General features: G+C 40.8%; 3 protein-coding genes across 3 annotated transcripts in view; 1 reads left to right on the top strand and 2 right to left on the bottom strand.

Annotated features, from left to right (window-relative positions):
• EXOC2 (exocyst complex component 2) overlaps positions 1-1,027 on the top strand; it is an 85,401-nt gene extending 84,374 nt beyond the window's left edge. The window contains exon 28 of the mRNA XM_060774742.2: positions 100-1,027. Coding sequence (XP_060630725.1) covers positions 100-193 — 94 coding nt within the window. The 3' untranslated portion in view covers positions 194-1,027. The remainder of the gene's footprint in view (positions 1-99) is intronic.
• Positions 1,028-21,886: 20,859 nt separating this feature from the next.
• Positions 21,887-56,235, bottom strand: IRF4 (interferon regulatory factor 4). Its single transcript, XM_067467517.1, is given in 10 exon segments — positions 21,887-24,875; positions 27,026-27,138; positions 29,383-29,736; positions 34,032-34,139; positions 37,134-37,275; positions 38,281-38,369; positions 38,864-39,050; positions 44,960-45,166; positions 45,169-45,322; positions 56,111-56,235. Coding segments are annotated over 9 exon segments (1,434 nt in total). The 5' UTR covers positions 45,259-45,322; positions 56,111-56,235; the 3' UTR covers positions 21,887-24,731.
• A 40,254-nt stretch (positions 56,236-96,489) lies between these two features.
• DUSP22 (dual specificity phosphatase 22) lies at positions 96,490-143,220 on the bottom strand. Its single transcript, XM_060774744.2, is given in 8 exon segments — positions 96,490-99,702; positions 99,705-99,861; positions 104,653-104,824; positions 108,456-108,530; positions 113,225-113,274; positions 126,902-126,984; positions 132,552-132,585; positions 142,900-143,220. Coding segments are annotated over 8 exon segments (696 nt in total). The 5' UTR covers positions 142,921-143,220; the 3' UTR covers positions 96,490-99,598.
• Between the last annotated feature and the right edge of the window lie 959 nt (positions 143,221-144,179).

The following is a 144,179-nucleotide window of genomic DNA, read 5'->3' as shown; positions in this document are numbered from 1 at the left end:
CATTCCTACCATCCCCCACAGTAAAATTTAGTAGATTCTTTCCATATCCAAAATGTTTACTTAAAAAAATAACCATCTTTGAAACTTTCTTTTTAACAGGTTGCTCGAAGAGCTTCTAAACACTTTCAAGAGTAGCATGCAGTTGCAGCTTACCTGTTTTCAAGCTTCTTCTTCTACAGTGGTGAAGACATAAGGCAGCTCTGAACTGTAATTATTTCACACACAAAAAGGAAATAATAAACCTCATCTGTCTTGATGTATTTACCCTTTCTGTACTGTTATATTACAGTGTTGTTCAGCGTTCTGACAGGTAGCTTGCTCCACTTATATAAATCCGGTCTCTTGAATCAGAACTCCAAATTTAAATCTCTTGTTTACTTGTCAGTCTGTCACTCCACATTCCCAAGAGACTCATTGCCAGAAAGAGTGCCAAAAAGAAGTTTCATCATTGGGATTCTATCATGAAAATATGGAAAACATACTTTTTAGACTACTATGGCTTGCATTCATGTTTGAATTGAAGGGGGCTCTGCTCCCAGGGGTTACCTCTTACCAATTTGGGGAAGTCCAGCCTGGCCTTAGCTCCATCCCTTACCTGATTTCACAAAGTCTGCTGAACCTCTGTGTAGCATTTTCACAAGTTTGGAGAGGCTGCTAAGGGATGGATGACCCAACAGTGTATATGTAACTAGAAAACTGATTGTATTATATTCTTCCAAATAGGAAAAAAAAACTTACTGCTCTCCTGCTCCCCATTATTCTGGTCCAGGACAGATATTAATAATTACTGGATGCAGAAATGTTAAAGCAATACATCCCTACCCAACAGATTATTGGTTTACCTTGGCCTTATGTGTACCAGGGTTATTGTCTGTTCTTACACATTATTTTGTTTCATCCGGTTGCACCATTTACCAGCTGATCTCTGTGTAACAGTTCAACTAGCAAACATCTGGTATCTTGCAAGTGTTGCTAATGAATACTTTTTCAAAATTGTATACATCTAATAAATATAAGTATGCATTCATGATTTAGTGAGTATAAAAATTGTATGGGGCCAGGATTGGCACAAACACACCCACACTGTTTTCCAAGCAAAAAGATGTTGGGGAATTGTGGTTGCTTCTTTTGCTATTACAGACTTTTTGTTACCAAGCCTAATAAGAGCCAGCATGATGTAGCAGTTTGAGCATTGGACTACAACTCTTGAAACCAGAGTTCAATTCCCTGCCGTGGACCCACTGGGTGACCTTGGGTAAGTTATATACTCTCAGTTCAAAAAAAAAAACCCTTAATAGGTTCACCTTAAAGGTAAAGGCAAGGTTTTCCCCTTTACATTAAGTCTAGTTGTGTCCTACTCTGTGCGTGTGTGAGAGAGGGGGGGGGGGTATCTCTATTTCTAAGCCCAAGAGGTGGTGTTGTCCATAGACGCCTCCAAGGTCATGTGGCTGGCATGATTGCATGGAGTGTCGTTACCTTCCCCCCAGGCCTTAGAATCACAATAAGTCATAAAAAACTTGAAGGCCCACCATCAACAACTTATGGTCCCACATCTGGCAGTCACCAGGTGAGTATATCTCACTAGGGCTGATCTGTATTGCATTCCTCTTGGCACTAGAATGAGTCAGGGAGCCCCTGCTACAAGGTAAACACACTCATGACAAGACAGGTTAGTTGCAACCATGCACTAATCATGCTATAGTAATGGGCTGAGAAGTCAAGTGTCAGTGCATGAAAACAGGGACTTTGTGGCTTTCCAGATGTTGCTGAATTTTAAATCCTGGCAGCCCCATCCAGCCTTGCCAGTGATGAATGCTGGAGTGTTGCTGTTTAGCAACATCTAGAAGACTGCATTATTCTGGCCCCTGCACTATAGGTTTAGCTCTAGTAAGTAGTGATGCTTACATGCCAGCACTGGAAAGTTCTGGCAGTTACAGCAGACCTACACCTGAAGTCCCAAATGCCCTGCAGACTTGCCCAGGGTCCCCCAGATCTGAAGCTCTGCCTACTTCAGATGTTTATGTACATAACTACAGTTATAACCTTTTAAGGGGCGACACAAGACTGAAAATAGGGTTTGCCTATCTTCTGTCAACCTAGCAGTTTGAAACATTCAAATGTGAGTAGATCAATAGGTACTGCTGTGGTAGGAAGGTAACAGCGCTCCATGCAGTCATGCCGGCCACATGACCTTGGGGGTGTCTATGGACAACGCCGGCTCTTCGGCTTAGAAATGGAGATCAGCACCAACCCCCAGAGTCAGACACAAGTAGACTTAATGTCAGGGGAAACCTTTACTGTGTAACAAAAAAAAATCTGGTAAGTTCACTGGCCGGCTTTTGGCTATTCATAAGCACCTGTTCTGGTTTTAAAACACAACAGATAGGTATTCCAACAGGATTTATTTTATATGTAGTTGCATATTGTCTACAATTTCAGTGTTAGGAATGGAATGTAGCACATAGTTGTGGAAGCCTTGTTAGAGCCATAAGGCACAAGGCTTCCACGTGCAAACTAGTATCCAAATGAGTTCCAATCATGGCTCCATCTTAAGAGATACAGTTGCATTTTCTAATATACAAGTGTCTGTGGCACAGTTCTCAAAAAGGCTAGCCAAAACTTGCGAAGTGCAGGCAAAATATTTCTTCTGAATTCCAGGCAAAATACTGAAATTAGAAGATTGTGGTTTAATTTGGCAGAAAAATCACTTTTCTGGCAGACATTTTAGTAATGCTTGTGGATAAATGTAACCAATAAGACAGAAGGTTTGAGTGAATGTAAATATAGCCATTGTTTATTTATTACTTATATATTAAAACTCTTCCCGATCTCAAGAACATAAAATTGTGATAGTGAGATCTGTCACCTTCTTGAAGACAGTATCTGAAGAGTATCTCTGGTGAGAAGGTGAGGCAACCATGGTTTTGTGTTGGGTTTGGGTCTGCTCATTATTTACAGGCCAAACATTTTTGTGACATTTATATCTTGTTTTTCCCATTCATGGACCTCAATAGATGCATATGAAGCTCTCTTTCTCTGTCTCTCTCTCTGTCTCTCTCAATGCCTCTCTCTCTCTACTTCTCTTTATTTGTTGTATTTCCATAGTAATCCTGTGAGGTAGGTTGAGCACTGACTGGCACAAAATTCCCTGGGAGAATTGTCTGAATGTGCTGCAATGCCACTCCAATTAAAATTGCAAAAAAAAAAAAATCCTTAGGAATATTTAGGATTGGACTTTGACTGTGTGTTTTGTAGACATCTCCAAACTGAAACTGGAAATCCAACATATTTCTTTGCTGTTAAACTGGTTAAAAGTGCCAAAGCTCTGATTGTTTCCCTATACTTTGTGCATTGTGTTCATGCACAGTAATAAAGCCAATAAAAGAAAATGGACTGGCCGATGCCCTGCAGTGATTGTCATAACAAGGACGTTGCTAAATAAGTGTGCCCTACATACTTCTAAGTTGTTTGTTGGTTACTGGAAAAACTAGGCTTGTAGTTGTGGGAAGTAACAGAACAGTGGTATATTCTTAACAGATCTGAAAGAATGAAAAAAAAAACCCTTTATTTTTACTCATCTTAAATGTTATGAATCAGTGCTGGAAGAGGACCTTGAAGTCATTGGGTCCATCTGCCCTATAACAGGATTATGCACATACTACTCCTACATTTAGCATGATTACTGAAAGCAATCATGGTTGAATCTTTGTCCTCGGTGTCTCAAATTCATTCTATAGTTGATGTCCAAAATAGATTTTATCAAAGGGGGAAAAAAGCAAAATCCTTTTTGATTGACCGAGCAGTTATTTGCTTTCCTCTTTTTTTGTTTGCTGTTGTTGTCTTATAACTGTATCCTGACAAAGAAACTATAAATATTGAATAAATTTGTTTTTGGGTGACTTTAATACAAAAAAAAAAAAAGCAGACTGCCTTTTTTTTATCATTGTTTCATTTCTTTCCCACATCCCAAAACGTAACCACTATCATTTCTTCTCCTTTGCTCCCCAAACCTCAGAGCAAATTGTTACTAAGTTTTGGTAGGGGAGTAACATAGAACCTTACATTTTACAAGCCATTAAATAGAATCTCTTTCTTAATAACTATTTTTATGTAGCAAAACAAACCTACAATTAAAAAAAACAGATTTCACAAAAGACAAGGACCATACCCCCCTACAAAAATACAACAGACTTTTTTTTCTTAATACACAAATGTAAGCAACTAACAAACTCAATCTAATACAGTTGTTCCAATCACTACCAGCCCATGCAGCCATTAAATAGTACTTCAAATGCATAATTAAAAACACATCAAATAAATTTATGTAACAATGCATCAATATAAATGATTCCTGTATATGCCCCAAATGCTGTAAACCTTTACACTTTAGGAAAAACATGACTAGTTCAATAGACAGACATATACTTTATTCACAAACCATAATCTGGTCACTTCTTACAGTTCGAGTCCAATGTCCATGTGGGATACATTCCTGGAATTATAGAAATGCAAAACTGCAGATAATAGTGAATTATATTGAAATGAATCTCTCCTGGAAGCTTACCATGCTGGAACACCTAGAAAATGCCGAGAGAAATCATCTCTAGGTCCTCCATCACAACTCTGTGGTCAACTTCCAGGAGAAGCACACTACAGAATCATGCAGGAGGGCCTAGAAGATGCCCAATGTAAGTAAAAGTGTGGGTACCCATGTTGTAAATATTGGAGTTGGTACTGTTTCTGTTTTTTACTCCTATTCTTGCAGAACTGAGACTTGTGGTGGTTTATCAAATGGAGACAGTTAAAGATGAAGATGTACAATAATTACTATCTAAATGTGATTAACAATATGTTTCTGCAGTCAAATGTACAATAATTTCTGTATTGTAAATTAAATTAATGATACATATTCATAAAATGAAAACCAACTTAAAGCATATCAGTTTGAACAAAGGTTGTACAAAACTTCAAAGCAGTTATTTTTAAAACAGTGCCTCAAAGCCTGTCAGAATAATAATATAAAAAGGGTCTTGGCTTACTAATGGAAGAACAATAATGAGGGAGCTGGTCTAACCGCAAGAGCAATGGTTCCCAACTTTTTTTTTTTTTTTGACCAGGGAACATTTTACCAGGGACCACTCTCCAACATTAATACCAAAAGGGTTACAAATCAGTTTTTGGTCAACCTTAGATTTGATTTGGTTATTTGGGGTGCTGATTCAGAAAATTACATTAGGTAGACCACACCAGCTCTAGTTTCTGATACAGAACATATGCTATCCAGTAGTCGCCATCTGCTCACCCTTAAACCATATTTAATAATCTAGAGCTGATGTGGTCTATCTAATGCAATTTTATGAATCAGCACCCCAAATAATCCCAGGAACAGACCTAAAAATAAAGATAACAAGAAAAAATGTTTTGGTTGGGCTGAGGTTTTATCTGTGGATTTTTTTAACGCTCGTATAAAAATGGGGGGAGGGGGCTGAGGTTGAAAAGAATACAAAAAGGGGAATGTGAGATCCAAAAAACTTGTCCCTAACAGTTTAAATAATAACAATAATTACTTTGTAGGACTAAACGGGGTCTTAAAAAAGGCTGCTTTCCCATAACAATTTTTGTGTTTGGCAATGGGAACGAATAATAATTACTTTTGAGGGACTAAACAGGGACTTACAAAGGGTTGCTTTCCCATTACAACTCTTGTGTTTGGCAATGGGGGATAATAATAATAATAATTATTATTATTATTATTATTACTACTACTACTACTACTACTTTGGGGGACTAAACAAGGTCTTACAAAGGGCTGCTTTCCTATTACAACTCTTGTGTTTGGCAATTGGACCTAATAACAACAACAAAAATGGAGGACTAAACAGGGTCTAACAAAGGGCAGCTTTCCCATTACAACTGATGTGGGCAAATGGGAGTTGTTATTATTATTATTTACTTTGGGGGACTCTTGCTCTCCTCCAATGGTGCTGGAGAAGCCATAAGAAGGGGAGGGTAACAGTCCTGGCCTCCTTTCTCCCTTCCTTCTCTCCCTCTCCTGTCTCAATCTCCTCCTTCGGCTTCAGGCCTTATTTTAGGTCTCGCGGCACACCAGTTGGCTGTGGCCTACGAATTGGGAACCACTGCACTAGAGGAATGGAGTTTTGGAGCCTTACATTCCCTTAGAGACATGCCTGTTGGGACTGTCAAAAAGGAAAAGACTACCAGACATGTAATATACGTGCCATTGCCATACAAAATTGTAATGAACAACTCTTGTGATCTAATCCACCAGATCCAAACCTCCACCAGCCTCTATCCCGACAGGCCAATCTGAAAGAGAGAGAGATGCAAACTAATTATTTACAGCAGCCTGATAGAATGGGCTCTTCTAACAAAAACCAACTAGTTGCATTATCAGGGACTTGGTTCATGCAGAAAATACAATGTTCCTAACAAGTGTTACGAAATTGTATATAGGTAGATATGTTGTAACTATACAAGTCAGTCATCAACTTCACTTGCAGGTAGGCATTTCTATATCTGTAGACATTAAAGCTATGTATTTTGATCTCATTAAGTCGCCATTACATTTGACTTAAGTTTCTAGTCATAGCAACCTCATGCAGAATCTATTTTCTGAGCTCTGTCTGCTATATGGGACAAGGAGGGGCAAAATCATCGTAACCAGACTGAAATATGGGTTGGTAATTTCTCCCCATGGCTGAATTTGATACCTAGTTTGGGCCACATCCCTTGACATCACTGAGTGTGAATCATGGAAACACATGCCCATTCAGCTGCCACCCACACTTAAACCCTTGTGGCCTACTTTCCTGCCCCTTCACACTTAGCTGGCTTGGTGGCAATGAGGTCTTAGCAGACACCATCCAGATGTTTGCTGGCAGGCTGCTGTTTTGGCATTCTGTGTATTCAGGAATGTGTGTAGTAGTGTTTTATACAGAGGAAGAAGTATGACCAACAAGCCCTCCCTCTTTTTGGTCCAGGTGCTGTTATCACCATCCGTCACCCTCGGTAAAGAGTTCTTTGACTTGGAAGTAGAACAAGAACAAGATCAATCCTCTAAGAAGTTGTGTTGTTTTGGTGTCAATATGAAGTGAAATGTGCTGCTATGATAAAGGACAGGTCTTGGAAATAAATAAATGTCTAAAACCTCATTGATCTAAAAGGGCTGGGGGGGGTAAAAAAATAGTTATTTGGAAAGTGTATTCCAACTGTTGTCAACTAACATTGAACCGAGGGAGAATCCGATTGGAATGATCTATTCCTAAATTCTATTGTGATGTTATTAATTTATGAAGAGAGCCTTGTGAGCAGCATCTGTTCATTTGTTTAATATTAAACACATCGTTTCATGGAAATACAATAGTCCTTTCATGACATTCAACTCACTTTTGATAATACAGCAGAGGCTAAGTATTCAATTGGCCCCCTGGTGGTGCAGCAGCTTAAACTGCTGAGCTGCTGAACTTGCTGACCGAAAGGTTGGTGTATTGTCAAAGGCTTTCATGGCCAGAATCACTGGGTTGCTGCAAGTTTTTCGAGCTGTATGGCTATATTCCAGAAGCGTTCTCTCCTGATTTTTTGCCTACATCTACAGAAAGGTTAGCGGTTCGAATCTGAGAAGCAGGGTGAGCTCCCGATATTAGGCCCAGCTTCTGCCAACCTACCAGTTCAAAAACGTGAATGTGAGTAGGTCAATAGGACACCACCCCGTGGAAACATTTACCTGGCTACTGCATTACCATTCAGTCATGTAACTCAGTCTTACAGCTACCTGGAATGAAGGATTAGCACGCACATACCCACACCGATGTGGCTAGAACAAACACCATATATGTGTCTATTGGCTATAATTTCCCTTCTTTCCTGGAAACTTGCCATCGGTCAGCAGCCAATGGTTCAGGGACTGGCTCTGATCTATGGACACCATTTTGATAAAACCTACATGTAAAATTGCCAATCTAGATTCTTCAGAAGAAATATGGTCCAGTCCTGAAACACAGATATGTGAGCAACATCTGATATAACTGTTGGCACAATGGATTAAACCCTTGTGTCGGCAGGACTGCTTACCCACAGGTTGGTGGTTTGAATCCTGGGAGCGGGGTGAGCTCCCATCTCAGCTCTAACTTCACATGTGGGGATATGAGAGAAGCCTCCCACAGGATTTATTATTATTTATTTACTGCATTTATATATCGTCCCTCTCAGCCTGCAGGCGACTCGGCATGGTTTACAGTTGGTACCAAGACCATAAAATCCAAATTCAATATAATAAAACAATTGAATAATAAAACCATAACAGAATCAATAAAATGAATAAAAACAAAAAGGATGGTAAAACATCAAACATCCGAGCATTCCCTGGGCAATATCCTTGCAAATGACCAATTCTCTCACACCAGAAGCGACTTGCAGTTCCTCAAGTCGCCCCTAACACACAAAAAATCTGATATGTAGATAGATACGACTTATTCTTGGCATATCTGTAGCAATCCGTTTTCTGTAGTATAGCTTTCTTAACTTAGCCAGGAACCTTCTGTGTTTCCTTTTATTCCTAATCATATTATCATCTTTCGTCTGTCCCATTTTGAATCTACTCTGAAGTCAAATGAGTTTTTTTTTTTTCAGTGTTCCCTTGGAACATACTGTTGATAAAGGTTGCAAATTTTCTTTCTTCTTTTGTTTATGGGCCTATTGTATAAATTAGCTTAGCTCTAAGATCTGGGGTTTGCATTATTTCCAAATAGTCCTTTTGGAGATAGCATTTTCCTTGCTTCCCTCTGGAACCTGTTTCTAAGGTTAGATCAGGGGTCCCCAAACTATGGCCCGCGGGCCACATGCGGCCCGCCAAGGGCATTTATCCAACCCGCGCGGCCTGTCCTGGCCTCGCACAAAGCCCCTCGCCGCCGCCAATGGTGTCTGCTCTGCTGGTGGCAAGGAAGGTGTCCACAAATGGTGGAGGCAGCGCCGGGTGGGCGTGGCCAGGCTTCCAGGCCAGAGAAGCCAGTATCGCTTGGCCACGCCCACCTGGCACTGCCCCCGCCAATAGCGGGCACCTTCCTCGTCACCAGGGATTTTCTGTTGTAGAGCAATGGCGTCCGCTCTGCTTCGCTCTTTGTTCTCCACGGGAGAGCAGAGAACGCTTCTCCCTCCACAGACTTCTCCATCCCATGTGGAGGGAGAAGCCTGTGGAGGGAGAAGCGCAGCAGAGCAGACGCCATTCCTCTGCAACAGAAGATCCCTGGTGGCAAGGAAGGCGTCCGCAAATGGTGGAGGCGGCGCTGGATGGGCGTGGCCAAGCGATGCTGGCTTCCCTGGCCCGAAAGCCTGGCCACGCCCACCCGGTGGCGCCTCCACCATTTGCGGACACCTTCCTTGCCACCAGGGATCTTCTGTTACAGAGCAATGGCATCCGCTCTGCGTCGCTCTCTGTTCTCCACGGGAGAGCAGAGAGCGCTTCTCCCTCCACAGGTTCCACAGGCTTCTCCCTCCCGCACTTATCTGGACCAGCAGCGGCTCCTGGAGTCTCCGCAGCGCTGCTCTGGAAAGGTTTGGCCCAATTCCATTGTTGATGGGGTTCAGAATGCTCTGTGATTGTAGGTGAACTACAAATCCCAGCAACTACAACTCGCAAATGTCAAGATTCTATTTCCCCCATACTCCACCAGTGTTCACATTTGGGCATATGGAATATTCGTGCCAAGTTTGGTCCAGATCTATCATTTAGTCCACAGTGATTTATGGAGGCAGGTGAAGTACAACTCCAAAACTCAAGGTAAATGCCCACCAAACCCTTCCAGTAATTTCTGTTGTTCATGGGAGTTGTGTGTACCAAGACTGGTTCAATTCCATCATTGGTGGAGTTTAGAATGCTCCTTGATTGCAGGTGAACTATAAATCCCAGCAAATACAACCCCCAAACACCACCAGTGTTCACATTTGGGTATAATGAGTATCAGTGCCAAGTTTGGTCCAGATCCATCATTGTTTGAGTCCACAGTGATCTCTGGATGTAGGTGAACTACAACTCTAAAACCAAAGGACACTGCCCACCAAATCCTTCCAGTATTTTCTGTTGGTAATGGGAGAACTCTATGTCAAGTTTGGTTCAATTCCATCGTTGATGGGGTTCAGAATGTTCTTTGATTATAGGTAAACTATAAATCCCAGCAACTACAACTCCCAAATGACAAAATCAATTTTTTTGAGTGAAGGACATACATTGGGTTGTTAGGTGTTCAGTGGTTTTTGAGTTCTGTTAATCCCACAAACAAACATTACATTTTTTATTTATATAGATTTATTTCCTATATTTATACCCTGCCCTTCTCCCCCCCCCCCCCCCCGAAAGGGGACTCATGCTTACATATTCCAAAAACCACTTTAAAAAAGACAGAAAATAGAATGTTTTCCTCATTTTAATTGGAAGTATTTTATCTTCAGAAATGCTAAAACTATGCTTTATGTTCAGATTGTAACAATAAAAATACATCATGCATATCAGATATTTACATTACAATTCATAACAGTAGCAAAATAGGACATGTGCAGTGTGCATAGGAATTTGGTCATCGTTTTTTTAAAAAAACTATAGTCCGGCCCTCCAACAGTCTGGGGGACAGTAATCCCCCCCCCCCCCGGTTTAAAAAGTTTGAGGACCCCTGGGTTAGATAATTCCATTTTTGGCCTTCCACTACCTCGTTCCCTCCTTTGCTTGGTGCAATCTATTGAGTAAGACATCCTGGTGAAGTGCATATGGAACCTAAGGCCAGATTCAATGCATAGTATAGTATGTTGCTTGTAAGAAATGCTGCCTTTGGCTTCAATGTGATGGTCAAGCAGGGAACGACGAAGTGATACAGAAGTTCCCTGCAAATACATTTTAGCCACTTTCTGAAATAGCCTGGGGTCTGCTTTTTAATCAGGTGTCTCTGGGGTAATCTGCTCCCACAGTATTTTTTTATGAGAGCCAGGAAATGAGTTCCTTTGGGTTATTCTTCCTCTGAAGTAAGACAATTATTATTTCCTCTTCTAAAGATATTTATTCCATCCCTTCAACCCACCATTTCTCAAACATTTATTGGGTGTAACTCCTTTTGATAGCACTAACTGGAACATCAACATGCAATCCAACATGGTTGGAGGCATTCCTGGGCATATTCTCGAATTTCCCATAGACTGGAGAATATGGAAGATGGTTTGAATGATCTCCACTAGAATATGCTGTTTTTAAAACTCTGCCAGTTTTGGAGTTTATCAGCTAGAAACATGTCTCCATATAGCGACAAGTTAGAAACTCAGACAAGGTTAATAAAATATCATAAAATGACCCTTGACTAAGCTGGAATTTTCACATCATCAGCAAAGGAAAGAACTGGGTTGTCAGGCCTATTTCATCCCATAGAACAGCTCAATCAGCCTTGTATCAGTAATCAGCTTGTGGTCGATGGGTGATATTTTGATCTTCTCTGAAGTCCTAGTGCCAGGGCATATGACATTAGTTTCGTTTATGAGTGGTCTCATCATGCGTTCTTTTCCTCCAGGCTTAGACCACAAAAGAAGCCGACAGCATTAAGAGTAACCTCAGTGTTCAAAAGACAATGAAAATAAGTTATTTCCTGACCTCCTGTCCTCTCTTAGTACCCTTGGAAACTGCGAGTGGAGAACACAGTGATCTCATCCTGACAAGAGAGAGGAGTCATATGTCGAATCCTGACAAATGTCACATTTTGAAATGTCACACCTTTCTCTGGAGCCCTGCAGCATCTTTGCAGAGGCCCAGAACTGAAAAGCCCAGGTAACACAACAAAGAGATCCCCACAAGAAGCAAAAGGACAGGGCTATCCACCCAAGGACTGCCTTCAGCCACAAGCCAGACCACAGTCAAGTGAGCTGCGAATTACAGAAAGGCTCCTTGAAGCCAAAGCTAAGCCACACTCTGAAACAGAAGATGGGAAAAACAGGTTTCTTATAAGGCTGTGGCAAATTTTTCAAGTTGTTCATTTTTTTTAATTTTAAAAATCCCCTTTCATGCATAGTTGAGTCTCTGCAACTCTTACTTTTGTGAAGGAGAGCATGTAATTTCAAAAATGGATGGCTGCTCTTTTATTTCGTTTCTCTCCCATGCTTTCATTAGTGTTCAAGTCATTAAGTACATTAAACAGAACATATACCCCACCTTTAAGTCCTAAATGGAATGTATAATAAGGTTGGATAGGTTCATTCGGATATGTCTGAAATTTGGAAAAAACATACGAATTTGGACATCTGAAGAGGGTTTTGAACCATGCAGGAAAGGTTCCTAATTTAAACCACTTACCCTTTTTGGGGGAAATATTCTATAATGTTCAGGTGTCTCCCAAGGTAATTTTAATTTTCACAACAATTAAGCAACTTTGGTATAGGCAAGGGAATTTTTAAAATCTCATTCTCTCTGCCAGCGCTGCAAAAAGGGAAGCAGTGGGCCCGGCTTATCACAGTCATATTTAAATGTAGTTTGGCAAGGCCAGGTCCCCAATGGTAGAGATTGCAAAAGGCCCTGCTGTTAAACTACATTTCCCACAATGCATGCCTGCTCATTAGCCAAAATGACTGAAGGACCCAAAAATAGCTGTCTGTAGCAGTCTTCGTCTAAATCTATATAAATAAAAATGTAATGTTTGTTTGTGGGATTAACAGAACTCAAAAACCACTGGACAAATTGACACCAAATTTGGCAGCAAAACACATTCTAATCCGATCTATGTCTTTCAAACAAAAAAATTTTTAAAAATGAAGGGGAAATAAGTTAAAACTCCTCAAAAAGAAAAATGCCTTACAGAGCATGCGCAAAAGCCCCTCTCCTCATCACACGAGAAGAATAAAGCACCAACTGTTGTGAGGGAAGAGAAGCCTTGCCATGGAGTCCCTTTCCATGCAGGAAGGCAGAGTCCTTTTTCTTTTGGGGAGAAGAAGGATTGAGGAAAAGGAAGAGGGAAGGAAGGAGAAGGCCTGGCCCAACGGAGGGGTGGGGGTGTGGTGAGGCAAGCCCTGGCAGCAGCTGGAGCCACCGCAGCAGCTCCATGACGCCCACATGACTACCAGGCAACTCTTCCCCCAAGACCAGAGGATTGCAAGGCACCACCCAGTCAGGCACGACTAGACTTAATGTCAAGGGGAAACCTTTACCTTTTTATTTGCAGACTCTGGAAATATGTTTCCAAATATCTTAAAATGAGCTTTGTCTGGCCACGTTACTAGTAAGTCTGGCCTGATAAGTCTCAAATAAGGCCAAGTACATGATTCTTGTGTATCAGCTCTAACACTTCAAACCATTTCCATTGTGACACAGTGTTTCCAGGCAGGCTGCTGTCAAAAGAAAAAGGACAAGGTCACTATGCAAAACATCCAAAACACGTTTCCCCAACCCTAACACTGTTTAATTGCCTTCCTTTTTCCTTTTTCAGTACAACAATTTCTTAGTTTCTAAAGAGAAACTTGTAAGAGGATCCTGTTAATGGGGTGAGCAAGAGGGATCCCCCTTCCCATCCTTAGCAATATCATTTCCTAAGAATACATTTGACCCTCTACATTTGCAGTATTTTTGTGGATTTCTGTATTCTATGTAATACAATTTTGTTCCTGGGTTATAAATGCAATTTCCTAATTGGTTCTATCATAAAACACATGGAAAAAAGTTTATTAAAATGCTAAAACATCCTGCTGCATGGTTTGCTATAGTTTTTCAATGAATATCTCGAGTCACAATCAATTCGACAAAGTTGCTGTGAATTTTCTGGGATGTATGGGCATGTTCCAGAAGCATTCTCTCCTGACATTTCAGCCACAACTATGGTAGGCATCCTCAGAGATTATGAGGTCCTCACAACCTCTGAAGATCTCACAACCTCTGAGAATGCATGCCATAGATATGGGCGAAACGTCAGGAGAGAATGCTTCTGGAACATTGCCATACAGTCCGGAAAACTCATAGCAACCCAGCGGGGCCGTAGCTAGAAAAAATTTTTGGGGAGAGTTGAAAATTTCAGGGAGGGTTGAAAATTTCGGGGAGGGTTGAAAATTTCAGGGTGGGGTTGAAAATTTTGGGGAGGGGGGTTAGGGTCACACTGAAGCAAAGAGCACAGCAGGGGGCAGAGCAGCCTTCAATAGCCTGCAGCTCTGCCCCTGTCAACCACCTCCACCAAGTCTGGCCTCCTTAATGAGAGCATTCAACACCCCCCCCCCCCAACTTGGTTGCTTCACTACATCGGCTATTCCTGCAAGTAATGACAGTGTGAATAAATTGTCAATATTTGCTTGAGATAGTGTTTGCAGTTCTGGAGGGGCTCTTAATTTTTTGCATCTCATAGACTTAGCATGGGGATTTGGTTAACCAGTTAAAATTCATGAGTAAACCAGTTTTTTTTTAACCTGAAAATTTTCAGGGGGGGGGGGGTTCAACCTAGAGATTTCTAGAGAGAACACTCCTTTAAGACCATCAAGATCCTCTAATGGTATTCCATGGTCAGCTTCCAACAGAGGTCCTGTGTCCCTAACTCCAATGAATATGGAGGTCTGACTAACATGTAATGCATAGAGAAGGGGAACTGGGAAGGTTGCATCAATCTGCCACATATACTGACCATAACTCACTGCCCGTTCAGCAAGGGTCATAATGGTGTAACAGGTTGAACCATTGAGCTACTGAGCTGGTTGACCTGAAGGTTGGCAGTTCGAATCCACGGGGCAGGGTAAGCTCCTGCTGTTAGCCCAGGCTCCTACCAAACTAACAGAAGTAGATCAATAGGTACCACCTCGGCAGGAAGGTAAACGGCACTCCATGCAGTCATGCCGTCCACATGACCTAGGAGGTGTCTATGGACAATGCAGCTTCCTTGGCTTAGAAATGGAAGTGAACACCTCCCCCAGAGCTGGAGATGAGCATCCCCTCCAGAGCCGGAGATGAAAGGGGAATCCTTTGCCTTTGTCTGTATCTGTGCATTTGTCTAATTGCTTCAACACATTGAATGTTTGCCTGTTTCTGTATATATGCTGGAATCCATCATGAGTCCCCTTGGAGAGATAGGACAGAATATAAATAAAGTGGTATTATTATTATTATTATTATTATTATTATTATTAAACTTTATTTGTACCCTGCTAGCATCTCCCGAAGGGTTCTATGCGGCTTACTCAGGCCGAGGCCTCAACAACACAATATAACAATACAATCTAAGCAAATCAAACAATTAAAAACAGAATAAAGCAAAATAAACAACAGGCACAATACACTAAAACACAATAAAACTGGGCCGGGCCAGAAGGTGGGTACAAAGATTAAAAGTGCTGATGTGACAGGAGGTATATAAAGGGCTTCTAGGGCAAGTGCGATGTGCGATGTGCAGCAATCATTGGTTCTGATAAAGTGCTTATGGGACTTGGTAGTGGAGATTTCCTAATCTGGGAAGGCGTAATAATTATTATTATTACAAAAGGGTCTGCTTTGTTTGTACCGCTATACCATATAAATAAAGTGTTGTTATTATTATTACAAAAGGGTCTGTTTCTTCACATGAACAGGGAGCCTGACTGATACGGGCACCAAAGGAAAAGCAGGGGACATCTTTCATTTCGAATATCAAATTCCATTCCAGAGAAGCTTTTCGGAGCCAAATTCCAGCAGTGAATGGTACCAAAGGCATAAGGGAAGGGACAAATATACTTCTCTATAAAAATAAGTAGAGTATATTCAAGTCATTTCCTACTTAGTGACCTAAAGGATTTTCTTGGCAAAGGTTATTCAGAGAAGGTTTGCTATTGCCTTCCTTTGAGAATGGTGAGCCCCCAGTGGCTCAGTGGGTTAAACCACTGAGTCGGTGGACTTGCTGAGTGAAAGGTCACCAGTTCAAATCTGGAGAGCAAGGTGAGCTCCCGCTGTTAGCTTCAGCTTCTGCCAACCTAGCAGTTTGAAAACATGCAAATGTGAGTAGATCAATAGGTACCGTTCTAGTGGAAAGGTAACAGCACTCCATGCAGTCATGCCGGCCACATGGAGGTGGTGTCTATGGACAACTCACGTGTCTCTGGAGGTGTCTTGGAGGTAGCTATAGGCAACACAGGCTCTTCAGCTTAGAAATGGAGATGAGCAACAACCCCCAGAGTTGGACACGACTGGACTTAATGTCAGGGGAAAACCTTTACCTTTACCTTCCTTTGAGAATGGGAGAATGTGACTTGCCCAAGGTCACCCAATGGGTTTTCATGACCAAATTGGGAATTAAAACTTAGTCCAACACTCAATGAAGTTTCATTGGGTAAAACGGGTGAGATGTGCAAGGCAGTTTCAACAGAAACTGCATATTTAATAAAGCGTCATTCATGTTTAGTGAAATTTCCAATTTTTAAAATATATGTATATATAAGAGAGGGTTTCCCCTTGATTGTAAACTCCCTAGTTCCCATTTTCAGAGACAATCTTTAATGAACAGAACAAAACCGCGATACAAGATGTAATGCAACATAATTAACAAAAATGCACTAATTCAGGCGCGGTCAACACGTGGCTTTCTAAATGGTGGAGATCCCATCAGCCATAACCAGCAGAGTCAATAATTAGAAATCTTGGGAGAAGTCCAAAGAATTAATGAATTGAAATGCTTGCCTGTATTTTTCCATCCAAGAGTTAAGCGCTATGAGGTTTATTTTGAAGTGAGTAAGATGAGATTTAAATGCCATCATTATTCTCAGCAGATGTGGACCCACTGAATAGTAAATTGGCATTTATGCCAATCCCATTGATTCAGTGGGTCTACTCCATCTGGGCTTGGCAACATGTTTTACATCTTCACTTCCAGCATAGATAAGTCGTTCTATGAGTGTTAAATGAAAAAAACATGCCTCCTGAAATCCGATTGCAGGTGATCACAAAAATATTGTCGTGATTTGATGGTTTTCTTTTGGTTGCACCTAACGTGGTATGAAAGAGAGAGGATCTTTTAAGGTCTCACCTATACTGCCATATAAAATCCAGATTATCTGCTTTAAACTGGATTATGTGGCAATGTAGACTCCTAATCAGTCTTCAAATTATATCACCTGATTGTCCATTGTAAGTCATTTCTTTTCCCACACACTTGTGAAATAATTTTAACAGTTCGCTGCACGCTGTCATTCAAAGTTTCTTTTATTGTTTTCCTAACTTCCACAGAGCTCTTAGTGGGCGGGGGAAATCGTAACCCATGATCAAGTTCTTGATCAAGCATGAAAAGGGGAAATATAAATGATGTAATAAAAAGGGCTATTTTAGGCTTGGACTATCAGCTTTTTTTTCATCCTGTAGGCCATTAATACAAGAATGATTTTTTTTGGGGGGGGGGGGGGAATCAATGCTACTTGTAACTAAAACGTTTTGAGCAGGGGCCACTTGACCAGGGACCACTCTCCAACATTAGTACCAAAAGCGTTACCAATCAGTTTTTGGACAACTTTAAATTCAGTTTGGTTATTTGAGGTGCTGATTAGGAAAATGGCACATCAGCTCTAGTTTCTGATGCAGAACGTATGCCATCCAGTAGTCACCATCTGCTCGCCCACAGAAAACCATATTTAATAATCTAGAGTTAATTTGGTAGTAGTAATCTTTCATGAGTAGTCAGCCTCTACCCTCCCAACAACCGCATTGCCTCGGCACTATAAGAGGGTTTTGTAAGACCAGTTGCTGTCATTACTTCATGGTTTAGTGAGAGTGGTGTAGTAATAGTGAGACCGCGGACCATATTTTCGTTCTTGGGGACCACTGGTGGTCCACGGAGGACAGATTGGGAACCACTGAGCTAAAACCTTGATTTTCTCGATTTCTCCCTTTTTACAAAAATGAACAGCTACTGAAGTTTTTAGGGAGTGACTGATATCATTTAACGTAGAAAATAACATTGGTAAGCTAAGCTAAACTTGTTTTTGTCAAAAAGAACTGAAGGAAGGATGTTTTTCCCATACTTTCTGTAATATCCACAGCATTGTGTTTGTTTTAGAGTTAATACCATATATCTCAAGTATAAGCCAACTTGAATATAAGCCGAGGAACCTAATTTTACCACACACAAAAAACCTGGGGAAACGTTTGCATTGCATTTTAAACAAACAAACAATCAGACAAACAAAACACAAAGTTTGCAAGCTTGGTAGTTGATTAAATGTCCTTTGACCAGTATCTGGCCACTTGGAGTGCCTCTGGTGTTGCCGCAAGAAGGTCCTCCATTGTGCATGTAGCAGGTCTCAGGTTGCATTGCAGCAGGTGGTCAGTGGTTTGCTCTTCTCCACACTGGCATGTCGTGGATTCCACTTTGTAGCCCCATTTCTTGAGGTTGGCTCTGCATCTCGTGGTGCCAGAGCGCAGTCTGTTCAGCACCTACCAAGTTGCCCAGTCTTCTGTGTGCCCAGGAGGGAGTCTCTCATTTGGTGTCAACCATTGATTGAGGTTCTGGGTTTGAGCCTGCCACTTTTGGACTCTCGCTTGCTGAGGTGTTCCAGCGAGTGTCTGGTTGCTGTGCCGAAAGGAGAGGAGGCACACAGCTGGTAGAAGCCCTGCAAAGGGCTTCTTTCAGCCCCACACCTGCCCGCCAGGACCCTCACTCGAAAACTAGGCTTTTACATACTCTTTTAATCTTAAAACCATTTGGCCTGCAATGTACAATTTAAAATAAATAAGCAAGATGATCTCTCTATAAAGTACTGAATTGCCTGTTAATAAATGTATTGAGAGAAGGTGTTGAAGCTGCAGGTCCTTTTGGGATGTACAGCCTTGGGGCCCTTCCAGACAGGCCCTATATCCCAGGTTTTCTGCTTTAAATTGGATTATATGAGTCCCCACTGACAGATAATATGGGATAAACATATAGGATCTGTCTGGAAGGGGCCTTGGATAAAACTTAATGAACGCAACTGGATTTAAAGGCTCATTTCAACAAAACAGCATACGAAAGGGTTGAGATAAACTGTTTGGCAAGATTTTTAACACAACGTCACAAGGAAAATTGAGCTGATTTGCCTCTTCTTTTAAAGGACATTTACAGTATGTAAAGGCTGTCGCTCTAACTAGTAATCTGTGGGCAGTGGTTTTCTTTTTCCTGAACGCTGTTTGATGAGACACGATGGTGTTTCCCCACCTCCATTCCTGTGACAAATGCTGATGTAAACAACCTTTGTCTGCACCTCTGAAAGGCCAAGTGAATCTCTTCATTCGTTCTATCAATCTGTTGATTTAAAATGTGGTGACGTTTAGCCTGGGTAGCCAAAACCTCCTAGAACTGCTCACAAGGGAACACTGAACTAGCCAGAGCTGGATTTTGTAGCACATATACTGTGTATACATATATGTCGACCTCATATACAAGTCAAGGGCAAGATTTGGGGACAACATTACGACTTTTGATATGACCCATGGATAAGTCAATGATAATTCCACAGAGTGGAGCAAACACCTCTGAACGCCACTGCCATTTCATTCAAAAAGACCAGAAGCAGCATTTTTTTTTTCATGTCAGGAGTGACTTGAGAAACTGCAAGTCGCTTCTGATGTGAGAAAATTGGCTGTCTGCAAGGGCGTTGCCCAGGGGATGCCTGGATGTTTTGATGTTTTACCATCCTTGTGGGAGGCTTCTCTCATGTCCCTGCATAGGGAGCTGGAGCTGACAGAGGGAGCTCATCCATGCTCTCCCCGAATTCAAACCTCCGACCTCTTGGTCTTCAGTCCTGCCGGCACAAGGGTTTAACCCATTTCGTCCCCGGGGGCTCAGCAGCAAAGTGAGTAGGGAGTCATGTTTCTTTAAAGCTTTCTCAGGAGGAACTAAGACCCCTTCTACACTGCCATATAATCCAGATTATCAAAGCAAATAATCCCCACAGATAATCTCGTACCTTATTTCTCTTTTTTCCTTCTTTTTCTTATTATGTGGTTCTTTTTCTTTGTTTCCCACTTTCCTATTTGGACTTTGTTCCTACACTTTCGATATGATTTTCTTTCTTTTTATAGTTAAAGGTATAACAAAAAAAAACTTTAAATAGAAAAAGAGAAGAAAGACAACAAACACTTTTTATTCCTATTTTTATTTTTACTTTCATTTTTATTTTTTCTTCTCTCTCTCTCTTTTCTTCTTTCCTACTTTTCTATAAATGAAAATGTTCTCCCACTTTCAATGTAAACAAAATCACTTTCTCAAACTTTCTTTATTTTCAACAAAACTTTAATAAAATTACAAAAAAGCAGATAATCCATATTATCTGCTTTGAACTGGATTTTTTTTTTTGTCATGTCAGGAGCGACTTGAGAAACTGCAAGTCGCTGCTGGTGTGAGAGAATTGGCCATCTGCAAGGATGTTGCCCAGGGGACGCCCGGATGATTTGATGTTTTTATCATCTTTGTGGGAGGTTTCTCTCATGTCCCCGCATGAAGAGCTGAACCTGATAGAGGGAGCTCATCCGCTTCTCCCCAGATTTGAACCTGCAACCTGTCAGTCTTCAGTTCTGCCGGCACAGGGGTTTAACCCACTGCGCCACCGGGGGCTCCTGAGTCTATACTGTCATATAATCCAGTTCAAAACAGAAAATCTGGATTTTATATGGCACTCTAGAAGGGGCCACTCTACTCAGAGAAATTGTTCATTTCTCGAATATTACTTACATTGAGCCATGACAGTCAACTCAGGTTTGACTTACATTTCTAGACTTATATATTAGTATATACAGTAGATATCTTTCTGTATTTCACAAATGAAAACTTGGGCATGTGTAGCCAAGCAGCATCAGAATGTGGTCAAAACTGCAGAAGTTCCCATTAAGGAAATCCACACAGGTCATGAGATGCTGCCATGACTTGTTTTTGCTTGAGTTTACTGGGAAGGGCAAGATTCCAGTTTTCCCACCAACACCCAACTCCCATGAGGTTGAATTCAATCTACTTTTGTACTTGCAAACACAGTTTGCAAGAACTGAAGCAACTCAAGAATAATAATAAAGAGGGAAATTGGGGGGAAGAGAGAGAAACTGGGGCAAGATAGAGGTGGTTAACAGGGACTGTCCCTGCCAGATTGGGACAGTTGAATTGTATGCATATCGTTCAGGGGGAGAAAGAAGTATATACTTCATTGACCTAAATCAGGGGTATGCAAAATATGCCCATCAAGTTCTTTGGATTGAAAGTCTCCGCAACTGTAGCCACCTTACATTTTAACAGTGAGGAATGATAAAATTTGCAATCCAGTAACTTCTGGAGTGCTGCATATTTCCCACTTCTGCCTATGGAAATGGTTCTCGTGGCTCCCCAAGTGTTTTGACTTATAACACCCAGAAACCCCAGCCAATTTACCAGCTGTTAAAATTTCTGGGAGTTGAAGGCCAGAGTTCAGTAAGAAGAAGAAAGCTGACCTCATGGTGTTATTTGCAATTATAACATTTTATACTGCTAATAAATTTCTAATAAAGCAGCCCCCAGTGGTGCAGCAGGTTAAACCACTGATCTGCTGAACTTGCTGACCAAAAGGTCAACAGTTCAAATCTTGGGAGCAGGACGAGCTCCCGCTATTAGCCCCAGCTTCTACCAACCTAGTAGTTCGAAGACATGCAAATGTGACTAGATCAATAAGTACCACTCCAGCAGGAAGGTAACAGTGCTTCATGCACACGTCAGGCTGGCCACATGACCTTGGAGGCATCTACGGACAACGCGGGCTCTTTGGCTTAGACATGGAGATGAGCACCACCTCCCAGAGTTGGACACAACTAGACTTAATGTCAAGGGGAAACCTTTAAATTTACCTAATAAAGTTCTTGAGACAAGCTGGAGAACATTATAGGGTGTTTGTTTGTTTTTGTTTTTTTTAAACTCTCTTTATTTAACAATACTTTCTTTCAAACAATAAAACAATGCATACATCCAGTTTTAGGGGGGAAATACAATTTATGGCACATTGAGGATTTGTCAGTTTTTTATTTAAAAACCTATTTTATTTTTATGTTCATTGTGAATAATGAGAAATAATGAAATAATCCAAGGCAGGCATCAAGGTAGTTAACACCAGTATACTGAGCTAGCAGTCAGAATGATGACCCGATTTGTTAGGAAACTGAAGTCATTATTCTGACTGTTCATAAATACTGAGTATAGTCAGTAGTCTACCAACCTTCTACCCATTGCACAACACTTTGGGCACCTTTTGCTAGTGATTATAGATGTGGTTAGGGTCTATTCCAGGGGTCCTCAAACTTTTTACACAGAGGGCCAGGCCACAGTCCCTCAAACTGTTGGAAGGCTGGATTATAATTTGGAAAAAAAAGCATGAATGAATTCCTATGCACACTGCACATATCTTACTTGTAGTGCAAAAGACACTTAAAAACCATACAATAATTAAAATGATGAACAATTTTAACAAATTTAAACGTATTAGTATTTCATTGGGAAGTGTGGGCCTACTTTTGGCTGATGAGATAGGATTGTTGTTATTGTGTGCTTTCAAGTCGTTTCAGACTTAGCAAGGGCAGACCCTGAGCAAGGGCCAGGTAAGACCTTAGAGGACCGCATTTGGCCCACAGGCCTAGTTTGAGGACCCCTCGTCTATTCTGTCATTCAGGAAGCAGCTCACTGCCTTTCCCTCTTTTCCGCCCTTGCAAAAGTGATCTCTAGCATAAGGGGTCATTGCCACACACAATTGTTTCTGGATTTTATATGATAGCAAAAAGTGTCTAGTTAATGTAGAATATTTATACAAACTGCCTTCTTGGGAGGAGAAAATGGAGATTATATCCTGATACATTATGCATCTTTAAGATGTGTAAATTCAGGAGCCTAGTGCCACTTGTCTAACCCTTTATATATACAATTTGTCCCAGATTAGAAATTCAAGTACAACATCTGTATCAGTGGTGAGCAAAGTACAGCCCTCCAGATATTGTTGAACTGTTATACCCAGTATCCCTTGGTATGGACTATTGTTTAGGGCTGTGGAGAGCTCTAATCCAACATCTGGAAAGCTACACTTTGTCCATTCAATAGAACTTATAATTCCATGTATTCCTTTACTTTGAATAATAAAACAATAACAGAAAAATGCTTGTGGTCACAAGTTAGCGCAGGGTTACTTAAGTGCACTTAATTCTGTTCTTGATTAGAGCCATTTCTGTCAATATCATGTATATCTTTTTGGCAATTTGCAATAGAATCAATAAACCCAGTTTTAATTAGTCCAAACTATTTTCTGAGGCCCTATCTACACTGCCATTATAATGCAGCCGGGCCCACAAGGCGGCCCCAGGGTAAAAAGGTTTGCCCATGCCTGGTCTACACTGACCTTATAATGCGTCCAATCTGCATTATAATGGCAGTGTAGGTGGGGCCTTCGTTCTCAGGTTAAATTGCTTTAACTTGAAAGAAGTTCATAAATCTTTACATAGAGCTTCACTTAGGTTGGTGGTTCTCAAGGTGTTTTGGCCTACAACTCCCAGAAATCCCAGCCAGTTTACCAGCTGTTAGGATTTCTGGAAGTTGACGGGCAAAACATCTGGGGACCCACAGGTTGAGAACCACTGACTTAGATCTTTTGCACAACTTATGGAAGATGTGTCTTTGGTTACATTTTTGAAGGTGCCTGTTCAATCCCATGTTTGTGTACTCAGAATCTATAAAGGTCTATAGGAGAGACAATTGCTTACTAATTTTAAATTGAGATAAATGCTATAGAATGGTGTAAATAATACTATAAAATCATAAAATCCTAGAGTTATCTTGAAGGATAGAGCCTAGGCGAGCTTGCATACTTTTTCTTGCTAGTTCTTGTTGTGAGACTGGAAGTTTTGAGTTAACCACAGATTATTTTGCATTCAAACCCTAAACTGTGGTTATTCTTAAGTATGGTTTGTTTGACATAGGACCAACTTCATAATCCATATTATAGAATCATTGAATCCTAGAGTCAGAAGAGACCTTGTGGGCCACCAGTCCAAGCCCCTGCCATGAAGCAGGAAAATCGTAACCAAAGCACCCCCGACAGATGGCCATCCAGCCTCTGTTTAAAAGCCTCCAAAGAAGGAACTTCCACCACATTATATAATAATATTTACCCTAATAACAATCTTGATAGATCCTGGGGATGTTTCTAAACAGCAGCACTAGCAACAACATATGCTGTAGAAGTAATGAGGGAAATGCAAGGAGTTATAGTCCTTTTATATATATATAAGACTGTACATTGCAACATTCATTGAATTCTACAAAAAACATTAAAATAGCATTGTTATAAAATTTTCAAAATAATAAAACTTCAATGCATTATATGTATTTTGGGAGAGCCACAAAATTCAGCAAGCTAGCAATTTGTCTAACTATTTGTACCCTGAGATTTTTCATCAAATAAATAACTAGGAAATCTGAAAGTAGCTCTACAAGACACAGTCCACAACTTGAAATATGTAAACATTTCAGCAATTTTGTCAGTTTTTACACAAACTCTTGATCAGTGGCATTTGCAATCCAGGATTCCCCAAAAATAAAAGGCCAGGGAGACCCATATCTGTTGTAGAATATTTTTCAGCTTTTCTGTGTCAATTCCTCAAAGATTGTTGACTTTTGCTTCCTAGGGAAAATTCAACTGCTGACATACATCCTTTAGTTGTGATCAAAAGACTCTTGTAACATGTCTATATTCTCCTTGGCACTACAAGTACAGGGTTCATCATGTGCTTATTCCTGAACAGCTGAATGGTGGATAGATCGGTGATAATCTTCTGGAGGAGGGACTTGCTCTGAGATATCATAGCCTCTTAGGACAGGTCCAGTGTTTTGCTGTGCAAAGTAGTATAGATGCCTTGCAAACATTGGCTCAACCTTAACAACAGAAAGAAAACTTAGTTAGACATTTGTCAAGATTTTCCAATTCATTCATAGAAAATGTTATAAACAGGGTGACATCAGTTACCCAAACCGAGAATAATAGAAACATTTTCCTTTTCAAAGGAATTTGCTGAAAGTGTTCAAACTGAGTAGCATGTTCTCCTTCCAAGTATCAGTCTGGAACCAGCCCATTGAAGGCTAAAGGACTTACTTCTGAGTAAAATACATTGGATTTCTTAGAACATTTACATTTAAATTACTGTAATTATTATTATTATTATTATTATTATTATTATTATTATTTATACCCTGCCACCATCTCCCCAATGGGGACTCAAAGCGGCTTACATGAGGCCAAGCCCGATCAACATATTACATCAAATAAAACCAAAACATAAACAAGCAACATCATTGAAATTACATGGAAAAAAGAAAAAAGAAAAGAAAAAACACAATATCAAAATAGCATTACAATAAACAAAAAAAACATAGTCGCAGTGAACATTGGGCGGGCCATATATACAGGATAAAATGTTAAAACTCTAATGAGATAAAAATAGGAGCAAATTATTTGCAGGGAGCTCATAAAGATACACAGGGTTGTGAAACTAAACTTCCCATTTGGGGAGGGGGGGCACGTACTCCAGTGACAGAAGCATTGAGGGGAGCAATAGTGTCGTGTTGTGCACCTACTCGCCAAAGGCGCAGCGGAAGAGCCAGGTTTTAAGGTTCTTTTTAAAGGTTCTAGTGTAGGGGCTTTCCTGATCTCTCCAGGTAATGAGTTCCAGAGTTGAGGAGCCACAGAGGAGAAGGCTCTCTCCCTTGTGCCCACAAGACGAGCTTGTGAGATTGGCAGGGGCAAAAAGAGGGCCTCCCCCGAAGATTGAAGGGCCCGGGTTGGTTCATGGGGAGAGATATGGTCACGAAAGTAGTATATAAATAGTATAAGCCATCCTGAATATAAACCGAGGCACCTAATTTTCCCACAACAAACTGGGAAAATGTAATAACTCAAGTATAAGGCAAGGGTGGGAAAAGCAGCTGCTACTGGTAAATTTCAAAATAAAAATAGATACCAATAAAATTACATTACTTGAGGCATCAGTAGGTTAAATGTTTTCGAATATTTACATAAAAATGTAATGTAAGATAATACTAACTCTGATTAAACCATTATTCTAACTTCCTTAATGTAAATGTGCTGACGTATCTTTCCAATAATAATAGAGAGTAAAATAATAAATGTAATAAAAATAGTAATAGAGTAAAAAATGGAAATATAATAATAATAGAGTAAAATAATGAATGCAATAATAATAATAATAATAATAATAATAAATAAAAATAATAAATGTAATACATGTAATAATAACAATAGAGTAAAATGATAAATGTAATAATAACAACAACAACAACAACAGAGTAAAATAATAAATAACTTTGAAAAGAGTATAAGCCAAAGGGGTTTTTTCAGCCTAAAGAAGAGCTGAAAAATTTGGCTTATACTTGAGTATTTGCGGTAAATAAATTAGATATTAGGCCTGTGTGATCAAAGAAAACAATGTTTCAATTTCATTACTATATTGGGAGGTGGTGGTGAATTGTTTCCAAAGTGTTTCTAAAATATCATAAGGAGTCTATATCGTAACTATAAAAATATAACATTTCTTTTCATTACTTTTTCGTTAAGTAATTGTCCCAACAAGGAAACTTCAAGGGCTCCTTTCTCCCTCATTGTTACAGCTATCAGAATGAATTGAGGAAATACAGTATATCAGAAAGGCTCCCCTAATCAAAATGATTATTTTAAGTAAATTCAGCACTTAAACGTTCATTCAATTGTTTAAATTAGGCTGGATCTACACTTCCCTACATCGTAGGATCTGGTCCCAAATTATCTGCTTTATATGAGCCTCCATTGCATATAATCTGGGATAAAAACAGATAACCTGAGATCAGATCCTGGGATATAGGGCAGTGTAGAATTGCCCTTAGTCAATTTTTCAGTCTTTAAAAATGTATTATTTAAAGTTTGTATAAAGCTCAATTGTAGGCAGTCACCTGAGATTAACATTTTCCTACAATCCCTTTAATAATAATAATATTTGCCCTATATTTAAGTAAACCAAGCAGTCTATACTTACATGGGCAGTAATTTGTTTTCTCTGCCTTTGTGGATCTGGAAATTCCTCTCCAAAACATAAAACAATCTGGTATCGAGGCAAAGGCTGCCTGTGGTGAGCATAGGCTTGCAGTTCTGGAAAGCCAACAAAAGATCATCAAGCTATCTTCAAATTATATACAGGTAGTCCCTGAGTTATAAACACCCGACTTACAAACGATAATTAAGAATGGGGCTGAGACAACAGGAAATGAGAGAAATCTATTCATTGGAAGAGAAATTTACCCCTGAAATAGATATCATGGGGGAAAGGGGTCTCCTCAGAAACTTTATCACCAATCGTTTTCCACAACAAGCCATTTTTTTCATAATCCAATTATCATGGGGACAGAAAGTGAGATGAAATCTTCTGAACAGGGGTAGACAGCAAAACAAACACCACAGGGATGTTAACCCTTCCCTATGCTATTTAAATTATACATACACATCTATCTATCTGTCTGTCTATCTATCTATCTATCTATCTATCTATCTATCTGGGGTTACACTTAAAGAATGTATCTGTTCCGACTTACACACGAATTCAACTTAAGAACAATCCTACAGAACCTATCTTATTCATAACTTGGGTACTACCTGTGTATGTAATTTATATCCTGTCCTTTTCCTAGAACTGAATTCAATATTTAGCAAAGAGAATCATCCTAAATTATTGAATTAATTATTTTGTGATGATAAGGATTGTTACAAAAATAAAATCTAGTAATCAGATAAACCAGGGGTCCTCAAACTAAGGCCCGGGGGCCGGATGCGGCCCTCCAAGGTCATTTACCCGGCCCTCGCTCAGGGTCAACCTAATTCTGAAACGACTTGAAAGCACATAACAACAACAACAATCCTATCTCATCAGCCAAAAGCAGGCCCACATTTCCCATTGAAATATTAATAAGTTTATATTTGTTAACATTGTTCCTCATTTTAATTATTGTATTGTTTTTAAGTGTTTATTACACTACAAATAAGATATGTGCAGTGTGCACAGGAATTCATGTTTTATTTTTCAAATTATAATCCGGCCCTCCAACAGTTTGAGGGACTGTGACCTGGCCCTCCGCTTAAAAAGTTTGTGGACCCCTGAGATAAACTATGAACACAGACAAACTGACCAAAACAATAGCTTGGGGTCTTATTTATTTGGTCTATTCTATTTATGTAAGCTTTTCTATACTATAAATCTTTATATGCCTCATCAGATCAGATATTGCCATGATGAACAATATGCGCATTAGACTTATTCAAGAAGCAGATGAGGGCTTTAAATTAAGCAGTTCATTATCTTGAGCTAGTCGTCTTAGAGAAACTCCCAGTGAAGCAGTGTGTTAAACTGCTGAGCTCCTGAACTTGTTGACAAAAAGGTCGGCATTTTGAATTCGGGGAGCAGCGTGAGCTCCCGTTGTCAGCCCCAGCTTCTGCCAACCTAGCAGTTTGAAAACATGTAAATGTGAGTTGATCAATAGGTACTGCTCTGGCGGGAAGGTAATTGTGCTCCATGCAGGCATACTGGCCTTGGAGGTGTCTATAGACAATGCCGATTCTTCAGCTTAGAAATGGAGATGAGTACCACCCCCAGAGTCAAACACAAATAGACTTCATGTCAAGGGGAAACCTTTACTAGCCATCTTAGATCACTAAAATCAACCTTGAAGTTGAAAAGTCTTAATAACAAAGTTGTCTTCATAGCAAACAGTAACGTATAAAGCTATCTGATCATTATGTAGTCAAACAATACACATAACGCAAGAATAGGGAACTTGGGGAGCATCTGCACTGTAGAATGAATGGAGAATGGACATCAATGCTATGGGATCATAAGACTTGTAGTTTTACAAGACCTTTGGTCTTTTCTGTCAAAGAATGCTGCTTCCTTACCAAATTACATAAGCCTTGGATTCCATAGCATTAAGCTGTGGCAGTGAAAGTGGTGTCTAATTGCATTAATTCTACAATATAAATGTACCCTTGGACATACAAGAAACCAGAAACTAATGGGACATTTGAGAATGCAGACAAAATAACCTGTTACTAAGGAAGCTGTGAAAGCCCACAATGTGAAAACAATATAGTACATTTCAATTGTGTTTTTAATAGATGAGCTAATAATTGGTCCTCTGATTGTTTGGTATGGCCAACAGTTGGGATTGTGGAATTTAAGGTCTGGAGAACCCAAGGGTTGAGATGTCAATTCATCCTATTTCATGGCTGCATAGCAAAATACAAATACATGAATATACACCCAACTCCCACTAACCTGACCCTACTGGAAAAATGAAAGCTTTAACCACACATTTTATAAACTACAAAAATGAAATAAAAAATTACCTGATAAAAATTGCTGAGTATCAAAAAGTTTGCATGTTTGTTCCCTTTCCAGTTTGTTAGGTCTGTCACTGCTAAGCGCGAGAGGCCCATCCCAATAGATCCTGCTCTGACATAGTCTCTTAGCATAAAGTCCATCAGGCGTCATCCAGAGTATGACTCCCCTTTCCAGGTGACTTAGCATTTTTTCAGTTGTTTTCCTTTGGCTATGATCTTCTGGATATGGGAACAAAACTTGGTCTAGGCCACTGACTTCATAGCTTTGGCCATGAGAGATCCGACAGCCCTCAGGACTTGTAGTTGTGACTTCTTTCACAAGAGTTTCATGGTAATACAAACAGATGTGCAGTCGGTAATCTGGAAAATGCATTTGTGCAAAATTAACAGGGCATTTGGCATCACATGATGGCATTCATTTAACATCTACAAAACCTGAATCTCAGGCCCCTTCTACACTGCCATATAAAATTCAGATTATCTGCTTTGAACTGGATTATGTGAGTCATATAATCCAGTTCAAAGCAGATAATGTGGATTATCTGCTTTGATAATCTGGATGATACGGCAGTGTGTTTGTTTGTACATGCAAATACAACAGAATTAATGATATTTCACAATTAAATATTATTCTTTTGCCATAAGAGCAATATGGCACAATGTCTTCTACTGGATTATAATCTCCCCGATAGTGCTTATGTTGCTTTAAGGAGCCCCTGGTGGTGCAGTGGGTTAAGCCACTGAGCTGCTGAACTTGCTGATGAAAACATCAGCGGTTCGAATCTGGTGAGCAGGTTGAGATCCCACTGTTAGCCCCAGCTTCTGCCAACCTAACAGTTTGAAAACATGTAAATGTGAGTAGATCAATAGGTACCGCTCCAGTGGGAAGGTAATGGTGCTCCATGCAGTCATGCTGACCACATGACCTTGGAGGCGTCTACGGACAACGCCGGCTCTTCAGCTTAGAAATGGAGATGAGCACCATCCCCCAGAGTCGTACTCAACTAGTCTTAAAAATGTCAAGGGGAAGCCTTTACCTTTACCTTTAAGGAACATACTTTGGATTAATTTATGAATGTGATAGCACTTGGCACAGACATGGCTTGTAATTTTAGACTGTGTCACAGTAGAGTAGTTTAACAGCCACTTGATCTGGGAATTATTACGGTAACCATAAATACTGCTTTAGGGGGAAAGTCCTAAAATCTTTGGAAGTTCTAAAACAAATCTAAGTTCACAAGGAACTGGGACTTGCAATACAGCAAGAAGGTGGTATTTCAGATTTCCTGGTTCCAGGTTGTTTAGGGCTTTGTAGATCAACACTGGGATCTTGAACTGAATTTGGAAGCAAACTGGAAGTCAGTGTGCTTCCTCAAGACAGGTATTATATATGGTTTCTAAAATGCACTGAGAGAGACATTAATCTTCAGAATCTGTAGCCTCACTCCCATCTGTAGGCGGTGGATTACATGTCAGGAATATGGTGAATCCACTCTGGAATATATTCCATATTTTTAAGAAGCTGTTCAAGAGCCCTTCCACACAACCATATAACCCAGAATATCAAAGCAGAAAATCTCACAATATCTGCTTTTAACTGGGTTATCTTCACTGCCATATATTCCAGTTCAGTGGTTCTCATCCTGTGGGTCCCCAGGTGTTTTGACCTACAACTCCCAGAAATACCCGTCAGTTTACCAGCTGTTAGGATTTCTGGGAGTTGAAGGCCAAAACATCTGAGGACCCACAGGTTGAGAATCACTGTTCCAGTTCGATGCAAAAAATGTGAAATTTAATTCAGCTGTGTGGAAAGCGCCCAAGAGTGTTGAATGCTATTCCTCAAATAGGTTCAGCAACCTGAATAGCTTCTTTAAAACCTAGGATAGCTTCATTACACCCCTGACAAGAAAGTTATCAGGCACAACTGCTCAGTTTCCTGAAGAATGCTGCATATCCAGTTAGGAACTACACGTCCTTTCTTTGCCAGAGCAACTTCTAATTGGAACCAGAGACTTCCATATCCTCTTAGTCCCAGCACTGCCACCAAGCCAAAGGAGTATCAACAAAGCCAGGAACAAAACAAAATTAAAACACATGTTTGCATGCATGTTTGAATATGTCTGGACAGAATAATAAAATTTCTAAATTCCAGTATAAAAGCCTGTTTGCAATAAAGCATAACATAGAGCTTCTGTTATAAATACTTTCAATAGCTAACAGGGAGTGAGGTGTGAGGCTTAATATGTCTAGAACTGAATAACAGGGCATTTGAAAAGATTCACTGTAAAATATCTCGTTGCAAATAATATTGGACACAGGATATCCACATGTGTTAGCTGTCCTTGGCTTAAACACATCATTGCCAAGGCAGATGCTGCAGGTAAAGCAAGTAAACACTGGCCAGAAACCTGTAGGTCACACTTTTTACCACCTCACCCACCTCATAGGAAACCTGCTACAAAACAGGAACTTTTTTGTTGAGTTCCAGCGCCGGAGAAGCAGATGACGGAAACAGAAGAACGGCCTGCCTCAGGGGAGCGTGCTTGCTCCATCCATGTTCAACATTTACACAAATGACCAGCCGTTGCCAGAAGGTACAGAGAGTTTCATCTATACTGATGACTGTGCCATCACTGCTCAAGCAGGTAGCTTTGAGATGGTTGAACAGAAGCTCCCTGAAGCTCTAGGTCCTCTTACTGCCTATTACAGAGAAAACCAGCTGATCTCTAATCCATCTAAAACACAGACATGTGCTTTTCATCTTAATAACAGACAAGCATCCCGAGCTCTGAGGATTACCTGGGAAGGAATCCCACTGGAGCATTGCAGTACACCCAAATACCTGGGAGTCACTCTGGACCGTGCTCTGACCTACAAGAAGCACTGCCTGAATACCAAGCAAAAAGTGGGCGCTAGAAACAATATCATAGGAAAGCTGACTGGTACAACCTGTGAATCGCAACCAGATACAGTGAAGACATCTGCCCTTGCCCTATGCTACTCTCCTTCTGAGTATGCATGCCCAGTGTGGAACACATCTCACCACGCTAAAACAGTGGATGTGGCTCTTAATGAAACATGCCGCATTATCACTGGGTGTCTGCGCCCTACATCACTGGAGAAATTACACTGTTTAGCCGGTATTGCACCACCTGACATCCGCCAGGGAGTAGCAACCAATAGTGAAAGGACCAAGGCAGTGACATCTCCGGCACACCCCCTGTTTGGGTATCAGCCAGCACACCAATGACTTAAATCAAGAAATAGTTTTCCAAGATCTATGGAGATACTTGCTGGAACACCTTAGCAAGCGAGAGTCCAAAAGTGACAGGCTCAAACCCAGAACCTAAATCAATGGCTGGTACCAAATGAGAGACTCCCTCCTGGGCACACAGAAAACTGGGCAACTTGGAAGGCACTGAACAGACTGCTCTGGCACCACGAGATGCAGAGCTAACCTTAAGAAATGGGGCTACAAAATGGAATCCACGGCATGCGAGTGCGGAGAAGAGCAAACCACAGATTACCTACTGCAATGCGACCTGAGCCCTGCCACGTGCACAATGGAGGACCTTCTTGCAGCAACACCAGAGGCACTCCAAGTGGCCAGCTACTGGTCAAAGGACATTTAATAGAATACCAAGTCTGCAAACTTTGTGGTTTGTTTGTTTTTAACCACTGTTTTGGTTCGCTCCTGATACAATAAATAAATAAAGTGTAGTAAACCAACTGGAGTACTGGTGTAAATAGAAAAAAACTCCAAAAAAGCACAAATAGAGTTTTGTTGTTGTGTGCCTTCAGTTTGACTTATGGTGAATTATGGCAACCCTATTAGAAGAATTTTCTAGGCAAGGTATCTTCAGAGAGGCTTGCCATTGCTTTCCTCCAAGGCTAGAAAGATGGGATTTAGCCAAGATCACCTAATGGATTTCTAGGACTGAGGATTTGAACTTTTGGATCACAGAGTCTTAAGGCCCTTCCAGACAGGTCCTATATTCCAGAATCCGATTCCAGGTTTTCTGCTTTATACAGGATTATATGAGGCTGCACTGCCAGATAATCTGGGATAAATAGAAAACCTGGGATCAGAACCTGGTATATAGAGCCTGTTTGGAAGGGCCCTTAGGCCCCTTCTACACCGCCATATAATTCAGATTATCAAAGCAGATAATCCACATTATCTGTTTTGAACTGGATTATAATAGTCTACACTGCCATGTCTTATAATCCAGTTCAAAGCAGATAATCTGGATTTTATATGGCAGTGTAGAAGGGGTTAGAGTTCAACACTCAAACTACTACAAAACTTTACCATTGATTTGCCAATGTGTTCACTACCGAGTTGAGCTTATGCACTTGTGTATATTATATACTTTCACTTAGAAGTCATGCATATTAACTGGGTGATGTGCAAAATTCCCCATTCGTGATGTCAATTTATGCATATGCTTTATGACTCATATAAATGCTGATACTCAAAGATTATGCACATTGTTCATTACAGTTCCATTTCTTAAACCAAACCACATATATGGGGAAAACAATCCTGACAGAGTTTCAAAGCTAGCTTCTCATTTAAGATCACGGGGGTTGGAGGCTTAACTGGAAAGTTGTGAAATAATTCCTCCAAACCAAATATTGAATGGTTTACACACCTGACAATGGAAGAGCTTCACCAGACCTTATGCTTGGCTCTATTGGGATCCCAGGAGCCTGAGATTCAGGTGGTGCACAAGCATAAAAGGTTCCAGTCACTTGATAACCTGTTTTTAACAAACAAAACTATTATTTTCACAGCAATCCCAAATAGCTAGAAAGCCCTCTTCTCCTTCACTTTATAAACCACTTCACCAACATGATGAACCTGCTGTCCCGTTTGACAGTAATACCTTTTAAGTATGTATTTTAAATATTTCTGTACTGCTTTTACTTTAAAGATAGAGTTACCAAACTAATTTATCAAAACCTTGGCATCTTGCATGGATCATCTGCTAGAAACCATAACGGTTTTGCCTAGATTGAGAGCATCAAATGCTGAGCACACTGAAAAGAGAAATGCACAGTAACTAAAAATCTTACTCAAATTCTGCAATTTCTGCCATTAATATCAAGGATCCCCATTCAGGGTTTACTGCCTAATTAATGTGTTTTGTATTCCCACATAGCAAAATACCCCTACAAATCTTTATTCAGAAATATGTTGTGTTTTATGAATCCTTTCTCTTTAAAGCAGTGGTTCTCAACCTGTGGGTCCCCAGGTGTTTTGGCCTTCAACTTCCAGAAATCATAACAGCTGGTAAACTGGCTGGGATTTCTGGGAGTTGTAGGCCAAAACACCTGGGGACCCACAGATTGAGAACCACTGCTCTAAAGTAAGTGTACAAAGGATTGCATCTTGAAGTTAAATGAACATAAACCAGGAATCTGAACAAATGTGTGATTTTCTGGTATTCAGTGAGATCTGGAAACTCTCAATTCAATAAAATAACAAATCTTCTCTGAGTTATAATTCAAGCTTCAAAGAAAATATTCAAGGTGCTGAGCCTATTGGGATTCAGGACCATGGATAGTTCCTTTAAAACTTGGAATAAAACCTCGAATTCACTGCACCACTGATGTATTTGTCAGGCAAATTTTTAAACCAGATTCCAACCACGGATTGAAAACCCAATGAGACTCCTTAAAAATTTGGTATATTGTCATCTTTTCTTAAGATATCAGATATCCATTTGAAGCCTCTAGAACAAAAATAATATTGACCCCATGTCAAATGTATTTGTGGACTCTGTACAGCAGTGGTTCCCAACCTTTTTTTTTTTTACCAGGGGCCACTTTGACCAGGGACCACTTTGATCAGGGACCACTTGGACCAGGGACCATTTTGACCAGGGATTACTTAACCAGGGACCACTGGAACAGGGAACACATTAGTACCAAAAGGATTGCAAATCAGTTTTTGGTCAGTTTTTGTAGATTTGGTTTAGTTATCTGGGCTGGTGATTCAGAAAATTGCCTTGGATAGACCGCATCAGTTCTAGTTTCTGATACAGAAAATATGCCATCCAATAGTCACCATCTGCTTGCCTACAGAAAACCATATTTAATAATCTAGAGCTGATGTAGTAGTAGAAATCTTTCATGGGTAGTCAGCCTCTCCCCTCCCGACATGCCTGTTGCCTCGGCACTATAAGAAAGTTTTGCGATACCAGTCACTTTTGTTGCTGCGTGGTTTCAAGGCAACAGTGTAGTAATGGTGGGACTGTGGACCATATTTTCGTTCTTGAGGACCACTGGTGGTCCACAGACAACAGGTTGAGAACCACTGCTGTACAGGATGTGAGAGCTACATGAGCATCCTAAGTATGAAATATTTAGCTATGACAAATATTTATACATACCCTTAAAGAGCATTCTGTGCTTTCAAAGAAATTGAACCATTACAGCAAAAGCCTTCAATTAGTTTGAGCTTTACTCCCAGGTAAATGTATATAGGGATGCTGTTTAAAATGTATAATTCTAAGGGCACCCAAGTTCTGAATTTGTAACTTCCAATATTTTCACTAAGGAAATTAAGCATTGGCTTAACTCTCACCCATTTAGTGTATGGGATTCAGAAGTGCATCACTTTAGGTGGGTCATGTTTATATATTTGCTTAAATGCAATATATTCAGCTGAAGGCAGTTGAGTTTATTCATACATAAGCACATGTGAGACAAAAGTCAACTGATTTAATAAAGTAGTATCTTTTTTATCCCTACCATTATTCCAACTTTTGAAGTTTATAAAAGATAACAAAATAGTGTTCTGGATACACTAGATGGATAATGTTTTTAATCAGGAGACGCGAATGTCTTATATTTTTATTACTTTTGTTTGGTTTTATATGATGTATTAGCTGTCCCCTGCCACTCGTTGCTGTGGCCCAGTCTGTGTATATGTGTTTTGTATGCGTATGTATGTGTCTATGTGTATATATGTGGTTTTGCGTATGCATTGTAATGTATTTTTTATTTTTGGGTTTTAAGTCTCTTCTTCTGTGTTTTTCAGTGTTTTTATGAGTGATGATCACTCATTGACCTGATAGGTGTATTGTGTCCAAATTTGGTGTCAATTTGTCCAGTGGTTTTTGAGTTATGCTAATCCCACAAATGAACATTACATTTTTATTTATATAGATTAATGTTTTAAATGTTTTATGATGTTCTTGCGCATCGAATCATTGCCTCTGTAAACCACCTTGAGTTGCCTGAGGGCTGAGAAGGGCGGTATACAAATATAGTAATAAATAAGTACACAAAAGCTCTGCATTCATCATCAGAAGCTAGTCCGTTCTCTCACCCATTATTTTGGATATTCATAATAAAAGCACTCTAAACCTTTATTGTTCTTTTTTCAAGTGCTTTACATATTTGTTTGAGCAACACGAATTTATAGAACATAATCAAGATAAAAACTTCTAGATTTATTAGATTTCAGTGAGAACAAGCACTGTTCCTTCTTACATTATAAGATCTTTGCAGAAGCGAGAGTTCTGAGAGCAGAGCAAACAATTCATACGTAGGGCTTTCCTACTTGCCAAAGTTTGCCCTATTTCCTTTAACAAAGGTTCATGAGTTCAAAGGGATCTATATGTAGAGCTCTGTCTTTTGCTAAAATGAATGAGGAAATCCTTTACCCATAAATACAAGCATATACAGCATTGGATAAAGAGCCACCCGTGATCCCTCGCGCAATGGTTTGATGATGCTGGGCTTACCATTTTGACATGGTGGACCTTGCCAGTGATGACTACGAGCTGCAAAAGGCACAGTTGCACACTGGTATGGAATCTCAGGGTGTGGTTGCTCTGGAACATAGTCTCTCCAGTTACGCTCATGGGTCATCATATAGCTTGGCATCTGTACATTTTATCAAAGCATTGTGTAATATTTTAGTTTTACAGACAGTAAATTTCTTTGCAGTTTTTCCTTTCCAAGTAGGTGTCATTCTCAGGCTTTCCAAACACAGAGATCTCAAATTGTGCTAAAGCTTCAACTTGGGAAAAGTTTTTATGCAGAGACTGGATGGCCATCTGTCTGGAGTGTTTTGATTCTATAAAAACCTGCCCCAAAGGGTGTCCCAAATGATAGGGAAAGCAGAGGTAAATACCACTCCCACATCTTCTGTTCCACTAACAGAGGTCCAGTATTTGATTTTATTGTTAAACTACATGCTCTGCCCTAAAATTTTTGAAGACATGTAGCCATGGTAGCACAGCAGGTTAAACCACTAGCTGCAGAAAGCTGCTGACCGGAAGGTTGGCAGTTCAAGCTGCAAATCAGGGTGAGCTCCTGACTATCAGTCCTAGCTCCTGCCAACCTAGCAGTTTGAAAGCATGCAGTGAATAGATCAATAGGGGGAAGGCAAAAAGGGCACCCCATGCATATATGCAGACATGCCGGCAATACAATCAGAGATGTCCATGGACAACAGGCTCCTTGGCATGGAAAAATGGAACAAGAGCATCTTCCCATGGCCAGAGTTGAGCATCGCAGGAGATGGAAAAAGGAGAAGGCCTTTAGTCGTCCCCCTCCCCCCCAGTGGAAGCTGTGTATATGCAACAAATAAAATTCTACCACTTTGATACTACTTTTTAAACAAAATAAAAGAATCTGATTGCAAGATTTTCTATTAGGAATGCATAACACTGGGTGATAATTTGCTAAAGTCAGGATATAAAAACAGTATCGGCACAGATGCTTCCTACAAAATTTCTGGTCACGGGAGCAGAACTCTCTTGGGAACATTTCTTTATTTGTTCTTGACATTCTTTGCTATTACCTTTAAATCTTAGCCTGGATTAAGGCAAGAAAAAACTATAAATTTCCAACCTTTGAAACGGAAAACAAATGAATGATCTGTACCTGAGGCTGTAGTGCAGAGTATGATGAATTCAGGGTATAGGCATTATTCATAATCATCTGTGGATCTTCCATGTTAAGCTGTTTTGTGCCTGTACAAATATACACACGGGTTAATTTAAATTAAAGCATCATGAGTAGCATGTGTATAAAATGGCATCCTTAATTGCTAATTCCTACATGTAATAAAATGTTACACTTTGTTTCGCAGTCATGAAGTTCACCTGCATATTTTACAGACAGAGAGAAAACTTGGTTTGAAAAATATCTGAACAAAACTAGGTATAAAATAATATCTAAATCACACTATATGGGTTATAAAATAATTTAATTTCTAAATATAGGGTAAGTTTTTAATGTGTCATCCTAACATTGTATAAATGGAAGATATATGTGTGTGTGTGTGTGTGTGTGCTGTTGTTATGGGGAAGAATATTTTTATCCTCTACTCTTCTTTGTATTGCTCTAACAAATTTTAAGTTTTTGTTTATTCCATCTACATTTGGTATTATTTGTTGTTGTTCTGCACATGGATCTAGAAAGAGAGGTGGGTACAAAATGAACATTAACATTCAGCTAGGCTTACCTTTTTTTGCTCCTTCTGGTACTATTCTGTACACTTTATATGGATCTGATATATCCAGCTGGCTTCTTTCAACCAGTTCCTCAAAGTCATTGCTCTTATTCAAAGCACAACGTAACCGTGTTTTCCAAGTCGGAGGATCTGGTTTATCGAAGCCTTCTCTGAACTTTCCTTTGAACAGAGCCCATGCCTGAAAACATTGGAAGAAGTTAACCAAAGACAAAACAAAAACTTTAAATATAAGCAGATTTTGGAAAGTATCCACAGCACTGCAGTAAATTGTACAATAATAAGTATATTCATGATAGATAGCTATTTCTGCTGAAATGTCACTGGATATTCTACTACCACAACAGGGTCTGTACTTTCCTAGTGACAGTTCAGTCACTGTGCGTAGATCCTGCTGGATTTCAAGATTTAGATTTGGGAGTGGTCTTATCAAGGCTTGAGGTCCTGAAGAAGGATAGACCCACTCCTCCTTCAGATCATTCAAAGACAATGTCAGAAATATCACAGGGGACCAGGAGAATGAAGTGACCCTGCATCACAGAAGAGATGCTCAAGTGGCTTTCTGCTTTAGAAATGTTACCAATAGGGGACCTAGTACTATTGATTATATGGCAGTTTCTGCCAACCTGCTACCTGATATCCAAAGATTTGCTTTAGAGTAGAGTTGACACAACTCAAAACAGATACAAGAGAATTCGATAGCTCAGAACAAAAAGAAAGAGAGATGTCCAATGAGGATGCATGCATGCAGATAGTTTCAGGGCAATCTGAAGGACATGCACCTGTTGGTGGTGAACAAGTGAGTACAAGTGAGCAAAACTACACCCACATGAAAGGTTGCTGGAGCTGGGAGTTTGCCATGGGCCCATGGAGTCAACCCAGTAGTCCTCCTATTGCTGGATGGCCTTATTTTGCACCACTAAGCATAGATTCCAGACAGAAATGATGGGACAGTCAAGTCCCAATGGCATTACCTGCCCCATGTAGTGGATTAGCCAATTGGCGCCTCACACAGTCCTGGGGTATGGCCATATCCAGTACTGTATGGGTATCAGTTACTCCTGCTAGGGAATCATAAGAAATATATGTGGAGAAGAGAATACATTGATGACATCAGATCACGTTTTAGAAGAGACCACCCTGAGTCCCCGCAGGGAGAGAAGGGGGTCTATAAATTTTTGTTGTTGAAAGTAGACAAGGAATTTTAGAAGGCAGAATGATTGCCCCATTTTAGGGTATTGTTCTCAAGAAGGCAACAGGTGAGGTGATATTGCCTCATACATCATCTCTTATTCTTCAAGGGCAATTTAGTAAATGACCACATCATTAGACATCATTCAATGACACAATTAAGGATGGCGCATTGGTGTGCGGTGGGAGGCATACTCAGGAAGTGTGACATGAAATTCACCTTCCGCCCAGCTTGGAGGCAGATTCTGAATGGCTGTGTTCTGTCAGTATCATGGTCAGCCTTTAAGAATTCCAGCTCATTGCCTAAGTAGGCCCTCAGACAAACTTCTGGGTTAGAGTCTACAACTTATTTTTAAGATTATATTATTCTGGTATGCTCCATAGACAATAGGCAGAGTCAATTTCATAAGGATATTTTTGCACACCTCACGCAGGACTTATGGGTTCCCTCAGCAGAGGAGAACACAGAAGGAACAACCCCCACTTTAGTCTTCTTGGATTTTTAAACTGACATGCTAGGCCCGTTTTGTAATCTTCCTGGGGAAAAACTGGTGAAGCTAAAATCTAGGTTGAAATCTGGGGCACAGGGAGCTCCAAGAGTTCATAAAGTACTTGAACTTTGTATGTGGAGTCGCTGTAGCAGGGAGAGCCTTCCTTCATTATCTATGTGAAGCCTGGAGGCACTACAGCACAGGCAGAAAGTCATTGTTGAGATGAAGGAGGATCTATGGGTCTGGAAACAGTTCCTGGCACATTATAGTAGGGTTTTCTTCTGGAGAGGAGATAGGAAACGGGGAATGTAATTCCAGGTTCAGTTGGATGCTGCTGTTATAGGCTTTTGAGTGTATTTTGGTGGTCACTGGTATGCTATGATATGGCTTGAAGTGTGAAGGGAAGATGGAAACATTACATTCTTGAAAGGTTTTTCTCAATACTGGACAGGGGTTGGTTGTTTTGGTGTAACAACCAATCCACTGTCTACTAAATCATCAATTCACTGTAATCCAAGTCACTCAGAGTTATGCAATTGGTGCAAGCATTTAATGTTCTGTCTGATGTGTGTGCAGGATAGATAATGGGATCACTGGTGTTTTGTCACAGCAGCAGGTGTCCCAATTTAGGCAGTTTGCACCTTGCAAGAGGGAAAAGAAGATAAAGGTCCTTCCAGTCCTGTAGAACACTAGTAAGCTGCTGCCAAGAGGGCCACAGGTATGGCACTAGCTCCTAGTACCAAATGGGGTAGGCAGAAACCTGTTATGTCATGAGGATAATATGTAATTGACAAAATTTGGGCAGTAACTTGCAAAGGCCTTACTCGTGTAGGATTGGTGCTACTTCTATGGCAATCTGTGTGGGCATCCTAAACATAAAGAAAATTGATAGGTGACAATCACAGTATTTTAGAAAGTATGTTTGCCTCTGCCCAGACTAGTTAATATGCTCATAGTAATATACTTAGGGCCTCTGGGGGGTGTCTTCTTCAGCCTGCCAGAACCTAATTAGCAACCATAACTCAGAGGACCTTTTCATGGGCCTCCCCAAAACTGTGGAGTGACCTGCCAGAAGAGATTTGACAGCTAGATCAGCTGTTGGAACTTAAGACACAATTCCGGCAGGTATATCTGGTCAATTTTAAATTGTGATTTTTAATCTGCATTTTATTAGTGGGTTTTAACTTGTATTTTAACTCCATGTGTCTTTCAATAGTGTTTATATTGTATCCCGAGCCCCCGGTGGTGCAGTGGGTTAAACCACTGAGATGCTGAGCATGCTGACCAAAAGGTTGGTGGTTCAAATCTGGGAGCAGGGTGAGTTCTCGCAGTTAGCCCCAGCTTCCGCCAACCTAGCAGTTCAAAAACATGCAAATATAAGCAGATCAATAGGTACCGCTTCAGTGGGAAGGTAACGGCGCTCCATGCAGTCATGCCAGCCAGATGACCTTGGAGGTGTCTATGGACAATGCTGGCTCTTTGGCTTAGAAACGGAGATTAGCACCACTCCCCTGAGTTGGACACGACTAGACTTAATGTCAAGGTGAACCCTTTACCTTTACCTTATGTTATATCCCACCTCAAGCCACATTATTACATAATACAACAATCTCTGTTTCATGTTTCAGATGTTTCATGGAGATGTTTGATGTCTGGATCAGCATATCTGGCCATAGCCATAAATATTGGGCAGCCATTCAGGCCTGAAATGCTGCAGTCTGTCCCCCAGATGGAGAAACACAGTACCCAGTATATTCATTATACACTACATGGGCAATGGCCTTGGTTTGGTGAAAGGGAAGTGAGGGCATGGCAGAGTTAAAGCAGAGACAGCCTTGGATGGTCTTGGGATGGTCAGCTCTCCTTCCTATAAGGACTTGAATGGGACTCCAGGTGTTTGGATAGGGCCGGTAAAATTAATCATGACACTGAAGAATTTTTTGTCACGTCCGGAGATGAAGTATGATCAGCTAGAGTCATATCAATGTGATAGGATACAACTGTTTGATGTAAGCAGTGACATATTAATTAGGGACTTGCAATGCGGGTTTATAAGGCCAAGGGGCAAAGGTAAACTTTGACTCTGGGGATGACAGAATAATGCAGAAAAGAGGGGTTTAGGATGTGAACATTAATGTATGTTCCTGGTTGTTGGGGTGATTCACTGTGTGTGAAGGAATCAACTTTGGGACCAAGACAAGTTACCCCTCTCCAGAATTCCAAAGTTGTGGGGCTTAGGAGAGGGGTCATTCCATGCCAAGTGGTCTAAACCTTCCCACCATCATGTTTTCCAACTTTCTTCAAAATTTAGCTGTAGGACCAGTCGGGTGTTAAACTAAGTTTCCCAAAATTTGAGGTCTCTAACTGCAATAGCTGCTGATCTAGACCTCCTTATCTGAAGGGTAGTCAGTCCGAAAATACCATGTTGGGGGTCTAATACCATTGAAACTAAATGTATAAGAATGGCTAGTAAATTGAAATCGTGTACAGTTTTTTCTGATGATTTCGATGAAATTAATTTCATCATTATGGATGCAAAATCCGGTCAAACAAATTGACTCAAAGTGTGCATCAGAATGTCACGATGAATTTTGAACAATATTCAGACTGCAACAATTTCCATACAAACAAAGATACAGACTTGAAATTTTGACCAAGCATTATGTTTGTGCTGGACACAATACTGCCAAATTTGCAACTACCCAGCATCTATAACCATCCTGTAGGATCTCTTCAAATTTGGCACTTTCAGCGCAAATGGTAAAATCTACCAAAGTTCAAAGCCAATTATTTAAAAAGCGCCTACCTGAATATGCTTGTGAATAGTATCATCCGAAAGAGAAAATTTTGCGGTACAAGACTGATACGTTTTTGTTTTGCAATGCGACCATTAAGTATAAATTTACTGAGGTCAAAGTATGTTATATTTCACATTGAAACCAGCATCCCCATCACTATAGGGGCCACACCTGATAGCCATGCAGTAACTAGCAGGACCATGAGGATAAAACATAATGCATGAATGCACAAAATACAACATACTATGCTTAGGTACTCATTCATATCCACCCTGGCCTGGCTGATTTCTACACTTAGTAGACTCCACAACAGCTTTCGGGATAGGAGAGAGTATTAATAGCTGTGGCCCCAACTTTTCCCATCACTGTTGTTCACCTCTTTATTTCCAGATGGGTGTGCAATTTGCTTTCTTAATTCTAACAGAAACTGAACCGTGTTGCCACAGGCAATGCTTCTTCTTAACAACACATAAAGGAGCTATGATACTTGCAAAAGCTAATGATGATGAAGTCTGCCATCTCGCTCAAAATTAAACACAAGCACCACTGATATCTATGAGATATAAGCAGGGGTGGAACTGGGAGCAGAACTGCAGCCCTAATGAATCAAGCCCTGGGGCAGTTAATCAAATGAGGAAAAGGAAATTATTCAACACAGAAGAAATCTTCCAAGTGTAACGGGAAAGCAACTTGGGTGGCATTTTAATTTAGGATGCCAGTTGTGTAGATGAGGCAGGATTGTTTCACCAGTAATTTAAGTCATCCTTCAGTTAAAGTACTTGGTAAGAGGTGCCCAGAGTTTTTTTAATAGTCCTTTTCGATCCTATTCTCCAAAAAGTCACACTGATTGTATGCTTAATTGGGTTTTTTTGTGCTCAAAACTACCTCTTAACTTCTGAAGCTCTTCAATATTTTCCCACCAACTAATTAACCATTAAGCCCATTTTAATATATGTGTTGTTGAATGCTTTAATAGCTAGAATCACTGGGTTGCTGTGAGTGTTCCAGGTTGTATGGCCATGCTCAGAGGTAGGAGCCCCTGGTGGCACAGTGAGTTAAACCCTTGGGCCGGTAAGCCTGAAGACTGACAGTATTTCATGGGAGAACTGTGTGCCAAGTTTGGTTCAATTCCATCGTTGGTGGGGTTCAGAATGCTCTTTGTAGGTGAACTATAAATCCCAGCAACTACAACTCCCAAATGACAAAATCAATTTTTTTGAGTGAAGGACATACATTTGGGTTGTTAGGTGTTTTGTGTCCAAATTTGGTGTCAATTCCACCAGTGGTTTTTGAGTTCTGTTAATCCCACAAACGAACATTACATTTTTTTTATTTATATAGATATACAGATAAAAGATAGAAAGAAGAAGATACCACATGGCCATACAGCCCTGAAAACTCACAACAACCCAGTCATTCCGACCATGAAAGCCTTCGAGATGGGTGCTGTTATTTCCACAGCTAAAGATGGGCACGACCGGATACAGGTCTCCTTCCTCCACAGCACCCTCCCGCACTCATTCAAACTTCTGCAAAGAAGTGCAGACTGGGTCGCTTCTCCCCTTCTGATCTCTCCCCCGCAGCCCAGGTGCTTTGAGGCGGGCCAATACCTTGAAGAGCGCGGCGTCCTCCTCGCGGTTGTAGTCCTGCTTGCCGGCATGCTTCCAGGGAATGCGGAAGATGCTCTTCTCGTCGTTCTCCCACACCAGGCCCGGGTACTTGCTGCTGTCGATCTGCTCGATCAGCCACTGGCGGAGTTTCCCGTTGCCGCAGCTCACGGAGCTCATGCCGCTGGCGCTTGCTCTCCGCTGCTGCTGCGAGTGCTGCGAGTGCTGCTGCTGCTGCTGCCTCTGGGCTTGGCGAGAGTGGAAGCGAGGCGAGTGCTGCTCCTTCCGCCCTCCAAGTTCATGCCACTCGCCCCGCGGCTGCCCACGCTTCCTGCTCCTCGGGCGCCGCTTCGGCTCCAGCTGCCTCTGGGAGGGGGAGGGAAGAGGGCCCCGTGAATCCCCCCCGCAAGCGCCTGGAGGGGAAGAAGGCGCACGGCACCACCTCCCTCCTTAGTGCCCCCCCCACCCGGTTTCTCCCTTCCTGGGACAGAATCAGCAGGTGGGAAAAGGGGAGAGCTTCCCTGTATGTCCAAAGTCAGCTCTCCCCTTCCTTCCTTCCTTCCTTCCTTCCTTCCTTCCTTCCTTCCTTCCCTCCCACCCTCCCTCCTTCTTTCCTTCCTTCTTTCTTTCTTCCATCCTTCCTTCCTACCCTCCCTCTTGTCCACTCCCACCTGACCCAGCTCTTCCCAAACTGCGAAGAAAAGAAACGGCTGGGTTGTAGGTTTTTCGGGCTGTATGATCATGTTCTAGAAGCATTCTCTCCTGACGTTTCGCCTCCATCTATGGCAGGCATCCTCTCAATCTCTGAGGATGCTTGCCATAGATGCAGGCGAAACGTCAGGAGAGAATGCTTCTAGAACATCACCATACAGCCCGAAAATCCTACTAAACAGACCTCACAGATGCCTGCCATGGATGCAAGCAAAACGTCAGGAGAGAATGCTTCTAGAACATGACCATACAGCCCGAAAAAACTACAACCCAGAGCTCACAACCTCTGAGGATGCCTGCTATAGATGCAGGCGAAACGTCAGGAGAGAATGCTTCTAGAACATGACCATACAGCCCGAAAAACCTACAACCCAGACCTCACAACCTCGTAGGATGCCTGCCATAGATGCGGGCGAAACGTCAGGAGGGAATGCTTCTAGAACATGACCATACAGCCCGAAAAACCTACAACCCAAACCTCACAACCTCTGAGGATGCCTGCCATAGATGCAGGCGAAACTTTAGGAGAGAATGCTTCCAGAACATGACCATATTACAGCCCGAAAAACCTACAACCCAAACCTCACAACCTCTGAGGATGCCTACCATAGATGCAGGCGAAACGTCAGGAGAGAATGCTTCTAGAACATGGCCATATTACAGCCCGAAAAACCTACAACCCAAACCTCACAACCTCTGAGGATGCCTGCCATAGATGCAGGCGAAACGTCGGGGGAGAATGCTTCTAGAACATGACCATACAGCCCGAAAAACCTACAACCCAGACAATCTCTGAGGATGCTTGCCATAGATGCAGGCGAAAAGTCAGGAGATAATGCTTCTGGAACAGGGCCATACAGCCCGGAAAACTTGCAGCAACCCAGTAATCCCGGCCACGAAAGCCTTGGATAATGCAGGAAAAGCATAATCAAAGTATCCCAAGATACAATCAAGGCAGCTAATCATCTCCCCCAGGCAGAAGGAAGCCTGACCTTGATACTGCAAGGGCATTCAATGCTAATCAAGGTGGCCAATTGCAACCTTCACACCTACCTCCGACAGTTTCTAACAGACCTCTGAGGATGCCTGCCATAGATGCAGGTGAAACGTCATGAGAAAATGCTTCTGGAACATGGCCATACAGCCCGGAAAACTCACAACCCAAAGTTTCCCTTGTTACATCCCCCAGCCTTCCTCCTCCTAGGAGGCACTCTAAGTTTTCCCACTTCCCTGAAAGTTTGGAGTCCTAAAGGAAGGTGAACTTTGTGTCTCTCCCCGGAAGACTTTGCCCATCTCTCTCTCTCTTCTTCCTTCTAACATCTAACACAGCCATAGAATGCAGTTTTAGATTACACACTGACTGCATTACTTGAGTCTTAACTCTGCCATGAAATCCAGGGCCCTTCCACACAGCCCTATATCCCAGAATATCAAGGCAGAAAATCCCCCAATATCTGCTTTGAATTATCTGATTATCTGAGTCCACACTCAGATCATGTGGGATTTTCTGTCTTGATATTCTGGGATATTGGGCTGTCTAGAAGGATCCCCAGTTCATTGCAATCAATCTGTTTCTCGAAACTGCACTATCCAGCAATGACGGGCAACCAACGTCCTTGCAGACGGCCAATTCCCTCACAGCATATGCGACTTGCAGTTTCTCAAGTCGCTTCTGACACACACACACAAACTATTCAGCAGTGTAGTCTTCTTCTCCTGGGTCTCCTCTGTGACTGGATGTACACTGCTTTATGTCCCAGGATTCCAGACTATCTGGCAGTGTAGACTCAATGCCCTTCAAGACTGGCCCCAATATGCCAAGATCTGATCCCAGGTTTTCTGTTTATCCCAGATTATCTGGCAGCGGGGGACTCATATATAAAGCAGAAACCCTGGGATGAATTCTGGGATAAAGTGTCTGTCTGGAAGGACCCTCTTCCACAAAGTCATATAACCCAGGATATCAAGACAGGCAATTTACAATACCTGCCTTGAACTGGATTATCTGAGTCAACACTGCCATATAATCCAGTTCAATGTGGATTTTATACAACTGTGTGGAAGAGGGCTCATATAATCAGAGGCTCTTCCAGACAGACCCCGTATCCCAAGATCTGATCTCAGGTTTTCTGTTTATACTGGATTATCTGGCGGTGTGGACCCATCTAATCCGGTTTAAAGCAGAAAATCTGGGATCAAATCGTGGGATATAGTGCCTGTCTGGGGCCCCTTCCACACAGTCATATGACCTAAGGCCCTTCCACATAGCTCTATATCCCAGAATATCAAGGCAGAAAATCCCACATTATCTGAGTGTGGACTCAGATAACCCAGTTCAAAGCAGATATTGTGGGATTTCCTGCCTTGATATTCTGGGCTGTGTGGAAGGGCCCCCAGAATATAAAGGCGGAAAATCCCACAATATCTGAGTGTGGACTCAGGGCCCTTCCAGACTGGCCCAATATGCCAAGATCTGATCCCAGGTGTTCTGTTTATCCCAGATCATCTGGCAGTGGGGACTCATATAATCTGGTTTAAAGCAGAAAATCTGGGATCAAATCCTGGGATAAAGGGCCTGTCTGGAAGATCCTCTTCCACACAGCCATATAACCCAGAATACCAAGACAGGCAATCTACAATACCTGCTTTGAACTGGATTATCTGAGTCCACACTGCAATATGATCCAGTTCAATGTGGATTTTATACAGCTGTGTGGAAGGAGCCTCTTATAATCAAGGAACCCTCCAGACAGACCCCATATCTCAGGATCAGATCCCAGTCTGGCAGTGTGGACTCTTATAATCCGGTTTGAAGCAAACAATCTGGGATCAGACCCTGGGATATATATAGGGCCTGTCTGGAAGGGCGCTTAGGGCCCAGAATATCAAGGCAGATCCCACAATATCTGCTTTGAACTGGGTTTTCTGAGGGCCTTTCCACATAGCTCTATATCCCGGAATATCAAGGCAGAAAATCGCACAATATCTGCTTTGAACTGGGTTATCTGAATCCACACTCTGATAATGTGGGATTTTCTGCCTTGACATTCTGGGATATAGGGCTGTCTGGAAGAGCACTTAGTTCAAAGCAGATAATCCGGGATAAGATTTTGGGATGGATGGATAGAGGAAAGCGTGTACCCAGCTTGGATGCTGCACTGTGGATGAATGAAGTGCGACTTCCTTTCAGTGGAATGCCTCAATGCTGTGGAAACGTGGGAGCCTTCTTTGGGCAGAGAGAGAAGGCTCCAAACCGACAGCTCCCAGGTTTCCTCAGCCTTGAGCCAAGGCAGTGAAAGCAAAGCCGGCCTCCACTCATTGACTCTGTCCTAGTAGAGCGATGCAGCCTCTTGTCTCCTCTCCTCTGAGACATAACACGACTCCCGGCTTCTCTTTCTTTTCTCTCCTCACTCTGCGGGGAAACTCCTCACATTCAGCCGCCAACGCTTCCCGGGGCTTGCCATTACCGTCATACCCTCAGCCTCCCTTCACACGAAAGAAAGAGTGGGGTGCGGGTTTGGACTCAGTGACCCATTTTGGAAGACCCACGAGCGGGCTGGGGAGTCTCCTCAGGGGCAACTTAAACCCTGAGGGGAAGTTGCCCTGTTTGGGTAATTTTGGCGCCAATTCCACTGCTATGGAATCCTGAGATGTGCACAGTTTGTCAAAGGACAGCTCCTGTAATGCCATAGCCTTGAGCCACTGCAGTGAAAGTGGTGTCAAGCCGAATGCATTGCCTAGTGTAGATACACCTTGGTGAATGGACTTTAGGATAAACTCGCCACAAACTCAAAGCCGACTTGAAGCACGAACAAGATGAAGTTGTACCTTGCTGAGATATTAAGCCTAGTGCAGGCATGGGCAAACTTGGGCCCTCCAGGTGTTAGGAATTGTGGGAGTTGAAGTCCAAAACACCTGGAGGGCCCAAGTTTGACCATGCCTGCTCTAGTGTCTTCATTGGATCTACATTGTCCAATACTGCCACTTCAAGATGCAGTTTACTTGCGCTGAACTGGATTATATGAGTCTACACTGCCCTATAATCCAGTTCAATTGCATCCTGAAACAGTCATGATGGGGCAGTGTAGATCCAGTCCAAGATTGAGCCTGAACTCTGTAATTAAGACGGGAGAGAGTCATTGAATCCCATGAAACCCAATAAACTGTTTCTTGAATTCAGTCAATACACCTGCAGGCATTTATATAACAACACGCGCGAAAGAGGGGTTTGTGTGGATTTCCAAACAAAGCCAAACCCTTCCAGAGGATCACGGGCATCTCTCTCACGCTTTTAGACCCAAAAAAGCATTGTTTACACAGCCAGAGACTGTAAATTATTACAATCTAAGTGCTGTTGATGCACCCCAGGGACTCTTGGAGCAAAAGGAAGAGATCACTGGAAAAAGAGACCCACGCGTGATGGCTTCTACATGCCTTTTGGTTCAATGGACCCAGGGAAAGTTATGCATTACTGAAAAGGCGGGCGTTGGACGAATATTGCGAATAGGAGTGGGCAGAAGTTGGAAAGTCAATTTTTGCCTTTCCCCCATTAGAACCATGTGGATCTCCACTCATTTAAAGACAGAAAGCATGTGGATCCTATCAGACTCTTTCTAAACTGCCATATAAGCAACATGATTTTCTTTGAACCGGATTATATGACTCTACACTGTCATATAATTCACTTTATCTGATTTGAATTGGATTATATGACTCTACATTGCCATATAAACCTAATAATCTGCTTTGGAAAGGATTATATGAGTCTACACTGACACACAATCCACAGGATCTGCTTTGAACCAGACTATATGAGTTTACATTGCCATGTAAACCTAATAATCTGCTTTGAAAAGGATTATATGAGTCTATACTTCCATATAATCCACATGATCTGCTTTGAACCAGATTATATGAGTCTATACTGCCATATAGGCCACACTATCTGCTTTGAACCAGATTACACGAGTCTACACTGTCATATAAACCAAATGATCTGCTTTGAAAATGATTATAGGAGTCTACACTGCCATATAATCCACATGATCTGCTTTGGACCGGATTATACGAGTCTACACTGCCATATAATCCACTTTAACTGCTTTGTACCGGATTATAGGAGTCTACACTGCCATATAATCCATACGATCTGCTTTGAACTGGATTATACGAGTCTACACTGCTGTATAATCCACATTAACTGCCTTGAACCGGATTATACGAGTCTACACTGCGATATAATCCACATTATTGTCTTTAAACCGGATTATATTGCAGTGTAGACTCGTATAATCCAGTTCAAAGTAGATCGTGTGGATTATATGGCAGGTTAGAAGGAGTCGCATTTAAAGAAAGGAAGTTTCCCATTCAACTCTTCCTCCCCATATCTTCTCCTTTCATCTCTCCATTTCCGAAATTTCCAAAGAGTGAAAGTCATCAAAGAAGTAAAAGTTCTTCTCAATAGGACATCTATGGACATTCTGTGGCTCCCCAATATCTCCATTCCCCAAGCCTTTCCCCTTCCCAGTCTAGGAAGGGAACTACCAGTTTACCTGCCCCATAATAGTCTCCCATTCGAAAATGGCAAGGAAGAGGGACTCCCATCTTTTTTCCCTTTCCCTTCATCTCTTATCCTGACAGTACAGGCAAGGCACCTTCTGAGAAACTAGGAGTAGATTTGGTGAGAAAAGACCTTGGACATCTTTGGACCACCCCATTCTTAGTAATTGTCATTGGAGGGTAAATAGTTTAAAACATGGCTCTCTTGGGAAGACCATCTCCCTTGGCTTCATTCCTCATATACTTGTCACAGACTTGATTTTTGGAGCCCCTAAAGCAGAATTTTCCCCCTCCTCAAATTATTTTCATCACTTTCCGAACATCTCCCACTCATCCTTACTTGGCACCTACCCAAACATGATTTACTGAGACAAATTTAGCTCTCCATCTTCACCAAGGGGTGAAAACACAACACAAACATGTGCAAAAAGTCCCCTTTTTGTATACTTCTTAGGGTGCACCGCTCACTGGAAAGGCAGTTCCAGAAGGGATCATCACAACCTTACTCAAATGTCCTCAAAATGGGATTGATCTCATTTTCCTTCATGGGCAAGGGTGGAGATCCCTAAATTGCTTTTAGGATCTGACACCATGGTTCCCCACCTCTTTTTATTCTGACAGCCATCATAATTCATTTAGGTTAGACCTACACTCTCCTATATGCCAGGATCTGCTCCCTGATTATGTGTCTACACTGCAAGATAATATGGGATAAGAAGACAATCTGGGATCAGATCCTGGGATATAGGAGAGTGTAGAAGGGGCCTTAATGGGATATTAAGTGTCTGTATCTCTAGCCCCCATCTCTAGCCCCCTCCCCTCCTAACCCAATTCAATGCATATAATGTGGGATCTGTATAAATCCCACATTATATGCATTGAATTGGGTTATATAGCAGTGTGCACTCAAATAACCCAGTTCAAAGCAGATATTGTCAATTATCTGCCTTTATACTCTGGGTTATATGGCTATGTGGATGGGCCCTCTGCCTTATTATGACAGGTAAATCTGGGCCCTTGTCTAAGTATCCTCATATTTAATCCTCACTTGAGATTAAGGAAAAAAATAAAGCTATTCAGATACCAAAAATAGCATTCATTCACTAATATTAGTGCTAAATATGCAGATCGTATCTGATCTAGGCAGCAAAGCATGGTCAGTATTGGATGAGATATTAACAATTAACAGCAAGTGCTGTCGAAGGCTTTCATGGCCAAAATCACAGGGTTGTTATGAGTTTTCTGAGCTGTATGGCCACGTTCCAGAAGCATTCCCTCCTGGCATTTTGCCCCACATCTCTGAGGATGTCTGCCATAGATGTGGATGAAACTTCAGGAGAGAATGCTTCTGGAACATGGCCATACAGCCCAGAAAACTCGACTCAGTTAATACTGGTCAGTTTAGAGGAAAGAACTGGGAAAAACCACTTCTGAGTACTCCCTGCCTAAGAAACCTATAAAATCCATGGACTTCCATAAATAGTGGGTGATTTGATAGGCACATACACACAGGAACTATTATTAGTCATAACAGCACTTACTAGTATTAAGTACTGGGTGTGTAAAAGGTAAAGGTTTCCTCTTGACATTGTCTATTCTAGCATTGTCCTTAGACACCTCCAAGATCATGTGGCCAGCATGACTGCATGGAGCGCCATTCCCTTCCCTCTGGAGAGGTACCTGTTAATCTACTCACATTGCATGTTTTCAAACTGCCAGGTTGGCAGAAGCTGGGGCTAACAGCAGGAGCTCCCCTGCTCCCCAGATTCGGTGAGCCAGAGCAGAAGCTATTGATCTACTTACATTGCAGGCTTTCGAAATTCTAGGTTGGCAGAAGCTGGGGCTAACAGCAGAAGCTCCCCTGCTCCCAAGAAGCAGGAATATTGCATTCAAAGCACCCCTGACAGATGGCCATCCAGCCTCTGTTTAAAAACCTCAAAAGAAGGAGCCTCCACCAGGCATGTAGCGGGGGGGGGGGGGCCTCGGGGGGCTTCAGCCCCCCCCCCCGAAATTCTCATGGTGGTTCGCGAAAAGGCCTTATTGGTGCATTATTTAAACTGTTATGTGTATTCATATCATGATCTGATCACGATACTCAATATATCCCATATGCATGGGGGTATTGGGGTAATGATACAAAAGGTTTGCTAGGCTAGACCCTCTTTCACTCAGACTCACCCCCCCCCCCCGAAACTCAAACCCTGAAAAAAAATTCAGCCCCCCCCCCCCCCCCGAAACGAAATCCTGGCTACGGGCCTGGCCTCCACCACACTCCGGGGCAGAGAGAATCTGGGGCTAACAGCAAGAGCTCCTCCACTCCCCAGATTCGGTCAGCCAGGGCTGTACTTATTGATCTACTCACATGTTTTTAAACTGCTAGGTTGGCAGAAGCTGGGGCTAACAGCAGGAGCTCCCCCGTTCCCCCAGATTCAGTAAGTAAGATTCGGTCAGTCAGGGCGGTACCTACTGATCTACTCACGGTGGAATGTTTTCCAACGGCTAAGTTGGCAGAAGCTGGGGCTAACAGCAGGAGCTCCCCCACTCCCCAGATTCGGTCAGCAAGTTCAGCAGCTTAGCACCACAGGGGGCCTCCAAGTAGTGTGTGTAGGTGCCTTCACGTTATCTGTTGACTTTGGGTGACCTTGGGCCATATAAGCCAGAACATCAAGGCAGAAAATCCCACAAGATCTGCTTTGAACTGGGTTATCTGAGTCCACACTGCCTGATATCCCAGTTCAGAGCAGATAATATGGGATTTTATTCGGCTGTGTGGAAGGGGCCTTAGCGGGAGGGAGAGAGAGAACTCAAAACCAGAGCCCTTGGGGGACTAAAAATATAACCCTGAACACAGCGGCATGCAATGATGTTCCACTGAACTGAGGCGGCTGGGGAAGAAGATGCGTGAAGAGTGGGGACCGCCCCGTCACTCATCCGTGGCGTAAATCTGACACTGCTGGGACATGCCTTCTTCTGTTGGAGGGGTTTTTACCCCCCTCTGGGGAGCTGGGGCAACATTGACAGGCTCGGATGCTCCCTGGGAAAAGACCCGCCTTACCCTTTCCTTCCCAAAACTTGGCCAAACTTTGGACCGTCCTCATCCCACTAGAAAATGAATCCACTTTAAACCCGGTTTCTGCTTCCTGCAGAATTCTGGGGTTTGTAGTTTAGTGAGGCTGTGAAAGGCTCCTTCCTGAACTACAAATTCTAGAATTCTGTAGGAGGCCAGATTTCAAGTGGATTCATTATCTCGCGTGGAAAAGGAAAGAAGCTTCAATTCTACAGGACCGAGGCAGCCAAGAAGGCGGCGGATGGTTGATAGGGACCCTCCACTTCCCCCCACAAGGACCCCATTAGTCTCTTTCCTCTTCTTAGTGGCTCAGATCCCCTGCCACTCTCTCTGGGTCACCCCCACGAGCTCCTTCATTCAGAAAATGAGCCACGCGCGACGCTATTCGCAAAGAACGAAGGGAAGCACCCGTGGATGAGCCAGCAAGAGTAGCTGGAAGAGAGTGCAACGTATTGTGGGTGCATCTACACCAGGCCTGGGCAAACTTCGGCCTTCCCTCCAAGTGGTTTGGACCTCAACTCGATTCATTCCTAACAGCCTCAGGCCCTTTCCTTTTCCACCTCAGCCGTTCTGCTCTGAACTGGGATATCTGGCAGTGTGGACTCAGATAACCCAGTTCAAAACAGATCTTGTGGGATTTTGTGCCTTGATGTTCTGGATTATATGGCCCAAGGTCACCTGAAGTCAACAGATAATTTGAAGGAACCTACACACACTACTTGGAACCCCCCTGTTGTGCTGAGCTGCTGAACTTGCTGACCGAATCTGGGGAGCGGGGAAGCTCCTGCTATTCGCTCCAGCTTCTGCCGACCTAGCAGTTCGAAAACCTGCAATGTGAGTAGATCAATAGCTTCTGTTCCGACTCACCGAATCTGGGGAGCTCCTGCTGTTAGCCCCAGCTTCTGCAAGCCTAGCAGTTCGAAAACATGCAATGTGAGTAGATCAATAGCTTCTGCTCCGGCTCACCGAATCTGGGGAGCGCGGGAACTCCCGCTGTTAGCCCCAGCTTCTGCCAACTTAGCAGTTCGCAAACCTGCAATGTGAGTAGATCAATAGCTTCTGCTCCAGCTCACCGAATCTGGGGAGCGGGGAGGTCCTGCTGTTAGCCCCAGCTTCAGCCAACCTAGCAGCAATGTGAGTAGATAAATCGCTTCTGCTCCGGCTCGCCGAATCTGAGGAGCGGGGGAGCTCCCGCTGTTAGCCCCAGCTCCTGCCAACCTAGCAGTTCGAAAACCTGCAGTGTGAGTAGATCAATAGCTTCTGCTCCGGTTCACCGAATCTGGGGAGCGGGGGAGCTCCCGCTGTTAGCCCCAGCTTCAGCCAACCTAGCAGCAATGTGAGTAGATAAATCGCTTCTGCTCCAGCTCGCCGAATCTGAGGAGCGGGGGAGCTCCCGCTGTTAGCCCAAGCTTCTGCCAACCTAGCAGTTCAAAAACCTGCAATGTGAGTAGAGCGATAGCTTCTGCTCCGGCTCACCGAATCTGGGGAGCGCGGGAGCTCCCACTGTTAGCCCCAGCTTCTGCCAACCTAGCAGTTTGAAAACCTGCAATGTGAGTAGATTAATAGTTTTTGCTCCGGCTCACCGAATCTGGAGGGCGGGGAAGTTCCTGCTGTTAGCCCCAGCTTAAGCGGCTGAGGGGAGAAAGGAAAGGGCCTGAGGCTGTTAGGAATGATGGGAGTTGAAGTCCAAAACGCCTGGAGGGGAGGCCAAAGTTTGCCCAGGCCTGATCTGCCCTGTATCTACACTCCATGGCTCAGTGTTCTGGAATCATGCAAGTTCCAAGCCAAAGTCAATGGGATGCGGGGGAGTGCCTTACCTTTCCCTTTTCCAAGGCGCTTTCGCTTGCGGATGGGAAGCAGCAGAAGAGTCTTGGCCACCCGAGGCGGCTTTCCGAAAGGGACGGGGAGGGAAAGGGATCCAATTTCAAACCGCGAGCCTCGATCCCCGACCCGCAGTTACAGCGTGAGAGAAGGAGGAACTTTCTTTTATGACCCGGGGAGGGGGAAGGAGGCGTGTCCGGGGGCGTGGCCTGAGCCCCTGAGTGTCGGGTGGAGCCCAGAGCGAGAAAAGCCTGGGTCAATCCACGTTGTAGAATAACCAGTATGACTTCATGCAGGTATCCTCAAACTGTGGACCTCCAGCTCTTTGGGCCCCCAACTCCCAGAATTCCTGACCATTGAACAGGCTGGTTAGAGCTTCTGGAAGTTGGAGGCCCAAACAGCTGGAGGACTGCAGTTTGAGGATGTCTAGCTTAATGCTATGAGACCAAAATGGGTTTTAAAGGGGGTTGCCTTTGCTTTCCTTTGAGGCTGAGAGAGAGTGATTTGTCGAAAAGTTTAACCCATTGTCTAAGGCAAAGAGGTTTCCAACTTTCGGGACCAGGCTAGGACTTCCCATCTTGCATCTTTTGGCCTCCAGACACTCGCTGGAACATCTCAGCAAGCAAGAGTCTAAAAGCGGCAGGTTAAAACCCAGCACCTTAATCACACAGAAAACTGGGCGACTTGGAAGGCACTCTGGCACCACGAGATGCAGAGCCAACCTTAAGAAATGGGGCTACAAAGTAGAATCCACCACATGTGAGTGTGGAGAAGAGCAAACCACAGACCACCTACTGCAATGCTAGACAATCCCCTGCCACATTCACAATTCACAATGGAGGTCGGAGGACCTTCTTATAGCAACACCAGAGGCACTCCCAAGTGGCCAGCTAGTGGTCAATGGACATTTAACAGAATGCCAAGTTTGCAAACTTTGTGTGTGTGTGTTTTAAATACAATACAACTGTTTGGTTCCCCCTGACACAATAAATAAAATCTTTTGGCTTATTGAGAGCAATCCCGTTGATCCTTTAAGAGACTGAAGGCCCTTCCATACAGCCCTATATCCCATTATAATATATCACATTATTGGCTTTGAACTGGATTCCCCCAGGCAGGAAGCAGCCAGACCTTGAAACTGCAAGGCCATTCAGTGCTAATCAAGGTGGCCAATTGAAACATTCACACTTACCTCCAACAGACAAGAGTTCTTTCTCCCATCCTGGACATTCCGCAGATATATAAAACCCAATTTTCCTAGCTTCCAACGGACCTCACAACCTATGAGAATGCTTTCCATAGATGCAGGAGAAACGTCAGGAGAGAATGCTTCTGGAACATGGCCATACAGCCCGGAAAACTCAAAACAACCCAGCCATGAAAGCCTTCGACAATACTATTATTATATTAATGATATTATTAGTTATTAATTATATTAATTAATATTAATATTAATAATATGTTTATTTATATCTCGCTTTTTTTTCTTCAGCAGGAGACTCCATTAAAAGCTTACATTCAAATGCTTACATTAAAAGCCTTTTTCCCTTCGATTTTATAATGTTTTAATTGACTTTATTTTATTTTGCTACTGTATGTATTTTATTCTGATGAAATTTTTGTTGTGTATTTTGTATTTTATTTTGCTGTATTGTATCTTTGGGCTTGGCCTCATGTTAGCCGCCCCGAGTCCCTTTTGGGTGGAGATGGTGGTGGGGTATAAATAATAATAATGATAATAATAATAATAATAATAATTATTATTATTATTATTATTATTATTATTATTATTATTATGGCTGCCAAGCAGAGGTGTATTCGGATGAGATGCCTTCTTGACATTCCCCATGTGCTTTGGGGACGAATGAAACCGGAACCGAACCTCCCATCATCTCTCCTGAAAGGGAGAAGAACTTTCACTGTTCTTGGGTTGCATCTAAACTGCAGAATTGATGCAGTTCGAGACCACTTTGCTTGTCATTGGGTCCATGCTATGGAATCCTGGGAGCCTCTCTCCTCTGCCGAAGAGTGCTGGGCTTCCCCAAGATACAGATCGTAGGATTTCATAGCATTGACGGATGGGAAGTGGTTTCAAACTGCATTAATTCCACAGTGTAGGTCCCTTTTCGTATCCCTGATCACTCCTGAAGGTTCAGCATGCCTAATTTGACCTAGGAACTAATAACAGAAACTGTTAGGGTGGCTTAGAATCATAGAATCATAGAGTTGGAAGAGACCTCATGGGCCATCCAGTCCAACCCCCTGCCAAGAAGCAGGAATATTGCATTCAAAGCACCCCCGACAGATGGCCATCCAGCCTCTGTTTAAAAGCTTCCAAAAGATGAGCCTCCACCACACTCCAGGGCAGAGAGTTCCACTGCTGAACAGCTCTCACAGCCAGGAAGTTCTTCCTAATGTTCAGATGGAATCTCCTTTCTTGTAGTTTGAAGCCATTGTTGTGCATCCTAGTCTCCAGGGCAACAGAAAACAAGCTTGCTCCCTCCTCCCTATGACTTCCTCTCACATGGCTATCATGTCTCTCTTCTCTTCTTCGGGCTTAACATGCCCAGCTCTTTAAGCCCCTCTTCATAGGGCTTGTTCTCCAGACCCTTGATAATTTTAGTCGCCTTCCTCGGGACACATCAACTCTGGTCACCTGATCAATTAGACTCAAAAGCAGGCATGGGCAAACTTCGACCCTCCAGGTGTTTTGGACTCCAACTTCCACAATTCCTAACAGCTTTCCATTTGAGAGTTGGGTACAGAATTAATGCACCACTTTAATTGCCATGGCTCAGTGCCATGGAATCCTGAGATTTGCAGTTTTGCAAAGTCCTCAGCCCTCGTTGCCAGAGTGCTGGTGCCTTACCAAACTACAACTTCCAGTATTGAGTTTGGTAGTCGGAGTAGTGTCAATCAAAATGCATTAATTTGGCAGTGTAAACATTATTAGGCTGCATCTACACTGTAGAACCCTACACTACATCTACAAGGAAGAAATTATTTGTTGATATATAGGCGACAGTTCCATCTTATCTCCTGTGCTATGCTAATAATAATATATTGTATTGTATATACATATAATAATTATAATATTATAATGCAATACAATATAATACGTTTTTTTGCCGTGTCAGGAGCGACTTGAGAAACTGCAAGTCGCTTCTGGTGTGAGAGAACTGGCCGTCTGCAAGAACGTTGCCCAGGGGATACCCGGATGATTTGATGTTTTATAATATAATACTACTAATAATAATATAATTATGTATTTTATATTACAAGTAATATTACTAATCATAGTAATATTACATGTAATAATAATATAATGCTAATAATATAATGTATCATATGTGTATATATCTTGTAAGCTGCTCTGAGTCCCCTTCGGGGTGAGAAGGGTGGCATATAAATGTCATAAAACAAACAAACAAACAAACAAAATCAAGACAATTGCCTTCATGTTTGGATTCTTCCTGAATGCCTAAAGAGTTCATCATGGAAAGCCTGTGTACTTCCTAATTAAATATGATACACCTAGCTGTCCCTTGGCATGCATTGCTGTGGCCCAGTCTGTGTATATATGTTTTGTGTATATATGTGTGTATATATGTAGTAGCGAGGGGGAGGGGGTTTAGGGGTCCAACCCCCCCCCCCCCAAAATGTTTCAGATTTTATTAAAAAAAAAACCTGGTTTACTCATGAATTTTAACTGGTTAACCAAATCCCTATGCTAGGTCTATGAGATGCAAAAAAATCAAGAGTCCCTCCAGAACTGCAAGCACTATCTCAAGCAAATATTAGCAATTTATTCACACTGTCATTACTTGCAGCAATAGCCGATGTCGTTGTTCTGGTACAGCTGTACCAGGAGCTCCAACTTTATTTGCTTTGTATTAAATGTTTGCTTGCAGTCCTAGGTTTCAGGGACTCTGCAGCTACGTGGCTTCTTTCGTTGCAGTCATAGGGCAAGTCACCTGTCGGTCATTGTTAAGTTTTGGTTCCGCCCCTTGCTCAGGGCAATTGGGAAGGGAAGGGAGCCATTTTTAGTTAGTCTCAGCAAGGTAAGTTTATGTATAGGATGTGTGCAAGCTTCCCCTGTACAAAAGCTTCAACCCTTAAGACCTTCCGGGGGAGAAAGGTCTTAAGAGTCTCCAAAGAATTCCCAGGAAAACAGCCCTAAAGACCAAAGAACACCAGCTGGAGAACATCTACTGCCTTGCTGGTAGGTCCACTCGGCATTCAAGACGCAGTTCAACCCGATAGCGGAGCCCACATCAGTAAGGGTTAGATTACAGTCAGCCTGGGAGAAGTTAAAAAGGGGATTTTCCTTTAAAGAAGAAGTTAGTGAAGACAGTTGCCTGTCCTTCGTGAGCAAGATTAGGAATTCACCAGTTGACTAAAAGCTTGGAATCATTTGCTTAACTTTACTGAAGACAAGAGAAGTTTCTGTTTGATTGTTCATTAATAAAAGACTTTGTTGTACTTCTCAAGCCATCTAAAGACTGTTTGTGGTGGAAACCTCTGAGAACTTCTCTTTAGGCCCCCTGGCTTCCCGCTGGGCAAAGGTTGCACATCCTGTTCTAAAGACAATTATTTACAGGCCCAGCACAACAGAACATTAGTGAAGCAACCAAGTTGGGGGAGGGGATGTTGAATGCTCTCTTTAAGGAGGCCAGACTTGGTGGAGGTGGTTGACAAGGGCGGAGCTGCAGGCTATTGGAGGCTGCTCTGCCCCCTGCTGTGCTCTTTGCTTCAGCGTGAGCTAGGAGGCAGGTTTCAACCCCCCCCCCCGCAAAATTTTCAACCCCCCCCCCAAAATTTCAACCCCTCCCAAAAAGATTTTCTGGCTACAGCCCTGCGCATGCATTGTATTTTTTTATGGGGGGGGGGCTTTTTAAGTCTCTTCTGCTGTGTTTTTCAGTGTCTTTATGAGTGATGGTCACTTGTTGGCCTGATAGGTGTATTGTGTCCAAATTTGGTGTCAATTCATCAAGTGGTTTTTCACTTATGTTAATCCCACAAACGAACATTACATTTTTATTTATATAGAAATTAATATTAATTAATATTAATCAATATAATTAATAATTAACAATTAATATAATAATAGTATTGTTGAAGAGTTTCATGGCTGGAATCACTGGGTTGTTGTAGTTTTCCAGGCTGTATGGCCATGCTCCAGAAGCATTCTCTCCTGACGCGTTGTAATGTTTTTAAAATTTTTGGCTTTTAAAGTCTCTTCTGCTGTGTTTTTCAGTGTCTTTATGAATGATGGTCACTCATTGGACTGATAGGTGTATTGTGTCCAAATTTGGTGTCAATTCTTGGAGTGGTTTTTCAGTTATGTTAATCCCACAAACGAACATTATATTTACTTATATTTTAATAATTAATATAATTAATAATATGGAGCCCCCGGTGGCACAGTGGGTTAGACCCCTGTGCCGGCAGGACTGAAGACCGAGAGGTCGCAGGTTCGAATCCTGGGAGAGGCGGATGAGCTCCCTCTATCAGCTCCAGCTCCTCATGCGGGGACATGAGAGAAGCTTCCCACAAGGATGATAAAACATCAAAATCATCCGGGCGTCCCCTGGGCAACGTCCTTGCAGAAGGCCAATTCTCTCACGCCAGAAGCGACTTGCTCCTGACACGATAAATAAAAATATAATATAATATAATATAATATAATATAATATAATTAATATAATAATAGTATTGTTGAAGGATTTCATGGCTGGAATCACTGGGTTGTTATAGTTTTCCGGGCTGTATGGCCATGTTCCAGAAGCATTCTCTCCTGATGCGTTGTAATGTATTTTTTTTTTAAAAAAAATAGTTTTGTTTCTGCTGTGTTTTTCAGTGTCTTTATGAATGATGGTCACTCATTCAACTGATAGGTGTATTGTGTCCAAATTTGATGTCAGTTCTTGGAGTGGTTTTTCAGTCATGTTAATCACACAAACGAACATTACATTTTTATTTATATATAGTTAGGGATCAGGAAAGGGAAGGTAAAAAGATTCTGAATAGAACATTTTAAAAAAAACTTTTGAATATTATTGTGAGAAAAAAAATAAAGGACCCAGAGCAAAAAAAATATACAATATAGTACCACGTAAATTCAATGTATGAGTCGAAGTGAAAAAATTGCATGGGAGAAAAATAGTTCAGACTCTGGGCCCTTCTATACAGCCTTATATCCCAGAATATCAAGGCAGAAAATCCCACATTATTTTAGTGTGGACTCAGATAACCCAGCTCAAAGTAGATATGATGGGTTTTTATGCCTTGTTATTATGGAATATAGGGCTGTGTGGAAGGGCCCTCTGGTTTAGAGATTAATAGGAAACTTCCACACAGCCAGAAAGGGAGAAAAATCCCACATTATCTGCTTTGAACTGGGTTATCTGAGTTCACACTGCCATATATTCCAGTTCAAAGCAGAAAATGTGGGATGTTATTCAGGGGCCATAATGAAATCACATTAACATCAAAGTCCATTTCAAACTATTAGATGAGCAAGACTACCAGGTGGGTGTTTTGCTAGTTTTGTACTATGTGTGTTGCAGGGATTAAAAAAACATTTTTCGGTACATTTGTTATACATCATTTGTGTTACAGCAGACATATAATATTCAATACAATCTACAACCCATTAACTTTTGGCATCTACTGTTATTTTTAGGCTTATACACATCTTCTATCCCTCACCAGTGTGTTCCCCTCCCACTGATCCACTCCTTTTATATATGATCTGTCCAAAATGTCATTTCCTCTTCTGGTGGTAACTTTCTGTCTTTCTTTTTGGATCCTTTTCCACTAAATTTTCTCCATACATCACCAAAAAACATATCTCTCTTTTAACTGTTAATTTAGATGTCAGCTTGTTATTTATTGCCAATTTCCATACTACTCTTCGATTTGTATATTTGTTTCCCTTTACCAATCCCTTGCTATAGGCAGTCTTGCTATTGTTAATAAGTTTTGCAACTTTATCCTCTTTTTTCAGTTGTTTATTATTATATAGAATCATAGAGTTGGAAGAGACCTCATGGGCCATCCAGTCCAAGAAGCAGGAAAATCACATTCGAAGCACCTTAGTATATTTATTATCCTTCTATAATGATAATAAAGCTATGCTAGGACTTTTTTCTATTCTAATGTTCATTATATCCTCTATCTCTCTAAGTACTTTCTCCCCCCCCCCCAAATTGCCACCACATATGTATATATGTTCCCGATTCTTGGCATCCTCTCCAGCAATTTTTAAAATTGTTTTTATTTATATTTGTTATTCTTATTAATGTTAGATACCAATTCCATATTAACTTACAGTAATTTTCTTTAACCTGTATTGATAGGTTTTGCAAATGTTTTTGTCCCCATAAGTAAGTAAGTCCCATAATTGTGGCGTGGTACGAGTTTTATAATTGTTTACCAGATATGTTTTAGTTGATGATTATGTTTATTTTTACACTATGCAATGTTTTGTTTACATGTTGTTCGCTGCTTTGAGTCCCAAACTGGGAGAAAAGCAGGATAGAAATAAATAAATGAATCTATATAAATAAAAATGTAATGTTCGTTTGTGAGATTAACAGAACTCAAAAACCTGGACAAATTGACACCACATTTGGACACAAGACACTTAACAACCCAATATATGTCCTTCACTCAAAAAATTAATTTTGCCATTTGGGAGTTGTAGTTGCTGGGATTTATAGTTCACCTACAATCCAAGAGCATTCGGAACTCCGCCAACAATGGAATTGAGCCAATCTTGGGACACAGAACTCCCATAATCAACAGAAAACACTTGAAGGGTTTTGTGGGCATTGACCTTGAGTTTGGGAGTTGTAGTTCACCAACATCCAAAGAGTACTTTGGACTCAAACAATGATGGATCTGGACCAAACTTGGCACGAATATTCTATATGCCCAAGTATGCACACAAATGGAGTTTGGGGAAAATAGACCTTGATATTTGGGGGTTATAGTTGCTGGGATTTATAGTTCACCTACAATCAAAGAGCATTCTGAACCCCACCAACATCAGAATTGGGGCAAACTTCCCACACAGAACCCCCATGACCAACAGAAAATACTTAAGGCCATCCAGTCCAACTCCCTTCACCAGGGAAAGAAAATGTAATCAAAGCCCTCCTGACAAAGAGCCATCCTGTCATAGATATAGATAGATATGATTCACACACACACATAGTATCATAGATTTGAAAGGGATTCCTAAAGAAGGAGAATTATATGTTGCATGTTCCAGAGTAGGCAAACCAGACAATCTCCACATCAGCACTGACAAAGAAACAAGAAATACTGTTTACCCACAAGCATAAAGAAATTAGATATATTAGAAACCAACAATTTCTCATTATTTTATTTTCCAGATCACCAGACTGGGCCACAGCAACGCGTGGCAGGGGATGGCTAGTAAATAATAAGAACTAATTCAATGAATATTAATCAGGATCATAGACATGTATAGTACTGTAGAAATTAATCCAATTAATAAGATAATATACTTTATTTATATTCCGCTCTATCTCTCCGAGGGGACTCAGGGCAAATTACAGAACACATATGCTGCAACATTCAATGCCATTATACAATTAACAAGGGCAGACAATACATAAACAGAGGTAAAGGCTTTCCCCATATTTTCCATTTCCGGCATCTGGAGCCCTCTGTTGTGCAGTGGGTGAAACCCCTGTGCCGGCAGGACCTGTCATGGTTGCCCATCCTTGTCCTAAAAAATTAACAAGGCCTAATTCACACAGGTCTCCTCTGTACTGTCATATAAAATCCAGAATGGAAGCATTGAACTGGTTTATATTGCAGTGTAGACTCATATAATCTACAGAATGTGAATTATCTGCTTAGATCACTTGGATTATATGGCAGTGTAGAAGCAACCGCAGTTTCCTAAGGAAAACTGATTTAGTAAAAGCTTGAGTCTCCTCCCTTACTTTTATTTTCACTTCTCTACTTGGAAGAGAAAGTAGAGGACAAAAGAAAGGTTGGCAGGTTAGAATCCAGGGAGTGGAGGTGAGCTCCTGCTGTTAGCCCCAGCTTCTGCCAACCTCACAATTCAAAAACATGCAAATGTAAATCATCATCATCATCATCATCATCATCATCATCATCATCTTTATTTCTACCCTGCCACCATCTCCCCAAATGGGACTTGGAGAGGCTTACATGAGACCAAGCCCAGAAAACCAGTACAACAACATAAAATATAAACAACAAAATAACATCACAGTTAAAATAAACCAATCAAATAAAATAAATAATACAATATAACATAATAGAAAATCAAACACAATGGGTGGGCCAAATGTATGATAAAGCTCTGGATGAAGTAGCAATGAAAAGTGCAATTTGTATAGAAGGAGTTCATAGGGGACTGGACCGTGGAGTTAAACTTTCAATAAGGTGGGGGAAAGTGTAATATGAGGAAATAATGTGGGTGGAACAACAAAAATGGAATATATGGTCACTCTCCAAAGGCACATTGGAAAAGCCAAGTTTTTAGATCTTTTTTAAAGGCTGCTAGGATGGGGGCTTATCTGACCTCACCAGGTAACGAGTTCCATAGCCAGGGGGGCCACAGCGGAGAAGGCTCTCTCCCTTGTTCCCACAAGACATGCCTGTGACAGAGAAAGGGGTGAAAGAAGGGAATGTACAGGTTTGTTGTTAGGAAATGTGGTCACGAAGGTAGGTGGGTCCCAAACCGTTTAGGGCTTTACAGGTGATAACCTGCACCTTGAATTGGGACCGGAAAATGAATGGAGCCAATAGAACTCCTTAAACAGGGTGGTAGACCGCTCCCGGTAATTTGCCCCAGTTAGTAGTCTGGCTGCCGAACGTTGGACCAATTGGCATTTCCGGGCCGTCTTCAAGGGAAGCCCCACGTAGAGTGGATTGCAGTAGTCCAGTCTAGAGATAACTAAGGCATGGACCACCATGGTCAAGTCAGACCTCATGAGGTATGGTTGTTGCTGGCACACAAGTTTTAATTGTGCAAAGGCCCTCCCAGCCACCACCGACACCTGCAGATCAAGCATCAGCGCTGAATCCAGAAAGACCCCCAAGCTGCAGACCTGTGTCTTCAGAGGGAGTGTGACCCCGTCAAGCACAGGTTGCCACCCAATACCCCGATCAGATGTACGACTGACCTGGGGGACCTCTGTCTTGTTGGGATTAATCTTCAACTTGTTTGTCCTCATCCAGGTCATCACAGCAGCCAGGCACTGGTTCAGTATCTGAGGGGCTTCCTTGGATTCTGATGGAAAAGAGTAGTGGAGTTGTGTGTCATCTGCATAGAGATGGCACCATACTCCAAAACTCCAGATGACCTCTCCCAGCAGGTTTCATGTTGATGTTAAATAGCATGGGATACAAAATTGAACCTTGCGGGACCCAACAGGACAAAGGCCAGGGATTCAAGCAGGTGTCCCCCAGCTTCACCAGTGCAGAACTTGCTGATCAGCAGGTCGGGAGAGCTCCCATTGTTAGTTCCAGCTTCTGCCAATATACCAGTTCGAAAAAACATGAAAAATTAAGTAGATCAATAGGGACCGCTTCAGCGTGAAGGTAACGGTGCTTCATGCAGTCATGCTGGCCACATGACCTTGGAGGTGTCTACGGACAACACCGGCTCTACAGCTTAGACGTGGAGGTGAGTATCACCTCTTAGATTCAGACATGGCTAGACTTAATGTCAAGGGGAAACCTTTAAGTTTTTTTTTTACTTTGAAGGAGGAAAGCCCATTTTGCCTTTCTTGAATCACTGTGTTAACCACTATGGTTTTGCACGTCTTTTAAGGTCAGTCCCAGTGCTTGCGAGAAATACTTATTGTTTCTTCTAAACTGGGACTTCTGTACATGAGGCAAAGGGGGTTGCTGGGGAAAGAAGAGGTGTGATCTGGTCCTTGGCCTGTTTATCTTTTTAATCATTTTAATCATTTTTAAACCACAGGTGGGAATCTAGCAGGTATCATTTTCCCTTTCACTCCACAGAAGTGCATTGCCTGATTCTCTCCTCCTCTTCTTAAAAGCACAGGGCCATTCCTAGAATCAAGCAGCAAACCTAACTTCCTACCTCACCATTCATTAAAACTTGGCTAGAATAGGAAGATACAAGTTACACCATGTAACAAAATTTGGGGGGTAAAAGTCTGTTTCTGGTTTGAAAGTGTTATTTCCTGTTTAAATGTGCGATATTTACTTTGAAAGTAGTCGTTCTACTCCAGAAACTTCGTTTTTGTGGCTGCCACAAACTATGTTGAATTGGTTGAGACTGGGTAGTGAGATATTCATTGAAAAACTAGAGTAAAATGTGCTGCAGGATGTCCCTCCCACAATGACAAAGTTTTTGCAATTTAATACACTTTTTCTATGTTTTTAATAAGATAGATACAGAGAAAGGATATCCCGAAGTACAAGGGCAGTGGGCCACTATAAACAAAAATATAATACAATAATATAAACCACTAGCTGTACCCACCACACGTTGCTGTGACCAACCCTCCCTTCCTCTTTCTCTTCTTCCTTTCCTTTTTCCTTCCTTTTTCCTTTCACTTTTTTTATTTCCTTCTCTCCTTCCTTGCTTCTCTACCCTTCTTTCTTTCCTTCCTTCCTTCTTTCCCTCCCTCCTTCTCTCCTTCATTCCTTCCCTCTGTCCCTCATTCTCTCATTACTTCTTAACTGTCCCTTCCATTTAATATTGTATTTATATCTTACATAGAAAGAAGGAAAGGAAGAAGGAAGGAAGGAGGGTCAGGAAGGAAGGAAAAAGAAAGGGGGGAGGGAAGGAAGGAAAGAAGGGAAGGAAGGAAAAAAGGACAGGAAGGAAGGGAAGGAAGGAAGAAGGATGGAAGAAGGAAGGAAGGAGGGAAAGGAAGGAGGGGGATGAAGAAAGGAGGGAGGGAAGGAAATGAAGAAAGGGAAAAAAGGGGGAAAGGGAGGGAGGGAGGGAGGAAAAGAAGGAAAGGAAGGAAAGGAAGAAGGAAAGGGGGACAGGAAGGAAAGGAAGGAGGGAAAGAAGGAAAGGAAGGAGAAGGAAGAAAAAGAAAGAAAGGGAGGAAAGAAGGGAAGGGAGTGAGGGAGAGAAGGAAGGTCCTTCACCAAAGCACCGTTAACCTTCCTCGCCTCCTCCTCTTCCTCCTCCTCCCCTTCCTTGCCTGAGGGCTCCGTTGCTGCCACTGCCACTCATCCGCCCCTTCCTCTTCCAACAGGGAAAGGAGGAGGAGACCGCCCTACAGGGAAAGAGAAGGGGCTCCATGCGGCAAGCCTCCACCTCCAATCCCATGGTGCCCACTCTCGCTTGTGTATGTGTGTGTTTTTGTGTGGCCATGCACACGAGCCTGGCTCCGAATACTTTAACGGCTGGCTGTTCCCCCCGTGAAGAGGAGGGGGTGTGGCCACGGGTCTCTTTGTGAGCATGCAGTTTCTCCTTTGTGGACATGCAGTTTTGAAGTCCTTTCTGCTTTTTGTTTTCGTTGTTTTTTTTTTTTTGAGTGAAGGACATACATTGGGTTGTTGGGTGAATCATGTCCAAATTTGGTGTTAATTCCCCCAGTGGTTTTTGAGTTCTGTTAATCCCACAAACGAACATTACATTTTTATTTACATAGAAGAAGATAAGAATTTTTTTCATATACATGCTAGAGTCATAGAACATTTAATGTACAAACAAAGCTTGTCAAAGTTCGAAATACACTCAACGATGATTCAAAAATACAAGACTTTTAACCAAAATCTTCTTTATATGGGAAAGTCAGATGATTCCTAAAACAGAATCCAAAAGAATATGATCAATGTATTACAAGCAAACATACTCAAAGAAGGCATCTCTCTAATAATCAAGGTTTGTGAGTCCAATATCATACAAAGTTTATGTTCCTTGTGGAGGACTATGTAAATTACAGATTATAAATGCAATCCAATGAATCAAAGTTTGTCAGTCCTTTTTAAACCCAAAGTTTATTAACAATGACTGGTTTCAACTGTGTAGAGTTTTCCTCAGGTGGTAGTTTGTGAAGGTACAGAAATCATGGAATTGCCAATTTTCCAATGTAGAGAGTTCTTCAAGTGGAATCAATATATAAGTATCAACAACGCAGCGGACTTACAGGGAATACATATGAGTGGCTGGAAAGCATAGTACAGTACTCTTGGTAATTTTTTGCCCTGTATTATGTTTTCCAGCCACTCATATGTATTCCCTGTAGGTCCATTCATTTTTAATTATGTTCATGTCTTATGTGGATTGTCAACCTAAGCGCAGCCTAAACTGTCGGAACACAGACGCCTTAAAGGGCCAGACTCAGAGTCTATTTTGGAATTAAGAAAAAGGACTCAGAGACACTTAACTCAGTGTGTCTGGTCAAAACTCAAAGGTAAAAACCAGTCCTGGTTCAAAAAGGTAACTAAAGCAAATACCCGGATTATCCGGAGAAAAGAACCGGATTAAATCAAAGCGTTACGAAAGTCACACAAAATAGCACAGCATGTAAATGGTTAACAAAACAAAGGAGCCACAAGGAAGAAAAATGTAGTCAAGTGAAGTCCAAGGCAAATCCAAAGTAGCGAAGTTCCAAAATCCATGTAGGCAGCGTTGTAGTCAAACCAGTCCAAAGTCAAGGAAGGGGAAAATCCACACTCACGAGAATCCAAGCCGAGTTGAAAGCACACACAAACAGAAGTAGTAACCTGTAGATCCAGGACCCAATGCCAATACGAAACAGGCAGCGACAAGGACCCAATGCATGAACATAAACCAACACCTTGCCTTCTGCAAAGATTCCCCATTTCAGAGCCTACTTTTATCTTACACATCATCATCAGAAAATGAGCTGACCTCCACCCCATCATTATCCCTTGCAGCTGTTATTGATTCCACGCCTGAATTCCTACTCCCATCTCTCCAACTTCTCCATCTTCTGTCAAGACTTAGATCCCCCCAAGACACAAATGTATTCCCCGATTGCCAGTCCTCGTTACCAGAGAACCCTACAAATGTATCACTAGACGTCGGCTCCGCACATACCTCTTTTACCTTAGTCCAATCCAATGTGTCATCCCCATCTTCATCACTCCCTGACCCATCCCAGAGAAACCCACAAATGATTCTTCATCTGTGGGAGCACTAAGTATATCCTGGATCCTCTTCCTCTGTTGCTCCTCATCCGATTCTTGCTCCCGAGTAACCGTCTTTGTTCCCCTATTCCTATCCATTGTATCTCCTTCCTCTCCCTCACTCATTGACCCTTCATCTCCAGAGAACCCCTCGAATGAGTCCTCATTGATAGGTGCCATAAGAATATCCCAGATCCTTTTCCTTTGTTGTTCCTCATCTGACTCCTGCTCATGAGTACCCCCTTTTCCCCTTCTGTCACCCATACTACTGCTTGCAACGTTACTTACAGGCTCTACTACAACATAAACACACAATTTCCAACAGACCCCTAAACCTCTGAGGATGCCTGTCACATGTGGGTAAATGTCAGGAGAGAATGCTTCTGGAATATGGCTATACAGCCTGGAAAACTCACAGCAACCCAGTGATTCCAGCTATGAAAGCCTTCGACATCACATACAATATGTAAGCCTTTTAGAAGCCTTTTAGATAGAAGAGTGGGATACCAATCTACTTTCTGTAGCTATATGACTATATACGTTTCTCAAACTCTGTCTTGCAGTGTTGTCCTGAGAATGCTTGGAAAGGGGTCCAAGCAAAACTAAATACAGTAGAGTCTTGCTTATCCAACATAAACAGGCCAGCAAAACGTTGGGTAAGTGAAAATGTTGGTTAATAAGGAGGGATTAAGGAAAAGCCTATTAAATATCAAATCACATTATGGTTTTACAAATTAAGCACCAAAATATCATGTTTTACAACAAATTGACAGAAAAAGCAGTCCAATGCACAGTAATGCTATGTAGTAATTACTGTATTTAAGAATTTGGCACGAAAACATCGCAATGTATTGAAACAGTTGTGGATCCGGGTGGGAGGAAGACTGCGTTGGATAATACAGAACATTGGATAAGCGAAGGTTGGATAATCAAGACTCTGCTGTAGCAACAAAATAATTTTAAATACTGCAGCAAATAAACTATGTAGTCTAAATAGTCATTGTCCATTATCATCATTACTGAAAACCATGGAAACTTATTGCACATCATTTTACTCACTAAGTCAAACACACAGGCAGCCCTTCTGGGGTCTGGACTTTACTTCCTTATTTTGCCATCTGTCTAGAATTACAAAAACAGGAAAGTGGTAGTTTTTGGTAGGCTAACTATGTGTGGACTCCATTTTATTTGGAGGGTCAACACCTTGCACAGGTCTTACTGAGGACTGTATAACAACGGTATGAAACCTCCAAGAGTTTCAACGTCCTATCAATCTGGCAGCCATGAATTTCCTTGGTAATATGGGTGGTTTCCAAAGAGCTAATCTTGTTTCTTGAGCTCAGGGTGGGGATTCAACTCCATTTTCCAGATTGTGTGACCTTTTCCTACCATTGCTCATTGATTCTTGAACAGGAGGTAATCGAGGAAAGAACCTTGGACTTCCACTTTGTCACTGAAGCTGTCGTATATCCCAGGATCTGATCCCAAATTATCTGCTTTGAACTGGATTATATGAGTCTACACTGCCAGATAATCTAGGATAAGAAAATAATCTGGGATTAGATCCTGGGATATAGCGCAGTGTTGACTCAGCCTGAACTGTGGAGAAATGGGAATCATGGAGCCCTCCATATGATGTTGCATTACAACGCACAACATTCCTCTTCATTTACAAGGAGACCGGCCACACTGTAAAATTAGTGATTTGACAACATTTTGACTCCCATGGATCCATCTGATGGAATCTTGGGATTTGTACTGTGTTGTAGCACAAGAGCTCGCTGATTTGAGTGACCTTGCATACAGACACTATATCCCAGGATCTGATCCCAGATTATCTGACAGTACAGACTCATATAATCCAGATCAAAGCAGAAAACCTGGGATTAGATCCTGGGATATAGGGCCTGTCTGGAAGGGTCCAGAGAAGAGTAAATATCACAGATCCCAGAACTCCATATCTTTTAGCTATGGCAATTAATATCGTATCAAACTGAAATAATTGTGCAGTACAGATACATCTTGTATTAACTGGGCCACCAAGGTTTACAATCCAAGGTAATCACAGGTGCAACTACACTGTAGAATAAATGCAGTTTGACACCACTTTAACTGCCAAGTCTTAATGCTATGGAATCTTTGGACTTGTAGTTCAGTGAGGTACGGGCACTATTTGGCAAAGAAGGATAAAGACCATTTAAAGGCCATTCTGTTCCAGAGAATGCTGGCGTTTCACCAAACTAGAATACCCATGATTGTATAGCATTGAACTAGAACAGTTAAAGTGAGTCAAACAGCATTTTTACTACAGTGTAGAGTACAACCAGCCAAGGAGTTCTTCAGAAAGAGCAAAAATGAACCTTTCCAGATGCACCAAATGTTGCAGGAGGTTGCTTATAGTTCTAGCAAGTGTTTCTGAATGTCCACATATTTCTTGTCCTGCACAATTCTGTGTCAATTTCCAATAGTAACTGCACTATTTAAGGCCCCTTCTACACTAGCACATAACCAAGATTATCAAAGCAGATAATCCACATTATCTGCATTGAACTGGATTATATGAATCTACTCTGCCATATAATGCAGCTCAAAGCAGATAATTTAGATTTTATATGGTAGTGTAGAAGGGCCGTTAATTGCAGCTTCCAGTGGATTTCTTCTCAAATCCAATAAATATTGGATTGAAAAAGCAACCTTTTCTTCTCATTCTCTCTAGTGAAACAACACTGAGATAAAATCCTACAACACTCAGAGCATAGAAGGTTTTGAATCAAGCCTTATGACCTCCTTAGCAAACCAGGTTTTCAGAATAAATTAGGCTGATGTCTGCACAATATCTGGATTTATCAAAGTGTTTGGTACTAATGGGTATTGAATCCCTCCAGGGAGATAGGGTGGAATATAAATACAGTTATTATTATTATTAATAATAATAATAATAATAATAATAATAATACATTTATATGGCATGTACGCACAACTCAATCTTCTCTGTGGTAGGAATAGCTCTTTGGGCTATGCAAATGAAATAAAATAAAATTTCATTACATTTTGGAAGAATTCTCAAACTTCCTATATGGAATGTGAAGAACCTGAGCTTTAAAAATACAAGCATGAAAGAAAAATATCTATATTAATAAGGGATTTAAATGAATATAAATATTTTTAATCTGTTGCTGTGTGCTTTCAAGTTGTTTTTGACTGTCATAAGGTTTTCTTGGAAGAATTTGTTAAGGGGATATTTACCCTTGGCTTCATAATAGGCTGAGAGAGTGTGACTTGTCCTAGCTCCGTTTTTTCATGGCTGAATATGGATTCAAATTCTGGTCTCCAGAGTCATAGTCCAATGCCTAAAGCATTGTACCATATGTATTTATTTATTTATTTATTTACCTTACTTATATACCGCTGTTCTCAGCCTGAAGGCGACTCACAGTGGTTCACAACAACAAGAGGCAGCAGAATTCAATGTTACAGTATAAAAGCAGTTATCAACTTAATACATTGCACAATTAATAAACAATAAACAATTAACAATTACTACAATAGCCATTCACTATCGTCTCATCATCAAAAACATGATCCAGATTCGTCATCCAATGATCAATTCCAGTGTTCACTAACCAATCATTGCACTCATTATTTGAATGCCTGCTCGAGCAGCCAGGTCTTCACTTTTTTGCAGAATACCATTAGAGATGGTGCTAGTCTAATATCGGTAGGAAGGGCGTTCCACAGCCGAGGAGCCACCACCAAGAAGGCCCTATCTCTCATCCCCGCCAGACGTGCTTGAGAAGCAGGCGGGATCGAGAGCAGGGCCTCCCCGGAAGATCTCAAAGTCCTGGTGGGTTCATAGGCAGAGATGCGGTTGGATAGGTAGCTTGGGCTGGAACCATTTAGGGCTTTAAAGGCTAACGCCAGCACTTTGAATTGAGCCCGGTAGCAAATCGGTAGCCAGTGGAGTTGGCGCAACAGGGGGGTTGTATGCTCCCTGTGTTCTGCTCCTGTTAACATCATGGCTGCCGAGCGTTGGACTAGTTGGAGCTTCCGAGCCGTCTTCAAAGGCAACCCCACGTAGAGAGCGTTGCAGTAGTCTAAACAGGATGTAACCAGAGCGTGGACTACCGTGGCCAAGTCAGACTTCCCAAGGTACGGGCACAGCTGGCGCACAAGCTTTAGCTGTGCAAATGCTCCCCTGGTCACCACCGAAACCTGGGGTTCCCGGCTCAGCGATGAGTCCAGGGTCACACCCAAGCTGTGAACCTGCGTCTTCAGGGGGAGTGCTGGCTCTCCTGCTCAGAACTTAGAAAGTTTGCAAATCATATGTAATTCTTGTAAAAGGTACAAATTAGAATAAATCTCCTCTGAATCTGATGAAAGCGTTAAGAAATGTGGAAAGTGTATGTTTTTCTTATTTTAAAAAATCCAATTCTGCTGCAGATATATAAAATATATTTTAAAACTCCCTGACATTCATTATGATACAAAGCTTGCAGAAATAGGGACCCTCTTGGTTGGCCACTCTGGCATGATCATGTTATTTCTGTAGCTGTTGGTGAGTCATCATTTTCTGTAAGCTTTTAGGTGCATGTGGTGGACCCTTCTGGACCTGGATTTCCTTTTTACACGGGGTGTGTTTCATACAGTTACACATCTAAGAATGCAACACTTCCCACGCCTACCAACTCTGGGCAAATTTGTATTTTCTAGTGACTTCATCATCATCCTTCTCATTCTCACCTGTTTAAGAAATTGTAGTTCAGACTAGCAGAATATTTCAACCAACAAAGTGACAAAACCAGAATGGTGACACCTCCTAATAGAAGAAATATCCTTTTTAATTGGGCTGGAATTTCCAGATGTTGCTATTCCAATTACCATACCATCAACTGTATATATAATAAATAAACTACAATATTAATATCTATAATTTGTCCTATGACAATTCAACTTATGAAAAGTTAGATTGCTATTATTAATTGCCATCAAGTAAATTTGATTTACAGTGACAAGAAGCCATCAAGATCCCTATTCTGTTTTGCTCAGATCTTGTAAATTCAGGGACATGGCTTCCTTGATGCCATCCCTCTGTAGTGCAATCTCCCTCTTTTCCTACTGCCTGCCACTTTGCTAAGAATTATTGTCTTTTTCAGTGAAAAGTTGAATAATAACACAATGTAACATGATTTGGGTCCCTGGATTATAAATGACATTTTCTAAGTGGTTCCATCATTAAATAATAGGGGAAAGTGTATCTATCTGCTTATACATATTATCTCCCCCCCCCCCCCGCCAAGCCACAGCTTTTACATATAATCTGTCCAAAATTTCAATTCTTCTTGTGGAAGCAACTTTCCATCTTTCTTTTTTTAATCCCTTTTCAATAAATTTTCACCATAGATCACTTTGTTTCCATATACCTCTTTTAACTTTTAATATACATGTCAGCTTATCATTTATTGCCAATTTCCATACTTCCTTGTACCACTCCTCTATTTGTATATTTATTTCTCTTTTCCAGTTCCTTGCTATGAGCACTCGTGCTATTGTTAATGTTTGTTATCACATCTTTATCCTCTTTTTCAATTATTTATTATTATATAATGATAATAAAGCTATACTAGGACTTCTTTCTATTTTAATGTTCATTATATCCTCTATTTTTCTAAATGTATTCAACTGCAAAAACTTTGTTTTTATGGAACATCCTACAACACGTTTCACTATAGTTTTTCAATGAATATCTCATTGAATCTCAACCTATTCAACAGAGTTTGTGGCAGCCACAAAAAAAAAGAAGTTTCTGGAGTAGAACAACTACTTTCAAAGGAAGCACCACACAAAGAAACAAGAAATAACACCTTCAAACCAGGAACATAACTTCTTTTCAATTTTTGTTACATAGTGTTTGTTTGTGTGTGTGTGTGTGTGGACACACACACACACACACATATAATAACACTATGTAACCAAAAACTACAGTATAAACTGAAAGATCTTAGGATCAGTCCTCAGATATATGTGTATATATACAATGGCCAGCTCACTATTTGTGATAGCTTTTCCTCGCAACATCACACAAGGTTTTCTATTAAACTCAATTTCTTTCTACATATATCTGAGGACTGATCCTGAGCTCTCTTTTGGTTCATCCTGTAATTTTTTTTCCAGCCTGGACATGAGGAGGAACAACAAAGTTCAAATCTGAAATTTATGACATGCATCCAAAGATGGCAGCCTTATGTCAAACGTGCTTTCCTTTATATGTATTGTTCTGTCGCGCGTTGGGCCTGTAACAGCTGTCTTTTCTATAGGACATATACTTTAAGCCCAGCGGGAAACCTGGGCGTCTCAAAGAGAGGTTCTCAGGGATTTTTCTGAAGTGATGGCCTTTAGAGTCTTTAATGATACAACTAAGTCTTTATTATGGAACAAACAACAAATCTTCAATTGGTTCAAACAACCTTCAAAGCTTTCTTAGTCAATGGACTGGTACCTGACTTTGATTAACTGTACTTTCTCTGTAGGAAAAAACTCTATTTAACCTCTCCCAGGCTGTTTACTATCTATGCCTCATCGGTGTGGGTCCTACTACCGATTCCAAATACATCTGGGTATCGAGTAGACCTACCAGCCGAGGCTTGTAGATATTTCAGATGGAGTTCCATGGATCTGTAGTGTTGACCTCCCTCAGAGAATTCTTTGAAAACTTCAGGGCTGTTTTCCCTCTGATTGCTGTGAGATTGAGAGGCTGTGAGCTCTCAGCCAGAGCCTTGGGACCTTTTCCCTGGAATTTCTGTTTCTGTTTCCCCAGATTTTCTTGAGAAAAGAAGCTTTTCTATGGGATGAGCTGGTCTACATCCTATAGTTTAGCTTCCTTATGAGAGATTGCCCAAAAAAAATGGCTCCTTTCCCTTCCAGAGCCCTGAACAAGGGGCGGAACCAAATCTTAATTATGATGGACAGGAGGCCTGTCCTATAACTGCAAACAGATAACAGAAAGAAAATAAAGTAGGAGCTGCTGGTACAGCCGTACCAGCACATGTATCTTGGTTTTTTGTGGGTTTTAATGCATGTGTGATTTCCTTTCAGTGTTTGGATTATTCTGATGGTTTTATCCTAGCCAGGATTTTTGCAGAATTGAACTCCAAAAATTAATTTCCCATGCTCTTGTGATTTGGATCACATTTTTAATGCCAAAAACCTGGAATATCTTTTCCCTTCCCTTCCCTTCTGTTCCCTTCCCTTTCCTTTCCTTCCCTTTCTTCCTTCAATTCCAAAATTGAGGTGCACATTACGTTTGATGGTGCATTATATTCAAGTAAATAGAATTTATGTATCGTATTTATTTGAGTATAATGCACTATCAAATTGGAAATTGGAAATACAATGGCCTGAATAATTTAATTTTAGTAGTAATATTTTACACTTTGGGATCTAGTTCCTCCATAACTTCCTTCCAAGTCCTAGTCTTCTTCTGATTTCTTGACTGTGGTCTCCATTCTCTTTAAGGATTGCAACAAAGAAAGGAAAATCTTGAAATATTTCAGTGCCTTCATTAAATCTAGTTCCTTCATAGCTGCCTTCCAAATCCTTGTCTTCTTTTAATTTCTTGACTGTTGTCTCCATTCAGATTATAATGATGGTGGCAAAGTATGGGAAATCTTGAACAATTTCAATGTCTTCACTGTCAACTTTAAACTTATGTAAAACATCTAGAGCCATTATTTTCATGTTTTCAGTGTTCAACTGTAAACCTGCCTTTGCACCTTCTCCATGGACTTTCTTCAACAACAGTTCCAATTTTCTGCTTAACTATTGGCAAAATCTAAGGCAGTGTTTCTTAACCTGGGAGTCGGGCCCCCTGGGGGGGGGGTCGTGAGGGGGTGTCAGAGGGGTCACCAAAGTCCATCAGAAAATACAGTATTTTCTGTTGGTCATGGGGGTTCAGTGTGGGAAATCTGGCCCAATTCTATCATTGATGGGTTTCAGAATGATCTTTGATTGTAGGTGAACTAAACATCCCAGCAATTACAACTCCCAAATGTGAAAGTCTATTTTCCTCAAACTCCAACAGTGTTCATGTTTGGGCATATTGAGCATTTGTGCCAAGTTTGGTCCAGATCCATCATTGTTTGAGTCTGCAGTGCTCTCTGGATGTAGGTGAACTACAACTCCAAAACTCAAGATCAATGTCCACCAAACCCTTTCAGTATTTTCTGTTGGTCATGGGAGTTCTGTGTGCTAAGTTTGGTTCAATTCCATTGTTGGTGGATTTCAGAATGCTCTTTGATTGTAGGTTAACTATGAATCCCAGCAACTACAACTCCCAAATGACAAAATCAATCCCATCAACTACACCAGTTTTCAAATTTGAGTGTATCAGGTATTTGTGCCAAATTTGGTCCAGAGAATGAAAATACTTCTTGCATATCAGGTATTTACATCGCTATTCATAACAGGAGCAAAATGACAGTTATGAAGTAGCAACTAAAATAATTTTATGGTTGGGGGTCACCACAACATGAGGAGCTGTATTAAGGGGTCATGGCATTAGGAAGGTTGAGAACCACTGATCTAAGGTATTATTACTGATCTACAACTCATCTCACAAAAGCCTGTGTCAAGTGAAACTTTGTGGAAATTGTATAATTTTGAGAATGGTCACAGTGCACATCTTGGTCCTTTGCTCTGCGACTTCATGCATTCCTGAATTGGCTTCTTCTTGTGCCTTCCATTGACATTAATAGAAGGAGGTCCGCCCAACTGAATTGCTGCAAAGGTTAAGGATAATTCTAAAGGTCAGATGGAGAGGTTCCTTAAGCTAGAGATTTCTCACCACACTCTATGGTACTATGTAACCACCATAGCATATTTCAGCTAAAACACTGCTGAACACCTGTAGCATGATCTTATGTGTGTTTACTCGTGAGTTCATTGAAATGAACATACCTAAGTTTGCAAGAACAAAAACCTCAGAAATTTGGGTCTCCCAAAGCTCTTTTGAAATGTGTAAACAGTTGTAAGATTAATAACCTGTCCCACTATTTTAGCATTCAATAAGGATATACATGAATAGGTGCCAAACATCTTGGTTGATGTGTCTGACAGTTAATACTGACCCATTTTCCCACCTTTGACTACCAGCTGCAAGGACTGTTGATAGCTGATATAATATTAACTGTATATCTCATTAACTCCGACAGCAAATTTCCTCTGCCTTCTCTTGAACGTAAAGGCTGCTGAACGCCTGGTTGCTCCCCATGAACAGGAAGAACACTCGAAAGGCTCAGCTATACATGCTTGAGCACTTCCTTTTTATTATTATTTTTTTAAAACTGTGTTTATTGATTTCTTTCTTTTAGAAAATGAAGTCACCCGACTCATAGAAATATGAACATTGTCAAAATGCAATTTTAAAAGAGGAATTATTGCATTGGATCTATGAATGAGACAGTGACCCCAATCTATTGATCATATCATGATGAACAGAAATGAAGAGGTGACATACATTTGACGAAATTTGAAAACACAAATTGTGATGATCCGATTGCTTGCAAGACATTCATTCATTATCATTTCAGGTTTTCCAACTGTTCAGATTTTTGGTCCTTTCATTTTTTAAAATTTTCAGTTGTAGAAATGTCCCAGATTTTTTTCCTTCTTTAACTTTTCCCCTTTGTCCTCAGTTGACTTCAATTGCTGCCAGATGAAGAAACTGCAGGTGGAATGGCCACCTTTACAAAGTAGAAATAATACACAAATGCATAATCATTTGAACATTTGTCCAGTGCAGAACTTGCAGATCGGAACATCGGTGGTTCGAATCTATGGATGTGGAGAGCTCCCATTGTTAGCCCCAGCTTCTACCAACCTAACAGTTCAAAAACATGCAAATGTAAGTAGATCAATAGGTACCATTTCTGCAAGAGGGTAACGGCGCTCTGTGCAGTCATGCTGGCTTTGGCGATGTCTACGAACAATGGCGGCTCTTTGGCTTAGAAATTGAGATGAGCATCACCCCTCCAAGGCGGACATGACTAGACTTCATGTCAAGGGGAAAACTTTACCTTTTCCTTACATGACATCCAACTGTCCTGATTTGGCACAACAGCCTCAAGTAATCCTTTCTTGTCCCACTTTTCAGATGCTTTTAAAAGTCCCAACTTCTGTCTCTTCCTTTGCTCATTATTATTACTATAATTAGGGCCCTTCCACACAGCCCTATATCCCATCCGCTTTGAACTGGGTTACCTGAGTCCACACTCAGATAATGTGGGATTTTCTGCCTTGATATTCTGGGATATAGGGCTGTATGGAAGGGCAAACTGAATTCCAAGTGCAAAAATAGTTTGTACCCTTCTTAGTAGGCTCAAATCCCATCTGAACTGTCATATAATGCAGTTTCAGAATGCAATTGAACTGCATTATATGGTATGTGCAGACATATAACCCCATTCCATGCTGTTAAACTGCATTCCGAAACTATATTATTTAGCTGTGTGAATCCGACCTCAGGCAGAAGCTGCTGAAGTCTTTCCTAGCTTTGTGTCCTTTCTCATTTTTGTCACCGTGGCCCCTTCTACACAGCTACATAAAATCCACATTATTTAATTTGAAGTGGATTATATGGCAGTGTAGACTCAGATAATCCTGTTCAAAGCAGATCATGTGGATTATCTGCCTTGACATTCTGGATTGTATTGCAAAGTAGAAGGGCCCCTTGCAGGCCCGTAGCCAGGATTTTGTTTCGGGGGGGGGGGGGGCTGAATTTTTTTCAGGGGTTTTTTTTGGAGGGGGGCTGAGTTTCGGGGGGGGGGGGCTGAGTCTGAGTGAAAGAGGGTCTACCCTAGCAAACCTTTTGTATCATTACCCCAATACCCCCATGCATATGGGATATATTGAGTATGGTGATCAGATCATGATATGAATAAACATAACAGTTTAAGTAATGCACCAGTAAGGCCTTTTCGCGAACCACCATGAGAATTTTGGGGCCTGGCCCCTTGATTGTACTAAAGCTGCTTGGGCACACAAATGTTCCAGTTTTCGTCTGCTGAAATGTTGAAGTGTAAGTCATTCTTGGTATATCAATATTCCACCTTTCTTCCACTATTGGCCATAACATGAGGCAGGCGAGAACCCAAAAATGTTGTGGTGTTAGAAACAAGCAATTTTTGATCCAAACTCCATTTGTATTGTACTACTCTAAACATAACTTTTGAAAACTCTTGACCTCAGCCAGGCAGAACTCCTGTATATGAACTTGTAGACTGAGCATGCATTTTCCTCCCCATTGCTAGTGCCTGCTATGCAAATACAGTAAGTTGCATTTTGAGAGAGGTGATATAAAGGCCGTTGAGTTTGCCACATTTTAAGTTACTTCCTCTGGGCATGCACTACTAGAGCTCATCATAGCATCCTTGACGACTGTGCTTGACAATTTATATTCCCTTAAGAATATAAACGCATGCATGCATGTATATTAACTGATACATACAGACATACATGTTTTGTGTGTTAGACATGCTGAGTTTCCCTTATCTAAAATGATTAGGACCAGAAGTGCTTTGGATTTAGATTTTTTTTTTTTGCTTATCTTTTAGAAAATCTGGATTTGCATGTACACATTTAACAAGGAGACACGATGAATTTATATTTTATTAATTTGTTTAGTTTTTATTATATGTTATGTTTTTAATTGTATTTATGATATTGTAAGCATTGAATTTTACCCAGTTAACCGCCTTGAGTTGCCTATGGGCTGAGAAAGGCGGTATACAAATACAGTAAGTAAGTAAGTAAGTAAGTAAATAAATAAATAAATAAATATTTTGGAGATGGGGCCAAAGTCTAAGCACAAAACCCATACCTGATACATATGTAATTTTAGACACATGATTTAATCATTTTGTGTATGAAACAATATTTTGTGTACACTGACCCATTAGAAAGTCTCTCTCTCTCTCTCTTAGCCTTCACAAGAGAAGGTTGGGAGGAGACATGATCAACGTGTTTAAATACTTCAATGAATGTCATAAGGAAGAGGGAGAAGGCTTGTTTTCTGCTGCCCTGGCGACTAGGACTCGATGGAGCAATGGATTCAAATTACAGGAAAGGAGTTTCCACCTGAACATTAGGAAGAACTTCCTGTTGTTCACCATGGAACTGGAGCTGCAGTGGTGCAATTGGGTAAACCCTTGTGCCAGCTGAACTGCTGACCTGAAGACCTGAAGGTTGGCAGTTCAAATCCGCGAGTCGGGGTGGGCTCCCATCTGTCAGCCCCAGCTTCCCATGTGGGGACATGAGAGAAGCCTTCCACAGGATGGTAACACATCTGGGCATCCCCTGGGCACCATCCTTGCAGACAGCCAATTCTCTCACACCAGAAGTGACTTGCAGTACATTCTCAAGTCACTTCTGACACAATTAAAAAAAACAATGAATTCTCTGCCTCAGAGTATAGTAAAACTTCCTCTCACTAAATACAGCACTTTACCTACCTCACTCATGGGTTTTTACAATTTTTACTCCTCGCACTTGGCCCAGCTCACCCTCGTTTAAATTCTTGTACTGTTTTTATACTCTGTTTTATTATGTTGTTGTTGCCACTTTATTTACTTATTATGTTATTGTATAAGCATTTTTATTTGATGTTGCCATGTGTCTCGCATGTATTTTATTTTGCTTTATTGTAATTGCTTGGACTTGGCCCCATATTAGCCGCCCCATTTGGGGAGATGGAGGCGGGATGCAAATAAAATTATTATTATTATTATTATTATTTATTCCTTGGAGGCTTTTACACAGAGATCAGATGGTTATCTGTCGGGGGTGTTTTGATCGTGCTTTTTCTGCATGGCAGGGGGTTGGACTAGAATAGATGGCCCGTGCAGTGTCTTCCAACTCTGATTCTCAGCCACTCATATGGATAATTTTGGATTTTTCAGCATTTCACAAAATTCCAAAAAAGGGATGCTCAACCTGCAAGCATGTATCTATACATAATTCGTACTCACACCCTTTTTCCATAGAAATTATGGGGAAAGCTTTTCCAATCCTGCAGAAAATTTGAACATTCAATGACATCCTGATTTGAAGTTGTAGGTTTTTCGGGCTATATGGCAATGTTCTAGAAGCATTCTCTCCTGACATTTCACCTCCATCTATGGCAAGCATCCTCAGAGATGCCATAGATGCAGGCAAAACGTCAGGAGAGAATGCTTCTACATGGCCATATAGCCCGAAAAACCTACAACAATCTAGTGATTCCAGCCACGAAGGCCTTCAACAATATATCCTGATTTGAAATATGGCAATGTTCTAGAAGCATTCTCTCCTGACATTTCATCTGCATCTATGGCAAACATCCTCAGAGATACCATAGATGCAGGCAAAATGTCAGGAGAGAATGCTTCTACATGGCCATATAGCCCGAAAAATCTACAACAATCTAGTGATTCTGGCCATGAAAGCCTTCAACAAAATATCCTGATTTGAAATTAATAAAATATTGCACTTACAAAAGCTGGTATCATATAACTTTGCAATTTACCCTTTGATGTCTCAAAGCAGATGCACTTCTTTTTATAGACATCACCGTTGGAAGTGCAATTACATTCAGTTTTCAGAAATCAACTTTACTAGATTTAGTCAGGTTTTTCACTAGTCAGAAAACTTCTTCTCTAAAGGGAAAACATTTTCAATATTCATAGCAATGCAAACAGATCCTTTATGTTTTCAGTGAAAGGCAGCAGAAGCGTCTCACATGAGTAACACCTTCCACTTCGTGCCCAGTGTTGCCTTTCTGTCAAATAATCTCGTCCGATAAAAACAAACTTGTCGGCAGGTGAAACTTCTCACAGAACAGAGATCAAAATCATTAACCTCTTCATATCTACACATCAAGCTGCTATTCAAGGGATGTTTACAAGAACTGGTTGAATACTTGGTAACTCCCCAATGATCAGATGCTAAGTGGAATAGGGTTCATGTACTATTACAGTGGTGTGGAAGGGGGAATTTCCTCAGGTGCAGCTTTTTCCCCCACCTCTTCAAGACGTGGTTTTTCCACTGATCACTACCAAAATAGCAGCAGCAAATTAGCATCTGATCTCACACAGTTAGACATTCATATGAAATCTATATTAGTTTTGCCAGATCAGAACTAATAATAATAATAATAATAATAATAATAATAATAATAATAATTTGTACCCCGCTACCATCTCCCCAAGGGACTCGATGCGGCTTACATGAGACCGAGCCCACAATACATCAATACAAGCAATAACAACAGCAATAAAAACAATTAAAATAAAGCTCATAAACAAAAAAGCAATAAACAATGACACATTTAAATCTATGGTTGGGCCAAATGTAATTGAAGTTTTAAAAATAATGCTAGGCATGAACAAGATAGGAGAGATGGGGCGTTGGTGAGAGCGTACAAACAATCCTAAATCAGTGTAAAGTGCATTTAGAGGACATAATGCTGAGATTTCATTATTCTGGGAAGGGACACTGGAATAACCACATTTCCAGGCTCCTCTTAAAGACTGCCAGAGTTGGGGCATGCCTGATGTCCTTGGGAAGTGAGTTCCAGAGTCGAGGGGCCACCACTGAGAAGGCCCTCTCCCTTGTCCCCATCCATCATGCCTGCGATGGGGGTGGGAGCGCAAGCAGGGCCTCTCCAGATGAACGAAGAGATCGTGTAGGTTCATACACAGAAATGCGGTCCCAGACCCTGAGATTTTAGGGACATGACCTGGAGATGGAGCAAGCAGAAATATATAGTTTGGGAAGACGAGGCCCCCAGTGACAGATAATGCAAAAGGCCCTGCCCTAAACTACATTTCCCAGAATGCAATGCTCATTTGCTCAGCATCCGAAGGACCCAATGATGGCTGCAGCCAGCCAGCCATTAATAAATGAAATTACTGAATCTGCAAAGAAGACTAAAGTAAATAAGTAATAGTATAAATCTGTGCTAAGTTGAAGTTATGTGGTTGTGTGTCATAAAGACAGATAGACATTCAAGGGTGCACTTTTTGGGGGGGATAAATTGTTTTTGTCTAAACTTTTAAAAATCCAGAGATGCATGAATCTTTCTGAAACTTCTGGGGATTGATTCCCTGGTTATCTTGTGCATTGTGTATAAAATTCAAGTAGATAGCTTTTGTAGTTTTTTATAATTGTTTATAAAAATATTGAAAAATGAAACGTTCAGAAATTTGGTGGGCTAACAGTGGTAGATGATTTTAATATTGAATGTAAATTTTATTTTTTTTAAATATGTATCAGTTTTAATTCAATGGATTTTAAGCTTAATGTTGTATGTGGTTAAAGACATTGGATCATTGCCATATGTAAGGAGTCCCTGGTGGCGAAGTGGGTTAAATCCTTGTGCTGGCAGGACTGAAGACCGACAGGTCACAGGTTTGAATCTGGGGAGAGTGTGGATGAGCTCCCTCTGTCAGCTCCAGCTCCCCCTGTGAGGACATGAGAGAAGCCTCCCACAAGATGGTAAGACATCAAAACATCCAGGTGTCCCCTGGGCAACATCCTTGCAGGTGGCCAATTCTCACACCAGAAGCGATTTGCAATTTCTCAAGTTGCTCCTGACATGGAAAGAACCTGGAGATGACCTTCTGCGCTGTCATAGAAGTGATACTACAAAGGATAGCCCCTGATTATACCATTAAATAGGATAAATTATCATCAACCACATTTACAGAGGGTACACCATTAAAACAACAACACCCAGTCTAAGTTTTGAAGGTACCACTCTCAACCTGAGAACTAGAGAGGATGATCTAGACTTTTAAGAGCTGAGAGCCCTTTCTACACTGCATGTTATATTTTCTCAGTTTTGAGGGGTGACTGATATGGATAGAGAGAATGCGTCAACGATACTAATAGTGTATAGCATGCGCAGGCAAAGAATGGCTTTGGAGTTTCATGTGTCCTTCCCAATATCGATTTTGTAGCCTTCATCCCCTAGAGATTCTGTGGCCTAGACCATTCATCAGGAGAGACATTTCATTTTTAGTTAGCTAGTCATATATATCCCTTGCATTTCTAACCTGTTTTTCAAACTGATAATAAACTTCCAAATGCTTCTAGCTTTTGGGTTTTTTGTTTTTTGTTTTTGTTTTTTGGTAGTCCATACAGAATCTAGTAGAGGTATCCATAAAAAGTTTTCCCTTGACATGAAGTCCAGTCATGTCCAGCTCTAGGGGGTGGTGCTCATCTCCATTTCTAAGCCAAAGAGCCGGCGTTGTCCTTAGACACCTCCTAGGTCATGTGGTTGGCATGACTGCATGGAGCCACATGCAGAAGCGGTACCTATTGATCTCATATTTGCATATTTTCTAACTGCTAGGTTGGCAGAAGCTGGGGCTAACAGTGGGTGCTCACCACACTTCTTGGATTCGAACTGCCAACCTTTGGTCATCTAGTTTAGCAGCTCAGTGGTTTAACCCACTGCACCACCGAGGGGCTCCTGGAGGTATCCATATTTCACAATAATAGTGTTGCCTGGAAAGAGTCAAAGATCGTTTTATTGCTTCAATGGCTAAAGAAGGATGACAGGGGGAGAATCCCAGATCTGACATGCCATCCATTTATAGACACCCGTATTTTATACACATTTGAGAATAACATTGGTACAAATATAATCCACTGTCAAAGTACATTTATTGTTGTCATGTTTTACAGCTTGTGATTGACAGTGTGAATGGCAAGAACTTTGATAAAGTTTGCATAGGCAAGTCATTGATTTTAATAGTTTTAAATTGCTTTTATATGAACTTTATTATGTGATTTAACCTGTTTTTAACTATGTATTTATGTGTGTTCGGCATCTAATTGTTGCCAGTCTGTACACCTGAGTCGCCTTCAGGCTGAAAAGGGCGGGATAAAGGGGTGGTAAATAAATAAATAGGAAGAAAACCTGATTCTATCCGCTGTGTCTGAGTCCATCCCCTTTAGGCTGCAGGGGGCTTCCCGAGACGGAAAATGGATGCTAATTGGGAACACTATTGGGGAGGAATGACCCTTAAGTGATGAGATTTTCTAATTCCTTCTAAATCGGTGGCTCTCAACCTTCCTAATGCTGGAACCCCTTAATACAGTTCCTTAGGTTGTGGTGACCCCCAACCATAAACTTATTTTAATTACAACTTCATAACTGTAACTTTACTACTGTTATAAATCATAATGTAAATATTGATATGCAGGATGTATTTTCATTCACTGGACCAAATTTAGCAGAAATACCCGATACACCCAAATTTGAATACTGATGGGGTTGGCCGGGGTGTGATTTTGTCATTTGGGAGTTGTAGTTGCTGGGATTTAAAGTTCACCTATAAGCATGCTGAACCCCACCAATGATGGAATTGAACCAAACTTGGCACACAGAGCTCCCATGACCAACAGAAAATACTGGAAGGGTTTGGTGGGCACTGACCTTGAGCTTTGGAGTTGTAGTTCATCTACATCCAGAGATTACTGTGGACTCAAACAGTGATGGATCTGGACCAAACCTGACACGAATACTTAATATCTCCAAATGTGAACATTGATGGAGTTTGGTGAAAACAGACTTGATATTTGGGAGTTGTAGTTGCTGGGATTTATAGTTCACCTACAATCAAATAACATTCTAAACCTCACCAAGGATAGAATTGGGCCAAACTTCCCACACAGAACCCTCATGACCAACAGAAAAAACTGTGTTTTCTGATGGTCTTTGGTGACTCCTCTGACACCCCCTTGTGACCTCCCTAGGGGTCCCGACCCTCAGGTTAAGAAATGCTGTTCTAAATGAAACAATGAAGAGCAGGGCTACAATGATGAGCTTTTGGATTACTTTAGTTTATTTCAAATGCTGAAAACCGAGTTCAAAACATAATTATTTGTAGTCAAATAACTCAATATAAGGAAGAGGAGGAACAGAGTCTTGCCTTTTTCACTAGACTAATTTGTGTGTGTGTGTTTTCTTTTTCAGGCTTCTGTAAATTCAGTTAATACGTATATTCCAGGGCTTCCCTGCTTAAAATAGTAGCTTTGTGTGTTCTTTCTTATTCAAAACTTTTGCCCTCTTGTGGCTAGACCACTCTTTTTTAACCACACTGGTGTTTGTAGATTTTCACGTCCCAATTTTCACATTGGAGATTGTGGGATTGCAGGGTCACAGAGGGCCATGAGATATAGCAGAGATTGGAGAGGTATTTTTTTTCTGATGACAGTCACAGTTCAGATGTGTTGAGGGATTAAGGGATGTGTAATCCAAACAACAAGAATTGGTCTGTGGTAGTGGTTTGAGCATTGGACTGCAACTTTGGAGACTTGGGTTCGAATCTCCCCATGGCCATGGGAGGCCACTGTATGATCTTGGGCTAGTCGCACTCTCTTAGGCTCATAGGGAGGCAAATCTCATCAAGCAAACCCTGTGACAGGGTCTCCTTTGGGTCAAGACTTGAAACAACCCGAAGGCACACAAGTCTAAAAAATTAACTGCTTAATTAACTGCTTCAGGTTCTGAGAGGTATCTCTTCCATGTAGTCCTGCTGTGAACTTTCACAAGAGAGCACAGGTGCAAAGAAGGACAAGGATTTTGCACCTTGGCTAGTTATGCAGAAAGGGAAATTCATAGCAGCTGCAGTTTCCCTCTTCACCCGACTCGAAAATGCCAACCAATACTGGCTTAATTTTCCCCTCGGCAGAACTGCATTAAACTTGAAGGCAAGCTATACCAAATTTGGCTAACCAAGCTTTCCTGCCATACATTTACTCCCATCTCATGCCTAAGGCTTCTCTCTCTCTCTCTCTCTTGCTGCACTGCTCCTAGAGGGGCCAACCAAGGGCAAGATATATGGATAGTATCCTTAAAGTGACTGGCTTGACTCCAAAGGAGCTGGGGGTGGTGACAGCCGACAGGGAGCTCTGGCATGGGCTGGTCCATTAGGTCACGAATAGTTGGAAGCGACTGAACAAATAAACAACAACAAGCTCCTATGTTATCTTCATCATCTTGTCTTGGAAGTGATATCGTTAAGTTCTCATAGTAATTTGCCAATCCCCGTTGAGTCACATGCATGCTCTGATCCTAAAAAGATGGGGAAGCAAATCCCATACTTTAAATTTTTTTATTGTCATATGTAGTGCTGAAAATTATGTCCTGAAATCCGTATACATATGGAACAGTTATCTTTTTAAAACAAATTCCAACCTATGAGAATATTGAAAACTTGTGAATCACATCTCTTGAAATAATTATTGAACTAGAAACCTGTATAAACTGCAACAACAAGCCTTTTTCACTTTTATGCACCAAGAATGTGTTGTTCTTGCTAAAACAAGTTAACATTTTTACCCCTCTGGAAGCTATAGGGTTTGTTTTTTGTTTCCATATGTGGACGTTTAAAATATTTTGTGAATTAAGAAAACAAACTCGCAGATACACCTGTAAGTACCTGCATGAAAAGGAAGGTGGGAAGAAAGAAGGAATGCAGCAACATCTTTAAATTAACTGATTTACTTAAGCACAAGCTTTTGTAGATTCCAATCAATTTGCAGATCTATACTTGCAGGTAGAGTTAAGCTTTTAACTCAGTGATTTTTAACCTGTGGGTCCCTCTCTAAAGAAATAAAGCTGGACCCTCTCTTCTCCTTCAAAAAATAACTGAAGACTTACTTTTGTTCACTAGGGGCCCTTCCACACAGTCCTATACCCCAGAATATAAAGGAAGGAAATCCCAAATTATCTGAGTGTGGACTCAGATAACCCAGTTCAAAGCAGATATTGTGGGATTTTCTGCCTTGATATTCTGGGATAGAGGGCCCTCAGATATAGAGAGAAGGAGGATTAGATGGTTGCAAGATCACTAACTGGGCCTCTGGGTGAGAACTATATGTATTGGCTTTCCTGGTCAATACCAGCCCAATAACCTCATTTGACAACACAACCCACACTGTTTTGTGAACCCTTGCTGGCTGTTGTAAATTAATGTGGATGTTTTGTTTAGAGTTTATGTTATTATATAATTTTGTCTGACTACGTGTAGTTTAATTTATTGATGTTGGGTTTAATTTACTGCTGTTAGGCTTTAATTTGATGTTAGGTTTTCATATGTGGGGTTTTTCTTGGATTTTATGTCAGTGTTTCTTTGTTTTATGTAGACATTGAATGTTTGCCATTGTATGTTGGAATCTGCCCTGAGTCCCCTTGGGGAGATTGGGCAGAATACAAATAAAGTTGTTATCATTATTATTATTATTATTATTATTATTATTATTATTATTATTATTATTATTATATTGGCCTACAACACCCAGAAATCCATCCAGTTTACCAGCGGTTAGGATTTCTGGAGTTGAAGGCCAAAACATCTGGGGATCCACAGGTTGAGAACCACTGCTTTAACTAAGGGCCCTTTCACACAGCCCTATATCCCAGAATATCAAGGCAAAAAATCCCACATTATCTAAATGTGGGCTCAGATAACTCTGCTCAAAGCAGATAACTCTACTTTTCTGCTTTTCTGCCTTGATATTCTGGGATATAGGGTTGTGTGGAAGGCCCTGAATTATATGCTCACTAATAGACATATATGAAGTTCATATATGAAGCTTGAAGTTCAGTATGGGTTCCTTTGGCAGAAATTGGCATATAAAACATCCCCTGAGTTTTTTTGGGGGGGGGGGGGGCTGAGTCTGAGTGAAAGAGGGTCTAGCCTAGCAAACCTTTTGTATCATTACCCCAGTACCACCATGCATATGGGATATATTGTGTATGGTGATCAGATCATGATATGAATAAACATAACAGTTTAAATAATGCACCAGTAAGGCCTTTTCGCGAGCCACCATGAGAATTTCGGGGGGGGGGGGGCTGAAGCCCCTCAAGCCCCCCCCCCCCCCCCCGCTACATGCCTGCCTGTGGCACCTTCCTTTATTGGATATTGTATATGTATATTCACTCTCTTCTCTTGCACATGCAGAAATAAGATCACCACTGGGGGGCTGTCATAAGCTTTCACTAAAAAAAAGGAAACTGCTGAACCATGTAGAATACTATTACTATGGTTTGTACACCAGTTTTATAGTAAGCTTGGACTAAGCTATGCTGTGTAATTGTGGATATAACAAAGACACAAATGTTTCTTAGCAGGTATGGAAATACAATCCCACCACCTTCAGCCCACCATCCAAAGCCAGTTGAAATTTGAATCAATTAATTCTGAAAGAAAATTGAAACAGAAGGTGTAATGTTTATTTGATGGAAGGCTATAGAGTGCTTGGTAATAAGAACTGTGATGTTATTAATAGCATTTATTAATTTATACAAGGTTTTTTTTAAATTACGCCTTTCAGATTCCTCACAACATATTGTGTTGACTGGAGGAATCTGAGAATTGTAGCTAAAAGGAGTAGCTGTTCCAGGCTCTATATATTCTAGGAACTTCCAAAACATTCAGAGACTTCCAGATTGGGGTGGGGGTGCTATTATAACTACTGGATCATACTGTTTCTGTCAATGTGCACCATTTTTTCTGAAATTGATCAAATTAAAATCCAATCTTTCTCATAATCTGAAATAAAATCATTACTGGCTATCTGGAACATGGCCATACAGCCCGGAAAACCCACAGCAACTCAGTGATTCAGGCCATGAAAGCCAACACAAAAAATATTACTGATTTCAAAACAACTGAGATCCATTGAATTATTTTGTTTTTAAATTTCTATATAACCTTAGTTTAGAAGGAACCTTTCAAAAGACCCATATCATCATAACAGACTGTAGAAAAACTTGAATCATTGTCATCCAATAACAACCATAAAGTGACACCAGGAGTGACTTGGGAAACTGTAAGTCGCTTCTGGTATGAGAGAATTGGCCATCTGCAAGAACGTTGCCCAGGGGATACCTAGATGTTTTCTGATGTTTTACCATCCTTGTGGGAGGCTTCTCTCGTGTCCCCGCATGGAGAGCTGGAGCTGACAGAGGGAGCTCATCCACACTCTCCCTGGATTTAAACCTTTCAGTCAGCAAGTTCAGCAGTTCAGTGGTTTAACCCACTGTGGCACCAGGGGCTCCTAACAGAGCAGATACAAACTCAACAGTATAAGCAGAACAATTTTGAAAGCTGGCCTAAACATCCTTCATAAATCATAATGAAACAAGGCAGAAAAATTATTTTCACTCATCTTCTAAACAATTGCTGAAGGTTTGCAAGAGGAGAAAGACACAGCTGGAAAGACAATACTGTACAACAACATTGACCTAACTAATGATAGCAAGAGGTAGTAAAAAAAACCCTTGTGCAGCACAAGGGAAGTGTAGAACCAGAGACAGTAGGTACTATCTGAGCTCAACGTTCCCCAGCCCTCCACTTGAGTGAGGCTATGATCATCCATAGCAACCCAAGTGTAGAGCATGGTGCTTGGGGAGGATGGGAGTTATCATGTTGCCTTTTTACAAAACAATATGCTTCAGACTACAATAAGTAATAAATTACTTTAAGCTCCCTTGGTCCCTGTCAACATAAAATTCAGCCCCTTTGAACTCAGTGGAACAATTCCCAACTTCCTAAAATATACATCTACAGTGCTGTAGACCTTAGGAGAATGTATTAAAGGCAACACATTCCTATTTGGAAATAGAAGACACCATTCCATTTACCTTGTATCTGGTCAGACATGATCCTTCCTCATTTTATGGAGTTCAGATATCCCATAGTTTAAGCCTCAACAGCAGACTTTCTCTGAACTTTGTCAGAAGCTGAGAGCTGTTGCTGGGAAAACTTGAGAAGGAAAGAACATGGATTTTTTGAGTGTAGGCCTTAAGTGGCCAATGCCTGTAATCTTTCTTTCCCCCTCATGTTTCCTACCAGTGATGACACCATGGTCATCTACATATCTGGGATGACTCAATGATTTTACTCATGTTTGAATCATTAAGTTGGTTTTTTCCACTTCGTGTTATGACATGGTTGATTTCTCACACAGGGTCATCAACCCTCATTTTGAATGGATATGTGAACTTATGGACTTACCTTTTGGACATATACACACCTGCCTTTCCCCCTACTTATGAAGAATGAAGGCCAACATTTCCAAGTCAGAGTACTGTATTTATATATAGCTACGTTGTCTCCAAATGTATCCCAGTTGTGATCTCAGTGGGCCAGGGAATGGGTTGGATCTAGATATACCTATGCATCAAATAGGTTGAAATGCACTGAAACAAGTGTTACATTAATTACAGCCTGGGTTCTAAGTTGGTACATGTTTTACAAAACCTGTGAAGCCTGAATATGAAGGAAATAAAGATATCTGTATACAATAAGAAACCAAAGGTTTGTGTAAGAAATACTAGCTTTATGGTTTACAAGCTTTATGGTTTATATTGCCCAGCCTTCCTTGAGATGTGTTGGATTAGAATTACCATTTCCCAAACCCAGTGCAACCAAGGATCTGAAGGAACGCTATTTTAGCTCAGTATTGAAGTGCCATCTAGCTAACAATGCAGCTTGTAAATAAGATATCCTATCAACATCTATGCCCATATATTACCCCTTTGCGCCTAATGATCCACAAAGGAAAAGTTGGTTGAGATGAGATATTTGCATTCCAGCATATAGGGAGCCCCCGGGTGCACAGCGGGTTAAACCACTGAGCTGCTGAACTTGCTGACCAAAAGGTCGGTGATTCGAATCCGGGAAGTGAGGTGAGCTCCCACTGTTAGCCCCAGCTTCTGCCAACCTAGCAGTTCGAAAACATGCAAATGTGAGTAGATCTATAGGTACTGCTTCAGTGGGAAGGTAATAGCGCTCCATGCAGTCATGCCAGCCACATGATCTTGGAGGTGTCTATGGACAACGCTGGCTCTTTAGCTTAGAAATTGAGATGAACACCAACCCACTTAATGTCAGGGGAAAACCTTTACCTTTACTGTATGCATTCCAGCTCTTAAAGAGGTTTATTAACCATTAGGAAACCACAGTAGAAATAGTTTTAAGGCTAGTTATAAAAATGGTGTCACCAACATAAAGTTCAAACCATGGCTTGGGCCAAACATTTCATCAGTAGCCTTAAGTAAAACCACTGCTCTTTTCTTAGCCTTATCCATTCTCATCTGATGTAATATAGACGGAACAATTACTCTTTCCTGGGCTGTTTTGTGCAAATCAATTCTAACACATAAATTAGGGGCAAGAACCATGTGGCCGTACTGAAACTTGATGCAGGCCTGACCAGTATAGCCAAGGAAAGTAACCAACCATGACCATTTTCAGAATATTCTATTTTCATCTCCCCTGCCCACAATCCTGAAAATAGTTGTTCTTTGCTGAGAAGTTCAGAAGCTTCTTCTCTCAATGAGTCTGCCTACTCAAAGATGCTGTGCCCAAAAAGATTTTCTATCTCTTGGCTGACACTAACTCCGTGGTTACTTACAAGGTGTCTCTTTTTGCCCTGGCAGCACAGAAAATCCGGGCAAAACTAATCTCTGATATTGCAGTTGACTGTGCTGGGGATGCTTTCAACTAATAGTGGCTGTTTATGTAGTTTTAATAATGCTGTATCTATTTGCTTTTACTTGGTTTTTAATTGCGCAGGTGTGAGTCTATACATCATGTAGTATTTTAAAGGTGCATCTTGCCATCGATATATGTAGCATTTTAATGATTTATAGGATTTTATTGTGTATTTTATATTGTATTTAATAATCTGGTGCTCATGTATTTATCTATTTGACTTGCCTTGTATGTGAAAGACCTATGGTCTAAGCATCGAATAAACTACTACTCAAAGATGTTTTTTTTTTTTCAAGTTTTAGGATTGCCCTAATCCTGCTGTTACTTCACTTGTATGAATGCTGCTATTTGCCTGTTTAAGTGCTCACATTTGGAGAAGGAGTTCACCATGAAAAAATATCACATACAAATCATTACTGTTTTGAATGCAATCCCCATTGTCTTCTACCATTGGACATGCTGGCTGGGACGAGCAACAGATATTGCAAGTATAGGCCGTAAGACAAGTCTAGTCTTGTTGATCTCAAGGGGCTTTCCTCACCTCCCAGATCAAAGTGAGATACAGTATGAACCCCAGTATTTGTGGGGAAAAGATTTTAGGACTTTGTGTGAATATGTGGGTAATAGTGAATCTTATTGCACAAATACCTTCTGGTGGAAGCATACCATAGTTATGCTGGAGGGCCAAGGATATGCCTAGAGGCCACCTTTCTAGGCATCACTAGGTCCTCCTAGAGAAGTGGTTCCCAACCTGTAGGTCCCCAGGAGTTTTGACCTACAACTCCCAGAAATCCCAGCCAGTTTAACAGCATAACACAGAACCACATGGAAGAACTAGAAAATGCTCAGAGAGGATATATTTTGTCAGATCCATGGTAATAAAACCTGTGGATACAGGGGTCATAATGTACTTTCTTTTTCATACTGTGCCTCACTTTGATCTGGGAGGTGAGGAAAGCCCCTTCAGATCAACAAGACTAGACTGTCTCAAGAACATTATAAGGCTTATATTTGCAATACCTGTCCGAACGTATCTCCCTTTATGTCCCATCTCAGAATTTAAGATCGTCCGGGGAGGCCCTGCTCTCGGTCCTGCCCTCTTCACAAGTGCGTTGTGTGGGGACGAGGAACAGGGCCTTCTCGGTGGTGGCCTCCACCTGTGGAATGCTCTCCTAGAGAGATTAGGTCAGCTCCATCTCTCTCCTCTTTTAGAAAGAAGCTCAAAACATGGTTTTGAGACCAGGCTTTTGAACAGTAGGTCTGGCAGCAATCATAATGTTGGAATTTTGACTATGACAGGCTTTGGTCTGGGTCATCGGCTTGGATTCAGCTATATGATGAATAATAATGCCTTAAATGTATTTTAATCTCATGTTTTATCTTTTGTATAATGTATGTAATGTGTTTGTGTGTTGTCGGCATTGAATTGCTGTCATTGTAAGCCGCCCTGAGTCCCCCTTCGGGGGTTGAGAAGGACAGGGAAGAAATGTTGGAAATAAATAAAATAAAATTTTCACCTGCCATAATGATTCTGATGACCTTGTTTTCCCAACAACCTGAGACATTCACTGTAGTGGACTCCGATAATTCTATCAAGTTGCTCATTTGACAGCATCCGAAAAAAGAACTGGTGTCAGCCACAAGTACTTTAACCAGACAATGCAATGGCATAACGTTGGAATGTTTTATTCATAAAAAAGACCTGAATCTTTTGTTGAATAGACTCCATCAGGGAAGGCAATCATTGGTGAAACTTGATGAAGATGACTTACATATAAACAATCTTTCCTTCAGTAGGAATATAACATTATTATAGCAGATCTGCCATTATAAATCTGTTTTTAGTCTTTATATATATACATCAGCAATATACATTCAGTTCTGTCCATTCTTCACCCATGAACATACTCTAGGTGAACAAATCCTCTGAGATGCGAGCTAGCACAATAAATGCTGGCTATACTTATACTGTACTCTTGAATAAAATAGACAACTTCAGTAGCCATACAGTCAAAGAGATTTTTAAAACAAAGTGCAAAGGAAACACAAAGGAGAGAAAACCATACAGACAACTAGTTCTCTACTTCCTGATTTGGTAATTAATATTCTCTGCTTCTAAAGAGACAAGTTGCTGGATTGTTGTAGGTTTTTCAAGCTGTATGGCCATGTTCTAGAAGCATTCTCTCCTGATGTTTCATCTGCATCTATGGCAGGCATCCTCAGAGGTTGTGAGGTCTGTTGGAAACTAGAACATTTGGGTTTATATATCTGTGGGAGAAAGAACTCTTGTCTGTTGGAGCTAAGTGGGAATGTTGCAATTGGCATCTTTTGGAAGCTGATGAAGAAACACAACCTACAATCAATCTACAAACCCACTAAGAAAATCCAACAAATGCTACTTTCAGCAAAGGACAAGAGGGATCATTTCACCTCTGCAGGAGTCTACCAGATACCATGCAGCTGTGGACAAGTCTACACAGGGTCCACCAAACGCAGCAATGCCCAAACATGAATCAAGGAGCATGAAAGGCACTGCAGACTACTACAACCAGAGAAGTAAGCCATAGCAGAGCACCTGATGAACCAACCTGGACACAACATATTATCTGAGAACACAGAAATGCTGGACCACTCTCACAACCACCATGTCAGACTACAGAGAGAAGCCACTGAAATCCACAAGCATGTGGATGATTTCAACAAAAAGAAACTATAAAAATGAACAAAACCTGGCTATCATATTTTAAAAAAACTCTAAAATTATAACAGTAAATAAAGAACAAAACTCAAACACAGAGTAACTCCAGAGAAGAAACTATCAGGGCCAGCTAATCACCTCTCAACAAAGAATTCCCTCAGGCAGTAACAAGCCACACCTAAAAACTGTCAGGTCATCAAATGCTAATCAAGGTGGCCAATTCAAACATTCGCACCTACCTCCAACAGACAAGAGTTCTTTCTCCCACCCTAGACTTTCCATAGATATATAACCCCAATTTTCCTGGTTTCCAACAGACCTCACAACCCATGAGGACGCGTGCCATAGAGGCAGTCGAAACATCAGGAGAGAATGCTTCTAGAACACGGCCATACAGCTCAAAAAACATACAACAACCCAGTGATTATGGCCATGAAAGCCTTCGGCAATACATCAGACAAGTTGATGTCTACATCACTCAAAACCTTGCCTCTTTAGCCAGAGTTAAACCAGCTGAGGGTAAGGTTCATTCTGAAGTTCATGTTTCTTTACTTTAGGACACAAAAATATTAATAGTAATCTGAAACTGTGAAAAGTGCAACAACACCAATTCTGGCTATGTGAAGAATCTGAAGAACAGACATGTGTAGAAATTAATGTGAAATCTCAGCAGTCAGAACACACCTTGCTGTTTTCATGGCCACTGGAAGAGAAAGAGGGGTCTTGGCATCTACATAGCATAGCGAGTGCTGGTCCCTAATGTGACACCAAATGACAACATCTGGAGTCCTGCTCCCCATATACTCAGAGATATGCTTACTTAAGAGAATCAAGACATCTCATCCTGGAGCTAATATAGAGAAGACAAGATTTTTTTTGCATACGTGCAGGAGGACTATCAAAATAACATGCCCTGCTGGTTGTATGTAGATTGTACAATAAACTATGGCTTATTTAGGGCAGTGAACTTTGTAGCCTGGTGTTAGGAAGCTTTTTCTTCTGTGATTAACTACAGTTTGTTGTATCTTTTAAATTGGCTGTAGTGAATGTTAACTGTGGTTTTGTTTGAAATGAGTAAATCATAGGACAGGAGGAGAATTCACAACCATCTTAACAGATTAGAGAGATGGGCCAAAACTAACAAAGTGAAATTCAACAGGGACCAATGCAAGACACTCCACTTAGGCAGAAAAAATGAAATGCAAAGATACAGAATGGGGGATGCCTGGTTCCAAAGCTGTACATGTGAAAAAGATCTTGAAGTCCTTGTGGACAACAAGTTAAACATGAGCCAACAATGTCATGCGGCAGCAAAAAAAGGCAATTGGTTTTTGGCCTTCATAAATAGGAAATGTCTAGATCCAGGGAAGTCACGCTACCTCTCTATTCTGTCTTGGTCAGACCACACCTGGAATCACACTGTGTCCAATTCTGGGCACCACAATTGAACGGGGATGTTGACAAGTTGGAATGTGTTCAGAGGAGGGTGACTAAAATGATCAAGGGTCTGGAGAACAAGCCTTATGAGGAGCGGCTTAAAGAGCTGGGCATTTTTAGCCTAAAGAAGAGAAGGTCGAGAGGAGACATGATGGCCATATATAAATATGTGAAGGGAAGTCACAGGGAGGAGGGAGCAAGCTTGTTTTCTGCTGACCTGGAGACTAGGACACAGAACAATGGCTTCAAACTATGGAAAGGAGATTCCACCTGAATATTAGGAAGAACTTCCTGACTGTGAGAGCTGTGAGAGCTGGTGGCAGCTCCTTCTTTGGAAGCTTTTAAGCAGAGGCTGGATGGCCATCTGTTGGGGGTGCTTTGAATGCGATTTTCCTGCTTCTTGGCAGGGGGTTGGACTGGATGGCCCATGAGGTCTCTTCCAACTCTATGATTCTATGATTCTACAACATGGATTATGAAGTTAGTCCTATGTCAAACAAACTATAGTTAAGAATAACTACAGTTTAGGGTTTGAGTGCAACAATAATCTGTGGTTAACTCAAAACTTCCAGTCTCACAACAAGAACTAGAGAGAAAAAGTGTGCAAGTTCACCTAGGCTCTATCCATCAAGATAAACCAAAGTTTACCAAGACAGCAAACACATCCACAGGAATATTATATTTTCTGGCTTTCGTTGATGGAAGACTGCACTGACTGCTCCTAGTCGGGAGTAGTCATGGATAAAGACGTCACCGGAGCAAAGTTACCATTCCACTGCCTCCCCAAAGCATTCGACTGAGCGGCTGCTGATGCTGCGTGTGCTTTGTACTTCTCCAGAAGACTTTGGGCTTCTTCTTTGTCCTGCAAAGAGCTTTCTCCATACTCTGCTGTGAGCCACTTTCTGAACTGGAAGGATAAAAAAATAAAAGATAATAGAAACTCTGTTCAAACACAATTAGGACAAGGAATAATTTTACCCAACAAGTTTGTCATGATTACAAAGCAACAGAAATAATGAGTTAAATCCAATTCACCTGTAGATTTGGGAGCTGCAATGCATAGTCTATTATGTTGCAAGTAACTGAAAAGCTCTCCCCCCCATGTATTGTCGAAGGCTTTCATGGCTGGAATCACTAGGTTCTTGTGGGTTTTTGGGCTATAGGGCCATGTTCTAGAGGCATTTCTCCTGACATGAATCAAGGAACATGAAAGGCACTGCAGACTACTTCAACCAGAGAAGTCAGCCATAGCAGAGCACCTGATGAACCAGCCTGGACACAGCATATTATTTGAGAACACAGAAATGCTGGACCACACCAACAACCACCACGTCAGACTACACAGAGAAGCCATTGAAATCCACAAGCATGTGGACAATTTCAACAGAAAGGAAGAGACCATGAAAATGAACAAAATCTGGCTACCAGTATTAAAAAACTCTAAAATTACAGCAGCAAAACAGCAGAGAGGAAACAACCAGGCACATCTTAACACCTCTCAACAAAAGATTTTCCCAGGCTCAGCCAGGCCTTCAAATGCTAATGAAGGTGGTCAGTTGAAACATTCACACCTAGCTCCAGTAGAGAAGAGCTCTTTGCCCCACCCCAGCCATTCCACAGATATATAAACCCATTGTCCTAATTCCAACAGACCTCACTACCTCTGAGGATGCTTGCCATAGATGCAGGCGAAACGTCAGGAGAAATGCCTCTAGAACATGGCCCTATACTCCCCCCCCCATGTTCACAAGACAGAGTATTATACAGTAGAGTCTCGCTTATCCAACCTTCGCTCATCCAACATTCTGTATTATCCAACATAGTCTGCCTCCAGACTGGATCCACAAGTGTTTCAATACATTGCAATGTTTTGGTGCTAAATTCGTAATACAGTAATTACTGCATAACGCTACCATATATTGAGCTGCTTTTTCTGTCAATTTGTTGTTGGGCTCCTCTCCTACAAATGCACTTTTATCCCTATTTCACCCAGGGTTTTAACTTTTTAACTTTTTAACATTTTACCTCATACATTTGGCCCGCCCTCTGTGTCTGGTTTTACTATGCTGTTTTATATTGTTGATTTTGTTATTTCATATTTTGTTATGATGTATTTTGTTATTGTGTGTTTATTATGTTGTATTATTTTGGGCTTGGCCTCATGTAAGCCGCCCCAAGTCCCCTTTGGGGAGATGGTGGCGGGTTATAAATAAAGTGTATTATTATAAAACATGATGTTTTGGTGCTTAATTTGTAAAATTATAACGTAATTTGACATTTAATAGGCCCCGTAAAATAATACAGGCATAGCTTTGTCCTTGTAGACTTTTAGAATAGGGGATATACTGGTGTTGTTGTAGTCTAGCAATTTATAAAGTATGTTGGAGTTGGCTATAGCTCTGTTTCTTCTAAGGTGGTTTGTCCATGTTCCTGTATTAGAGAATAACACCCCTAGGTCTAATTAGGAGTTAACTTGCTCAATCAGGACCCCATCTAGATACCAAATATATTTTTGTGCCTTTTCCCAAATACCTCTACCTTGAACTTATCCTTGTTATTGGCTAGAGAGTTGAGATAGCAATAATTTAGCTAGGTTTTGTAAGAACCTTCTCAGGCCCACCTGGGTGTAAGTGATCAGCACCATGTCATCAGCATAGAGGAGGATATTGAGAAATGTATTGCCTATTTTTGGCATTTTGGGTCGCTGGGGAGAAAATGAAACCTGAGATGTCTTTAACATATAAATTAAATAAGGTGGGAGCTAAGACACATCCCTGTCTGACTCCTTTATGCACAATGACATTCTTGGACAGAACACAATTGCCTCCAATGCACAGTTTGCCTATTATTTAATCTAGTTTTAGAGTATTTTAATTTATTTTAGTTAACTATTATAGGAGCTTTAGGATAGCGATTTGTATTTATTGGTCTGTGTATTCTTGTCTTTTGTCTGTTATTGTTGATATGATCAGTGGACCAATAAGTAAATGAGTCTATCTAGCTTTCTGTAATACATTTGGCCATGGTTTAAAATGTAGGGGTCTTGCCTGGATGCTGATGATGGGAATGGCAGTCCAGCAACATTTGAAGGGCCACACAGCAACTTTGTGTTTAAAGCCCAATTAGCACCCATGGGTTTCGTGAGACCAGTCGCTTTTGTTGCAACGTTATAGTGAGGCCATGGACTATATTTTAGTTCTTGCGGGCCACTGGTGGTCCACGAACCACAGGTTGGGAACTACTGTGTTAAGGAATACCAGAACACAGAATACCAGAGCTCATTAAAAACTTCCAAAAACATCATGGCACCAACTTAGCAAATTAAGGGCATCATAGTGAAATTTGCAACAAGCTGAAATTAATTAATCCTCTAAAAAACATAATCTGAAGCCAGTTTGGGTGCTTTCTATTATATGCACCAACACATCTGGTCCTCTTTTCCCATGGATTCCTTATCCATGAATTCAATCATCAATGGCTTTAAATTCTTTCTCTCCCCCTCCCCCTCTCAATCTTTTTGTAAATCCTAAAAGGAAACTGTGCTGGCACGGCAGTGCCAAGAGATTTGAACCTCTTTTTCTTGCACTGCTAGTTTGTATGAATTTATTTAAGCCACGCATTTTGCAATCAGGTAGCTTCCCCAGGTTGCAGCCATAGGGCTAGCAACCTGGCAATCATCGTTAGCGTCTTTAGACCTGCCCCTTTTCCCAGGGTTTTGGAGGCAAAGGAGGATCTTTGTTCAGTCTCACTGTTTGGAGCCTAACAGCAGGACGTGTGGGTTTCTCTATTCCACCTGCACAAAGGAGTGAATGAATAGTTCCACAGCTTTGCTGGGGGAATACAGCCAGCCTTTGCTGGGGCAACAGGATAGTTCATACAGCCTTCGTGGACCTTGGCAGAGCTACAGAAATCTTGTCTGGTAAGACCACTCGGACTATCCATAAAGTAGCTTGGCGCTGGGAGTAGGGGCCTCACGCCAGCAAGGTAAAGAAAGATTGCCCAAGGAGGGGATCAGAAGATTTCCCTAAGAAGAAAGGAACAGTTTACCACTAGTTGCCTGCCCTTGATGGCAGATTGAAGAAGCTACCAGTTTTCAAAGGTTATAAAGTGTTTAATTCATTTGTTTAAAGATTTAAGCCCAAATAAAGAACTTTGTTGAACTTATTTTGAGCCTCAATAGAACTTTGTGTTGGGAAATCTAAGGGGCCCTTCAGCTGAGGCACCCCGGCGTCCCATTGAGCATACAGAAGGAATGTCCTGTAAACAGACATTATTTCAGACTCAGCGTGCGACAGCACACAAACCTTGATTTTGCCATTTTATTTAAGGGACACCACTGTACCACTGCACGGTATATAATAGGACTTGAGTGCCCATGGATTCTGGTATCCATAGAAATCCTGGAACTAAATCCTAGCAGACAACGAAGGAAGGGGCCGGCCATTTACAGAGAAGGAGAGAAGGGTGTTTAACCCCTCACCTGCACATTTTTTCTGCTACAAAACACACCACCCCCAATCTCCAATTTCTCCCAAAACCTTAGGAATTAGGGGGAGATAAAAGGGGGGGGGGAAGCAGACAGAAAACCCACACAAACACATATATACTTCTTAATCTTCAATAACAAAACACTGAAGGCTGTACATGACTCCAAAATAGATAATTTTCATGCACAAGCATGTGAACCCATTGAAGTCATCCCTACCACAAGTTTATTTAAATGTGCACCATAAAGTCAGATGACAAATCTGGCAAAAAAACAAAGAAAGTATAGGTATGAATTTGTTTCCTGTTAGAGCTGAAATAAAACATACTGAAAATTTGCATTCAAAATTGAATCATGAAAAGATTTCTAAAAAGAAAAAATAATACTGTGGGTGATTTTAATCTAGGCCATCTGAATGTGTGAATTTTTTTAATGAAATAGTAGCTACCCAAGTTTATCTTGGTACAAAATAGTTTGCATAAAATGTTGGTGGGAACCTGTTTGACACTATGGAAAAACTGCCACAACATTCCACTTAAAGGCTATGCAAATCCATAAAGAAGACACTTGAGCTTTTCAAAAGTCAAATTACTTTGTTAACTGGTGGAAATTTAGATCATCCCAAGCCTAAGATGGTCTGCTGCTTGGGACAGACACAACAGCAAATGCCTTCTCCTCAAGATGAAGTATATAGGAGCATTAGTTAAAGTAGTGGTCCCTGGGCCAGCACTTCTTCCTGAGCTTGCTCCCTCCTCCCTATGACTTCCCCTCACATATTTATACATGGCTATCATGTCTCCTCTCAGACTTCTCTTCTGAATGCAAAACATGCCCAGTTTTGCCTAACCCACATTTGACTAGTTTGTTTGCCAGACGGTCATGGGGGACCTTGTTGAAGGCGTGCTGAAATCCAGATACGCTACATCCATGGCGTCCCCTGCATCTACTCAGCTTATAGCTCTATCAAAAAAAGAGATCAGATTACCTGGCATGACTTATTTTTGATAAATCCGTGTTGACTATTAGCGATAACCACCTTCCTTTCTAAGTGTTTGCAGATCACTTCCCTAATGATCTTTTCGAGAAACTTGCCTGGTATCGATGTGAGGCTGACCAGATGGGAATTGTTTGAATTCAACCGTCAGGCTGAAAGACGTTTCCTAACATTGGTTAAAGAGTTCAGGTGGAAACTTCAAGCCCCACAATACTTACATCAGCAACATCATTTTTCTCAAACTCTTCTAGTTGGCGCTGGAAACCCGCATTTGGATTGGCACACGACCTTGATGCTCGCACCACAGAAAGTGCATCCTCCCAGCCCATCTCAGTGATCGTCATTATATAGGCCACAACCAAGGTTGCACTCCTGGAAACTCCAGCAAGGCTGCATCCCCAACCAAATCCAAAGAAACAGATAGATCAACTTATGTTACTTATTGTTTTACTCATTAATATCCCACCCCCACCCTCACAGTATTGTGACCCAAGGCGGTTTACAGAACATTAAAAGCAGAACCAGATAAAAGCATGCCTAAACATCAATAATATATGTGAACTTTATTTTAAAGAAGAATTAAATAATTACAGGATTAAAACCATTCCAAAATCCTGTGGAAGACAGGACATAAAAACAAGCAACAAAACAGCATAGCATCTTAAAAGCTACTACAAGTTTCACTATTTTCCAGAAACGAAGCATCATTTTTAATAAACTAAAACGAACATAATAACAGGCACAAAAGCACAGCTTTCAAAGAATGGCACACTTCCTGAAACAAGTGAACAGTTAGCCACAGAGGTGCACCAATCCCCCCTTCCTCCGCCCATCTCTGATATTTCACATTAAAGAAAATATTATGAGAAAATGATACAGCATGTTTCAGCTATATTCCAGTTTAAAAGAGGGAGATCCTCGAAAAAGTCTGGAAACAGTAGTTTTGCAGAGTTCCATCTTTAAAAAAAGGGGAGATGGGATCTAGATGGAGAGGGAAATTACTGTGAAACAAGCCCCATTTCTCTCTTTATATCTTTTTTACTTATACAAATGACATCTGTTGGGCTAATATCTTGTAACTTAGTCATCATTAACTATTTCATGAGGTCCATGCGTGTGCACTACAATTGTCAAGTTGACTTTCCAAGAATCCGCCCAGAAGTTAATCCGCCCAGATGGATCCTTTTTACTCAAAGAGATATTTTATTTTTCACTCTTTGGCCAAAAGAAAAACAACTTTAATCAGGTTTGGTAAGGAATAGCTACAGTCAGGCATGTAGGCGGGGGGGTGGGGGGCTTCACCCCCCCCCCCCGAAATTCTGATGATGGTCCACAAGAAGGCCTTACTGGTGCATTATTTAAACTGTTATTTTTATTCATATCATGATCTGATCACCATACTCAACATATCCCATATGCATGGGGGTATTGGGGTAACGATAAAAAGGTTTGCTAGGGTAGACCTTCTTTCACACAGACTCAGTCCCCCCCCCCCAAATCAAACTGAGCCCCCCCCCCCCCCAAATCGAAATCCTGGCTACGGACCTGGCTACAGCCCTTCTTCAACAGTCTGATCCTGATCATCATGTTTGTTTACTTTTGTGAGGGAAAATCTTGTTATTTATTATTTATTTATTTCATTTATTTGTATACCGCTGTTCTCAGCCCTTAGGCGACTCACAGCGGTTAACAACAAGAACAGCAAGAATTCAATGCTACCATAACACAGTATAAAAGACAGTTAACATCATAACATATTATAGAAAAGTATACAATTAACAACAACAACAATATACAGTTAACACCAATAGCCATTCACTAGCGTCTCATCACTAAAAACATGATCCAGATCCGTCATCCATTGTTCCATTCCTATGTTCATTACATTCATTGCACTAACTATTTGAACGCCTGCTCAAACAACCAGGTAAATATTTAAAATAAAATATATTTGATCCTCAGAGAATTGAGTGGCATTAGATAGCATTGGCAGAGAAAGTAGAAGAATCAGGGTGTGATATTATGAATGAATAAATTTTATTATGATGTCCACAGACTAGGAGTTTAAAACATTAAAATTAGAAGTTCAAGACATTAAAAGCAGAAAGTCCAAGATATATGAGACATTAAAATCTGTGGATATAGATATTAAAATGAAAAGTTAAAACATTATCCACTAAGGTTCCTATGAGTTTTCTGGGCTGTATGGCCATGTTCCAGAAGCATTCTCTCCTGACGTTTCGCTCACATCTATGGCAGGCATCTTCAGAGGTTGAGGATGTTCCTTCTGGAAACTTGCAAGTGAGGTTTATATATCTAAATAATAACCATCATCATCCAAATGACAGGTAAGATACATTCAAACCACTTTACTCCCTTGCTATTATTCCCTTTCTCTCCTACATGTCTTTGAAAACAGCTCTCTGGGAAAGCTCTCCTCATAATAAAATCTTGATCCAAAGTGTTTTGGAATTTTAGTTTAATATAGTTTTATAATCTAGTATTTTGGTTATATGTATTTGTTTGTCTGCTTTGTGTTTTTGTTGCATACACTTGCACATTTCTATCTGGATCTTTTGTTTTACAGTTGCACTGCAGTAATATTTCATATGTGTTGCCCTTTCCTTTCCATATGTGTGTGCGTGTATTTTTAGACTGTACACTTTTGGCAGAAATGGCTGCGTACTATTTTATTTTTGAAGCCCCATGCACATGGATGGCACTATATAAATAAAGTATGGTGATGACGAACAGGGGTGTTGAAATGAACCTCAAAGATCCAGTTCTTCTTTTGCTTGTTTTCAACATTTATATAGCAAAAATAGCATTGACAAAAAAGCACAAAGTAGCAGAGAAGCCCACACACAGAATCCAATGTATATCTACAAATTAGAGTTTGGAAAAATATACTTTTTGACTACAATTCCCAGAATCATCCAGTCAGCATAGTCATCAGTTATCTATGGGAACCCCACTAGTAGGACATGGATGCAACTGAATCCTCCCAGTCCTTTGCTCCACGAAGAAGCCGCAATGATACATGACTTCCTATCTCAATGGGACGGTGAAACCATTCTGAGTTTTCCTTGAACTTTAAAGAAGCCATTTTCAATTCACAGCTTATAAAGTTGGAAAGCATTTTTAAAGTTCAGATTACAGTTGGCTCCTCACATTTGCGAATTTGATTATTTGTGATAAATATGGGGCTAACCGTATGGTGCAGTGGATTAAACCACTGAGCTGCTGAACTTGCTGACCAAAAGGTCATCGGTTCGAATCTGGAGAGTAGGGGTGAGTCCCACTGTTAGCCCCAGCTTCTACCAACCTAGCAGTTCAAAAACATGCAAATGTGAGTAGATCAATAAGTATCGCAACTGTGGGAAGGTAACGGCGCTCCATGCAGTCATGCTGGCCACATGACCTTGGAGGTGTCTACAGACAACACCGGCTCTTCGGCTTAGAAATGGAGATGAACACCACCCCTCAGAGTCAGACATGGCTAGACCTTTACTTTTACTTATGGTCTCTCTCCCAATCTCCAGGCCCTCTTGTGCAACTTTATAGTCAAAATCCATTGTGACTTTACAGTCAACTACAGTTCTACTGCAGGACACAGCTTCTTTGAGAGAGAACATCTTGTATGACTCCATAGGTTCTTCAGCCCAACTTTGTAGTCATCTTTCTGTGCCCATAACTTCAGCAAATGTGGAGGGCTGATTTAAAACTGCCTTGGTTGCCATCCCATGGAAAAGGCAGTATATTCAATAAATAAACTGATAAACAGGTAGAAAAGAGTTCAGAATGCATTCACAGGCACACTGACATGGAAGCTACTAACCATGACTGGTTAGAGTCACACTGCTTCTGATACTGCAGGCAACACTATGTAGCCATGAATTAATCTCTTTTTACAACTTTTACAACATCACCCTGCAATGTTTTGTAGGCAGTCCACTTGTATGCCTGCCATTTCTCCCTCCCCCCATAAAATCCCAAGGATATTCAAATTTAGAATACGTACCAGTGAACAAGACAGCCCTCACCCTTAAGACGGCACTCATGTATAAATGTGATGCTTTCTTTGAAGTGTCTGGTCCTAAAAGGGGTGAGGATTGAAAAAAATCTGATTTATTAAAATTAAAGTCTATAATTACACCAAAAATCACTTAATATATTTTCTGAAACTGAGAGGATGAAGAGATGCTCAGGTGTGACCAAATATTATTCTTTGCGGAAATATTGTTGCTCTTCTGACGAAATGTTTGGATGGTAACTAAGACATGTTGGATGATAAGACAACAACTTTACATATCAAATCAACTTTTGTAAGAATTCATGAGAAACATTTAAATTCAACGCAAACCAAGGAAGCCCACTGCTCCCATTAAAAATAAATAAATAAATGCCAAACTTTAGTAAAAAAACTGCTTTTATAAAAGAAACAAAGACACACCAATTAAAACATAAGCAGAATAGCTAATATGGTGCAGGTTAACATAGGTGAAATGAGAAAGGGTTATTAAATGGGGCAGAAAATAACAAGGGCAATGCAAAATTAAAATCACAAGGAATTAGAGCCCTAGGAACATAAGCAGACTGAAAGAGGCTATACTCCCTTACTTGAAAGTGACCCATCCTGAATGGCAACACAAGCTTACATATTTGGTGCAATATGTAAGAGCTTTTAGTTATTGTTTTCCAGATTTTAAGTGAATTTGGAATTAATATTTTCAAGTTTTCTGATATTTTATTTTTAATGGAAAGGTAGTAAAAAAGGAGCAAGCAACTTATGAAGTAATGCAAGCTATGTTTCCAAATTTTAACAAGGAAAGGAAGAAGCACTAATGACCATATTTCAAACATTCCTGAGTTAAGGGGATGCATCAAAGAATGTAACAAGAAAATCAACCGGGGCATTATAGACTACAGCAAAGTTTTAACAAGGTAGACCTAGACCCTGAAAAGCTACAGAATGCTCAAAAAGAATTGGATGAGCCACAGCATTTGATTGTCCTGATGCAAAATCTAGATTCAGGTCCCTGCCAGAGTAGAATATTGAAAAAGAGAATAGTTTCTGATTGATAAAGGTATAACAATAATGCTTTTTACCACTGTATAATTTATATGCATAATATAATAACAACATATAATAATAAAACTTTATTTATAGACCACCCTCTCTCCCCGAGGGGACTCAGGGCAGTTTACATACAAAAAGGCAAACATTCAATGCCTTAAATAAGATCAAAACACATCAAAATAATGCAAAAATACAAAATAATGTTGATAAACTTATAACAAAAGAGAAGAATTAACATTAAACTGAAAAAGAATACAAATACTCAAATAAGACATAATTACACAAATAACATAATTGACATTAAAGATTAAACAATTAATATACAAAAAAGTGCCTATCATAATTATGCTTTAACATGTACCGTAGTGGCCATAAAGTGCAAATAAATTAGCCAGCTCCTATGGAGTTGATTTAGGGTGTGCTAGTCCTCCTCCTCTCCATAAGCTAAGCTGCACTGCTGCATTTTCAGAAGTTTTTGAAGGAGAGGAGGATACGGCCAATTTTATTTCTTTAGAAAAGGAGTTCCAGAGATGGGGAGTGATCATGAAGAAGGCCCCTCTCTCATTCCCACCAACTGTGCTTGTGATGCGGGTGGGACTGGGAGAAGGGACTCCTCCGCTGACTGAAGCGCATGGGATGATCTATATAGGGAGATGTGGTTGAACAAATAGCCTGGACTTGAACTGTTTAGGGCTTTATAGGTAATGACCAGCACTTTGTATTTTGCCTGGAAGCAGACCAGCAACCAGTGGAGCTGCCGCAACATGGGAGTGTTTCTCTCCCTGTACGGAGCCCCAGTTAGTAACCTGAACTAACTGTAGCTTCTGAACTATCTTCAAAGGCAGCCCCATGTAGAGAGCACCGCAGTAGTCCAAACAGGATGTGACTAAGGCATGGACTACCACAGCAAGTCAGGAATCTCAAGGTACGGGTGCAGATGGTACACAATGCATCAAGCAAAAAGTGGGATCAGACTCAGAGAGACTATGAAAACTGGAGGAAGAAACATCAATCGTATAAGTTTTGGACTTCAAATCCCAGAATTCCTATCAGCTGGCCAAGCTCTCTGAGGCTTCTGGGAGTTGAAGTCCTGAACACCTGGAGGAACAAAGGTTGGGGACCACTGATTAAGGTTTTCAGCCAGTACTATACTACCAACAGAAACTAGTAAAGACTTGGAACTTAGGAAAATTAAGGAAGTTACAGCTGAACATTAAGACAAGATATATGCTTAAATGGGCAATGAAGCTATAAAAAATGTTCAAGATTTTCTACACCTTGGTTCAGACATCAATCAAAATGAAGACTACAATCAAGAAATCAGAAGATTAAAACTTGGCAAGGCAGTTATGAAGAAATTAGATAATTAGATAAGATTTCAATGCACAGAAATACCAAAATCGGGATCATTCATGGCATATGAAAAATAGACAGTGAAGAAAGCTGGCAGAGGGAAAAATAAGCTCAATTAAAATGTGGTGCTGGAGGAAAGCTCTACTTTGGACACATCATGAGATGGTATGAATCACTGGAAAATGCAACACTTTGCAGGACTGCTGATAACAGGATTTCTTGGGAAATGACCCATTTATTGGGACACCACAAGTTGATAATGTTTCTACAGAACACTGCAGAGACAAAATTGCAGTGGATTACTTTTGCAAAAAGAAATGTCTCAAATAAAGCTTTGCACCAACACAGAGAAAATTCCCACAAGTGCTTTCAGACTGTAAGGTTCCTGATGTTTTCCATGAGCTGAACTTGTGCATCAGTCCAGATGTTGCTGAACTATAGCTCCCACTACACCACTGGATGCTGCCATCTATTTACAGGTGTGCAAACAAACGTTTGCCCATTTCTGGCCACTGCAGAACTGCTCCAATTCTACAAAACTACACAAACACAGATGGCAACATGCATGCCACAACAACAGGGGAAAGGGAGATAATTCGTATTGGATGGGCTGAATTCATCAACTGATAAATTTGCAAGATGCTACACTGAGAACTTGGTGTTCTATGAGAAAAAAGCAAATATACTAAAAATATCTCTCGAAAGCATTGGAGCAAAGAGACAGCACTCCTATGTGAAAAAGGCAGTGCTACATTTCCTTCCGTAGGTACCAGGCAGGCCCTTTGAAACCACTTTTGTTTCTCTATAAAACAAATTGCCAGGAAGTGGCTGAACCCCCCTCCCTCCCTCCCTCCTCACCCTTCATAAGCATAAGCTTAGACGACTAGAAGAAAAACTTGGCTCCCATCCATGATTTCTCATGAAGCTTATACAAGCCACCTTCAGAAGAAAGTCAGCCTCAACAGCCTTGTCCTGAATCATTAAGCGAAAGGGGTTCCAACACAAGCCCACCCAATAGGCCAAGGTTGCTTATGAGCCATGGACCATGGCTTCACACCACTGTAGCTTGAGAAAACCCTTTCCCCTATTTTTGCAGGTTTAGGCTGGCAAATAACCAGGTTTATTGAGCATCTTGCCAAACTAAATGGCAACATTTGGGTTGGTAGATCAGTTTGTATACATATGTTGCCAAATCTATCGATGGATTTATCTGTCATTCTGCCTATCTATCTATCTATTAGGCTTGGGCGGTTTCGTTCGTTAATTTCGTAATTCGTTATTAATTCGTATTCAAACTAGCTTACGATCCAATATTGAACCATGCAGGAATTGCGTGAGGAGTAATAAAGATTCGAAACAATTTTTTCAATTTATTTCGTAATTATTTCGTAATTATTTCGTAATTATTTTCGCATGTCTGGTGCAAGTTTTATAGTTGTTGTTTGTTTTATCACACCAACAGTCAACAACAGAGGGAGAGGGAAGCTTCAGAAGTTCCTCCTGTCCCATTTGGAGGTTTTTTTAGCATATTGCGCAATCTCGTCTGCCATTAACGAATGGATTCGTAATTTTACGAAATTTCGTAAATTTCAAATTTTTTTAAAGGAACATTTCGGAATTATTAAAAAAAAAACGAAACACAAGGGCCCCCTAAAAACAAAACGAGTTTAGAACCAAATTTTTCCGTGGTTACCCAAGCCTTCTATCTATCTATCTATCTATCTATCTATCTATCTATCTATCTCACTTCCAGTTTCATCCAGATGGAAATTACACAACAGTTAAAAAAAGAAAGCCCTTCCCATCTGGTTTACAAGCTAAAACACAAAAAGGGAGGAAAAGGGAATGGAGATGTAGAAGAACGTATGTTTTTAATGCTATGAGGTTTCTTAGTTTGGTGGAGTAGCTGCTGGACAAAAGTTGGGAGGAGGTAATGCCAGGTGGAGCTAGCTTTTCAGAAGGGCTAATGACTGCCATGCATTTCAGTCTATTATGCTTGTCATTTATTACCAAATTTATCATGTGTCTGGCCTGTCACACCGCCAAGGAGATTGAGCAACACATAGGTGGGAGTTGAAGTTCCAAGTTACCCTCACAACAATACTGTGAGTAGGTAATTGTCAACGCACCACTTGCTAGGATTAGGCAGGAAACTTTGGGACAGAGATAGAGAGCTTCCATGGTATGAGTCTACCATTAAACAAACAAGATGTCTTCTCGACAGAGGCATTTTCCATTTGTAAAAAACAAACAAACAAACAAACTGGAATGGTTGAGAAGTCTGACATATTTACACAGCTCATCTAGCGACATTAAACAATCTGGACTTTCATGTAGTTGGTTTTTTCTATACTTACAAATTTTGCGAGGGTGAATCTGCAGCAGGTATGCACAAATATTTCACTCCCTATGCAAAAAGGGGAAAGAAAACAAGGAAGATAAAGTTAAGATGGTATAAATAACCAAAATGGGAACATTGTTGTCATTTAGCATTAGCACCACGATAGACAGCCAACAGTAGAATCATGGAAGAGACCTCGTGGGCCATCCAGTCCAACCCCTGGCCAAGGTGCAGGAAAATCGCATTCAAACAGTGACATACAACTGTAAAATCTGGTTTTGTCCATCATATTTTTCACATGTGAGCAAACGGGTATAGGCACATCAGACTGAACAGCTTCAGTGGTAACATCTTTTAGCTTTGGGTTTTAAGTTGTCTAGGAAATATGCCTCGTTTGTTCGGTTACTATAAATTCCTAACATAGCTTCACGTATGTGTCTTGCTTTCTTCAAATGGGTATACAAAATTAAATGTGAATGCAGGAAGGTGATGAAGACCGTTATTCTTCTCAAGTCTATGTTTAATGAGTTTCATTACCTATTTCACCAAATGTAATGTACACATTTAACTGCAAAAATTAGGTATTTTCTATAACAGAAATTTTCATTCTAAAATTATTACTGAAATGTGTTGCTGCTGTAGCATTTTCCAATAATGTGTACAGTCTTCACTTTCTCAGTCAGATGTTATAGGAAGAATTTTATCACAGAAAGTGTGGGAAGTGGGTCTCCCCAGGGAGGGAAAGACACAGCCTCATTGGATCAATCATATCCTCAGACTTGTCCCAGTATCATATTGGTCCAGGCACTGAAATGGACATCAGACGGGCTGCTAATATTAAGCCTGAGAGCAGAGGAAACTTAAAAGTGTTCATAGCCTTCCTTCCATAGGGCTTCCCAATGGCAAAAGATTCTGTTTCTAGAGGATTACAAGCATAGGCTTTCCAGAGACAGATAGTTAAGGTGGACATGTACACTGGAGTCCAAGGAAGTTGCACAATCGAAGAGATGAGGACAGAGCTGCAGCCCCATGACTTCTCTCAATCACATTCAGTTCCCTCTTTACACATACAATGAATCACAAAGGTGGGAATTCGAACGCTACCAGGCAAGAGACTTTGGAAAATGTATTGTCGAAGGCTTTCATGGCTGGAATCACTGGGTTGTTGTAAGTTTTTTCAGGCTTTTTTCGGGCTATATGGCTATATTCTAGAGGCCTTCTCTCCTGACATTTCGCCTGCATCTATGGCAAGCATTCTCAGAAGTAGTAAGGTCTGACTTTGGAAAACTTAAAGGTTGGCATCAAAGATAATACAGTTTATATTGCATAGGAAGTTAGACCACCGGACTGTCTAACTCTGTGTTGTCCACACTGGTGGGACACAGATGCTCACTCAGTGTTTTAGAATGTACCATGTGTCTCCCACATCTATCTAGAAATGCAGGATCTCCTACATACAAAGCAGGGATAGGGCTGGAGTTGGCCAGTGAGGCTTGCAAATAACTTCCACAGCTATCACCCATCAATAAGAGACAGGAGACTGTTGATAGTCTAGGAATGTGCAGAGAACTGCAGTTTGACCTGCAACTCAGGAGTGTAGTTGCAGGTCAAATTGGGGTCTATTTCTGCACAGATGTGCAGAAATTGTGTCCTGCACTACTTTGCTTTGACTCGGCTTCCATTTCTTGGGCCCTCTCACTGTCACAATCAAATCCTCTAGGTCAGAGGTCCCCAAACAAAGGCCCGCAGGCTGGATATGGCCCTCCGAGGTCATTTACCAGACCCCTGCCCTAAATTTTAGACTTAGGGTTGCTCTGAAACGAAGGCATACTACAACAATCCTAATTAACAAATATCTCCTTCTTAAAAACAATGCTCCTTCTTAAAAACAATGTTCCTTTACACCAAACTGCAGCAGTAGGAGCAGATCAGATGCTGAATTCTATTCAATTCAGATACATAAATGGTACTCTCAGAACTATAGAAATGGTACATAATACCAGTACTACATAAATGGTACTCTCAGAACCTTTTGCAACTTGAGCACAGCCAGCATCCTTCCTGTGTGCACCCACAGGCAGACATCTAAGAACTGCCCCAGCATAACCTCAACTCAAGCATAACAAACCATATCTGTAAGGTATTATTCTTGATTACCGAAACAAGTTATTTGTATCGAATATAATTGTAGCAGACCCAAGAGAATAAAATAAAATTCTGTAAACAAAAAGAAAAAAAATCAAAGCTGTAAAATCTATACAGTATACTTCTCCAATCAGTATTCCTGCCTTATCCTTTGCTCATCAAGCGATACCTTTTTACATGTAGTTTTAAACATGTTTTACAAAAGTACTTATTTATTGACATACCTATCCTGTGCACACATTTTTACACATTTCCCCCATGGTTCAAATGTTTCCAAAGTATTTTTCAACTGCATTCATTTTTAGCTGCATTTTCAAAATGTATGTACGATTTCATGAAGAGTTCTCAAAATCATATATATGTATACCTTCCAGTCAGTCACCAGTCACTTTATGATGACCCTATTAATTTCACAGGGATTTCTTAGGAAAGGAAGACAAAGAAGTCATTTTGCCTACAGACCAATATTCAATGATAGTATCCTCATCCAAGTACTAGCCAGAACTGATTGTACTTCCTTTTTCTCTCTACTGAGCATCAATAAATGAACCCAAATTCCAGTATTATGAAAGAGAAAGAAACAATTTTGTGCAACTCATTTTTGCACACCAAATCTAATCTTATAACCTCCGCCTTAGCTCTCCTAAACTAAATAACTACAAATGTTGTAACCTCAGAATCACAGAATAGAGCTGGAAAAGACCATAATTTCAGTCCAACCCCCTGCCATGCAGAAGAAGCACAACCAAAGCACTCTCAACAGATGGCCACCCAGCACCTGTTTAAAAGTCTCCAAAGAATGAGCTTCCACCACACAATGAGGCGGAGAGTTTCACTGTTAAATACCTCTCACGGTCATCCACAGCATTCGCTGCATCTACCAAACTTCTGACTCTATAGTAAAAAGAGGTAAGATGAGTCTGGAATGACTTGATTTTGAGAAATCCATGTTCACTTTTAGTAATCACAACATTCTTTTCTAAGTGATTACAGACTGTCTCCTTAATTATCTTTTCCAGAATTTTTCCTGGAATTGATGTCAAGCTGACTGGACAATAATTGTTGGGGTTCTCTTTTTTTCCCTTCTTGAAGATAGGGGAAAGGTTTGCCCCCTCCAGTCGGCCTCAACTTTTCCTATTCTCCAAGAATTCTCAAAAAGTATTGCCAGTTGTTCTGAAACAACTTCTGCAAGTTCCTTCAATACTCTTTGATGTAGTTCACCTGGCCCTGGAGACATGAATTCATTGAGAGTAGCCAGGTATTCCTGGACTACTTCTTTACCTATTTTGGGTTGCATTTCCCATATTTTCTGTTCTATATTACTTAGGTTGGACACTGATTTCCTTTTGACAGAAGACTGGAGCAAAGATGTTGAGCCATTAACTCAAAGGAGAATTGTTCCACTTCCTTCATCATTCTGGTTGCCTTTTCCTGTGTCTGTTCCAGTACTATCATCTTGAAATGTGGTGATGAGGAATGCACATTTATTGCTTTGGTTTTTTTTTAGATTTTTTGGAAATCTTTCATAATGATCTCTAACGTGGATTTTGGTCTCCCCTCCCCAAAAGCTACCATACTTACTGTTGTTATTGTCATATAGATGATCCCATGGCTGCAAGATTCCTATATATCTGACATTAAGGAATTGTTTATTGCTCAAATGTGCACTTATGAGCAGTTTCTTTTGAAATTAAATACCGTATGTACTCGTGTATAAGATGACCCAAATATAAGCCATGGCACCTAATTTTACCACAAAAAAACTGGGAAAACAGATTGACTTGAGCATAAGCCGAGGGTGGGAAATACAGCAGCTACTGGTGAGTTTCAAAATAAAAATACATACCAATACAGTTACATTAATTGAGGCATGAGTAGGTTAAATGTTTTTTGAATTTTACATCAAACTGTTACTTTAAGATAAGACTGCCCATCTCTGATTAAACCATTATTCTAACCTTCTTCAATGTAAATGGGCTTACGTATCCTTCCAATAATCATAAAGAGAATAAAATAATAAATGTAATAATAATAATAATAATAATAATAATAATAATAGAGTAAAATAATGGAAATGCAATAATTAACAATAATAAATAGAAAAATAATAAATGTAATAACAATAATAATAAAGTAAAATAATAAATGTAATGATGATGATGATGATGATGATGATGATGATGATAACTGAGTAAAATAATAAATAACCTTGACTTAAGAATAAGCTGAGGGGGACTTTTCAGCCTAAAAAAAGAGCTGAAAAACTAGGTTTATACTTGAGTGTATGCAGTATATCTGGATGAAACAGTATTGGTAATTCTCCATCTATAATGTAAAATCAAAACCATGTCATAAATGTTATTTTGACTAATGAAAGAATGCCCACATTGTTATCAAACTGAACAGACTTGTAATTCTTTGATATACCGGATGTTCTATTTGATAACCCTAGCACTGATATCATGCACAGGTCTTGTACTCTACATAGGATCAAGACATACACACCTCTGGTCAGTTATTTAACCAATAGTCTAGAGCAGGGCTTCTTAAACTTCTTTCACTTCCGGCCCCTTTCTTTCATGTAACCTCAGATACATAATATATAAAACAGGTATAAAAATCAAACATTTACTGAAAATACATCAGCACTTGCAAGGCTCGTTTTTCTGTTTATGAAGTACAGCTGAAGCATTTCCTACATTGTAATCACTGAACGTTGCTGCTAACAGATTCATGTAAATGTCTATGTGGTGTTCATAAACCTTTTATTGTTGCCAAATGTTTGTGAACCCAACATTGAGATGTGGTTGGGATCTACAGCAGTGCTTCAGATTGACCATGTGTGGGAGACTCGCATTTTTTTACTCCAACATGTCAATGATCAATTGCCCATTGGGGACCATTGCTTCTTCCTTTCCTGGAAACTTGCTGGTCTAATGACTCAGGGATTGGTGTTGTTTCACGCACCACAATTTAGAGTAGCATTGGTCTATAACATTGCCATTTTATCTAGAAACTGTGCCTCTTTATGAATAAATTGGACAGGACAAAAATAACATCATCACAGGCATTAAACTACTTTGGGGGCCTTGATTATCACCAATACTTCAGCATACCCTTTCCTGTCCTATAGAGTTTCCATTTAGAGATGAGCATGTCTTATTTGTTCTTTCCATCCCACCAAGTTTCGATTACGGCACTGTATCTATGGTTGTCTTTAAAAACACATACTAAGTTCCTATATATTTTGTCATACTCTTTGTCTAATTCCGCCCACTATGTGATGATTTCCACTTATCGTCTCTAGCCTACTGGCATCACTCCACTAATAGGATGTTTTTAAATCCAACCACAATTTCTGTCATTTCACACTGAGGAAATCCCAGAAATTTCCAAATAAAAATAATCTCTGGGAACAGAGAAAAATCTTCTTGAGACAAAATAGGAAATGAGTCAATTGTTTCGCTCAGTATCTAGCACTATTGTAAGAATTATAGGTTAATTTGGTCTAGCCCATTCTTTCTTACATTCCTCCCCCTATGCAAAATCAATTTTTATCTGATCTGTTGCAACAACTGGAATGTGCTCTTTAGCAGATATATTTTGCATGTAAACAATTACAGTTCAACAGTCTTCTTTCCTGGGTTTTCAAAAAGAAATCTTATTGAACATACTTATTTCAATTCACTCTTCTACATCCCACTTCTTATGATGTAATTTCAAAACGATCTCTAAGAAAGTCTTCAAGTTATAAATACCTGACTTACAATCAACTCATAGTTAAAAACAGGGATGACACAACAGAAAGTGAGAAAATCTACCCTTAGGAAGGGAAATTCACTCCTGGAAAAATTATCATGGGGAAAGGGGGTCTCCACTGAAGTTTTCTCACCAATCCTTGTTTGCACAACAAGCCAAATTTTTCAAAATCCAATTATCACAGAGACAGAAAGTGAGGTGAAATCTTCTGAACAGGGGCACCGACAGCAAAACAAACACTACAACGGTGTTAACAATTCCCTATACTATCCAAAGTTTGTGTGTGAGATAGATAGATAGATAGATAGATAGATAAGATAGGTAGGTAGGTAGGTAGGCAGGCAGGCTGGAGTTACAATTAAAATATGTAATTGTTCCAACTTACAAATTCAACTTAAGAACAAACCTACAGGACCTATCTTGCTCATAACTTGGGGACTGCATGTATTCTCAGGAATTCAAACTAATTTGAAAGGAAACTATTCCAAAAAAGGTATTTGCTAGCAAAGTATCTGATTATAAAGAACAGCTTCATGCAATTCGACTATCTGGTGTCTGCTTGAAATAGTTGAAAGCCCATTTATTGGATCTGGATTTAAGAATCTTAAAAGACAGCACTACAATAATGCAAACAAGGGGGGAAAATAAGTATGTGAAAGGGAGCTGCAGCACTCTTTGGACACCTGCAAAATCACTTGCTGGAGGGGTTTTTTTATTGTTATTAAGCATTCTTTCCCCACAGCTGGACTGATACCAGAAAAAAAAGAATAAGAGAGAGGGAGAAAGATACAGAGAGATAAAGTCATTAGGAGCAAAACGGGCTGAAGCAATATGGGCTCAGTGAATTGCACACAATTTCCCACTGCAAATACGTAAGCACACAACAACCAATGTATATCTGAGACCCTATGCGTCTGTTGGCATTATCTGCAGTTCTGCTTTATGAGTAGGGAGCAATTGAGGCATTCACATCACACAATTACAGCACTACAATCCCAGTTTAAGTGTCATGGGGTTTACACTTTGGTGGAGATGGAGGGGATCTTTCTGGCTATAATAAGGAGCAGTTCTAATTACTTTAAAATGCATTTTGACAGGAACCTTTCATATTTCATGCCTTTCCCTTCCTTCTCTCTTTTAAAAATAACAAGGAGTAATCAGAAAGAAAAGATGCAACAAGCAAGACAAGCAACTATTTTCACAGAACCGAACAAACAGGTTCCTTTCAAATACTATACAAAACTATTGGAGAAAAAAATTAAACTTAAAACCTTAATTTCTAGATTATGGTCTGGTCCTCCAGGTCCCAATGCATACAAATCCCATTGTGCTCCAGTTCAAATGTGCAACAGTCATGTGGTGGCTACCCAAAGTAGTAACTTAATAGAAGCACTATTCTGGACAAGAGCATTACAGAATGGCAGTATAGTGGTTGAGAATTGGATTGCAACTGAGTTTGTATCCCTATTTGAACTCTGTTGAACCCGCAGTGGCGCAATGAATCAAACCACTGAGTTGCTGGACTTGCTGACTGGAAGTTTGGTGATTCAAATCTGCAGGACGGGGTGAGCTCCCACTGTTAGCCAGAGCTTCTGCCAACTTAGCAGATCAAAAACATGCAAATGTGAGTAGATCAATAGGTACCGCCTCGGCAGGAAAGTAAATGGCGCTACATGCAGTCATGCCAGTTTTAAATGTATTTTAATATTTTGATAAATGTTTTTAATGTTTATGTATGTATATAAGAATTTGTGTCCCCGCATTGAATGTTTGCCATATATATGCTGTGATCTGCCCTGAATCCCCTTCAGGATGAGAAGGGTGGAATATAAATGTTTTAAATAAATAATGATTAAATAATGCCGGCCACATGACCTAGGAGGTGTCTACGGACAACGCCTGCTCGTCGGCTTAGAAATAGAGATGAGACCACCCCCCAGAGCCAGAGATGGGCACCACTCCTCAGAGCTGGAAGGGGAAGCCTTGATTTTGACCTGTGTTTCGTTGTTTCTAGGCATTGGATGTTTGCCTTTGTGTCTGTGTATGCTGCAAACCGCCCTGAATCAACTCAGGGAGATAGGGCGGAATACAAATAAATTATTATTATTAGGCCACAATGGGAAGGATAAGCAATCAATAACGTATTGTGTGTATCTTGGAAAGCAGAAGCTGCAAAGAGAGAGAGGGAGGCCTATATGCAACACTAGCATTTATGAACATTCTCATACAAATTCCACAAATTAAGGGAATTCTGCTAGGATTTTTTTAACCTACACCACAGCAAAGCAAACTTCATCTCCTGCTTGGCTGGCAACTGCTATAAAACCCATTACATATTGCCAGTACAATATCTGCAATGAGCGGAAGCCATTCAAAACAAGACTCTCCCCAAATTCCATCGCTTCTGAAGACGGCTGCCAGTGCGTCAGGCCAAGAAATTCATTTTCTTCTCAGTTTTCTATTTCATCAGACAAGAGTAACCACAAAGGCAAATGTTTTATTTCTCTTAGGCCCTGAAAGTCAAGAAAACAGTTAAACCGATACAAAGGGAGAGTTAAGAAAATGAGCACAAGTATTCTGATTTCAAGATTGCCAATGCTGAAAGGAACAAGAGTCGGCTCAGTTGAATTTCTATAATTCGCTCTTGCTGCTCAAACTACCGCTGTATTACAGCTAACTCAATATTTCAGATTAGTTAGGTAAATTCACTCTCCTAGGTATTGCTCAAATGAAGGCTTTTTCCTCTTAATTAATCTTGATTCTTTACCAATGTTGTCACCTTTTCCTTTGTTGCTGTTAAATTGACATTCTATATGTTCAGAATACATTTATTCCCATCTGGTTAACAGTCAAATTGGACTCCTAAATTTTTTAAGGCAAATATATTCTTATTGGGTATTAATATATTCTTATTTGGTATTAAGTTTACCATTACGCTGTTTTATATTGTTTGATGTATCTCGTTTTGATGTAATTTGTTGATACGTTTCCTTGTTGGCATTGAATGCTTGCCATATAGACTCACTGAGTTGGAAGAGACATCCAGTCCAACCCCCTGGCAAAAAGCAGGAAAATCACACATGAAGCACTCCCGATGGATGGCCATCCAGCCTCTGCTTAAAAGCCTCCAAAGGAGCCTCCACCACATTCTGGGGCAGAGAGTTCCACTGCTGAACAGCTCTCACAGTCAGGAAGTTCTTCCTAATCTTCAGGTGGAATCTCCTGTGTTGGAAACTGCCCTGAGTCCCTTCGGGGAGATAGGGTGGTCTATAAAGTTTTATTATCACTGTTGATTCAACAGGTTATAGAGGGAGAAATTTCTTCAGAAAACACATAATAAATTTTACAATTAACGATTACAGTGAATCAAAAGAAAATATTGCTTTAAAATACTGCTTTTGATTTTGGAAATAAAACAAAAAGCATTTTGAGGAACACTTTCCCCGTTTTGCTAACCTCAAAATAACCTTTCAGATTATCAAGAGATTCACTTTTGTACTTTTCATTTGATCCTAATTGTTTTAAAGACAAAAAAAAAACAGAAGAGAAGAGAAGGGAAAATCCAAATGTCATAGGCGCACAGTAGCGGCTTGATGCATTGCTATTTCAAAAACACTTTAAAACAACTGCTATGGTGACTATAACAGCGTTTTTTCTAAGCCAATATGAATGGTTAATTCTTTTCTTTCTATTGCACAGAGATGAAATTAATGTACCGTGTAAAAAAACACCCGACAAGTTGTTTCACTCTTACATATGTATCCACAGTGAAAAGAATATTATGTAGTTCCACTGACATTGCAAACCATGTACACTCAACCTGAACTAAGAGGGTAAAAAGTCACAATCCACTTTTAACCATATTCTATCAAAGACTTTCTAGACAACTATCTATAGCAGTAGTTCCCAACTTTTTATGACCAGGGACCAAACTGACCAGGGATGACTTGACCAGGAACCACTTGAACAGGGACCACTTTGACCAGGGATTACTTTCTAACATCAGTTTTTAGTCCAGTTTAGATTTGATTTGGTTATTTGGGGTACTGATTCAGAAAATTGCATTGGATAGACCACATCAGCTCTTTCTGATACAGAATATATTCCATCCAGTAGTCACCATCTGCTCACTCACAGAAAACTATATTTAATAAGCCTTGACACTATAAGAGGGTTTTATGAGACGAGGTGCTCTTGCTGCAATGGTGTATTAACAGTGAGGCTGTGGATCATATTTTAGTTCTTGTGGACCACTGATGGTTCACGGACCACAGGTTGGGAACCAATGATCTACAGAATCAGCCAATTATTATTATTTTTGTACTGTACATAAATTGTAAGGGATGTGCATAAATGCCAACAGGCCTTTTGCCACTTCTTGGTTGTGACACTAAACTGACATTTCAAATCTCCATCTATTCACAGACTCATGAATCATCTTATCAACTGGAAAGGCAATAAAAAGTACGTTTGAGCGAGGCAGAGCTCCCTGCAGATTTCTAAACTGAAATCAAGCAGTTAAAAAAAGGAAGAAAAAAAGCATTATTTTTGGCCTTAGACTTCTCAGTATTTAAATTTATGAAAATCATTAACGATGTCTTCCAAGAAATACTTTTTAAGAGCCAAAAACAAAACCTCAGAGTACATCATTTTGAAGCCATATGCAAATAGAAAACCTCGAACACCTGGCCAGCTCTTTCAGGTTAGCCCCCAAAAAACCCTCATGTGTTATTTTTCACTTGCCACATCAACAGATGAGGGGTGGACATGGTTTTTTGGGGGGTGAGGGGCATTTTGTTAAAACGGCTTCAGTGGTTTCTCAAGTTGAACACAAGACATTACTAAGATATCTGCCCAATATGGTTAGATAACCTAAGGAGGGTGGAGGAAGGTGGTGACTGGGGTCAAGCAGTAATTTGCGTCTTCATCCTTTCAGTTGCTTTAAGGAGCAGTCACCTGGGGCGCCTGCATGTTTCTGACTCATTTTATTATTGAAAATATTCAGACGTTCCAGCAATAAGTCGAGACAATTCACCGTTATTTCATCATTAAAAATGAGCACTTTACACAAAGAAAACAAACCACACACCAAAACTGCAAGCTTGTACGCTACTGTACATATTTCACCTTAACATTAAAGAAGTGTTGAGCCTGAATTTTGATACAAAAATGCACTGATCATCTTGCAAAGTGAAACAGATATACAAAACTATCAAGATCACAGAATCATATTGATGGAAGAACGATCAAAGACCAAGATCATGTGCAGTAAATATAAATAAACAGTAAACCCTTTCCTATCTCCCCCAGGGAGTAGGAGCAGTTTCCAGAACAAAAGTGACCACCTCTGAGGATGCTTGCCATAGATGCAGGTGAAACGTCAGGAGAGAATGCCTCTAGAACATGGCCATATATCGCGAAAAAACCTACAACAACCCAGTGATTCCGGCCATGAAAGCCTTTGACAATACAAAAGTGACAAACATTCAATGCCACAATGAACAAACAAAACAGATCAAAACAATAAACAAATACATAAGATCAATATAAATTTATAATTTATGCAATCATGCCGGCCACATGACCTTGGAAGTGTCTACGGACAACACCGCCTCTTTGGCTTTCAGTTGGAGATGAGCACCAACCTCCAGAGTTGGACATGACTAGACTTAAATGTCAGGGGAAAACCTTTATCTTTACCTTAAAGTTATAAACTTAAACCAGGAAATCCCAGTTGGATGGCCCCCACATGGGTCTTCCTCCAGGGGCAAACCAAGAATGAGCAACTTGGAAGTCCCTGAACAGACTCAGAAGTGGAGTGGGCAGATCAAAAGATAACCTGGCAAAATGGCACTACCTAGAAGAATGCTCCACCTTCTGCAACTGTGAAGCAGAACAAACAACTCTGCATCTGTATGCCTGTCCAGAATGCCCTGCCTCACGCACAGAGGAAGAATTATTTAAAGCTACAGACAATGCGGTCGTTGTTGCCCGTTTTTGGTCTAAAATTATTTAGCTGCTTGTGCTCTTTCTGTTTTATCAGTTTTATACTTATTTATGCAATGCTTTTGATATGAAATAAATAAAACTTGAATGACTAACCAAATAATAATTAAAACATTTAAGCCACATCATACGCATCTAAATCATGACAGAATCCAAATAATTAAAGTGTATTAAAGGTATAAAATGATGATGAAAGATGTTGTTTAAAATAATGTAATGATAATAAACAACAGCCAGGCAGCACCAGAGTAGATTTTCAGTAACGAGGTTATATATTAAGTAACCTCATAAAAGAGCTCCAGTAACAAATTCATCAAATAAACCTTTTTAGATTAAATCAAAATACTCCTTTCAACGGGATACTTTTGATAAATGTGGTTAGATTCATCACAGAACTACACTTGCAAACATTTACATCACATATATTTCCAAGGGCTTCTTGAATCTTCAGGGTGAAAACAGATAACCTGGGACAAAATTCAACTGTAGTTGAGCTATACCAGACATGATGGCATATATTTATGAAGAACCCAGCTGCGCCTACAGATTATTTTTAGATGGAATTAATTTTTTTTCCATTTTAGACTAGGATTTCCCCCTCCCAAAATTTGTGACACATGAATGATATATAAATGTTGAACCACGACGACATCTTCACACATAAGTGTTAAGCCCACGGGCACCCATGCTTTTAAAATGTAAATATAGTCCAACACATCTGGAATTTATGAACGTGGAATGCTTAAATATCAAAAGCTGAGATGCACATTTGAAAAGTGTCAAACTTTTACTGATTTTTTTCCAAATTAGCTGTGAGCTCGCAGACTCCTCATAAACAAATCCAAGTCTTGCCCACCCCAACATTCCTCCATCCCACTAATTTAATATAGGGTATGTGTATATGGGATCAATTTTGTTGCTGCTACTAGAGATCCTTATTAATCATCTACAAATCACCAATACATCCACCAGTAGAATTAAATGTCCCTTCTACCCACTGTTGGTTTAAGGATGTTTCCTTAGTAAACTGAACATTGACCACATTTACTGTAACACGTAGAGTGGTTTGCCTTTGGATTTTAGCAGCAACATTTGATCTAACCATACATAATCTTGTACAGAATACCTTCCCCTACAGTAGATCAACCAGATGATATTGAAAACCCCACATGCAAGGCATGATGGCAAGTGGCTCTAAATTAACTCAAATTCAAGTTAGTTCACGCTTTCATGCCAATATATCAGCCCTAGAGTAAGAAAGAAATGTAATCAGAATTTAGGAGAAGAGCACAATTATGGAAATTGCACTGCCTTGAACTTATGGATGGAAAACAACTCTTCTATGTTTTAAATCCTTGATTAAATTGGTCATTTTGTGGGGCTTGTTGAGGGACAAAGAGCGCCTGGTCTCCAAAGTCTGTGAGCCTGGGATGTGTTTCAGGGAACCAGAATGTAATAATAATAATAATAATAATAATAATAATAATAATAATAATAATTTATTTCTAACCCAACCTATCTCCCCGAGGGGACTCATGTGAATATAAACAAGCTCATCCAATTTTAAAATGTAAACTGCTAAGGTATGGATGCATATTTAAACAATGCAGAAAACAGATACATTTTCAAAAACGCCTTTGCAAGAGCATAAAACAAATCCTCACAACTCATAAATAAAATGAAGACAGGACAAGAACACAGGTACAATTTGGAGAAACGCAACAAAATCTAGCCTGTGCAATTTCATTCCCCTCCATGAGTTATGGCAAGTTTCTTTTCATACCTCAAGCATGGCCCGAGCAGTATCGTGGATGGAAAGAATGTGAGTGATGTTATTTCGTTTCAGTTGTTCCGTGTCACGGGCATCTGCCATTAAAAAAAACACGAGAAAAATGTTTTGCCATCACTTGTATCTAATTTTATTACTATATGTAATAACCACAGAAACAGAGTCCCATCTTCAAGCCTAAAAATCATGTAGTACAAGTTTACTACATTGTCAAATGCTATGCTCCTGTTACATTTTTACTTAAATGTAATACAGTTGGTCATCCACGCTTGCAGGTTCAACTTTTGTGGATCTGATTATTCACAGATTTGGTTAATATATTATCTGTAAGAATTACTAGTCATGCTGCAGGTCCTTCACTACAACTCTATAGTCAACTTCTGACAGAAATTGACAATATAAGGCAGTGGTTCTCAACCTCCAGATGTTTTGGCCTTCAAGTCTCAGAAATCCTAACAGCTGGTAAACTGGCTGGGATTTCTGGGAGTTGTAGGCCAAAACACCTGGGGACCCACAGATTGAGAACCACTGATATAGTGCCACTGAAGGACCTAGAAGTTCCTAGAAAGATGTTCTCCAAGGTAAAAAAAATAGCAGGTTTTCTATTTCTGGTTTTTCCACTTTTGTAGGGCTCCTACTACCTAACTTAACCCCAGTGAAAGTGGAAGGCTATCTTCGTATTTAAATGGCTAGGAGGACAACCTGTTGCCAACTCTTGTGTCTCTAAAGCACCACACAACAGTCTTCTGTTTTGAAGGTTACACCCTGTTGTATTTTTCCTTAAGGCTTTCCTTCTCCTGCCTTCATGACATTCAGGGAAGAATGTAATATTTATTATTGCTTTTAAAACATTTTTAGGTGCTCTGAGAGTCATGGAATAGAAATTCTCTTAACAAACACATCTTTTTTCGAGCCCTCATCCACGCTGAAAAGAGACATAAGTTCCCAGGAAGTAACATTTTGATATGGTACAGTCACTTCATATTTTAGAATTAGCTCAGACCTCCATTTGTAAGCTAAGTGTTTTAAAACACTGCTATCTAAGCAGCTCTAAACATAATCTCTGAGTTTTGGCCACTTGCTACTGTCAGGAATTTTTGTAAAGTCAAACAATAGTTGGGATGAATATTCACCCAACAAATGCACTGCGTTTGTCTTGGTTCTTGCCTTTATAAACACAGAGGGCTGATAGGTCCACAATGTGAATTATCTGGGCATGTTGTTATGGTGTAATAACCTTGATTCTGTATAAACAAAATTTCTTGTGGGCATAAGGTGAGGAAACCTCCAAGAGCAGTGCTGCTCCTCTGAAAGCCCTGCTTCAAGAGACTCAGTCAGTGGATACAAGTGTTTATTTCACAACCAAGCAGCTTCCAGATGTTTACAACTGATAGTGAGAACAGTAATGCAATGTAAACCATCCACTGGATTGAGGAAGGTTTGATATAAACAACACTGGACTAAGTGGACCAACAGTCTAATAGGGAGCAACTGCCTATTTCTTAATGGGGGACTCAATACAACAGCATACTACGAAGCTGGAAATTAGTCTTAGTGGAAGGACCAGAAGTTTTCTAATTTCCTCAAGGCTTTCTTCAAAACTCATGCATAGAGCTGTGCACGAAAGCAATGCTGTACCCATCCCCAGGGTCTGCCACTTGGGAGACCATAGTTTACATTAGAAAGAGATTATACTGTATAGAACCTTTACAGATCTTCAAGAAGACACAGAATTGTCACCAAGACTGGCCCTGCTCCAAGGGACTAATCTTCAAAAGCGTTGTGGAAGATAAGGTCCTTGGAACGAAGATCACCAAGGCAGTCCTTGAATATCTACAATGTGGATGACGGTCAAGAATTCATCCTTTTCTATTGTGACAATCTGCTAGATAGGAAACCATGATCAAAGGCATTCATCTGGTACCTACCTATTTGATATGAGTTTCAGAAATGCTATAATACTAATGATTATCCTTGCTGAATTAAGTATAAAAATCTCTCATGCAATATTTTCCCAGTATTTACTAATAAAAACTATTGAAATAAAGCATCAGTACTTCCAGTGACAAATCTGGGGAGGTTTGTCACTGGAAATTGAGATTAAATCTCAATTGAGATTAAATCTCAACAATATCTTTTTACAAATACAAGAACTTTAGAAATCAAAGTATTCCTTTAAAAAACAGGTTTGGGATTTTTTTCTAAATGTACATTTTTTTGTTTTTTGTAAACAGTGACAAGGATTTTTTTTTAATCATGCCATGTGAGATTTCAATTAGTATAGAAAAACAAATATCTTCTATAATTTTTATATTTCCACAAGGATCTTGAAGGCATTAAAATACGATGACTACCACCAGCATGTTTATTATAATCTCTGTATGAACGGCTGACATCTGCTACACCAATTTATGCAGAAACCAGGAGATGCTGCAAGGCTTCATAATTTTAATAAAGGCTGAATTGCTGACTCACTCTGTAATTTTGAGACTTTTTTGGTCTTGACACAGTTGCATAGGGAGAAATTAAAAAGAACCAAATTGGGAAACAGATACTAGGTATCAGTTTCATTACACTGGGTGTTATCTGCGTTTTGCTGCGAAGAGGTCAATCGCTCACATTACATTTTACAGTGTTCAAGTGACATAGCCTGTGCATACCCATATTTTAAAGTTAAAACAAAAGGAAAATACCACATATACTCCCAAATTATTTAATCCGGGGTAGTAGTCATATCTAAATTCAGTATTTTATTATTCACTGACTTCTGTTCATATCTAAATTCAGTATTTTGGTATTCACTGACTTTTATTACATTTATCACCTATTAGCAAACAACCAAAGCAGTGTACAAACAAGATACTGCATTTTTAATCGAAATCCAATATAAACACAGAGAAGTCAGGATTGTGCTTCAAACTCCTTTCCTTCCCAAGTTTTCCTGGTTTCCAGGAAGGATTGTGATCTGTGTCCTTCTAAGAAGCTTTCAGTCTTTCCACCTGCAGATTTAATGGGTGCTACAGCCTCCCCTAGTTTTTGGGAGTGGCTCACAATTTATTTGGTAACAATTTGGAAGTCCACCATATCTTTATTATCTGGATATTGGATTTCTGTTTATTTGCCTGCTACAAAATTGCCAGGAGGTGTTGCACTCCAGGTCCGGGAGCCCTTATAACCATAGCACCACATGTAAGCAAACAGTTTATTGTAGAAACACGTTAAAAATATAGGCAAAAGAAAGCAAAAGTAAAGAAAATAAAGGTATAATCCAAAAAGGTTTAGGAATAGATGATAATCCAAACAGTAATCCAAAAGTCTCATGCAGCTCCCAAGGTAACACAGTCCAGGAATAGCCAAAAAGTCACAAGTACATCGTAAGTCCACAAGCAAAAGGTATTCTTAGTAAAACTTGTGAAGGAATATAAAATCAGGAACCAGAAAACTCATGCCTAGCTTCTGACTTGAATGCTACATTGCCTGAACTCACTCTTAAGTAAACAGCTTGCTAATTAATAGGCACCCATGAAGTCATGTTTTTTCCCCCCACAAAATCTCTCCCCAACTTTTCCATGTAAGCGCTCGGACCTACAATGCCTATTTTCTGCTCCGATCTGTAAACGAATACCTTTGATGATCTCCATAATTCCAGGTGTTTTCTCCTGAGAGCCTTCTGTATCACTTTTCTCTTCAGCCAACTCCTTATCTAATGATGCAGTTACTGGCTCCTGAATGACCTTGAAGCACTTTCCGAGTCAGATTTCTCACATAGAGAAGCATCATTCCCCTGACTTGAATCTTCATCACTTCGAGCCCCAGGGAATCCCACAGGCAATTCCACAATCCTCTCTAAATCAGCTTCAGGAGTCTCAGGCTGATCTCCAACAGGAGGGCCTGTATGAATCAAGCCTTTAAAGCTAAGACTGCAAAAAGTTTGGCTACGATTTTAAAACAAAATATATAGTTGATTGGGGCTTGTCAACACCATTGTGGTTTTACATTGAAAAGGAAGTGGGGAAAACAGAAGTAAAGGGAAAGCATGTAGATTTTCAAAATCAAGGTATGTACTAATTCACAGTTCTTTTCTGGGGCTGGAGTAAATGCATCAACCTTGTTCTAACATAACTCTCAATAAGGAGCACACAACCTGGCGTGCCTTGCCATTCCCAGTGCAGAACGAGTTAGAGCATGGAGATCTCTTCAGTCAGCATACTCTACACAATCAGGATCCAAATGAAGGAGAAGTAGTGGCAGTGCTATATAAGGCCTTAACGGAAGATAAGAAGGATGAATTTCCTCCAGTCGAAAGGGGAAAGATAATGGGGTAGTAAATAGGCAGCCTTTACAGCTGTCGGCATGAATAGCGTGAGTAACATTTCTCTAGCCCTACGATTTCTTCTGGAGAAGATTCAGGTTATGAACATCATTATGTAATTTCCACTGAAACTAAGTTAATGAAATGTTTACATAACATCAGCTCTCCGTCTCTCTCACACATACATATCCCAGTTGAAAATGCTCATTGGTCATTTTATTCAAGCAAAATGTTAAAATGTACCACCACTCCTGTGCTGATCAATGCTTCTCTCAAATTTAATATAATGAAGAAGTCTTTCACAAAGCAAGTAACAAGACCTCACTGAAGTATGCTGGCATGTTTCCTGGAGATGGGTAATTCTTTTCTCTTTTTTTAAACTGTACATTTTCTTTCCACATATGTTCATAAGGAGATTCAGATGAGCAATATCATCATCTTGTTTTGCATTGCCCTTGTCAGGCTTTTGGTGAGAAGGAAGTTATCTTTAGGCCAGTCGCCAAAACAATTTGAGCAAAGCTAGACTTGCTATATTTAAAAGCCTGAAAGAGCGTGTCTACTTGGTGTATTTTTAAACTGTGTTGCCCATGCTCACATACAAAAGCAACTGAAGTTAAACTTCCACACGAAGCAATGTTTCACATTATCTTCTGTGAAAGACTACAACACGTACAGTGCCATCTATTCCTCTGTAGGTGCCCACAGATTTTAATGAATTGAAGAAATTTAGGGGCACAAGGCACAAACCAAGCTTGCTAACATCTTATGAAGCAATGGTCCTCCCTCTTTAGTTCTCCAGATGGTTGGGCTTCAGCTCTCATAACATCTGACAACTGGCCATACTGGCTAGGGCTTCTTACGTCCAAAACACACCAAGAACCAAAGGGTGAGACCCACTTTTATGAAATAATTGCACTGTTCTACTTCTGCAAATGATTCCAAGAGCTGTCAGTAAACACAAATTCTAGTGGTGGGAATGGTGAGCACACAGTGCACTAGATGCGATGTGTCAAACTTGTGGCTCTCTAGATGGCCAAGAATTCTGCAAGCTGAAGTCCAAAACACCACACACTTAACACCACTGTTCTAGACTGGACAGAAAGGGATGGACAGAATTCCTCTAGTCAACAACAGTGCTATGCCAGAGCTGCTAATACAGGCATGGGCAACTTTGGCCCTCAACTCCCACAATTCCTAAGAGCCTCAAGCCCCTTAAGCAGCTGAGGGGGAAAAGGGAAGGGCCTGAGTCTTTAGGAATTGTGGGTTGTTGGAATCCAAACCCCCTGGCGGGCCGAAGTTAGTCCGTGCCTGTGCTAATGAGATTGATCTTACCTTTAAAATTTCCAAGGAACAAGCCAGGAAGTATCTGTAAGAAAAAAATAATATCATATAAAGATCTCTTGTGGTAATACAATCTGACACAGTTCATTTGCATACAGCATGGAACATAACACTGTTTTAAGTCTATCAAATCCAAAATCATAGCAACCTTAATATATATATATTTCTTGTAACATTTTCAACCATTTAATGTAAAACTTTTCTTTAAAAATAGTTCAGATGTTCCATGACTTAGTATATGTCTGCTTCTAAATGATATTCGAAACAGAGATTCTGTCAGACATTTTTATAAAGGCCTGTAATAGTATAGCTTTGCCATGGTGGGGGCTAACTTAAAATTGAACCTGGAGAATAACCTTTAAGAGTTACTAAGATTGTATTATGGAATTTAGGGATAGGCTTAGAGCTGTCATTGTTTTCATGCCCACCCTGATGATGGTGATGGTGATGGTGATGATAATAAATTTATTTTTATTCTGCTTTTCTCCCAGAGTTGAGATCCCAACCATACACTACATTTTAAAAAAATACTACCATGAAATGGCAGCTATGTGTTTGTGCGATCTAGTTTTCTGTCATTACATTATTGACAAGAGGGATGGAGAACATGTGGTCCCTCCACCATTAGCTATTCTGGCCAGGGATGATGGGAGTCGCAGTCCAGCAAGATCTGGAAGGCCATAGGTTCCCTGGCCTGATTTACAATGATTCTTCAAGACAAATCATTAAAGATCAGGGCTAAATCTGGATCCTAGAGATATAACTTTAAGCAAACTGAAGGTACGGAAGTAAACTCCTAACAAGTCAGTTTGATAGATATAAGGAAGTTCGTAGGCCCTGAGAAGCCAATGTCCCATCCTCAGAGTAGACCTCATACGAAGCTAATTATTGACCAGGGCTCTTTGGCATACACAGGTATACCACTTTAATTGCATGGGCGGTATCCTGTGAAATCCTGGGACATGTAGTTTGGTGAGCCATTTGAGGAGCTCTCTTGTTGAGATTTGTGAATGCCCCTCCGAAAACTGCAAATCTCAGGATTCCACAAGATGTTGTCATGGCAGTTAAAGTGGAATCACAGCACTATAACCCTCCACAGAAAATTTTAAGGTAGAATATCCAAGGGTATGATTGCCATGTGATTTTTCATTCAGATCTACTCTGAACACTTTAAAAAAAAACTAGGAAAGGAAGGTAAACAGTTGTCATTGGTTTTTTGATTTTTTTTCTTCAGATTTGATATTCATGGATTTGATTGTGTCTCTAGAAAGCTCTGGGTTCTCCATTGTTACTCTAGTAATGCCGGAAGATATAAAGATTTCAAGAGAACACACCTCTCTAGGTCCTCCAATGTGATGGAAGTTGACCACAGAGCCATGTTAGAAGACTTAGAAATTCCTAGAGGTATTCTCTCAGATTAAAAATAAGTAATTTATTTATTTATAGCTTTTTCCCACTTTCATGGAGGTTCTGTACCCATAACCACAGCAAATGAAGAGGGCTGACTGTATTTCCACTATTTAATAATAAATGAGGAAAAGACAAAGGAAGCACACAGAATGATTACAGAACATGACTTCCAAAATGTGAAAAATCAGACAGAAAGACAGAAGGAGGGTTTGTCTTAGGGTTATTGAGTACCCTTTCTCTATACTGGACTCTGTAACATTTGGAGGAATATTTGATGGAGACAGAAGAGCAGGGCTTCTTGTGGAATGTCCTCCTAAAAAGGCTCACTATGGGCCCTTCTGACTTGATTCTCAGAAAGGTAGCATATAGGGCTTTTTTACTTCACTACTCTTCTGTTGGGGCTTGGAAATAACCAGTTATACACAAGGAGGTACAGTGTTCCCTCACTTATTGTGGGGGTTCCGTTCCAGGACAACCCGCGATAAGTGAAAATTCACGAAGTAGAGATGCCATATTAATTTTAATATTTATACATTATTTTATATATTTTATATATTATTTTCTTACCCACTCTTCCTTACCCACCTCCTGGCTCATCCCGAGGGTGCCTGCCTGACTCCCTGGTCTCTGCAGACCTTGGCAGAGCCTCCTGAGCCACACAGGCAGCGGCAGGCCAGGGAGGCAGGCTGCCGCACTTACAGGGTCCCTGGCCTCCACTGGACATAAATATTTTATATTAATATTTTCAAAAACAGCGAGTCCGCATAAAGCGAACCGCAAAATAGCAAGGGAACACTGTACTTTTTTTTTTTACAATAACTGTGATGCAATTGTGTGAAATTACAGTAGTAAGAGAAAAGATAACAACAATGGTTCTGCTATCTAAAAGTTCAGTTGGCCCTCCACAATTGTGGGTCTAACTTTTGCAGACTTAATCCTTCATGGATTTGATTACACGATCATATGCTCAAATACAGTGGGTGCTGAGCACAGTCTCACTGGAGGACATAGAGATTGCTAGAAAGATGTTCTTTCCGTCTTTTTTTTTTAAAAAAAAACCCCTCTGCTTAATGTTTTTAAAAGTGTTTTAAAGGTCCTGCTTTCCTAACCCATGAAATATGAAAAAATGTAACTGTTTCCAGTTTATTACACTGTTACAGGGACTGCAGCTTTTCAACTGGTAAATTCTCATGTCTCAATGTTTATCATACTTAAAAGGAGGAAGGGATACATTACTGATTTGGAGGATCCATTAGATATGAACCAAGCATAGGCAAACTTTGGCCCTCCAGGTGTTTTGGACTTGAACTCCCACAATTCCTAGGCTGTTAGGAATTGTGGGAGTTCAAGTCCAAAACACCTGGAGGGCTGAAGTATGCCCATGCCTGGTATAAACCCTCTTCTGATGATGATCTCTTCCCATGTATTTAAACCCACTTCACTGAGCTCCTCTTTGTTGAATCCTGAACAAATGCAGAACTTAAAAGCAAAGGGGGAAAAGAAACAAGTCAAAAATGTTGTAAGCCACATGAATCAATCTTGATAAAACTTTTTTTACAGAAGCTAGCAAACCAAAACAAGGCCAATCTAAAGACTGTGCTCAAGATTTAACCTGTCTCTCATTATCTCTTCCAGATTGGCTTCTTACAGTATGAGGCAGACAGAGGGCAAGAAGACTTGTTCCATCATTTCAGGAATGCACACATTCCACTGCCCTGTGTTTGGGTGTGTGTGTGTGTGTCTGCACACACACACAATATAAGGCCATTAATGAGATACAGATGCCTATTAAAGTGCTGGCACCTTTCACATGTCACATTTCACCAGATGATTCTGACAACCCCTACAGTGGAAGTGTGATATTTTGCACGTATTTATCACACGGTCTGCTTTCTCTCCCCCATTGCCACCCTTGTGAAAGAGAATACAAGCACATTGCCAGCTGAGCCACAAACATTTGGCACTGGTGCCTAGCCCAACATGTGGCATTCTATGATAAAAGAAGGTACTTTAGGAGCACAGAAGCCATTGTGGGCATCATGTTTCAATTTTACTAGAAGAATACAAGGCCTTGGTTTTAGACACTAACTTGCCAACATCAGTCAGGGAATGCCAAAAAAAGAATGAAAGAGTCACCTAGTCATACAACCTAAGGGAAAAATAAGCAGGTCCTATATCTGATAAGACAGATACCGGTTTTTTATTTTCCTTTATCTAGCAATAGGGTCATGAAGCATGTATTCCAGTCTCTCAGAAGTGCCTTAAGACCTTTCAGACTTTAAATAAACCATCTTTAAAAAAATCAGATGGTCTGCCTAATTTCTTCTAATTCTTTCACTCTTTCTCTTTATGTTATGTTTGCTACTTCTTATATAAACGTTTGGAGAATTTTATTTTCAAAAGTGGTTAAAGATGTTTATTCTATAGGACAATTCCTGGATATAGTTGCATATAACTTGACCTCATTTATATGTGGGGTTTGGGGGCCAACATTATAGATTTTGATGTGACCTATGGATGGGTCAAGGGCCACTGCAGGGATGGGAAAGCAGCAACAACACCTCCCTGGCCACCGTCACCATTTGCAAGCCCAAATATTTAAAAAAGGCCAAAAACTGCATCATGGCAGAAATAGCACTATTCTTTCTCCCAACCTGGACGTTCCTCAGTTATATAAACCCCACTTGCCTAGTTTCCAACAAACCTCACAACCTCTGAGGATGCCTGCCATAAATATAGGCAAAACATCAGAAGAAAATGCTTCTGCAACATGGCCATACAGTCTGGAAAACTCACAACAACACAATAGCAGAGGAGTTTGATGCTTCTTTTAAATGGGGATGGTACAATACTCATACTGACCCATGGATAAGTTAGTCCAGTTTTTTAGGGCTGATTTCTTTAGCTAAATCATCTAGACCAGGGGTCCTCAAACTAAGGCCCAGGGGTCAGATACGGCCCGCCAGGGTCATTTACCTGGCCCTCGCTCAGGGTTAACCTAAGTCTGAAACTACTTGAAAGCACACCACCACCACCACAACAACAACAGCAGCAACAATCATATCTCATCAGCCAAAAGCAGGCCCACACTTCCCATGGAAATACTAATAAGCTTATATTTGGTAAAATTGTTCTTCATTTTAATTATTGTATTGTTTTAAGTGGGTTTTTTGCACTACAAATGAGATATGTGCAGTGTGTATAGAAATTCATTCATGATTTTTTCAAATTATAATCTGGCTCTCCAACAGTTTGAGGGACTGTGACCTGGCCCTCTGTTTAAAAAGTTTGCGGACCCCTCATCTAGACTTATACATGAATAGGGTATATGAAGACTGTATTACCTTTTTATTTTAATTTTTTTAAAATGTTGCCATTCTTGCATGAATAGGTGCATATCAATTCCAAATCTCAATCTCTGATCAGAACTCCTATTAACTTTAATGGGATCTACTCCCAAGAAAGAGGGTGGAGGGTGGAAGCAATCTTTGTCAAATTTCAAGAAGCCACAGGCCTGTAAATATTGTTCACTACCTTAGTAACACTGCTCGAACAGAACTATCTTATGAATGCCTGAGCAGTAGTTCCAATGTAAAACTGCAACCTTATACACACACTCCTCTGTGAGCTAATACCTTTCAATTTGTTTTATGTGTCTGTTTGGTAATTTTTGGCACTCTGTGCAACCTTGTTCAAGCGGTAGAAAACTAACCCACAGACCCATCACAGCTGCCTGTCCCAATATAGATAATAAGGAGCTAAATCGAACACTGGCTTGATTTCATACAAAACAATTTCCTGTACCTTAGAAAAAGAGACAAATTGGTCCCTGCCCCCGGGAGCTTCCAATGAAGAGAGTGGTAAACCAAGGGAGCAAAGGCGGAAGTGAGAGGGGAAGAATGTGAGCAAGTGTCATTAATTCCACTTCACGGAGGTCCCAAGAGCAGACATGTTACCATGCCCAGCATTGTTCAGACAGAAGGTGAGAGCAAACAATAGCCAGCTGATCCAATTGTAGCAACAGCAGGTGTCTGCAGACTCTGGGGGTTGCCCTGTTAGAAACTCAAAGGGGAAGCGAGTAAGCCTCTTTGGCCAAAGAACAAAGGGAGTTTTGAAAACTGAAACAATCCACCGCTGTCAGATCCTCTTGCCCACCGCCTGCTGGCTGTGGCCAAAATGTATGAGCAAGCTGACCAACTAAGGTTATTTGTACCAGTAGCCAAGGCATCTCCAGAGGGTCATGGCTTTGTGGTTTAGCCTCTGACCTCCTTAGGACAGAAAATTATAGCATCAAGCATAGTATTGGTGTAACTCATTCATGTAAAATATGGCCACTGCCAGCCCACAAGCCCACACATTCAGCTGCCGCTTCCTCTTCTAATCTCAAACCAACGGGGCACCTGCCAACCTTGTGTGGGGGTTGCTTGTGCCAAACCTATGAAGGGAGGGACCAAACAGCAATGTGGGCAGGTACCACCATGAATGAATCCATGTTTGCTATGAAGCCTTCCGGAGTAGCCATCCCATCTGGGCACAGCTTAGCAGCAAACTGATCAGAGCAAATCTTTGAGGGAGCTGTGGCACACAGGGAGGCAGCATGGCATCGTAGTTTGAGTGTTGGGCTACAACTCTAGAAACCAGGGCGTGAACCTTCACTCAGGCATAAAACCCACAGGGTATCCATGGGCAAGGCACACTCTCTTAGTCTCAGAGAAAGCCAATGGTAAACCCCTGCCACAAAAGGTTAGTCTTGTGGTTGCCATAGGTCAAAAAGGCCTTGAAGGCACACAACAATGGCACAAGGATGTGCCTACAGCTGCCACTTACACCTAGACATGCCTTTTCACACTTTCAACTCACATTTCTATTGTTTGATGGTCAGTTTTGAATTTCAGGAATATAAAAACCAGTTTATTGTTAAAAAATAATAAAACCACACAAAAAGCATATAAAAATCCAGAATAAGAAAAGAAGATATATAATCCAAAAAGGTTTAGTAACAGGTGACAACCAAACAGTAATCCAAATATCTTATAAGGTTATAGAGGTGACAAAGTCCAGGAACAGCCAGAAATCACAGGTATAGCATAATTCCACAAGCAAGGAGGTATAACTAGTAAAAACTTGAACAGACCTACAATAACAGAAGCATAGAAAACTTCCAGGATCTTAAATCTAAAACCAAGGCTTGACTTGATCCAAGAACCAGAGAACTCAGGCTAGCTTCTCATTTTAATGCTATGTTGCCTGAACTGGACTTAAGGTAAGCAACTTGCTGTTTAATACAAACCCATGAAATCATTCCATTTCCCATGAATTTTCTGCTCTGATTTGTAAACAATGACTTTTCTTGATCTCTGTACCTACAGGTGGTTTCTACTGAGAACCCTCCTTATCACTCAGCTCTTCACTTGATTCCTTATCTGCTGTTGTTACTTCTGGCTCCTTGGAATGCCCTTGAAGTCCTGCACTTTCCGAGCCAGTTTTCTCACAGAGAGAATGATCATTTCCCAGACTTAAATTTCCCAGACTTGAAGGCCCATCACTTTGTGACACTGGAAAGCTCACAATCCTCTCTAAATCATCAGTTAAACCATCAGCCTCTGGCTGATCTACAGCAGTCATGATTTTTTTTGCACCAGTACCCCCCAGTTTGACTAATGTGCTCTGTATTGTACTGACATCAACAACTGGTTCAAAATTTGCAGGCTGCGGCAGACCATCTACTGGAGTTCTGTTGTCATGTGCCAAAAGTTGTTTCCAATTTATCATAGTGACCCTAACTTACATTTTTCTTGCCAGAATTTAGTCTAGTCATAGCTTATTGCCACAGCCTTTGTCTTCAGAAGGTGAAAGACTGCAACTTGGCCATCATCCCCTGTATGTTTCTAGAGTGATGGGAATTCAAACTCTGGTGCTGGTTATAATACTTATAATCGAACTAAGTATTCAGCATGGCTTTGGTTTTCTTGTTTTATGTGATGTATACCTCAATAACGGATGTTATTATCTCCTAATTTTCTTGTATTATCACACAGCATTCCTTAACAATGGTATGATGTCCTTTTATACATCCACATTGGCAGAAAATGTTCTATGCAATTATTAAAATACAAAAAACAGAGGCACTCTGTAACCCTCTAACTGTCTACACAGCAGCACAACTGCACTGAACATGACCAACATGATACAGTATCGTTGAAAAAAGTTATCAATAATGATTAATACCACAAACTTTTGATTTACTAAGATAATACAAATTGATTTGTTTTTGTAGTAACTTGAGGCATAATTTACTCTGACATCAAAGAGTCAGACATCACTTGGAGTGCATCTGCACTGTCAAATTCATGTAGTTTGACATCTCTTTAACTACTATGGCTCAATGTTATGGGACTGTGGGATGATTTTTTTTCCATGTCAGGAGTGACTCGAGAAACTGCAAGTTGCTTCTGGCGTGAAGGAATTGGTCATCTGCAAGGATGTTGCCCAGGGGACACCCAGATGTTTTGCCATCCTGTAGGAGGCTTCTTTCATGTCCCCGCATGGGAAGCTGGAGCTGACGGGCGGGAGCTCACTCCACCTCATGGATTTGAACCTCCGACCTTACAGTCAGCAGTCTGACCGGCATAAGAGTTTAACCCATTGCACCACTGCGGCTCCTTGTGGGAGGATGAGGTACCAGTACGCTTTATCAGAGAAGGTTAAAAACTTTATAAAACAATGATTTCCACAATTCCATAGCATTGAGTGATGTGAAGCTGCATTAATTCTACATTTTGCACATGCACTCTTAGTTCATTCTAATCCACTTTTCTTTGCCCTTGGGGAGCATGATTATGTTACCACTAGGTCACTGGTGCCCCGCTGGTGAAATGGGTTAAAACTTGCAACACCAAATGACCACTAGACAACATGAAACACTGACCAAGAAATAGGGTTCACGGCATGCTTCTCAAGTAAGGGAATCTTGCTTATACATTCATGGTGGCACACATTCTGCTATGGTATAATGCAGGATAAAACTGCGCCAACCTACAGAGTGTCAGAAGAAAGGGAATCTGGATAGTATTGCAACTGAGGCTCTATCTACACTGACTACCACAAAATAGTCAGTGTGGTGCACCAGGGCTCTGTGGTTTGTGCAATCACTATCCAGGCCTCAAACTGGTTCCAGAATTTCCTACATAATCACCTGCTCAGAGAAATCACTTTCTTCAATACTTGTTTGAAACTGCATTTAAATGCCCAGTGCAGATGGAAGCCTGAATAGAAAATTTTAAAAAAATCCTCATGAGGGACTCCAAAGGTTCCTGATCATCTTGAGTGGACTAAAGAGCATGTGTTTGATGTCAATACCAAGTGGCACAAACAACCACTTGGTATGACATCTTTGACCAAAAAAAAAAACAAAAACAAATAAAAAGGCCAAAGAAAGGCCACCATAACAATGTGTACCTGCAGGACCGCAACCTGGTGTTGTGATTTGAGCACTGGGACTATGGCCCCATATAACATCCAGATTACCTGATTTGAACTGGATCATATGAGTCTACAGAGCCCCAGTGGTACAGTGGATTAAACCACTGAGCGGCTCAACTTGCTGACCAAAAGGCTGCTGGTTCAAATCCGGGGAGTGGGGTAAGCTCCCACCGTTAGGGCTTCTGCCAAACTAGTAGTTTGAAAACACACAAAATGTGAGAAGAGTAATAGGTACCACTCTAGCAGGAAGGTAACAGCACTTCATGCAGTCATAGAATCATAGAGTTGGAAGAGACCTCATGGGCCATCCAGTCCAACCCCCTGCCAAGAAGCAGGAAAATTGCATTCAAATCACCCCTGACAGATGGCCATCCAGCCTCTGTTTAAAAGCCTCCAAAGAAGGAGCCTCCACCACACTTTGGGGAAGAGAGTTCCACTGCTGAACAGCTCTCACAGTCAGGAAGTTCTTCCTAATGTTCAGATGGAATCTCCTTTCTTGTAGTTGTTCTGCATCCTAGTCTCCTGGGCAACAGAAAGCAAGCTTGCTCCCTCATCCCTATGACTTCCTCTCACATATTTATACATGGCTATCATGTCTCCTGAAGCCCCCAGTGGCACAGTGGGTTAAACCCTTGTGCCAGCAGGACTGAAGACCAATAGGTCGCAGGTTCAAATCCGGGGAGAGTGCGGATAGAGTCCCCTCTATCAGCTCCAGCTCCTCATGCGGGGACATGAAAAAAGCCTCCCACAAGGATGACAAAACATCAAAACATCCGGGCGTCCCTGGGCAACGTCCTTGCAGACGGCCAATTCTCTCACACGAGAAGTGACTTGCAGTTTCTCAAGTTGCTCCTGACACGACAAAAAAATTCATGTCTCCTCTCAGCTTTCTCTTCTTCAGGCTAAACATGACTTTGGAGGTGTCTACAGAGCCGGCTCTTCGGTTTAGAAATAGAGATGAGCACCACCCCCCAGAGTTGGACACGACTGGACTTAATGTCTGGAGAGACCTTTTACCTTTATATGAGTCTACACCAGGCGTGGGCAAACTTCGGCCCGCCAGGTGTTTTGGACTTCAACTCCCACAATTCCTAAAAGCCATGCCTGGTCTACACTGCCATATAATCCAAATAAAAGCAGATAATGTGGATTTTATATGGCCTATGACTCTGAAGGCTTGGGTTTGAAACCTCACTCAGACATTGACAACCCTGACCAATCCCAGACAAGAAACTCCCTTTTGTAGGGTCACCATGAGTCGGGGAAAGACATGAAGGCACACAAAAACAGGCTGCCACACTGATCTCTGCAATAAGGGCATACACTCTTTAACACTCTGCTCCAAACTAAGGAAAGGACTCCTGCTTATTGTGGCACAGAAAACAAATCAAATCGGATTATTTTTCGGGGTGGGAAAAACAAACCAACAAAGAGTAGCCGTGTTTACCTTGTTCATCCCATTCCCCATGGCTCTCTGAAACTTTAGCACCAGGGATGCAGCTTAATAGATAGGAAGCTTGCCCAAAAATAATAATAATGAAATGCTGGCGGTGGAAACAGGGCAGTATTTACCCCGATTGAAGAAAAACCCTAAGGAGGACTATTCCAAGCAAAACACCACCCTGAGTGGGGACTTTCCTCCTCCTCCTTTTATGATCAGGAGTTTGTTTTCCGCTTGGCCGCCCAGGACTTCGCTGGAGAAGGAGGAGGAGGAGAGCCAGAAACTACGCCTGCCTCTCTCGATCTCTTCCTCACTGCGATCCGCCCACGTGGGCGCTGCGAAAGCTGGCCCAGATAACGGCGCCGCCAACGCTTCTGGGACATGTAGTCCTCTCGCCCTATTCGCTGCGTAGGCTGAGTGACGCTTGGGAACTACCGCTCCCGTCATGCACCGCGCCCACGCACCGCTCAAGCCCACTTTCATTCCTGGAAGGATGAGTAAGCGGCGGCGGCGTTTCTTTGGCTTTCTCAGCCCGAGAAGGCGACATATTTCTTCTATTTCTATAGACAGATATCTCTATTTTGGGCTCCTTATGCAAAACAAACAAACAAAGAAATAGCCCAAGCTGTCATGACCGAGCCTTTTTCCAGTAAATGCCTTATCTGAGAAATGATGAGCTGCTACTTCTGCTCCAATTAACTACACTGTGGTTAGGTTGTTGGGAGTTTTCCGGGCTGTATGGCCATGTTCCAGGGCCGGAGGTTTAGCACAGCTGGTAAATCATCAGCCATTATAGATCTATCAACCAAAAGGTTGCAAGTTCGAAGCCCCGGGTTGGCATGAGCTGCTGACTGTCAGCCTAGCTCATTGTTTACCTAAGCAATTCGAAAACAGCTTGAGCTGTGATTAGAGAAATTAGGGTAAGGTAAAGATTGTCCCCTGACATTAAGTCCAGTCATGTCTGACTCTGGGGTGTGGTGCTCATCTCCATTTCTAAGCCGAAGAGCCGGCATTGTCCATAGACACCTCCAAGGTCATGTGGCTGGCATGACTGCATGGAATGCCGTTACCTTCCCGCCGGAGCGGTACCTATTGATCTACTCACATTTGCATGTTTTCAAACTGCTAGGTTGGCAGAAGCTAGGGCTGACAGCGGAAGCTCACGCCGCTCCCCGGAATCAATTGCAACCTTTCAATCAACAAGCTCAGCAGCTCAGTGCTTTAACCCACTGCACCACCGGGGGCTCGGTACCACTAAAAAATGGGGGAGTGTTTTACGATGCCAT

Source organism: Anolis sagrei, chromosome 4, assembly GCF_037176765.1.
Source record: "Anolis sagrei isolate rAnoSag1 chromosome 4, rAnoSag1.mat, whole genome shotgun sequence".
Taxonomy (NCBI): Eukaryota; Metazoa; Chordata; class Lepidosauria; order Squamata; family Dactyloidae; genus Anolis; species Anolis sagrei.
Note: the sequence above shows the minus strand (reverse complement) of the source record. Positions and strands in the feature narration are given on the sequence as shown.